At 49.1% G+C, this 114,023-nt stretch overlaps 3 protein-coding genes across 6 annotated transcripts; all 3 read right to left on the bottom strand.

Annotated features, from left to right (window-relative positions):
- Positions 1 to 874: 874 nt before the first annotated feature.
- On the bottom strand, positions 875 to 52,156 carry CPNE2 (copine 2). Of its 2 annotated transcripts, XM_038185438.2 has the most exons (17): positions 52,023 to 52,099; positions 51,040 to 51,117; positions 39,815 to 40,011; positions 32,711 to 32,890; positions 29,132 to 29,206; positions 26,063 to 26,134; positions 21,463 to 21,546; positions 19,479 to 19,568; positions 19,035 to 19,133; positions 16,177 to 16,263; positions 15,847 to 15,906; positions 13,535 to 13,668; positions 12,939 to 12,993; positions 8,222 to 8,273; positions 6,701 to 6,834; positions 2,094 to 2,330; positions 875 to 1,477 (listed from the first exon to the last, which is right to left on the bottom strand). In XM_038185438.2, the coding sequence occupies exons 3-17, from the start codon at positions 39,980 to 39,982 to the stop codon at positions 1,370 to 1,372; spliced, it is 1,635 nt and encodes a 544-aa protein (XP_038041366.2). In that variant the 5' UTR covers positions 39,983 to 40,011; positions 51,040 to 51,117; positions 52,023 to 52,099; the 3' UTR covers positions 875 to 1,369. The 2 variants fall into 2 exon arrangements, with proteins under 2 accessions (XP_038041366.2, XP_071900083.1); XM_072043982.1 differs by lacking the exon at positions 51,040 to 51,117 and having other exon boundaries at positions 52,023 to 52,156.
- Positions 52,157 to 54,605: 2,449 nt separating this feature from the next.
- On the bottom strand, positions 54,606 to 100,614 carry NLRC5 (NLR family CARD domain containing 5). 2 transcript variants are annotated; one of them, XM_013099982.5, is made up of 48 exons: positions 100,390 to 100,614; positions 96,342 to 96,532; positions 95,568 to 95,868; positions 94,501 to 94,563; positions 91,533 to 91,598; positions 88,749 to 90,504; positions 86,701 to 86,784; positions 86,295 to 86,378; positions 86,131 to 86,214; positions 84,783 to 84,872; positions 83,884 to 83,934; positions 82,899 to 82,964; positions 81,761 to 81,844; positions 80,729 to 80,812; positions 80,238 to 80,327; positions 79,875 to 79,937; positions 78,737 to 78,814; positions 77,447 to 77,530; positions 76,553 to 76,636; positions 75,239 to 75,328; positions 75,065 to 75,112; positions 74,692 to 74,766; positions 73,705 to 73,788; positions 73,003 to 73,086; positions 72,348 to 72,437; positions 72,176 to 72,238; positions 71,112 to 71,195; positions 70,562 to 70,645; positions 69,905 to 69,994; positions 69,102 to 69,167; positions 68,396 to 68,479; positions 68,228 to 68,311; positions 67,525 to 67,611; positions 66,822 to 66,902; positions 66,155 to 66,238; positions 65,676 to 65,759; positions 64,920 to 65,003; positions 64,210 to 64,293; positions 64,034 to 64,117; positions 63,252 to 63,335; positions 62,428 to 62,511; positions 61,293 to 61,376; positions 61,048 to 61,131; positions 60,037 to 60,120; positions 59,802 to 59,885; positions 58,545 to 58,628; positions 57,806 to 57,889; positions 54,606 to 56,889 (listed from the first exon to the last, which is right to left on the bottom strand). In XM_013099982.5, exons 2-48 carry the CDS (start codon positions 96,345 to 96,347, stop codon positions 56,808 to 56,810), a joined length of 5,586 nt encoding a protein of 1,861 aa, XP_012955436.4. In that variant the 5' UTR covers positions 96,348 to 96,532; positions 100,390 to 100,614; the 3' UTR covers positions 54,606 to 56,807. The 2 variants fall into 2 exon arrangements, with proteins under 2 accessions (XP_012955436.4, XP_071899857.1); XM_072043756.1 differs by lacking the exon at positions 100,390 to 100,614 and adding an exon at positions 98,863 to 99,010.
- Positions 100,615 to 101,090: 476 nt separating this feature from the next.
- Positions 101,091 to 110,882, bottom strand: CETP (cholesteryl ester transfer protein). 2 transcript variants are annotated; one of them, XM_038185262.2, is made up of 16 exons: positions 110,585 to 110,882; positions 109,714 to 109,828; positions 108,842 to 108,976; positions 108,243 to 108,313; positions 107,144 to 107,231; positions 106,974 to 107,043; positions 106,708 to 106,768; positions 105,975 to 106,066; positions 105,637 to 105,816; positions 105,160 to 105,210; positions 104,636 to 104,803; positions 103,684 to 103,751; positions 103,535 to 103,577; positions 103,381 to 103,450; positions 102,945 to 103,030; positions 101,091 to 102,827 (listed from the first exon to the last, which is right to left on the bottom strand). In XM_038185262.2, the coding sequence occupies exons 1-16, from the start codon at positions 110,865 to 110,867 to the stop codon at positions 102,753 to 102,755; spliced, it is 1,656 nt and encodes a 551-aa protein (XP_038041190.2). In that variant the 5' UTR covers positions 110,868 to 110,882; the 3' UTR covers positions 101,091 to 102,752.
- Between the last annotated feature and the right edge of the window lie 3,141 nt (positions 110,883 to 114,023).

Here is a 114,023-nt window from a genome sequence, read left to right as displayed (position 1 = left end):
GAGTCCGAAATAAGGTTGAATCACTGGCCATGCCTGCACTATATTCAGCTTTTTACCTGTCAACTTCAAAGGGCTCTAATTAACAGCAGAACAAAGCGACAGTTAGCACTGAAGATGGCACAAGGCTTTCGGTAGCTCAAAGGAACTGCTTGGAGCAGGATTTCTCTCTTTGTGCACTACCACAACCCATCTTCTGTGCAGCAGGGTGAGCCTCTGACCTGGCAGACCTCCCATACCCCATTGCAGTTTGCAGGGTCACTGCAGTTTCTCTAGGCACACCTTGGCTCAGGCACTGAGTGCTGACAGGGAGGCGGGGGGGACTCTGCCCCCCGGGACATTGCAGGTCACCTCCACCCTTGGTGAATCAATCCAGGTGCAGCTGGGTCCCACATTGTTAATGACATGGGGGTGATCCTGGGGCACAGTGAGTGAAAACATTGAGTGTGGGGTGAGTGGTGCTGCTGGGTCATTACCTGTGCTGAGGTGCAGGAGCAGCCCCATCGCTTACTGCTGCATCACTGGGGCTGTGAAAGCTCCTGGAGGAACAGCCCTGTTTGCCATCGGTGTGCCCATCAGGTTTTTTGCTTTTTTTTTTTTTTTTTTGGCTCCCAGGAGAGTTTGTGGCTTTTGAGAGAACTGTGGCTGAAAAAAAAAAAAAAAAAAAAAAAAGAATTACAGCTGGCCTTAAACCACGGGTAGTGAGGAAGGACCATCACCTGTGAGGCTGCAAACCACACCATGCTGCTCACCTGACAGTGCTGCCAATATCCTGGTCGCAACCAATGAGGGCTGTGGGACCAGGATCTACCAAGTACCCGAATCGCTGGCCTCTGGACCTTGGAAGGTGCTCCCAGACCAGTCCAGATGGGAGACACTTTTTTAAATGTCCAAGTTTCTTTATTAACCTGAGTATAACAAATATAACATGTACACAGTATAAAAATGAACATAGAGCATGACAGAGGTACAGGTACAGCAAAGATACATGACCTATACAATGACCAGTTCATTGAATGATAATAATAATAATATATTAAGCATTTCATTGCTTGGAAAAAGCAAGTTTTGATTGTAAAAATCGTATCCTGTTCCACTAAAATTATACAAAGTACATTCAATACTGAAAAGTGACTCAACAGAGCAGGACCAGGGCACGGCTGGCCTCTTGGTGTTACCTCAGGCTGGGACTGTACAAAATGAATCCAGATGCTTCTCTGGGATGAGTTTTAAGAACTTAACAATTAAATTAAAAAGTACAAAACCGTGTGTTTCAGGGAGGGTATTCTTCATTTAAAAGCATGTGGCACATGCGCTCTCGGTGGCACCAACAGACTTCAGCGACATGCAGATGGCGCCGCCGGGCACGGCGCTACGCAGGCTCCGAGTTGATGGGGGGCAGATTTTGGTGCTTGAAGTACTGCACAACTTGCTGGGGCAGCTCTGCCAGCACAGCTTTGGCCAGTGTTTCCTTGGGGGCCTGCAGGCAAAAAGAAAAAAAGAAACACCAACATAAGATGGCTACGGGGACTGGGCAAAGGCTTGCCAAGCTCTGCCATGCAGGAGGCTTAATACCCCTTGAAGCTCTGTGACTGTCAGCACTTTGTACACCTGGGAGTATTCTGTGTGCTACGTCTTCCTCCCAGGAGATAATTCTGGCTGCTGCCCCTGCGTGTCTTGCAGCGCTGATTCAGGCAGTTAGTGGCAGTGCGTCTCCATGGGATGTGGGGTTTAGAGCTAGGGCAAAGCAGGCAGCTTGGGAGATGGCAGAGCCCAGTGGGAGCGTGCCAAGTGCTCACCCTTTTGCCTCCGGCTGCCCCTTGAATGGCTCCCAAACCTTTCAGCATCTGCTGGGGTTGCCTCACTTCAAAAGGTGAGAACCACAGAACAGTTCAGCTTGGAAGGGACCCTTGAAGATCACCCTGTCCACCCCCCCACCATGGGACATCTCTCACTACCTCAGGCTGACCAAAGACACCCCCCGAAATGTGAGACCAGGCTTCTGCCCCCATCCCCTCATCTGCACAGGGCTCCCACCGCCTCCTGCCAGCAGCACACCGCGGTGGGGACGGCACAGGGCAGGGGCACGGACTCACATTGCGGAAATCCCGGAATGGCACGAACTGGACGATGTCGCGCACGGCCTCCTCGCCCGTGTGGGAGCGCAGCACCCGGCTGTCCCCGTCCAGGAACTCCATGGCAGCAAAGTCGGCGTTGCCCACCCCGACGATGATGATGGACATGGGCAGCTTGGAAGCCTGCACCACGGCGTGGCGCGTCTCGTCCATGTCGCTGATGACCCCGTCCGTGATGATGAGGAGGATGAAGTATTGCTGCGGAGAGGGGAGCAGAGGGGCAGAGCTCAGCGGGGTTGCAGGCAGCCCGCGTCGGGGGAACGCATCGACACGAGGGAATTGGGAGCACTCGCTGCGGGTGTCGCCCCCTTCTAGCAGCACCCAGAAATCTCAGGTGATCCCATTCCCTCCAGATTTTGAAAGACAAAAGCCACACAACGAAGCACCCCTCCCATACAAAGACGTGTTGTGGCACTGCCTGCGAGTGCTTCGCCACTGGGAGGTGGCCGCAGCAAGGACCTGGCGTGGAGGAGGGAGAGCTCCCTGCAGCGCCTGCTGGTGCAGACCACTGAATCTCACCTAATGTGATCTAAGTATCCATAATCTAATTGAACCTCCTGCTGGAGGTCTCACTGACTCATTTACTCTACTTAGCGATGGAAAAAGCTCCAACTTTTGCAGAGCTTCAGTGTCACAAGTCCTGACACAAGTCCGATGCAGTCTCTTCCTCCTCACTCAGCCCATGCCCAGCTTGTTGCTGTGCCCTGCAGAGCTGAGGGAGCGGACGGACGGACGGACAGTCCTGCTGGACACAGCACAGCAAATCTGCAGCACGCGGACCCCTGAGAAGGCTCCTCCATCTCCTCCCCCTCAGGGGAAAGTAATGGTTCAATTTTGGCACATTACACATCTTGCGTGTGGTGGAGAAATGAGGAAAAACAAGCACTTAGGAGCATTAAAGCTCTTTGTTCCTCTCCTCATTCTTTCCATTTCCTCTGAAAACCACCAGTGACGACGTCCTAGAAAAGCAGAAGAAACACAGTCCAAAGCCCATTTTCTTGTTTTTTTCTCCAGCCCACATCTTGTCTCCCGAAATTTTCCCTAAGTGCTTTCTTCCCTCAACGCTCTCGTGTGCTAAAGCAAGCACGATGCTCCAAGCACAAATGAGGGTGGGTTTGTGGCATTGCTTCTGATTTGTGTGTGCCACAGCAGCAGGACCAGCTCCCGGCCCCCAGCATCACAGGCTGGGGGTGCCAGCTGGACACTGGACATGTCCTGGGAAGCAGGGATCTGAAACAGGGCAAAAATTCAGCTGGGGGAAAAATGAAATGTTTTCTAGGGGAAGATTTATACAGGAATGAAGTATCTGGATTCCAGAACTAGCATCAACGAATTTTTTTGGTATTAAATGCCAGCATTTTCTCATACTCCTGGCCAGCACTGGTCGCCACTGGAAGCAAGACAAGCAGCTGGGCCTGACCCTGTTTGTGAACCTGAATGGGAGAAAGTAAAATTTAAAAGACAGCCGCTGATAATGGGCAAAAATCCAGCTTATTCCATCCTTCCTCCTCCTGCTTTTTTGTCTGAGTAAATCAGTGCAAATTTGGCCTCTGAGCATGGTCAAAGAATAAAACAAGAAAGCTCTCTCTCTGATTCTTTTTTTGTGTGTGTGTGTTTGTGAAATCCATAACAGGATCAGAGAAAAGCACACTAGAAAGTATGCAGGAAAAGAGGGAACAGAGCTCACCAAATGTTTCTCACTGCATATTTCAGAGGCCAAGGAGATGATGCTGAGGATCAACTTAAAAGCCCGGAGGTTCTGCAGCAGAGCGAGCTGGCTGGGGAGCATCTTCACAAGCAAGGCCCCAGCAGGCACTGTGCTAGAGCATCGTCTGGATGCACTCCAGATGAATTATGGCAATATCAGAATAACCCGCTAGGGAGCAGAAAATCAGCCTGTCCAGAAAGACCACATTAGGTGAGAGCAGGAGGACAAAGCGTGCAGATCCAGGTGAGGGCCCACTGTGCCTCCTGCCTGGCCACCACGCAGAAGACAACCTCGTGGTGGCTCACCAGCCCACAGGAGGTCTTTGCGGGGCTGCTGTCCCCATTGTCCCTGCTTGGTGTCCCCATGCCATGGGGCTGCTGCTGGCACCACCGAGGGCGGTGCTGCTGCACACAGCTGAGACCAGCTGGATGAGGAGAAGGCCCCCGGGGGAGCAAGGTCCCTGATCAATCACGCTTTGTGCTTCCAAAAAAGAGCCGTCTCCAGCCTCTGACGGAGCTGTTACTTTGGTGCACATTATTTAAAATCTCCCTTGATTAAACTATTAGTGCCAGCAGAGGGGTGCAATTTGCATATGATTAGTGCCTCGGCTCGCTGCGAGGCCTGTGGGCTTCTCCCTCCCCCACTGACACAAGCAGAGAAAATGAACGCTGAGGAGCCACCTGGATGTGTACTGAATTCAACCCAATTTGGACCTTCCCACCGCAAGTGCTGGGCATGGACGTGGGGACTGGGAGCCCACGGCCTTCCCGGGAGGAGGTCTCAAAGGGGGGCAGATGGAAAAGGAGGTGTTAGGATGAGGGAGGGGGCGGTGGGCAGCAACAGGACCCCCTCGAAACAGCAGCAGCAGGAAGTGGCTTCCTTTAATGAAGAAAGCAAACAAAGAAAAGAGACAATAGGGTAGCAATGCCTTGTGTCTGGAGCTGGGAAGAGCAACAGCACAGAAGGCAAGGCAGAAGAATGAGCCCTCTTGGAGAGGCTGCGTTCAGGAAAGCTTTCAACCCCAGCCAGCTCTGTCTGCACACAGGACGATGCCCCAGCTGAGCTGGCTCTGAGCGAGACCCGGCTCCCCATGCCCTCAGGAAGGATCCTCAGCCACCAGCAGCAGGCCAGAGCCCCCAGCAGGAGGTCTCCAAACCACAACCCCGCTGCAGCCTCTGCCTCCTAACGCCGCGCTGCTGCCGCCTCGCAGCCTGGTAGGAGGGGGCCCCTGTGCTAACGAGCATATTTTTGACATATGGATGCAAGCAGTCTGCTGGGCTAATTAACTGCAACTTCAAGGCCCGACGAGCGGCTGGAGTGGCCGCGCGGGAACCCCAGCCCTGGCTCGGAGCCCACGGTTTTTCCAACTGCTGTGAAAAGCAGCGATAAAAGCGAGCCACCCAACGTCATCCGAGTGGGAAAAGCACAAAGGTCTCCTCCCAGGACAAGGCTGGGATTTGGCCGCAGGAGAAAGATAACGCCCTGTGGCATGGCACGGCTCGGGCAAGCCGTCTGTGGGGGTTTTCCCAGAGAGGAAACCCTGGGGCTGGTGCTCTCCTTGGTTTGCCAGCCTGGGTGTGCACTACCAGATCTCCCCAGATCTCCTCACAGAGCAGGGGGAGGTGTTTTATCCAAGAGGATCTTCCTCCAGCCGTTTGCTCGTGTTGAAGCAACGTAAGCCAAAGGTTTGAAGACTCTCTGAACCTCAGCCCTGTTGCTCTCGTTTCCCGTCTGCACTACATCAGCACCACCCACCACCAACCTAATCCCCTCGTGGTCCCCATGACAGTCCTGTCAGTGCCACACCACACAAAAGCCCAATTTTAGAACCTGCTCCAAGGTCCCAGCCTTGCCACTTCTCACACGGGAGCTGCTCCATGCCTCTGAATGTTCTGGCCACCTCTCTTGCTACCATTTCCAGGGCTCCCAGATCCTTTCTGAGATAAGGGGACCAACATTTCACACTGAGCTCAGGACATTTGTATCAATCCGAGGGCTGCCCACCTCATGGCATTTCCCTCCCTTGTCTCAATTCTCTCCCCAGTAATTTCTGATTTTCTACAGCTGCAGTTCTGTTGACTGTTAAAGGCTTTTTGCATTGTTTTTTTTTCCTAAGAAGCATCTGCAACAACTCGACATTCTCTGTCTGAAGTGACAACAGCCAGCTGAGAGCCCACGGCTGGGCTTCACAGACAGGGTTAGTTTTAACTTTCCTTCAAGTCCTTTCCATTCACCAGCATGGGGCAAAGAAACAGCAGATGCATGTGAGCCACGAGGGGTGGGGAGCTCTTCCCACAATTGTTCGCAGGCAGCTTTCATCCCGGCTCCCCTAAATAGTCTGGTCTCGCAAGCCAGCTTTGTCTGCCGAACTTGTCATGTCGCTGGGGAAGGAAGATCAGCTGTGACACCACAGCAGCCAGGAGATGCTCAGGCAGACACAACCCGCCACCCTCCTGGCTGTTCCTCCCACCTGGCAACACGTTGGAGTTGTTAAACCCAAGCAAGGCACTTTCTCCTACAAATTGCCAGGGCTGAGCCTGGCTCTGCACCACCTCTCCCACAGCCTTGTGGCTTTCCTGCAGCCTCAACTCTCCTGATGTGAAAGCAGGGAACAGGAACACAGCAAGGGGTCAGCCACCCCGCAGTCCCAAAGGCAAGCAGCAGAACAGCAGAGAGCACAGAGCAGTGCTGCTGGCCGTGGGGTCTGGGTGGGTTAAATCCTCTGCTGGGTCCTCTCCACCTGGCATTTCAGCCACCTCGCACCGCTCGGGACACCAAACCCAAGGACTGGCTTGGAAATGCCATCCCAAGGCAGCCACGCAACGCAGCAGCATGAGAAAAGACGGATTTATGGACTTACAGATGCAGCCTCCTGCTGGGTTGCCTGAGCTGCAAACCGGGCCACGTGGTTGACGATGGGGGAGAAGTTGGTGGGTCCGTAGAAGCGGATGTGCGGCAGGCAGGCCGAGTATGCTTGGACAATGCCCTCCACGCCTGCAGGGAAAACAGAGAAGCCAGACGTCACAACACGCAACAGTCCAGGCCAGCCACAAGCCCAATACCACACTCCAGGCATGCCAGGCTAGTAGGACCGTGGGGGCTGAAATTAGAAATATTTTTTCCCCAAAACTCATCCAGGTCATCAAGTTTCATCTCTCTCTCCTCAAATGTTCTAAAAGCAGAGCTTTGCTCCTCAGTAGCAGATCCTCAGACCTTCTCTTATAAGAGAGGCCTTGTTTCTGCAAAAAAAAATCAAAATCAGGCAAAAAGGAGGAGCAAAAAGCAACTTGGGGTCTCTGAGCGTAACCAAAAGCAGGCAGACACAGGGCAGAGGAGGCAGTGCAGAAGCCGAAATGCCCCAGAACCACCCTCAGAGCACCCAAGCTGTGTTTGGAAAGCACCACTCAGACCTGCAAGTCATCAGAGGCTCTTCTGCTGTCCTACCTGGAGGTCGTGACACGGCACCAGCCCTTTTTCAGGTGCTGTGCTATGACACCAGACCAAGTGCTGATGCATGATTTACACATTGTTCCCCCAGCCTTTCAGCCCTGACTCCACAACTGCCTGCATGCTAGCAGGTTGCCTGCCCACCGTGTGGGCAGCTGGGTGGTGTCTGGCCACATCGCTCCTCCCTTCCTGGCCTCAGTTTCCCCAGAAAATAATCTCCTGAAAAGGTGCATCTGTGTGTAACTAAAAAAATGAGCAATTCTGCGATTAATCAGCTGATAATCAATTATTTGGGAAGGAATCGTCATTGACAGAGCTGCATGACTGTGGCCTCTGTACCCGGTAATAAATCAGGTCAAACAGAAAGCCTCACAGCTACTGGAGAGCGATTTAATGAAGCAAATACAGCAGATAAGCAGCTGCTCATAACAAGCCTTCATAACCCAGTGACTAGTGAATGAGTCTGGAAGCTGACTGAGCTCCAGTTTTGCTGGGGTGAAGCAGAGGTCAGCCCGGACAGCTTTCGCAGTTCATGGTAGCCCTTGCCATTTATGATCTGAGCAACAATTTAACAATGACTACGATCAGCTCGCAGTTGCTAAATGAGATACAGAAGCGTTAAGTCCGAATTCCCCATTTGCTAAACAGCCCTTGTGTTTCTCACGGGCTTTGCTGTAGGAGCAGACGGCTGGTAGGACACATCAGACAGCAGAACGAAGGCGTATTTTTACGCTGTCTGAATCCAGTTGCATTTTACCCTGGGACCTCCTACACACCCCCAAATTTTCTCTGCTTTCTGTTGAGTGCACCCTTATTACTTGCTCTGCTTCACCGTTAAAGGCTGTCTCTGAACAGACCTCGAAAAACTGAGACACGTTACCAGAGAAATGCAGAGGAAAGGCAGAAGACGCTGAAGGCACATAAAGATGCTCACCTGAACAGAACGGGTTGGTGGGATTGAAGTTAATGGCAAACTCGTGGGATACCTGTGGAGAAGAAAAGACCTGAATTAACGCAGTGATGAGCGCAGAACAGGATGCTCTCTGCCAGTTTAGCCAACGCAGCAGTCACACAGGTGCTGCAGATGTGGTGGTTCATCCTGAGGGGCCAGCAGTGCTTCCCAGCCCTTTGCAACACAACCAGGAGCAGAGCAGATGAACGTGGTCAGGATTGAGCAGTATCTGAGCACGGACTGGTTCCTGTGAGCCTCCACACCCCATCGTGGATCCACCTCAAATTATCACATCAGTTCCTTTCCAGCTGTGACAGCAGGTTTCTCCGCTTGGCTTCCCCGCTGGCTGCTCACTGTTCACGAGGAAAAATGACTTCATCCTATTGCATGTTATAAAATCTCAATTAACATCACAGGCAACCCCAGTTTTGGCAGCGACCTGGCTCTCCACCTCCTGGCAAGTGACACGGCAGAGTGGGAGGGAGGACCTTTTGCTCTGCACTGAAGGAAGAGCCCTACAAACTGCTCCTTTGGCCTCCGAATGCAGGATTGGCACCTTGCAGGTGCTGCCAGCGCCCTGTCCCTCACCTTGTGCAGGTGCCAGCCCTCCTAGCAGAACCTCCTGCCTCTTTCCCTGTGCCCACCCCAGCACTCAGGCAGCCACAGAGCAAGCTGGCTTGAAGACCTGAGCTGGCACGTCAGCTGCAGTGACAAGGCCAGCAGATGCCCAGCTTCATGACCTGGGTCATCATGGGTGAAAGGCAGCACGGGAGAGGTGACAGGAACACACGGGAGAGGTGACAGGAACACAGCAAGGCCCAGCACAGACTGGGTTGGTTTTCATCAACCATGAAACCATCCTTTGTCCAATGCAGGTGCGAGAGCCTCCAGGTTTTCCATCACCTCCTCCCAAGCTGAGGGAGATGCTCTTAGGAGGATGTCCTGCAGGACACTGGTGACAGCAGATAGCCCTGCACTCCTTGGCTTGGTGCATCAGCCCAGCCAGAGAAACCAAACAGCAGCACTGACTGGGAATCATGGAGCCCTCATGGAAAGAGCCTGCAGACAGAAACCACAAAAAAAATAGGGAATGGTCACTCTGAACCCATCGCTGCCACCAAAGATAAGCGTGGTTCAGTGACTGAGGTGCAAAAGAGGCTCAGGACTCCTCAGCTCCAGCATAAACCTTGCTGGGGTTGGTGTGGGTCAGCTGTTTGCTTGGGGAAGAATCATCAGATCAGGGGGTTTAGGCACTCCTCACGCTGCTACCTGCATTTCAGGCACGTTAAGGAGTGAACAGACTCTCAGCAGCACCGAGGACACAGCTCCTTCTTTCAGCACCTCTGGACATTGAAGGCATGATTTGGGATTTCAGCCTGCTGGCTCAAGGACTCCCAGACAAAAAGCTCTCACTCTGTTCGTGCTGGAGTTACAAAACAAGGATTATTTTCTTCCTCTCGCAAGGGTGGTGGTTTGTTGAGGTTCTCAGCCAGGGGATTGCTTCAGGACATGCGTACTCATACCGCTGGCAGAATGAATGTCCTCTACAGCACCGTGTGAAGCCGAAGTCCTCCCGAGACTGGAAAGCAGCACACATCTGATTCAGACTTTCCAATTATACTGGGCATTGTGTTGAAAGCAGCAGAAACTATTTTTGCAAGGCACCACGGGGTGGGAAACAACAAACAAACAAAAGTAGGTCAGACTAAAACTCTTCTGCGCTGCAAAGCTGGTGAGCTGCCGTACCAGCCGATGTTAACAGCCTGCTTGGGTATCTCCATGCCTGTTGAGCAGAACCAGCAACGCTCCCATTCATGCCAATAAGTAACTCGAGTGCTGGAGACATGTTCTCAAATGCATGACTTGTTTTTCACACACCATTTCTGGTGGAAGCCTTAATTTTGGGCAATATGTCCTACTTCAGATTTGTGGATTTTCAGTTATAAAGGGCCCACTATATTTTTTTTTTAGAAGACGTTCAAAATTCTGTCATATAGGTATTTATAGACCAGGTAAGCAAAAAATATTTCCATGTTTTGCAACTGCAAGAGAGGGTTTTCTCTTTCTTTTAAGCACCAGCAAAATGGTTTGGAGCTGCTTTCCTCACTTTTTGCTGCATTATCTACAGAGCAGACTCCCTGCACGGCAGAAATGTTTCCAAACCTCCTCTGGAGTTTTTACAGATTATATATATCTCTGCTAGAAAATTCAACAAGACGGCTTGAAAACAACAACCCCCCCCCACCCAAAAAACTCATTCCCTATTCAGCTCAATACTTCGTAGGCTAGTTCCTGCGGATCACAATTAAACACATCCAGGTCACCAACAACAGGGGGACCTTTCCCAGCAGGAAGAAACTCTTTGCAGCAGCTCCAAAGGGTGAGACGTGCACCTGCAGCCCAGCTGTGCCCTCTTCTGCTCCATCTTTTCTCACCAGGAACCGCGGATGTGCCCAAGCCCAGGCGGGAGGAGAACAGGGCAGCCGGTGGGGCTCTGATTTTAAGCATCAGCCCCTCCAGGGCCTCCTTGCCTTTGCCTCATCCCACAGCAACCAAAACCCATCTGCTTCCTTCTCCTGCTTCCTACTGGGAAATTGCTCGAGGCTCTTTACAGAGCTGTTACATTGCAAGATGTTCTTTGACATTTCCAACGAGACTTTTGTGTGCAAAATATCTCACTCCGACCGGTTCTTTGAAAGCATTTGGCAGTGCCATGGCAACAAGAGCGCAACGGGAACAAAGCGCGATTTATACGACTCTTATCTCTAATGATCTTCCCCATTTTTACCCTCGCCTGTTGTGTACAGCGCCCGGCGGTCAGCACGGCCGAGTTTCACCCGCTGCCAGGACAAGGTGCTGCGACCCCGGGGGATCAGCTGCAGAGCTCCCACCGAGTGCTTGCCGAACACCAATCTTGTGTTTCAACAAGAGCAGCAATTTGGGCTTCGATGGTACCCCATGAGCCTCATCTGCCAAAATCCCCAAATGTGTGAGTTTAGCCCTGGGACACGCGCCCCAGACAAGGCAGTGGGGACGGAACAGAGCCAAGAGGGGAGGCACGTGGGGCCCAGAGGCTGAACGAGCCAGGGACTGGAGGGATGGGCACTGGGGAGGCCGTCCCCAACACAAGGCAGGTAAATGTTGTCCCCGAGCCAGGCTGCTGGGGCGGCTGTGCCTGGCCCCGGTGCCAACAGCCTCCACTGCAAACGTGAGATGGGTTCCTGATGGGACAGACAATTTCCAGGCTCACGGGCTCACAGGCAGTAAAACCAGGAGTACCTGTGGGGCACAGGCCTGCTCTCCCTGCCTTGCTCAGGGTCCTTCCTCCTGCCTTACAGCTTCACCTAATGCCCCAGGCCCTGCTCATGCCCAGGGCTGCAGCCCAGCAGCGCAGTTTCCACCCAGCAGGACACTCGGTGGGATGACCGACCCATTCTCCCCCACACTGCAGCCTAGGTTGCCAGGCTCCTTCCAGTCCGGCTGCATTTTCCATTTCCATTTCTCCCCACAAACAATAAATCCCCAGTTGACAGCTGACAACTGTTGTTCCTTGGAAGCTGCTCACCAAGATTTTCCCGCAGAAACTGGTGAAATGACAGACCAGAGGCATTTCACGGCCAAGGGGGATGAATCAGCTCCAGTTTGTGCAGGGAAGGATGGCCTCTCGTGAGTGGCAACCAGCAACAGCTCCCGCTTGAGTTGCAGGGCTTTGGGCTGCTGGGAGATCCGAGAGCCTGGGTTGAGATGGTGAAAACACAAGAGCTGCTGGGATCTGCCCTGCGGTCACAGCCAGCCGAGGGTGCAAAAAAAGGTGGTGGTTGGGTGGGAGCCACCGTGCTGGTGGCTGTGATGAGCGGTGCTAGACTGGTGCTGTGGGGCCTCTGAATGGATTAAAAATGACCCCCACAATGGTCCTTCTCTCTGGGGAAGATGTGGGATGCAGGAGATGTTGAGAATGCCTGAGGGGGAAAACATCCCCAGCCCCAACAGCCGGCAGCGCAGAGCTCCCCTGCCCAGCTGCTTGTGATGTACGTGCCCTGCTCTGCTCAGCCCGGAGCAGTGCTCCCCTCCTGCTGCAAAGGAGACAAAAAAAAAAGGCTCTTGGATCAACCCCAGCACTGCACCACGAGCTGGGGACTTCTCAGCAACAAGCAGAAGTAACATGCACCAAGAGCAGTCAAGAGACCCAGCTGGTAGGGGGACACTGCTGTGTCCCAGAGCAGCTTTTCAGCTGTGTTATGGGAAAACCAAGGCCGTACATCACACCTGGGGACAGCTGGAGCAGCCCAAAGCCACCCCTCCATGTGCCCCACTGCACCCAGCACCCCATGAAATACCAGGGCTCTGCAGTGCGAAGAACTCTGCAGACACAAAGGAGAGGATGAGTGGGCTCAGGGGCTGAAGACAGGTGTTGGGAAAGTGTCAGAGGAAAGGAACTCCCCACAGAGGGGGTCAGCGGTGGCTCTGGGCACCTCCTGCCAGCAAAATGATCAACAGCTGACTGCCCGTCAGTGCCAGGGAGCTGCTGCCTTAGCTCCAGCCTGGCTGCCTGTGCTCCATCCCTGCCTCACTGCCCACCTGCGCTGCCACATCTCTCCCTGCGAGCCTGAGTGCACCCGGTGCCCTGCTGCTGCTCCGGCTCTGCTCCTGCCCTCAGGACAAACATGTTTCAAACACGTGGATTGCTGTTGCACGTTACCTTCCAGTCCGGTGGGAGCTGGGCACCGAATCCCAGAGCAGGAAACATTTTGTCTCTGAAAAGAGAAGAAGAAAACATACTGGCGGACACGTGCACAAAGGATGCTCGCGCGGCTTTTGCTGAAGGCACGCTCCTCTGCAAACCAACAGCCTCCCCATCCCGCCAGCTCCAGTGAAAGCACCCACTGTGCAGCCAACTCTGGAGGCTAAAAATGTGGCTGGGACAAAGCAGCAGCCAGCAGCAAATGTCAGCGAGCTGGGGACATCTGCCTTTGTGCTAACACAGCGGGTGAGTGGTCACCAGCCGCACCGAGCGGAGGATGCGCCGCGGCTGCTTGAACATCCTCATGCTCGACAGTGGTGATGGGGAGAGAGGAGAAACTGTCCTTACATGCTCTCCTCCTCACAGCGTCTGCATCTCGATGCGTGAGGCAATTTTCTCCTCAGGAGCTTTTCAAAAGCAAGGCCATATTTACGCCTGCTTTGGGGGTGGGAAGTCAAGCCATGGAAGCAGGTGAAAAGCGTCCCAGCACCCCTTTGGGGAACCAGGGAAATGTATGGAAAACAAGAGGGGAGCCCAAAGGGCACAGTGCTTACGAGTCGTAGTCCTGGATGATCTGCCCGACAGCCCAGATAGCTGACAGGTATTCGTTTGTTCCCATGGGGTTGATATAGTGCAAAGAGGAGGGGTCTCGCGGGTTCCCGTTGGAGGCTGTGAAGTCGATCCCAACCTGAGGTGCGAGAGAAGCACAGAGCCAGCCTCTGTTACTGGTCACCACTACACACCCAGCTACTGATTCTCTATTGCAAATGGACTGCGTGAGGTTCAGACACAGCCCCATCACGACCCAAACCTCAAACTTCAGAAAGTTTAACAAAATTCAGCTCTTCCCTAAAAGAAATACCCAGGTAGACAAAGCGATCCACTGTGATACCCGATCTTTTCACCATCGAGCATCCCAGGCAAGGTGTCCCAGAGCAGCTCCTGCTCCCGGAGCAAGCCTCCACCATTTCTGGGGCTCATGCCTGGGACTGTCATTGCCCATCTCCTGGGCACTAAGCTCGGGGAACAAGTAGCCCCATGGACACCAAAGTGGCCAGGGCTGCCTGGGATTTGTTGGATCTCAAAGCAACCCTGAGGGGGACTTTCCCTGCAGCTGCTGTACATGGTGCTTCCCCTGGGTGCAATGCAGGCTGAGATGCTGCTTTGTCAGCAAAGCACTTGTATTTCTCCCTCCTCCATGCTATTTAAAGACACATGTAGGAATGCGTATCCGAGATCTCGGACCCAGTTAAATCTGGTCAAACGCGGTGAGGTAACGAGCCACCAGATTTGAAATGACTCGGAGGGAAGAGCGAGGAAGAGACAAGCAGAAGGTGTGACTGTGTTTGCCTTGTTTGCAGAGCAAACAGGAAAAAAAAAATAAAAATAACCCTGGTGGCTAAATTGAGCTCAGGGGATTTGCACTGGATTTTGCTCCGTATCTGGAACGAGAGAGGGAAGACTCAGCTCCTGGGTTTGCAGCCGCGGACGGCTGGGTCCAAGCCAGGGGTGGGGAAGATGAGACATCTCCTTCGGTACTGGGGCAGCTGCTGCTCTGCTTGTGCTGCTGGGAAGCGCAGGGGCTGGGAATGGTCCCAGCAGCCACTGCCCTCCCTGTGCTCGTCCCAGCAGGATGGAGGCAGAGGAACACGCAAAAAGCCTGGTAAAACCTAACTTCTTCAGCAGGCACGTCAGAGTCACAGCTCACTGCCCTAACACCTGCCCTGGTGCAGCTGGAGGAATGAAAAGTGCTGCTTTCAATAAAACAGAGAGCAAGAGGGGAAACTGAGGCACTTCCTGACACCAGCTGCCTTCCCAAACGGCAAGGGTGCCTGCAGCAGCTCTGTCCCTGGTGTACCAGGACCTCACTGCACACATTGCTCAACACGTCAAAACCCACCCAGCAGAGCAAAGATCCAACCAGATGCCTTGGGAAGGGGAGAAACCCAGTGCCCCCGTTACCAGCAGATCTTTAAACAGGGAGGGGCAATTTCAGCATTCAGACTAATTTACGCAAGAGCTCTGTGCTACCAATAAACTTAATGATTTTCCCTTTCTATTCAGTCTTCAGCACGGAGACCTCAGTTCACAGCAGCAGAATGGCACATAAAGAGCTCTCACACTTGTTCCTGTTTCTATGGCAACTCTTCCTCCTCCTCCTCCTCTCCCCACCATGTTTTGAGACAAGACAACAAAATAAAAATTGAAATTACTGTGCGTGCCCAGAGCACTCTGGATATTGAATCAGGAAAGTTTTCAGAAATTAGAAAGCTAGTGGGGGGAAAAAAAAAAACAAAAAAAAAAACAGCACTTTTGTTTTGTGGTGGTTTCACTTGGGGTTGTAACGTCCTCATTTAATTACTCCTGACAAACCATTGTGGTTCCAGATCAAGTGAGGGTGGGATTCCAAAAAAAAAATAAAGACACAGTGTCTCGCTAACAGCCCAAAGCCTCTGAGCAGGGTTCAAAATACGGAGACCTCAAAAGGATCACTCAAAGGATCATCTGGATGCTAGTTAAAACCAGTAATGGGGAAATACGTTGGTACAACTTGGTGAGGACTTTGTGGGACTCTGATCGTCAGCAATATTCCTGAGCACCAGCAGGCCGTGATGCACCTTGAGCATCGTGGTACCCCAAAGCCACGTGGCTTAACAGCAAAACGAGGCAGCTCCTCCTTGCTGTGAAACCACACCCAGCCAAGGCAGCAGGATTCGGCTCTGTGGTTCGCCTGGCTCAAGGGCAGCTTCCTGTGCACGTTATTTCACGCCTGCCTTGGCAGAGCCTCCTGCAGCACCTCCCTTCACAGTTTTGACCATGACCTATTTGTTACCACCACTGGAAAAAGAGCAGCAGAAGTCCTTACAGTGAACATCAGCTGGCAGCCTCCCAGGATATAGTCTAGGAAGGAGAAATCTCTGGTTATCTGAAAGAAAGCAAAAAGAAACGTGTTACAGCAATCCTCACCATTGCAGGAAAAAGACTTGACCAGGCACAAGAGAGAGAGCACAGGGGTGCAAATTGTGCTCTAAGGGGAGAGAAGCCCAAGTAGAAAGAAAATTGCCCTTTTGCTCATGGCCCATAAGATGCACACTTGGAAATGCAAGAGGACTGGAAACAGCAGAGATGGGGGAACTCAGTGCAATATGAAGTCCCTGCCAAGGAGCAGAATGAAACATCCCAGCCTTGTGCTCACCTTGCAGGACTTGACAATGATGATCCCAGAGTTCTTGTAATTCTTCTTCTTCTTTTGCTTTTTCGGGTTAATGCACTCTAGTTCTAGCTGTAAGACAGGAGATGGACGCTGGTGTGAAAGCAGTGCTGGGCTGTCCCAGGTGGTCGCAAATGCTAAATGATGGTGATGCTGCAAACCACCTGCCCTTCTGCAGCGGCCACATCCTGCCAGGCTCCTTCCCTCCATGCGTTTCAAAGTGCTCACATGAATGAGCTACAGTGAGCTGCTGCTTTTTAGCAAAGAAAACCGAGGCACAGGATCCCTGTGGGAAGGGGATTTTCCTTTCTGGGGGTGGGCTAACAGCAGAAAACGGCCACTCTAGAGGTGGGAGTCACCTGCAGCAGGGGCAGAGAAGAGCTGTCACCCAAAGCACAGCACTGCATGTCTTAGGAGGCTTTTGGGGAAGGAAAGGAAAGGAAAATGCGTGGACAGGGACAGAAGTAGGTGAGCCCCCAACATCTGACATCCACAGCAACCACCCCACTGGCGCCTGTCGCGGAGGAACCCCTGCAGCCCCCGCAGCCAGGGCCCAGAGAAGAGACGGGCTCCAAGCAGGTCCCAGGTGTCTTCAGCACCGGGGCAGGTGCCCTGGATCTGTCCTTCTCCACCTACCCTCAGCGTGTACGGAGATTCATGGCAGTGTTGGATGGAGCCTGGATATAACCACCAAAGCCCAGCACCACAGGCAGGCCAGGGACTGCCACCATGCTGCAGGGGAATGTGTGACCAGCGAAGGGATGGGACTGCAAGGGATGGGGAGAGAAGAGGCGCTGCTGGGCAGCTTCCAGCCAGTTGGGAAAAGCAGACGGAGCCTCTTACAAACAGGCTCAAAACTCAGCTGCCTGCTGCACTGCAGCTCCGGCAGCGTGTATAAATAAAGGCATATTTGGCTGAGTATTTCAGCCATCTCATGTCGCAGCATAGGTCAAATACCAGCATGCCCAAGAAAAAAAACAACAAGAACTAACATTAACAAAACAAACAAACAAAAAAAAACCCTCTAGGGCAGAAATCAAGTAACTGAATGCTGCTGACAAGCCTACAGTAGGAGCGGCACCAGCTGACAGGGGAAGTGGCCAGGCCCTGGGGGATTCAGTAGAGCAGGAGACCTCAGCCTGGAGAGTGGGTCTGGAAGAAGCCGACAATGTGCACGCTGCAAACAGCATTTTTTCCCTCCATATCTCAGAGCTGAGAATTCATGGCTCCCTGCAATTCATTCAACTCCCTACAATAAATACAGGCATTTTGCTGCTGCCTTCTGACCACAGAACCATCCCAGTATTGGAGGTCCTCACCAACCTTCTGTCCTGGAGACAGCCACAGCCTGCAACCAGCCTGGGGCTACAGCAGCTTGGAGCCAGAGGCATTTTCCAGGCACAACAAGGGGAAAACTACAAAGACAGAAAAGCCTTGAGGCAGGAGGGGTGATAGGTACAGTCTGATGCAGCCTGCCCTGGCCACCATCGGCAGAAATAGAGGGAGGGTACGGCAGCGGAGGGGACGTGAGCTCTCGTCTTATTCCCATCTGCAAATGTGCAGTGCTTTGTCTGCAGCAAGAGCATCCCTCTGCTCCTGTTTCCATATTTACCCCCATCAGTGTGGCCAGATGAAAGGATGAGACAGCTCACAAGGAGCTGCCTCGGGGAGAAGGGGTGCTGGCGTGCGGTACCCAGTGCTGACGAGCAGTGGCTGCTTGCTTTGGAAGCAGCTTCCTCTGCCAGAGGCCCTGGCAGCTCAGCCCAGCACAGCAGCGTCAGCAGGGGCGCAGATGGAGCGGGGATGGAGGGCGCCTGGCCTTTCCCCACGCAGCCTTCATCGCTGCCCAGATGCTGCCCCCGGAGGCACGGGGAGTTACACAAGAGAGGCAGCAACAGCCGAGCCACCCAAGGGGAAGAGGCAGAGAGAAAGAGCTCGTCCCCATGTCCCCAGCTGCACCCACGCCACACGCTCGGGCACGTGCACAGAGGCACGGCGGCACAAGTGTACAGCAAGGAGAGCTTAACTCTCCTGTGACTAGCATCTCCCAGGGGCCAATGGAGAGAAAAGATTTTATTGCTAGGCTGCAGGTTGCACGTACAGTGAAAAAACGGCTCCCAAATCCTCTCAAATTCAAAAATTGGCTCTGGCTCCATCAGCTCGTGTGGTCTCGGACAGAACGCTTCATGCCTTTGTGCCTCAGTGTCCCAGCCGTTACTTTTCCCAGAAAACTAATTAACTTTTCTAATTATACTGTGCGTTACTTTACATATACCTACTTCCCAGCCAAAACCTCCTATTTTTGTAGTCCTAGCTACACTGCAGTGGAAAACACTGTCTATTCAGAAGCCTGCATGACATGCCTTGAATCAGGTGGCATCTGCAGAGGCTGCTGGCCAGCATTTCACCGGGAAGACAGGGACAGCTTTTTGCCACAAAACCCATGGCAGATGTCCCTGCCTCCTGGGGCCAGGCTGTCCCTGCAGCAGACAAAATCTCCCCTGCACTGTGTGCAGTGCTGCTAAGGCAGGAACCCCCTCTCGCTCTGGCCCCCCAAATCACAGGGCATCCGCCAAGCCACAGATGCTGCTTCAGGTATCTCAGATTTTCAGACAAGACTGCCTTCATGCTCTGTAACTCAGATAGCTCAGCTACAACAGTGGCCCGAGTTATTCATGGTGTCAGTGGGAGAATAAATAGGTTTCTCCACTCCTCTGAGCCTCCCTGGACCCCAGAACAGGCTGATGGTCTCAGTGCAAGCAGCAAAATCCACCTCCAGCCCCAAGGAGCTGCCCCTCTGCTGTCGCTGCCTTGTTCTGCCCATAAAACGTGGTGGCACTTACTGGAAAGGCATCCTGGGCTTCGCACATCCTGGCCACTGAGGTCTGAAACTCCCCGATGAAGTCATGTCCCCCGTCACTGTCGTAGTCGTAACACATGACCTGCAGCAGAAGGAGCACGAGCCAGCCTCAGACGCAGTGAATGCACCCCTTACACCCCTGCTACGAGGGCACCGAGTCCCTCTGCTCTGCCCACGGGCTGGCACCCTCTTCCTCCATGCTGCAGCACAAGACAGCTACAGCCCTCCAATGTTCTCACCTCTGCGGGGACATTTGAGGTTCCCTCCTCCCCTGCTTTGGAAACCTCCAACTGAGATTTTTTCAGTTTTGTTTTTGGGATTTTGTTGCTTTTGTTGATGTTATTGTTCTTTTAATAAGCAACCCATGGGGTTTTAGACGTTTAACAATGGATCCCATCATGACACATGCCAAAAATGCAGCCGTTACCTTTATCAGCTTCTCCACGTCCCCATCACAGAGTGACACTAAAGGCACAGTGAACGGCTTCCAGATGGGGTCCAGCGTGTACTTGATCACCTGCAGGGTGGTGATGGAGGGACAGAGTTACAGTGAGTGAAACAGGAGACAGGCAAAAAGCAGGGGACATTCCCAAGAGACCCTGACTCTGTCCCAGATGAGCTGCAGAAAGCCACATCTCAAACTTTAGAACCGCTGGGCTCCTAAACCTGACTCCACATCGCTCACCCCAGCCATTGCTGACTGCTGGTTGCCACCACTGCACCCACCCAGGGTCTGCCCACCGAGGAGACAGAGCAGTGGGACAGCACAGCTGGCCGGGAAAGCTGAACGGCCCTTGGCACGCCCGGGTCTTGCCTCCTCTCTGTCACATCTGCTGCCTGAGCTGGAGAAATGGAATTGATGCTTTTTGACATTTACTAAGAGAATGCAACTGCTCGGTGGAAACCGGGTGTGCTAGCAAACCGCATGTGCTGCAGACATCAGAGATGCTTGAAGGGCACGTGAAAAGTCACCTTCACTAAGGTGCCTTGCTCATAAAGAAAGATTCATGTGAATCTCAGGGGCACAAAGCTCAGAGGTGCCCAGAAATACAGGCCTGGCGAAGACTTTTCAGGACAGCAGTTCTCACTGAAGCGCCAGCAGCAATATTTGCACCATGAAGCTGTTTTAATACATTTTTAATAAGGAAAAGTGAGGAACGTGAATTGTAACAACAACTGCAAGGCTGGAAGAGACGGGCAGGTGATTTATACACTGTGATCCAAGTCAGATGCCTGATGAAGAGGACAAAGGCCACTACTATGATGGAAGAACCCTCCAGCCCCTTCCTCTCCCAAGACAAGCCTTCGCACAGGCTGTACTCAACACCCCATCTCCCTGCTCCGTGGGGCTGTGCCCACAGCACAGTATTACAGAGGCAGCCTGGCTCAAAGGAAAAGGGAAAGGGGGAAAAAAAAAAGGAAGACCACAGAGCAACCCTGCTCTGTGCCAAGGCACACATGGGGGCAGCTGGAGCAGGGGACCTGCCCGTACAGGACCTTGTTGCTCTGCAGCTGGAGCTGAGGAGGTGCAGGGACGTGCGTCAGGCAGAGACAAGGCGATGCCAGGCTCCTTGCTGAGGCATGTGTTTGTGTTACGGAACAAACACACAGCCCCAGTACGCCAGACACGTGCAGGAAGCTTTGCTAGCAGGTGAGAGCAGCCCTCTGCCCTCTCCAAAGCCTTCAGGTTCCTGCTCAGCCAGGTGAGGAGCAGGTCTGTCCCTGCTGCTGCAGGACAGAGATAGCAAATAACCACGCAGGGCTTGCAACAGGCTTTTATTTTACAGGCAGACCGGGAAAAAACCTGACACTGCGAGCACAGTTTGGTAGAGAATTTGTAAACACCTCCTCCAGGAGGCTGGGAGAGCAAGAAGCCCACACAGGGAGGCGGGCACGGGATATGGTGCCCATATGCTGCCAGCCGCCGGGTCCCAAGGGTGGGCGTGCAGGAGGATCCTGCTCCTTCACCGCACGCACCCAGCTGGGCGTTCGCACCTTCTCTTAAATAACAGGCTGTAATGAGAGCACTAATCCTTCCCCAACAGACACATCTCTTTTGGCATGACAAACAGCAGCCTCAGGCTAACAGCTGATTACATTCATACACCCAAAGCTGCAAGAAGAGGAAACCTTTCTTTGTACCTGGTCTCAAAACATGAAGCTGCTCGTCTGGCATGAGGGCAATGCTTTATGCTTGGCTAGTAGGAGGAGGCTGCTGGAGCACCTGTAAGGCAGGCAACATCTCCTTCCCTGCCCCATCACTTAAAGAAAACCTGGCAAGACCCTTAAAGGACACTCCCAGGATCCCACACAACTTTATCAGTGATTTATGAGATAATGCCATAAAGGATAAAAAGAAGCTGATTTAAGGATTGTGGTGTTTCAGTAGCTCAGTCTGGAGTAGCACTTACCTCTGTTCTGTGGACCAGCATCCACTTCCCATCATCACCAGGTTTATAAAACTCCAAGAAGGGGTCTGACTTTCCAAACAGATCCTGGGGAAGAACAACAGGACAGGTTACACAGGGATTTGCAAGAGAGAGCTCCACCCCTCCTCCCCCATCATTTTTCTGTAAACCAGTCAAAAAGTGTGCACATAGGCCAGTTTGAAGAATCACCTTAAACACCCACCTCTGTCTTCCCCAGCACAGCAACACTGCAAAAACCTTTACAAACTCTTGCAGCAAAGAAATAACAATGGTTATTGCTGTACGAGCTGTACACACAATACTGACTGAGTACCAAAGTGCTCAGGAGAGGTCCCATCGCAGGGAGGGGAGGGCTGGGTGTGCCTTCCAGCCTCCCTCTGCATCCCCAGCATGAGTGGTCCATGGGGATGCCAATTCCACAAATGTTTGTGCTCTGGACACGCAGATCCTGTCGACGTTCACGCAGTGTCTTGGCATTCCTGCAGTGGGCAGCTCCGTGCCCAGGAGCATGCCCATGGGACTTTGCCCACGGGAGCCCATCCCTGGCACGCTCTCTGGACACCAGTGCCCCGGAAAACAGCCCCAGCTGGGAGGCAGCTGTGTTTGGGTTAGAAAAACATCCAGAGCTTCAAAGCAAAAACGCAATTATGAAGTGCACAAGTGTCGGGGGTGTGGGAGGGGGAACCCTCCTACACACAGCAGGGAGGCATGAGCAGAGCAAATCTTGAAGGAGTAAGCTGCACGGGTGTTGACAGAGATCATGCAACACCCTCTGAGATACGCAGACTTCAGCCAGCGTGTGTTTGCTTTCCTGCCAGCACCTCCCCAGATATTCCCCTGATGAAGGGCTGCTGGTGTAGGAGAAACACAAGCACACTTCCCCGCTGGGCATCTGCATGGGGGCAACTTCTGTTGGCGGGCAGAGATCCAAGAGCAGCACAAGCGGGCGGTGCAGGCAGCACTCATGAGAGGAGCCCCAGTGCTTGCAAGCAGAACTTTGTTCCCATTCAGAAAAAAAACAACTAGGATGTGGCTAAAAGTGAACCCAACCCAAAATATTCCAAATTATTTCCTATTTACTGAGAACTAGAGCCGTTTCAGCTGGGTTTTCTCCCAGATGGAGGTGGCTGCCTGAATCCTGAAACAGTTGGAGGAACTTCTTCCTATGGGTTTTGGCAGGGACTCTCTGGGCTTCCAGGTGATGGAGCAGGGATGCAGAGGGCTGAGGGTACACCTGGACACAGGGGGGGTCCCATCCCAGGAGGCAGCAGCTGGTGTGGCTGCAGGCTCAAGCACGGCCCCAGAGGAAAACCCGTTAGCATTTCTATCCAAATCCTGTTTCCAAAGCCAGCTGGAAATGTAAATCACTGCAAAGCATTTTGGCTTGGAGAAACTGTAACGTGCTGTAGTCAAAACTCACAGCCACCTCTGATGACTGCTTTCATTTTATTTTATATTACTTGCTGCAAGTCAATAGCAAAGAGCAAAAGCTTGAAGGGAGGCGCTCCGATGCTATTTTTCTCCTACCGTTTTTGCAGGAAAGCAGAACAAGCCATTCTTTCTGCAGAGGAATTGGTTATGGTGCAGTTCCGTGCATGCTTAGCCAGAGCCTGGACTCGGTGCTTCAAAGCTTCACTGATGAATTAAAGAACCACTGATACACACCCATTCTCCTAGACCCTGTCCCTGCCTGTGCTGGCTTAACCTGCAGCCCAAAGCGGTTTCTTTGGCACTGAGCCCACGGGAGGTGGTGGAGGCTTCAGCTCAGATGGCAGCAGGGAGCAGGGGAGGATGCCCGCAGGGGTCCTACCCACAGCGCCAGGAGCAGCAAAACCCAGTCTGCAAGCCCAGGCAGCCTTGCTCCTTTCGAAGTGGGGTGGGAGATGCCTCCAAGCCACAAGATTGTGGACTGCTATTTTAAAATGTCAAAGCCACCAACATCTCACCCACGCAAGCCTGGCAGGAGACAGAAACTGAGCAACTGAAAGAGCTCAGCAGACCAGATCGATCTGCAAGCTGGTCCAAGCACCTACATCATCCAAACTGGGTCTCGCTCACCGCAGCCAAGGAGGGCAGAGATGCAGGTTCCTCAGGATGCAGATCCCCAAAACACAGCTTCCAGTACTGTCATGAATGGCCACAGGACTGGGAATCACCGGGGCTGAGCCTAGGTACAAATGTCTTCTCTTCTGCAAGGTTCTTCCTCTTAAAACTCCACCAAGAAGTGATCTGACACAAGGCACAAAAGCCTCGGGCTGATTCTGCTGCTGGTATTTCCCCACCGTGAAGCTTCTCTGTTTAAAGCGAGGCAGGGAGCATCGCCTGGCCAAACCAGAGGGGTGTGATGGGGAGAACTTGCCCTTGGCCTGAGAGAGGTCCTGGGGCCAGGTTGGTCACTGCACACAGGTCTGGTTTGCAGCATGGCTGCTGGTAAGGGATGATCAGCTGAGATGCAGCAAGACAAAATCCCATGAGACCTCCAGCCCCCACCACACACTGCATGGTGCAGGAGGGTGCCATGCTCTCAGCTGCAGTCCCTTATCCCCACGTTTTTTCTTGGCTGCTGCTTCTCCATACCTTCTTATATACTTGTTTAATGCAGCTCTCACGGCGGCATTTCATCCACAACCAGTAAGTGCCCATCAGCAAGTTCTCTACAGCCAAATGGCAGCTCCTTTCAGTCCAGGGCTGTATTTTGAAGGCTTCTGCCATTCTCATACGCTTACCCCCTGCATCACAGCACAAGGTACCTCCTTCCAAGCTCTCTCAGCAAGACCACGACCCTGAAAAGCCAGGGCTGGGGTTTTGCACAGGCAGCATAAGGTACAGTTAGCATGAGGGCAGTGGCTGTTTGGAAGATTTATTTCATGGGTCACCACCAGCAGCACAGGGCAGGGCAGTGCTGCCTCCAGGGCTTTCTGCTCTCCGTACAACTTCGACAGAGCATGCATGGCCTCATCACACACCGCTGGGTGGGAAAGACCAGGGGGTGCAGGATGGGAAAGGGAAGCTAAGCTCACTGCAGCCTGGGAAGGGTTTTTAAAACTTCACTCATGCTGATAAAGACCTGGGCTTCCGAGCTGAGAGACTGATGGAAATTGGGTGATTGGAAATTGGTCTATCGATAAACTGGAGAGAGACCCAGAAAGGAATTATTTGCAGTCCTTACTCCTGTGCAAACACATCTACATCACAAACTACCTTCAGTGTTGCAGGCAGATGATGAATTTTTGTCTTTTGACCATGGGTCTGAAGGGCAGACGTATATTGCCCTATCTGAAGAAGCTGGAGAGGGACCTGGTTGGAAATCAGTTTAGAAAGGCAACCCCTGCCAAAAGAGCAAGTGATGCCACCAACTAAATTGACAATATGAGAAGTGCACATATGCCTGAAGTCCCAGTGCTGCAAGGAGGCTGTGTGAAGACCCAGGTCCTTGGCCCTGCTCTTCGTAATGGCCATGGCCACAAAGAGACCCTGAAGCATGAAGGAATGGCACCAAACCTGCCATGAAATCTCATCCCTGGCTCTGAAAGACAACAGAGGCTTTTTCACGGGAATAAAATTGTTGCAACAGAGATTTCTTCATTGACATGCATGGGGTTGACTCTCAGCCAAATCTCATAGGAAGCCACCAGCTCGGTGACATTTTTCAGCCCACTTAGGAAATGAATTTATTTGAGGATTCCTCAGCAGGGGCATCTGGCTCCTTGCACTGCAGAGTACTACATAGGGTAAGTAGGAAGGAGAGAAAACAGCCACTCCCAACAGCTTGGAAAAACACTCAGATAAACTGGGCATCCATCTGGTTTGGACAACAGGACTGAACAACCCAAAGTTTCTGCCCCAGCAAATGCCCTTCTGCCTAAATGCTTGCTTTACCGTGGTTTGAAAACCAAGGGCCATCCTGCCAACAATGCAAGCTCTGCATTTTTCCCACTACGAAGAGGGAAAAAAAGAAGTCCCATCGATTGCTTAGCAACAGAACTGGTTTAAGAAGAATTGCTCTGGTTGCCTGGTAAATAAGGTCAGATTGCTCTGCTCAGAAAGGCTTACAGTTCCCTGTGTGTCATACCCAAAGCCAACACCTGCGTTATCTACCTCCATGAGGTCAGTGCTTCTTCCTTGGAAAAGATGGGCCCTACTGTTTGATATATAAACAAACATTCACTCAGTTTTGAGGAGGGCTAAAGGCAACAGGCCAGGAGCACTTATTGATTTGATGGGTATCAACACTGTCAGAGCAGTCAGGAAGTATTTCCAAAGAGCAGGCAGTGAAGTAATAAGTTCAGCTTAAAACACTCTCTCTAAGACACAGGCCCTGTGTCACACAGAAACTTTCCGTTTAAATGTGCATCACAAAGAAGGTGAAATGATGGCAGCAGAGAAACTGAGGCACAGGCTTACCCTGCAGCAAGTGGCACAGCCAGGACCTGACTCCAGACCTCCAGTCCCAGCCTCCTGCTTTCTGCTGTGGGACTACTTTCTGACACCCCCATACCCATAAGGAGAGGTCTCCTCAGATCCCTCAGCCTACGAAGGACAGAAGTTTAACATTTGCATCGTCTGACACATCACCACTCACCTTTTTATCCAGTTTCCTGCCAGCCATGCTCAGAGTAATCACCCTGTTGTCAGAGAGCTCTTGGGCAGCTATCTGAAAGACAAAGGGAAGCTGTGTTCATTTTCAGCGTGAAGTCAGTGAACAGCAAGCCAAAAGCCAGAGAAGAATCCAGCACGTGAGGACACACATGCTGGAGGTAACTCTGCAACTCCTACAAAACCCATTCCTGAGCTTTTGAAGATCTAATGAAGATCACACACACCATGGTGTGCCCATGTCCCTGCCCTCGGGGTAATCCTGGTGGCACCACATCCTTGCAGCATCACCCAAGATGAAGACTCCACCAAGAGATGGCCCAAAGATGGAGACCCCACCGTGGCTCCTGCTAGCTACAGCAGGCACAAGCGCAGCCTGGCTTACTTCAGCTTAAGGCACTTATCTCACACATGCTTCAACAAAATGGCTTTGACTGCCAAAGACCAGTGGGCTGGTTTTGTCTGGAACACGGTCTAATGAGTCTCTTGGTATTTTAAGAAAGGGAATGTTTATAACAAAAAAAAAAAAAAAAAGAACACAAAAACCAAAAAACCCCACACGTTTATTCATTTCTGGTAGCAGCCGTTTTCTGAATCATTTCAATTTCTTCCCAAGGCTCTGTCCTGACTGAACATCTGCTCTCCACCTCCTGCCTCCTGTCCCCCTTCTCCTCCCCATGGACCCGAGCCGTGGCTGTGCCCGTGCCCCTCAGCACCCCCAGCCTGAGGAGCTGGGGACCCCCCAGGAGCACAGTGAGGACATTTTCCCCTTCCCGGGGCACTGCCTGCACTGGATCTCAGGGAGGCCGTCCTTCACTGGCCACGCAGCATAATTACAGCTGGGCCTTTACAAAAACGCAGTGAAATCAAGGGGACAATTTTCTTCAGAATGAGCAATCAGAGGGTTATTCACACTACTGGGAGGTGGGGAACGTGCGGAGCCGAGGAGGCAATCACGGCCCTGGAATCACAGCCTGCCCAGCAGAGACCACTCTGCCCAGTCCCCGGAGGATCTGCTCGCCAACAGAATTCCCCGTGCCCCACACGGGGACACAGCTCTGCAGACACAGCCTCAAGTTCCCAGCAGAGGAGGGGAAGGTGACTCCATGTGGATCAGGGCAGGGATGTGCTGCTCCCACACCAGCCAGCCTCAGCCCCGTGAGATGCCGTGGGTACAAGAAGCTCAGGGCAGGCTCCACAAGGGGCTCTTTCCCACACACCCAATAAGTTTGTAGTTCCTTAAGGGCATTGTATTCAGAAGGCAGATTGTTGGGTTGGATTTCTTTAAGGACATTGTTTGCAGAAAGGCAGATTGTTCGCCGTTCACTTTAACAGAGCCAGAGCATCCTTCTTCTCTTCCACCCAGACCTTGGTGGGTGCACATATTTAAGGGATTGGAGCTGTAGGGAAGCAGATGGAGGTTGCCCTTTGCAGATGACGCTCCTGTCAAAACCAGACCCAGTCTCTGTTTTTTGGGGATCACCAGAGGCCAAGGAAAAGCCAGGCTGTGCAGAACAAACAGGTATGCTGTGGCATCTCTCCTCAGACAATAACAACCTCCCCACTACTTTGTCTGGTGGAAAGACCTTGAAAACAATTCCTATAAGCACTGTGACATGCTTTGGAATTTTTCCCAACTATTTAAACCTCAGGACCCTCACTCAATCCCAGTAATCAAGCCAAGGTACTATTCTTGCATTCACCCCTCAATGACATTTGTGTGCAGCATTTAAGAATATGGAAACTCAGAAAAAGCTTAAGGGAATACTGTTAAGGAAGGCAGGGCTTGGCTCTGAACCCCACACTTTGTAAGCCCAAAGCAGAAGACTCTTTCTCAGTTAGTGCTGGCAGCCCCGCGCTATCCCTGGGGCTCACTGCTCTCCAGCATGGTGCCAGGCTACGAGGACAAGGTCCTTCCAGCACACACCAGCCACCACAGCCTGTTTGCATCACCTGGTTTTAGCAGAGGCAAAAATAAATAAATAATTTTAAAAAAAATCAAATATTTATACCAATGGTACAAAACAAAGCAGACATCTCAGACCCCTTCATTGTAATGATGCATTAGTGGACAGATCAGAAGGTTCCTTCTTTAAAGTGGGCAACTTTGAACGTGATTGGGAACTTTCCATCTGCTCCAGTCCCTCCCATTCAAGCACAGGGTGGCAAGAGCCCACTCCTGAGGAAGGCACACTGGCATTGGGTACCAATAAGAGCTTTGCTGTGGCTTTCCCTCTTGCATTTAAAGATTAACTGCAGCAATTAAGAGAGAAAAGCTAATAGCATCTTCCCAGTCTCTAGAGCAAACAGCAGTGGAGATGCCCTTGCAGCAGCCAGTTCCTGGTCTTTCAAACTGCTTTTAAACCCTTTCAGTGCTTTTAAACCCTGTCTGTGCTTTAACTCTTGGCTGGCCTTTTCTTCCACGCCTTTGTTGCTCTGCTGAAGTTTAACAAAAACTGTGATGAAGAAGCAAACGAAAATGATGGGAGACGTGGCATAAGGGAAATGAGCCTAAATTTAGCCTTTTCTTCAAACAAATAAATAAATAAATCACTAAATAGATCTGCAGTGGGAATGCCACTGCCCGAAGGGGTCTGCAGCAGGAGCAGAGGCTGTTGCTATGAGACTTGTTGCTAACGGCATAACTCCTATCCTCTTCCTACAAACAAAACCACTGATTGTCAGCAAAGAATTCAGCCCTTTTACCTCCATCTGCTATGGGGAGGTCTGAACAGGCATTATGTACAAGATAATAAACAATATCTATTTACTTTGTACTTCTCCAGATTTATTTATTTTTATTTTAGTGCACACAGACCAAAATACAGATTGAAGTCTCACAGAGCTGGACACGGACATAGACTGGATGAGATGGTCCCTGGCCCAAATACCTCATCCTCCAAACAGACCAGAGGTGGGCAGGAAAGTGGGAGATGAAAGAAAAAAAGTTTGTGGCACAAACTGCAGCATCGTGGGCCCCTCAGAGTCTTGCATCATCCCTGGCTTATAATGCGTATTTAAATGCTCTGTAGGTAAGGTAAATGAGTTACTGTACCGTTATCATCCCTTTCCCAGCTGGCTTGCCATTCCCCAGAAGGAGAGTTCTTGTTATTTTCTTGCTGGAGACGATCTAGAGAAGACAAAGAAAACAAAGTCATGATTGTACGAGTGATCAAAAGCAGACTCATAAGCAACTGATCATTGCTCATGTTAGTTAATTCACATTAAGCATTCACAGCAGTAAAAAAAAAAAAGATGTCACGTTCAGAGATGACCATGATGTTGTCAGTGCTGCCACCATCACTGGAGGCACCTGAGTGAAGCTCTGCTCTTCCCAGGTCAAAAGAGCCCCATGGCACAGACTGGGATGTAGCAACCCCAAAACACCACCGAGTCCATAGGGCATTAGGTGGTTTTTGAACAGTGTGGAGCAGCAGCAGCAGCACAAGAGGCTGGAGCAGCCCCTGCAATGCCAAACCCCCCGTTTAACCCACGGACCAGGTGCTTGTGTGGTACAAATCAGTGGGATCTCACCAAGCCAGAGCTGCTGTGATTTGTCCCAAGCACAATCACAACTCAACCTTTCAAACACTGCGTTAAATACTCCCTTCAACCACAAACGGAATCTTTTTTCAGCCAACATGATCCCTGCCAGCAACTTGCTTCCAGAGCATGTTTCCATGGAGAAACCACGACACAAGCCAGATGCTCTCCCCGAGCATCCTCCTAAACTTACGGGCTGCACAGCAAGGCACAGGGGGTGGTGCCCACCCTCCTCCCCCCCCCCCCCAGGCATTTCCCCCTTCAGCTCTGCCTTGTAAGAAGCTTCTGGGAGCTGAATTAAACCCCTTGCGATTTTCCCAGCTCAATGACTTTTAGGTGCCTTCAGATTTGGGGACTCTGTAAGTCTTTCACATGGGATGCAGACCCCCCATACAACAAACTGCAACCTGCTGGAACCAGCCATGCTCTTCTCCCGCACCTACCAGAGCCCCCTTCAAAATCTATGGGTTACAATTTAAAAAGTGCAGCCCCACCTTGGTCCTATACCACAGTCAGAAATAAATAAGTAAAAATGAATGAATGCAATGGCTTAGCTTCTTGCTACCACCATCCAGGTGACTCAGCCACGCTTGGATTCTTCCTATTGCTCTCCAGAAATGCCTTTTTTACCCTCCCCTTTTTGCGATTTTGAGGCAAAACCCCTTCCCATCATGGCTAGCAGCACTGGAGCTCCTCAAGTTATGCTGGAATTGTCAATCCAGCCATATCCTGGCGCTTTTGCACCAAAAACGTGTACGAATCACCATATAACACAGCTAGATGCTTGTGCCTTGCTGTGCCATAAGATTTCTTTGCAACCCTGGCAAGAAGCAACCATGGACACCAAGCAGCCTGCAATTTGATCCCTCCTAAGGTTTCACTCAGCCACAGAGGTCATTACAGGCCCCCAAGCAATCCCAACATCCTTTTAAATCTCGCCACAGACCTAATTAGCTGCAGTAAAACAATCCAGCTGATCTGACAGGGCTCTGATGCAAACTCAAAGCTGGAAAGTCAGGTGCTCATTGTGCAGTTCATCAGAGGCAGGTTACTGCTGCCCGAGACTGCCCTCCTTCCCTTCTAACAGCTGCTCGTGCCTCAAAACCAGGTGGGCTTTGGAAAACATCTCACCAGATAAAAAACAGACTTCAGAAACCCCACAGCAGCGTGGCTGAGCCCACAAGCCCAAGTCCTCCCTGTTCCACCCCTCTCCTCCCCAGGCCCTTGTGGTTCCCCACATCCCCCTCTGCCCTGGGCTCTGCCATGCAGGGATGCTGCACTGGTCACAGGGAGAAGACAAAAACGTTTCAGGCAGAGGCTTTCAGGGAAAATGGGAATGTGAGAAGATCCTTCTGTTCCAAGCTGGTGTCCCGCTGAAGTTCACATATCACTTACGAGAACTGCTACAAAAACTCATCAAAATCTGGGCACGTGCATAAGGCAAGTTCTCTTCCGCAGAGCACAAATACTTCTGTGAGGTCACACAAGTTTAGAGTTCTCTTCTTGGTGAAAAGGACACAAAATGATTTCAAGAGAGCCGGGTAGCACGCAACTAGAGCCAGAACCTCACGCTGCCAGTGGGGCCATACAGATCTGCCTTTGTTGCCCCAGCAGAGGGGTGTACCGAGCTCATCACCTTTTAAAGCACCAGAGGCAGTTAGGCTCCTAGAGGAGACCTCACATGCAGGAAGAGAGGGGGCTGACTCCTCCACCCTCTTCCCCAGTGTGTATGGATGATGCTTCTCTCCTTCTGTGGACTTCTGCAGAGGTAGGATTAGTAATGGTGAGGTTCCAGCTCTGTTTCCTTACGTCCTTAAGTTCTCCTTTTGCAGTATCCATCAAGACTGTGGCCCTCGCAATGAGCGCTGCTGAACTGTCCCACACCAGGGATGGCTGCATTCTAACAACAGGAAAACGAATGCTGCATGGTTTGGCCTTTATCACTGAGCACCAGCCTGGGCTGTTTCTTAATTTCTGCAGGATCAGAATTAGGTCATCACAGAGCTCTTCCAAAAACACCGACGTTAAACCTCAGACCGTAAATGTCAGTGATCTTCTGACAAGTTCTTTAGCTGGCAATAACAAAGTTATTCAGCTCCCTTTGGCATATCTGGTGCCAGATTAGTCTGTGTAATAAAGCAACCACGTTCATAAGCCTTCCTGGACACCTCGGGCTGGCTGTCCATGCCAACGCACCTACTGCAGTGCTTGCTTTCCCCAGCACCGAGCATACAAGAGGCAGCTTCTCCCAGCCCCTACATTCATGCCAGGTACCACAGCAGCCCCAGGCAGCTGGAGGCTAAAAAAGAACGGAAAAATCTCCCTCATTTCTCACCTCTGAGTCAGAGCATGCTCAGAAGACAAAGAAGTTTGGAGAATTTAGCTGGCAATTCTGAGTCTGGGCTCATGAATGCAAAGACCTTCCGAAGACTTACAAATAGCATGTGTCCTGAAAGCTCTTCCACAAGAACACAAAGACAACATTGCTGCACCAACATGCTACAGAGGAGATATGATTTCCTTCACAACGCCAAGGTTGTGTTTTCTGAATGCTTTCTTCTCAAACAGAAAAAAAGCAGTAATTTTTATTACAAAAGCTTTGCAAAAAAATAATAAAAAAAACAGATATGAAGGTAGACTGCAACGTATCCTAACTTTAAACATCTGGAAGTTTAAAGTCTAAATCCAAGCTGGTGATCAGGGCTGTTACTATTAACCCTTGGTGAGAAACAGTTATCTCCAACACCTTCCAGTGCAGGTGACCAAGGTAACTGGGTGCAAACACCCTCACACACCTTTCCCAGAGATCTGATTTCTCTCTGCAGTCAACAGCAGAAGCCCATACTATGACAAGCTGAGACTTGAACAAGTAACCAATGGCCCTGAAATGGAACACTTTGACCTAAAATGTGCAACAAGCAATCAAATTTTTATTTATTTTTTATTTTTTTATTTGCCAGGAAGGACCCAACAAACTTCACAGTAAAGAAGAGAAGCATCTCTGTCTCCCCAGCTTGCCTGCAGCTGTTGTGATTTGGGGTCCCTTTGCTGAAGGACAGCGAGCAGCAGGGAAAGAACATCAGAGACTCACCATGCCCAGCGTGCAGGAAAATTCACCCAGGAAGTCATGCTCGTATAGCTGCATGCTTGATTTGTCCTGGTCAAACAGAGCAAATTTGAGCTTCTGCACTTCTTCAAAGTGGTAGTCAACTATGAACTTCTTGGAGAAAGCTGGGTTGAGGTTATTCACCGCTGTCTCTGTCCTGTCGAGCTGCAAAGAAAAAAGGGGGCATTTAGACATCTGTACCTCACATCTTTGTCACCGCAATGTCTCTTCTGACTTCAGCTGGAGTCCCGACACGCAGAAACCCTGTAGTGGCCATCAGAGCATGAGAGCACCAGGCATGCAGCAGACACATCCCTACATGCAAGCCTTAATATTCTGTATGCAAGGTGGAATGCATCTAAACAAGGAACACCTCATGCAAATAAATAAGACTTCAATAGAGCCTGTCACCCAATATAGATCTGGAAGTTCTTCAGATGGAGAGAGCATCTTTGTGTTTATAACCTTCTTCATACAAACAGGATAGGGACACAGGGAATACATTGAGACCAGCACAGGAGAAACATGAGGTGGGGCCAGATTTGGATCTCCCAAGTCTGGGGCAGGTCTTCCAGCAGTCTAGATATCGGCTGGCTGGAGAAACAACTTATCCCAGTTCTGTTTGTTCCCTAAAAACAACCCGCTGAGCACAGCCAGCTTTCTTCCCCCAGCCCCATTTTGGTGATGAGATGGCCTCAACATACACAGACTTGAGGCTCCAGACTGCAAAAATGGTGTGAAAAATCCTCACCCTCCTGTTGCTGCTGCTATAAAACCTGCAGTTTGGATACCCCAGTGTGAAGGGAAGAGAGTTTGTCAGCTCAGACATGTTTAGAGGGCTGGGAGGATAACATGCACCTTCTCAGGTGTTTTGGCAGTGGCAGGAGTTGCAGTAATGCAGCAACCCTGTCTTGGACATGCTGCAAGCCTGAGACACATAATTAACCATATGACACACGGACTTCATGTCCATGTCCTCCCACTGCCATGAGAAACACTTGGCACTGCTCTCCAAGACAACCTTCCAGAGGGAGATGACCAGGATGCACCCTGCAGAGGAAGAAGTGGGAGGAAGGCTGATGGGTGCAATGCCCTCCTCTGATGCCCCAAAAATCCTCCTGAACCAGCACAAAGGTGGCCACGACCAGCCCATTGGCTTCCTACATCCTGTGAGCAGCCAAGGGCCAGACGGCCCTCACCCACAGGGCATGAGCCCAGCCAGCAGAGCATGACCTGGAGCATCTCAGATCTGCTGACTAAGAAGTGCTGTGCTTAGAAGGAATTCACATACGTGGCATGAGTTGTGGGAGCTGATCAGAGCAGAGAGCAGACTAAACCTCACATTTGGCTCCTCACGCTGGGTCTGTCCTTCCACACAACACTTTGAACATTTTGCCAGAACATGGAAATCTGCCCTTCTCCTTCCCCCAAGCCACTTAAAGCACCCACCAGGACAAGGAGAGATGCTCCTTCCTCTCCTCCAGCCCAGCTGTACCACGTCTCACCAGGCTGTTCCCTCAGTGCTGCTCACTCCAAGGAAAACCATCACATCCACCTGCAGCATCCTGCAGCCCTGGCCAGCATCACTTCTCATCCTGCAGTCCACACAGCCAGCGGAGAAGGCTGAGCTGCCTGACGCAACCCAGGTCCCAGGGCAACACCTCCACAGAAAGCAGCTCCTGCACTGGCACCTGTGGACTGCAGGACGGATGGATGCCTGCCAGAGCAGCAGAGCCAGAAATAAGTACACCACGACAGAAAAAGCATAAAATGAAAACACATACCTCTGAGTCCCAATGGAACTCATTCAGCATAGAGGAGAGAGTTTGGAGGGACTGAGTGGAAATGTGGTAAGTTTGCTATATATACCAACTATCGCAGTATTTTTAAAGTTGGTCACTTACTCTGTCTTAATTGCCAGGAAAAGACTAAAGTAAATGCTGTATTCTCAAAATAGCCACCTGCCTCACCCTCCGGGGAGATGGAAATCAAATAAATCAACATAAGCGGGTTGTGCACCAGTCAGAGCAATGCAGCTTCACACAGATCCTTCCCTCTCTGCCACCGCCTGTGCTGCGGGACCCAAACATCTGCTGAGAGAGACGCTTCTGGTGGACCAGGAGCAGTAGCCATCCATGAGTGTTGAGCTTGTCCAAACAAGCACAACACATACAAATTCCCTTTTGAGGCTAGCATATGAGATTAAGTCCATCAGAGATGGATTTTAGCTCCTTTCATGTTCCCTGAGCTACTGGGAAGCCAGGGACCAAGTCAAATGAGGATGAAAAGTGAGCTCACAAGGCAGCTGCTTCCCCTTTGGGATAATGGATAGCTGAGAAGGGGACAGCAGACTGCCTGTGCTTCTTCCCACCCTGCCATTATCCAAAATGCATCCATGGCAAGGCTGGAGGCAAGTGGCATGCCATTTTGGGGTGCTGTAGAGTTGTGGAGCACCCAAAGATACAAAGAGCCCAGGTCTCTGCAAGAAGAGCTGTCCCTTACACTGAAACAAAAATAGCCTTTTTCTGAGTGCAAATGGAGAATAAAAAAAATGTAGAAAGAGCAGGAACTGCACTGTGGAGATGCTCTTGAAATCAGACACTTACTACTGCTCAAATGCTCTTATACGCTGCCACACCAGCAGGGATACACCAGCCCGACGAAAACTGCTGGGCTGGGTGAAAGGGGACATCCAGGCTGGGAGACTGGAGAATAACAGACTGGTCTGGGTTGGAAGGGACACTTAAAGATCCCCCAGTCCAACTCCCTGCCATGGCCAGGGACATCTTTCACTAGATTAGGTTGCTCGAAGCCCAATCCAACTCAGCTTTGAGCACTTCCAGTGCTGAGGCATCCGTTTCTCTGGGCAACCTCATCAAGGGTCTGAGGACACGTGCATTACAGGGACGCTAGGTGCCCACTCCCTGGCCCAAGCTGCTAAGGAAGAGCTACAGAAACGTGGCTGATCATGAGCTATGTTCAAGGCTGGGCTGAGGCACCACCTCTGAGGCTGTGCCACAAGAGTCCCGTGTCACGCAGGCAGCAGAGAGGGAAGAGCAGCCTTCCCCATTAAAACCAGCTCCTGGGCACCAGGTGAAGCTTTGAAGGAAGTAACTTGAGGTCTCATCTCCAGCTTTACCAGGAACGGGTGGGCCAGGGAAGGGGAAAGAGGAACACAGTGAGCATGTCGAGAGTTCACCCTTGCAGAGAGAGGAGGCTTCTGTCAACACCCAACTGACCAAGTGTTTAGCTGCCTGCTTACTGTGTGAAGCACAAAAAAGTCACAAGCTTCAGCTGCTTTCTTGCACATATTTCAGTCTTCAGTTTGGTACAGCTCTTTCCCTTCTACCCTGCTGGTAATCATTGTGCACAAGGGCTTTTCACACAACATCCACCAGGAGGCAACCAGGCCACGGGCTCCCGCCTCCTCCTTCTCGCCTGGACACTCACACATTTGTGTGCCCTGCAAAGAGCAGAAGTGGCTTTGCAACCCAGGAGCAGAAAAGCACAAGGGTTTTTAAGAGCCTTCGGTTAGCAACCGGGCTAACTGAAGATTTCTGTTCGGCCAAGAGCAGTTCTACAAAACAAGCACACATCTGGGAGAGTTTCTCTAATTGCAACCCTTGCGTTAAATGAACGCAGCTGAAGAGCCCTCCAGTTTCCAAGGAGAGGTTTACTGGAGGCATTCAGGCATCCCCAGCACTTGGGAGATGCTCTCCTGAGGGGCAGGGAACACGGGATGGAACATTTGGGAGCAGAGACTCCATGCCATACTGCCGTCCTCCCCTCCAAAGACACCCTAGGAGCCCCAGGCTGGCAGCTGACGGCCTCCATACCCCTCTGAGATTCAGCAACAGAGGAGATGAGGGGTGCCCAGTGCCACCACACCGAGGCTCAGGAAGGAGGGATGACTCAGGCTGGCACAAAAGCAAGGGCACAGCTGAGTCATGGGCCAGGTCTTTCCTGGCTCCTGCCAGCCGACAGCACCAGGCAGAAGGCTGACACATTACCCATCGTTATGTCACTTCTGGGCCTGTGCTTTTTGTTCCTCCCTCCCTCCACCACCCCCTCCAAGGCTGATTCATTAATATTTTTTTTAATTCTTCTTAAGCTCAGTGAGACAAAATAATTGTATTTGGGAACAAAAATGACAGCCAGAAGAACAGAACCCCTGCTGTCAGCATTTGCAGGCGCTGCAGCCCCACTACCCAGGGACGGGTGCTGGCATGACGATGGCTGGGAGGATCCTGAAGGCCCTTGTTCTAAGCAAGGCCACAACATGTCACTCATGTCACTCTCCCCAGTGCAGAGGAGGCACCTGCAGTGTCAGTGCTTGCCAGCACATGCTATGGGATGAGGGCATGCTGCTGAGCACATTGTGGCCTGTCCCTGTCCATCCCCTGTATTTCAGCTTTGCTATTCGAGGCAACACTTTAGACAGGAAACGGATTCATCCTGGAGCAACTGCCTCAACTGTGACAACCCCCTCAAATCACCAGTCCCTCCTCTTGCCATACATCAGTCCAGTATCATACATTCATAGAGCATCTCAAGTTGGAAGGGACTCACAAGGATCATCAAGTCCAACTCATGGATCTGCACAGGACCTCCCAAAAACTGGACAGGATGTCTGAGAGCAGCGTCCAAATGCTTCTTGAACTCCAGCAGGCTCGGTGCCATGACCACTGCCATGGGGAGCCTGTTCCAGTACCCAACCACCCTCCAGTGAAGAACTTTTTCCTGATACTGAATCCAAACCTCCCCGTCACAGCTCCGTGTCATTCCCTTGGGTCCTGTTGCTGTGCACTGCAACCACATGATGGGGGCACAGGAGGCTGTGGGGGCACAAGGGTTTGGGTGCTGGCCATTCCCACAGCGTGCTGGAGGCTCGGGGCCAGACACATCTCCTGCACACGGACACCAGAAGCAGCCGTTCCCACTGGAGAGCTCCACATATCTCCAGCTTGGGCCACATGCTGACCTGCACTGAAACAGCAGCAGAGCATTGAGCAATCTGCCATTCAAGGCTGGCTTCCAGCACCTATCTCGTCAATTATAAAGAAGCTAAAAATAGCAGAGGAAGGGGAAAAAAAAAAAAAGAGCAAAACCAGCAAAACCACACATTTGTATTGCAAAAGAAGCATTGGAATCAAAACTGCTGGACTGAGACACTGCTGACAGCAAAAGAGGAATTCCTGAAAAGCACAACTAGGTCAAAGAGATGACACCTATCAAGATGGGAAAGCTCATTAGTCTCATCCAACCTGATGAGCAAAATTAATTACAGACCATGGCAAAGGCAAGGTCTGCCCCCACACCCTCCCTGCTGACATCAAGATCAGCTGTAGGACACCTTATCCAATGCACCTCGATTCATCAACTCCTTGGCACTAGTTCATTAGTTCAGATATCAGAAAAATGAGACCACCTGGGAATTGGGACATTTTTGTTGCAGGTTGGTGATTTAATACCCCTTGGCTGCTCATTCTGTGCTGTGCTGACCAGGTCTGTATCCAACACCACTACTTGCACCCATCCATCACATCTCAATGTGCTGCTTATCTGCTTCCTCATGGACAAACCTAAAAAAAGCTTTATACCATCTAACTACAATCACACTTATAAAATAAAACCCACATATGTTTTTTAGTGTGTCAGTGTTAGGTCAGAGGTTGGACTCGATGTTCTTGAGGTCTCTTCCAACCTAGTTAATTCTGTGATTCTGTGATTTTTATTTTTATTTTTTCTGCAGGCATTTTGGCCCAGAAACTATCCCTCTGTAGCCAAAAGGGAGACCTCCCTAAGTGAAACCTCTTGCCACTGCAGTAACACTGCTGGCAGCAACCTTGGTCACTACCAGCCAATTTTAAAGCCAGTTTGAGCATCTCTGGATGAACCACAGTGCATCAACATGCACAAGTGCAGTCCCCAAAGTGGCTTGCAGTGGGGTGTGTACTCCAGTGCTACTTCCAGCAGGAGGGGGATATCACATCCAGCTGGCAGGTTGCTTGGAAGCAAACTTTGGGGATCAGACCATTTCATTTATGCTATGAAATAATTCAGACAGCCAGAGGGTAAATTCCCTCTCAATCCATTAACCCCATTAGCAGCAGCCTCATCCTGCTGAAGTGGAGGGCTGGGAACATCAGAAGAGTGTCTGTAAAGTCTTCCCATTCACTCCGGATTTGCCAGCTGGTCGCTGCCTCTCTGCATCAGAACTGATCCACATCTCCTTGTGCACCCAGCTCACAATGTTCTCCTTCCTCTCCCATGTCCTGCCCTCTCAGCCCATTGAAAGCCTGTACTGAGGCCTGCTGAATGCTCACAGCAAGGCCTGTTGACCTTGATATGATTTTTGGAGGTACTCCTAACAAGCAGCCCTGGACTGCTCTGCACCACAGGACTGGCCTGCCAGACCTTCACCCAGTACATTCCTGTTCCCTAGAAGAACAACTCTGCAAGAGAAGCACAAGGAACAACTTTACCTGTGACCTATCCAAGAAACGGCTCATCTTGTCTCAGCCCTAAATATACCTGGCTCAAAGCAGGACCTCACATACCTAACCGTCCCTTGGGATTAGCATTGCAGACATCCAGATCTGAAGTGCTCCCAGCTTACTGCACACTGAGAAGTGACTGGGACTAGTTCACACATGGCAAGATCACTTCAGGCCACACAAAGGGGTTGCCACACACACACACTGTGATACTGCAGGGAGGAGCATCTGGAAGTCAGGCATATCCCGGTCAAGAGATAACGTGATGAGGAACAGGACCTGCAGAACCTCAGGGAGCTTGAAAGCTTGCACAGACCTCAGTGCAAGCTCACCCTTAAGAATTTATGTCTTGCTAAAAGCACCTCACAAGAGCCCTTATCGCAGGACTCCTATGCTCTGGCACAGAGGGAAGGAAAAGATAAAGATGCTGAAAGAAATGTTAACCCAGCTTGATCCAACCATGAGCAACACAGAGTCTGTGCTCTGGTTAGGAATCCAGGTTTGTCCTTGTGCCCAAAACACGAGTGTCATTTGGAGACATCAGGAGCAGCAAACCACAGGAGGCAGAAATCCACCCAGCTTCAGGACTTACCTCCACCCATTTTCCATTGACTTCCATGAACAGGACACAGAAGGGGTCGGATTTGGAAGTGACATCCCTGTCCAGAAGGTTTTGGCCGCAGACGGACAGCTCGACCTTGCAGACGCAGTACTGGGAGCCGATAGGCCCCACTGGCGAGGGAGTCCCGGTGTACGCCATGGACTCCAGCAGCAGCAACCCCAGGCAGTCTGTGGGACACGAGAGAAAGGAGAAAGACCTCAGGGCAAGCAGTAAGGCAGGCAGCCACACAAAGTGCTGGATGCAAAATCATTTACAAGGCTTTCCTGGCAGTCAAGCACCTGCCCTGCCCGGTCATCACCCCCACACAGGTGCCGTACCAGGCTTCCTGAGTGGGAGCTCAGCAGAACAACAAAATCCTGTCGTGGCTTTGCTCCACAAATAATAGGTTTTCAAGGAAAGGTGACGTCTTCTGTTTAGCCCCCAAAGAGCAGGAGGAAGCGAGGCAGCATCTTGGGCACAGCAGCAGAGCTGGCAGAAGGCAGCGAGCCCAGCATGGCCATCGCCTCTGCCTACAGACGGCTTTGGTTTTGTGACATCTCACCTCTGCTGGAGAGAGGGGAAGGTGGAAGGACCAACAAGTATGGACAAATACTAGGAGGAGAGGAGACTGAACTCGTCTAACCAGCCTGTGCTGGAACAAATTCACCGTACCGCATCACAGAAGGTGTCCCCTCCTGCCTGCCTCACCTCTGCATTATTGGAGCCACCCAGGGGTGCACGGCCAGCCTCAGGCACGTACCCACGCCTTGGGTACACAAACCCTGAGGGCTGCTTAGGAAGGCCTCCCAGCACAGGAGGGAGCTGACTGTGCAGGGTGCTGCGAAACATGACTTGAGGTATTTGGAGGTCACAGCCACGCCACCCTGCCAGGTCTCCTGCTGACATCTCCAAATTATAGTTTCAAATCCCAGCACGGGAGGTGTTCCCAGTCTCTTTCTCCAGCGTGATTTGTCTTTTGTGGGGAGAAATTACACTTCCATTATACTTTTCAACACGAAAATTGGTCATCGGCTGGCACTTTCGGAATGGCTGGGGAGCAGTAACAAGTCTCGAAGTGCAGGGATTTGCTCCCACGTGTGGGTCCTGTGAGCTGACCCACGGGAGCACCTGGACTGCCCCGAGCTGATCCAGCAGTCCCACGGCAGCAGCCCTGCACTCCCCAGGCTGTCCCTGCTGATGGATGGGTTTGTCCCAAACCACCATGGCCAGACGTGAGCTCTGCCCCAAATCTTCATAAAGAAAGGGGTGAGACCTTGTGGCTGGTGAGGTGCAGGGAAACTCTGACCCTGGGTTCTGGCTCAGTCCTGCTCCCAGCCTTTCACCAGGCTGGTGGCAGTGGCTCTGGCAGTAATTACAAAGCCGCATTTGCTGGCTGACCGAAGAGCCAGGCCAATATGACAACCGTATGACCTGGTGCACAGGATGAGTTACAGGACCTCGATAAAAACTCATTTGTTATAAGAAGAGCTTACCAAAAGTCTGCAATCAAAGCTACTCCACTGAGATAAATGGGAGCTTTATACCATTATTAATATGACAACCCCATATACCTCCCACTTGACATGTTCGCTTTCTGACGTGCAGTCCACTTGTGAAAAACATAAGATGCCTCCAACAGAAAAAAGAGAAGGGAGAAAAGGGAATGGAAAAAAAGCGAGGTCGTAGCATTGTCAGATTAAGTTATATTCCTAAATGCTTGTGGCTGGGGTTGCTATTGGAAAGAGAGCTCTGCCTGTCAGCTGGTTCAATACTTTTTCTCCATAGCCCTCTTCGTCAGGAGTGTTCCTGGCTCATCCGCTTTATCTCAAAACCTCAAACACCACCTTCCTTCCCCCTGATAAGCCATCTGCTGCTGTTTGGCATTGAAACCCCAATTAATATTATTTGTTTATTCTCCCTGGGCACAAGTCTCAGCAGGCGCTGCTGCTGACACAGAGGGAGCAGGGATGTCACTCTGAGCACCCAGCCTCGCGTGCCACAGCCCTGCCGTGGAGTCCCACGAAGGAGGAAAACAGCTCTCCCTCACAAGGCTAAGCCTTCCTGCCCTGTCTGCTAAGATTTCTGCTGAACAGCAGCCTGGCTTTAAGTCCCGGTGGTACAAGCTCTATCACAACCCATTGCTCATCCAGCTGACATGGAAGAGGCAGGAGTGGCACAACCGTTTCAGCTCCAGAGGAACCCAGAAACCTCTCCAGAAGAAGGCAGCTCCATCCCTGGTTGTGCACACACGTGTCCATCCCTCTTCCAGAACAGCCACCAAGCCCCAGCCCCACACAGAACTTGCTCCCCTCCAGAACAGCTCCATCTAGCACCATCCTTCCCAATTCCCAGCAACAAGAAATCAAACAGTGTACGTGAGGAACCCTAATCTGCTGCAACCCCGAGGAGAAATACCCACTGGCTTCTTAAACTGGCTTCAGAATTAGGTGGAAGAAGTACTCCTGGCCCCTCCACCTTGGAGCCCTTGCTGCCTGCAGGCACTTGCTCCTCTCTGAGCCCACACTGCCAGTTGTGGCTGAAACAAATTTATTTATTTTTTTAATACACAGATCATGCAATTGATGTCTTAAAATAGCCAGTCCTGTTCTATTTATGCCACTATCTGCCTGCTACTCCCTCCAAAAAGCAAACTGTGCAGTTGTGCTGATGTGGATGGGGTCCTGCTGGAGTGGGAGATCCGGGTTGGGTTTTTCCATCTCCCCTTCCCCCCAGATCTCGACGCTGCCTCACACAAAACAGAGGCAGCAAATGACTCAGTGGAAAAAGCTTTTTTTCCCAGGGCTGACTGGCACTAAAACATCCTCTGAGCATGCTGAGCATCGCCTGCACTCCAGCCCCTGCTGAGCCTCCAAGAGCGCCGGCAGTGCGGGAAGCTCACAGCCGAAGCATCCACGGAGAGGAGGAGAGGTGGCCAGTGCTGACTGGGACCTGCTCCCAGCCCAGGTGCCCAAAATCAGGGACCGGGACACTGGCCTCTTCCTCCCCTCCACCCATGGACCATGGGATCCTGGTGTCATTACACAGGTGCCCAGCATGCAACTACCAAGAAGGCAAAAGGCAGCAGGACGGTGCCACCAGCCCCTTCCCCACAGCCCTGATAAAGGTGATTTTTCCACCAAGGAGCTGCTGATCCATCTGGCCCTCAGAGGCCAGCTCTCCACCGAGGATGGAGATGCCCAAGAGACGGGTGGACCTCTCACATCACCCACCAGCTCTGGTCCCTCTGGATACACCCAGGTGGCTGCACCCCATGCCTTGTGCCAACACCATGGTTCTGGGGCACAGCAGATGGGTCCCATCCTAAATGTCCCCAGCTGCACTCCAAGCACCTCACCCTCAGGTCAGCACATGGCTGAGCTTTGGGCCCATGAAGCTCCTGAGAGCACCTCTCACCAAGGCCAAAGAGTCAGCAAGAGGGATGTGGAGCTTTCCCTTGGGCCAAGCTGCCCACGCCCCACGGGGCTGCTCCTCTTCCTCTGCAGGCACAGCAGCTGTGTGCTTGCAAACCAGGCTAGAGGATGGATTCACCTGACAACCAACCCATATAAAAGGAAAGAGTCTTTTTCTCAGCCAGGTAAGCTCCCCAAACAATTCACCATGTACCCACGGAAATGCCAATGGTAACACTGAGAGATGGGGCAGGAGGCCAAAAGCATCCGTGATGCCGTAATAGGGCACGGACACATCTGCGTGTCCCAGCATCACAACCAGCCCAATTGCTCAGCATCCAGCCCCGGGAGCAGTCTCTGGGCAGAAGCACATTGGGAAGAAATGGGTCTTGGCCACCCTGCAGCTCGTACCTCTGGGCTGGGCGATGGCACACATCCAGTACCTCCCCCGGGGCAATGGGATGCTTTGAACTCGGGGGAAGCGGGGCTGGCAGCAGAGCCAGCTCTCCATCGTTATACATTCCAGTCTCTCCTCCTTTTTTTTTTTATTTTTTGTTCTCGTCTCTCTGCATTCGCTGCCCTAAATTAAGTCCTCCGACTCACTTGGCATCCGCAGCCAAATATTCTCCTAACATATAATCACAGCTGCCAGGTTCGTGCTTATCGCGCTGCCACGTGGCTTCCTGCTGAAAGGCACGCCAGCCTGCGGCTGCCCGGCTCCCAGCAGCGCGGGTCCAGCCCCACCGGGGGCGTGCATCTGCCCCGTCCCAGCTCCCCAGCTCCACGCTGCACCCCGGGAACACGGGAAGGGCGTTCCTGCAACATCTGACACTGGCCACAGCAGGTGCTTGAAGAAGAGCCCTCAGAAGGGAAGGGTGGAGAGGTGCGCTCAGATCACACAGACCCAGCAAGTCACGCCTCAAGGACCTCCTGAGATGGACACATCTCTGCACTTCATAATTTTGAGTGTTTTTTCCTACGTGACTGTGTCCCCCCAAGGCTGCTCTGTGTGCACAGCGCCCTGCAGCAAGGGATTTGGTGCCCAGCAAGCGCTGCAGCCACCCAGAAGAAAGGGGAGCCCCAGGGCGATGCACGCATCCTCTCCTCCCTCCTCCAGGGGAGAAGCACGCCAAATGGCCAGGGTAAGGTGGTTTTAAGCACGAACAGGAGAAGAAAAAAAGAAAAAAAAGAGAGAGAAAGGAAAAATAAAACTCTCTCACCATCACACCAGGTCAGAGTTTGCATTACTACAGGAAACAGCTGTGTGGTTTTAGGGAAGCAGAAGAACAATAACTCCTCGGCACTGGGATGAAGGGCGAGCAGGGCTTACACTGGGGAGAGCATAACGGCTGCGGGCGTGCAGAGCATTTCTGCAGGTCTCGAGGTGATGCCACAGTGGGGTGAGCAGCCAGAATTTGGGTTTGTGTACCCCAATCCACCTTTTTCACAGCATTTTAAGCAAAACATTTTGGGGGGCTTTTGTAACGTTAGCAGCACCCTCAAACTCCAGTGATTTCCTCTCTAAACTAAAAATCAACAAACTTCACAGAGAACACAAGGTATGTTTGTAACAGCCCCAAAAGTACCAGACTCATGGCAAGTCCCTCTGGGTCCCTCTTGGAAGCCCCCCCACCCCTCTCCTTTGGGAAGATCACTGATTTCCTGACGCCTCTGAGCTTACAGGCAGCAGAGGCAGCGGGAGAGCAGAGGGAGGAAGAAAAGCAAGGGAAAACCCACAGCACTGTCCTCTCCAGTTGGCAGCAAGGCTCTTCTGCAAATACCTCTGCTGCGGACGCCCCTGCTGGGAGCACCAAACCTCCAGCCCTGCGGATCGGCAGCACAGAGGCAGGCAGCCCCAGACCAGCACCTCTGGAAATGCAAACCTCAGCCCAGCCCACCAGGGAAGCACAAGGGGCCTGACACAGCAGGAAAAAAAAAGGTTTCAAGATGACATGAGTGTGTCATCTCCCAAATAAGCCCTTCCTGATGGAAACCATCCCGAACGCTGCCTTGCCAGGTAATTGCTGCTTGTGCTGACGGCAGGTTTTCTCGCACCGCTGCTGCAAAAAATCCCGTCTCGAGCAAGCTGTGACGATGGCCAGCGGCCTGGGGCCACCTCAGTGCTGACTCCAGCGTGACCCTGGGTGCATCTCACCTCTCTCTCCTCTCCTTTGCCTCCCCTCGCTCAGTGGTTCCTTGCTGCGGTGTGATGTGACGGGCTGACCGCACCAGGAGCTGCCCCACAGCCCCCTGGAGAGGCTTTCTAAAGAAACAAAGCTTATGTGGTCACAGTTTATCTATTTCCATCACTTCTTCCCCAAAGCCCTCTCCCTAGAGTACTTTCCAAACAGACTTTCCAGGCAGATTTTAGCCAGGGAAAACCACAACACAACCTCAGCTCTTCTTGGACAGCACAGAGCCTGGCCACCGGGCACAGGAGCCACAGAAAATTTGGCTTCCCTCAATTTCCAGGGACTGCCTTGCTTCCTGAAGTCAATCTTCACTTGCACTGTCCCAGCTCACCTTCAGAGCACAGAAAGGTGAAGCCATCACCGGAGTTTCGATGTTGACTTAGCCCCGAGGTGCTGCACGGCAGGCAGACTGAAGTCCTCCTCCTGCCTCCTTCATTCCATACACAGATCCCCCCAAATCCAGGCAGGACAAGCCACCCGAAACATCCAGCTCCTCTCCAGTGTCAGCTCTTAAATGAAAAGCCCAGTGGCCCTCGCAGGTTTGCAGCCCATGCTCTGAATGCAGATGTGTCCTGGCACCGCTTTTTGTCCCCAGGAGCTACCAGGGAGAGGCTGAATCGCCCTGCCACCCGCTGCTTCACCCAGACACACGCTCTGTTTCCATACAGCCAAATGCCTTTTGGTGGCATCTAAATTAATATATCACAGGGGAGAGAGTGAAAGGCGTCTTTAGTGGTCTGGGAAAGGGTTCAAACACCTTTTTTTTTGTGGTTGGGTTGCTCTGAAACAATCGAACGTGCACGGTGGCTTTTGGCAGCCCTCACTGCATGTGCAGCGTGGGCTCCTCGGTCCCCAGGGGTACAAATCCCACTGCTCAGAGAGGTCAGGGCTGGCCGAGAGAGCACCTCTGTGCCTGCAGGACTGCTCCTGCTCCCTGCCCTGGGCCATCCCCAGAAGCTGAGGCCACAGCGGACCCTGAAGACGCGGCACCCCAAAGGTGGGCCAGCTGGGTCAGCTGAAACGTAGATCACAGCACACCAAAAAACAGCCGTGGCCATCAGAGGGATGGAAACCCTACGGGGCAAGCTAACACACTGGTGAACTAATTCTCACTGCGGATTTTCTGATGCTCACCAGCTGAGCAAAGGTGGGGACGTCACCCCACATACCAGGGCGCTGTGGGGTGCCCGGCTGGCACCAGAGCAGCCACAGAGGTGAGTGTGGTTGCAGCCACGAATTCCAGCACTCTCTAATTTCAAGGGTCAAAGCTGGGTTCTGCCTAGTTCTGCCTGCAGAAGTTACGTGCGAGGAAACAGGACAATGCACGTGGACTTGAGCACGAGGCCATAGTCCCCAGAGGCACGTGCCCAGCAGACCACGCAGGGAGAGCTAAACCCAGCAAGAGAAGCTGCGTCCAGAGAGCAGCTGAAGGGATAACGGGGTAGAATTCACTAACCAGCATCCTAGCTTTGACAAGCAGCAGCTCAGGTTTTGCCTTTCTGTCCTGAAGAGCCCCGTCCAGCGTCTCCAGCCCCGAGGGCACGTGCTGTTGAGGGGAAGAAGCTCCCAGCGATGGGCGAGGGCAGCTCACAGCAGCCAAAAAGCCTCCCGCAGGGGGACAAAGCACAGGAAGCTGTGGGAGAAACTGCTCTCCTGCCAGGGGATGGCACGTGGGCTACAATCCACCCCAGAGCACGGGTCACCCAGGCTGCAAGCCCCATCCCGAGCTGGCAGCAGTCCCGGGGACCTGCCTGGCGAAGAGGGGACGCTGCCAGCCCTGCCTTTGGTCACCAGCTGGCTCGCAATGCCAAGCACCCTGCTGCCGTTTGGGATGCAGGACGGTGAGGAGGGCCAGCAACAGTCAGGGGATGCTTTGAGCAAGCTGGGCAGGTGGGAGAGATGCTCCCATCCCTGCAAGCACAGTCAGGCTCAGCTTCAGCCAAAAGCACCTGAAAAGCGACTGAGAAGCCCAGCTGGGAGCTGAGACACGCCAGCAGCAGCCTGCTTCTCCTGGCACCTCCATCACCCCTGCTGCAGGACTGCAGGACAGGACCCACGTCCTCGCAGAGGTCCCGCACCCACAGAAAGCAGAGTTTTCGGAAAGCTGGGTGTGTGAAGGAAAACATGCCCCCGGCCAGCAGGCAGCCTGCAGTGCCACCCGCCCTGCCCTGACCCTTGAGCAGAGTCCGTCCCAGCACTCGGGAGCAAAGGGCAGCGAGGTTTGCTCCCCAGCCTGCTCTGGATGAAGTCTAAAAGGCGTCATCGCCCAGCACTTCATCCCCAAAGCGACCGGGCTGTGCAAAACCTCGCCTCCTGGAAGGAAGTCACCCGGCACGACGAGCACGGGGACAGCACGAGCGCTGCGCTCCCAGCAGTGGCAGCGTGTATGCACGGCGCTCACCTGGTGGGAAGCAGCAGGCTTCGTCCTGGCAGGCAGAAGCAAGGCTTGCTCCTCCACCCCTGCGGTGACAGGCAGAGGGAAGCGGCTTTATTGCCAGTGCCACGCTTCACAGAGACCACGCAGAGACCTAGTGTGTTCAGAAGAGCGCTCAGAAAAATCACACGCTGGGAAAAGACAAAAAAAAAAAAAAAAAAAAAAAAAAAGAAAAGCATTTCCTCTAAACCTGAGAGAAAAAAAGGCAGGTTGTGACGGCTGGGAGCAGGAGGCAGCCCAGCCCCAGCTGGCACCAGGCACCCACAGCTCGCTGCACACTCGGCGCTCGGTAACTGCTCACAGATCAGCCACCAGCTCCCAGCACGGCAGCAGAGGGATGCTGCTCGGAGACGGAGAGGGGGAAGAGAGGCAGGGCAAGACGGGATCACGAGAGCATCATCCTCCACCACGAACACACCGCAATGGCTGGACCCAGTTCCAGTTGCCATCTGCAAGCACGTTTGGCTTAGACACACCACGACAACCACATATTGCTGCTTGAATACAGCCTTCCCCTTGGGCTCAATTTCGGAAAATCTGTGATTTAGGGCAGAAAATGTTGTGATGTCACCGTGAATCCTGGAGCTAGCGTCAAACCCTCCACAAGCTGCATCTACAGAGGAGCAAACGTAAACCACGAACCCCATGGCAGGGGTTCTCCTCTCAGACACAGCGTGCTGGGGACTGTGGGCAGGTTTGAACTTCCAGCCACTGCTTCTGAATTTTCTCACCCCTGATAAATATCTGGGGGTGAAATTACTTTTTCCTTCTGTACCCAGCATACCTAGCATGTATTGGCTATTTGACTTATTAAAGGCTTATCTAATGTATTAAAACCAAATATCTGGCTTTCTGAATTTCAGCTGAATTTCAGCTATTTCTAGCCAATACCATGCATCATGGGTGAGGGGAAAAAAGCATTACTTCAGTAATGAGAAACACCTTTAAGCATTTACCAACGCCACTGCAGGCTGGTGGCGGCACTGGGTGTTTGCTGAGCAGCCAGAACTTCAAAGCCTCTTCCCTGATCCTAAAAATAAGCATTAATTAAGTTTTGTGCAATGCTTGCTCGCACTGCCACAATGATGCTGGGGAAAGAAATGCTCTGGGTGCAGGAGGGGCAGTGAGAGCTCGTCCTTCCCTCTGCTGAATAACATCGAGCGTCTGTCCATCCACCAACTCATGACAACTCTGAGGAGCTGGGTACAAACCAGTTCAGCAGCAGAGGGATGCAGATGCCCACCAGCACCACACGTGCTGGGTTCCACCAGCAAGCAAAGTAAGGAGCACCCCAAGTCCTCGCTTTGGTGACAGCACCAGTGACGTTCCCCCTGGCTGGAGCTCACCCTGACGCTGCACACAGGTGAAGCCACATGCTCATCGTGAAAATCCATTTTTTTCCAGAATTATTACATTTCATCTGCCTGCTTCACAGCAGAGATGCTGCCAGGCTGGCACTTGACGCACAAAGCTTCGCCCTGATGTGGATTTGTTTGACAGGGACACAAAACCCTGAACACTGCTTATAATGAGAGTTAAGCCTGATAAATTCTCAGCTCCTTTCCAACAGCTTTAAAAATTGCTGGAGGGAACATAAAATTTGCTTTACATGGTTGCACAGCACTGGACTTGCCGTTTAACAGCAAAACACATGTTCCCAGCTCTTTGGATTTTTAAAATAAGCCTCTCAATGTCTGATGTTCCTTCTTAAATCCTCGCCGCCTGGAATTGCCTGGTCATGGAAAACCTGGGGCTGGGGGGCAGTGCCTATTTTAGACTTGAGCTTTTTCCTGTTGGATGCTGGAAAGAGGCAGAAAATCTGCCAGTTCCCAAACCCAAAGCCACAGGAAAAGGCAGCATGCGAATAAAAAGTGCAGTCACTGTTACTGAAGGCTACATTTGCTTATTTTTCTGGTGCTTTAAAGACATTGTTATGACAGCACATGGCCTCCTAACTCACCTGAGTACCTGGGAATCACTTTCTCCCTTGCTCCTGTGATCAAAACAAACAACCCGCCTGGATAGAACAACACCAGCAGCCAGGAGACTGAGCTAAAGATAAAATGAAGACTCAAGTCTCTCAACAAATATTTTACAGAGGTTTTAAGACAAGCCATAACGTTGTGCTTTTTGTGCTTTTTTTTTTTTTTGGGGGGGGGGGAGGGGGGAGGGATATGTTTGTTTTTTTCATGCCGTTTTGTTGTTCGGCTCCTGCCAGGAACACAGTTTCAAACACCTGCCCACTCCCCAGTGCCAAAATTTACCTTTTCTTCTGCCTTTGCACGAAATCCAAAGCTCTCAAATAATGAGCTCCTTATGAGGGCTGGCAACCCTGAGCTGGGACAGGAGGCTGCCAGTGCTGCTCTTCCACCAATTAAGCCAGCATTATGTCCTCGGCGCTCTGACAGCTCCAGGAGAACAAGCCCCGCTTCACGGTCACACAGCCGATGCCCAGCAGCTTTCCCCAGAGGCACACACTGCCCGCAGAGGTTTCCACTGAAGTCAGTGGGAAATTCTTTCCAGCGGGTTTAACAGAAGTAAGAAGGTGGGTTATTGGTCACAGACCATTCATACGCCACACTGAGACTCCCAAAAGCCCTAAAAGGCAGACAAAACCCATACAATTCCAGTGCACAGCTGGGCAGACTGGTGATCACGGGGGAGCTAGCAGCTGCTCCAGCACCGCACAGCTCCTGTCTTTTGGGGTGAGAGAGCTGGAAGACGATGCTGTGCTGGACTGCTGGGGAACGCTTGGCTCACAGCATGCAGGAACATCCCCACGGCACAAACAGCATCCTCACCAGCAGCTCGAGCAGCCGAGCTCCTGAAGGGTTTTTCCGTGGTGGAAACCAGGGTGCGCAGGGCCAGTGCCCTGCTCATGGTGCCCACAAACCCCCCGAGCAATGGGTTCTTGAATGAAAGATGCTGCGAGCAACCGGTGCAAGGTCCTCGGCTCTGTCTCCTCCCCGGGAACAAGGACACCCCCGGGGCGGTGCAGTGATGTGGCCCTTTGTGGGCCCATCTCATTTCCCTCCGGACCACCCAGCTGAGCTCAGACAGGCAGCGGGGAGGGAGCAGCTCCACAGCTGGACTCGAGGACACCAGCCCCGACCCTCCTGCCCATGCCCCCGGAGCCACAGCTCCATGACAGCCTCAGAAGGCAGCTCCAGGACCTCTCACCTCCCACAACAAGCGCTGGGGACCTCCTGTGCCACTTTGCCTGGCACCTTCCCTCCACACTGTCCTGGCTGGGATGCCCTGGAAGCAGTGGCAGATGTCGCAGCAGAGAAACAAAAATGAACCTCCTCAGGAGACGTGCATCCCAGGCTGTCACGCAGCTGTAACCGAAGCAAACGCATTGCTTCCCGGAGGCTACTCCATGAAAACACCCTCCTCCTCCTCAGGTCTCCAGCGAGGACCCTCTCCCCGCACCCCGAGCTTTTGCTCCCAGCCCTCCTCATCACTCTGCTCCCTGTCCCCCTGACAGGCGATGCTGGACCCACGATGAAACATTTCTGACCCCCGAAAAGCACGGGGACACCACGCAGCGTGTAAGAAAGCCCCAGCACCAGCCCTACTGCTAGAAATCCCTGACTCCAGCCTTCCTACCAGCAAGCCCCCCGTGGCTCCCTGCGCTCGGGGACGCCTGCACATGGCCAGGGACCCCAAGCAGAGGCAGATACAAGGAGGCAGGAGCCGTGGCAGCGCTGCGGGACACGCACAGTGCCCGCCCCAGCCTGCTCCTGCCCCCAGCCCCACGGGAGCACCTCCAGGAGGCTCCGAGCCCCGAGCTCGGGTTCACGGGGACCTCCCCAGCCCCTTGGGGGTTTGGAGAGGCAGCAGCAGGGGTGCAGCCCCTCGGCGGTGGTCCTGCCCGGAGCTCTGCTCTCCTCCCGCTCCACCCCTGCCCTTCTGCCCGCTGCCTTCGTCCCCTAACCCGGGCTCCCCCCGGCGGGGCTCGGCGCTCCCCGGGCTGCCGACTTCGGGAGCGGCCGGGGCCGGGGGTGGGCTCGAGCAACAGGCGGGGAAGGGGAACGGGGAACGCGAAGGCTGCGGGATGGGCGTCCCCGCCCTGCCCCGAGGGCTGTCACCTCCCCTCCCCGCTGCCTCCCCTCAGCCCCTCGCCCCCTGCCCTCCCTCAGCGCCCCCTGCCCCGTGCTCACCGCCGCGGGCCGGGCCGGGCCGAGCAGCTCCCGCGGGGCGCGGGCTCAGCGCCTCGCCATGGCCGCTGCCCGCCGCCCGCCGCCGCCTTCGGGGGGCGCGGCCCGCGGGCGGGGACCGGGGGCGGCAGCACCACCCCCACCCCTTCCTCCTCCTCCTCCTCCTCCTCCTCCTTCTCCTCCTCCTCCTTCTTCTCCTGACCCGGGCGGGGAAGGGGCGCAGTTGGGCCCGTGAGGCAGGCGGGGTCCCTCAGGGTGCCTCGGAGTCCCTCAGGATCCCTCAGGGTGCCTCGGGGTCCCTCAAGGTGCCTCAGGGTCCCTCAGGGTCCCAGCCCGGTTCGGGGCTCGCGGCGCTGAGGCAGGACGTCGAGCACCGCCTTCGTTGGCATCCGGGGTGCTGCATCGTCTTCTGGGAGTTTTGGGGGTGTTTTCTGCCGTCCTCATTCCCCAAAGTCCTTCTCTGGAGCTAACCCAGCTCCAAGGGAGCGTCCCGCTCCGCACATACGTTGCAGTAAAGGCTCTCGTTGCAGTAACGCCTCACGCCAAGGGAACGCGTTCCAGTAGGAGAAGCAGGATCCACTCGAAGTTTTCCTCTTTGGCTGTGTTTCGTGGCCTTTCGCTCTGCAAACACGGCTGGAAAAGCTTTCAGAGAAAAGCAGGGGGAAGGCTGGCAGAGGACTTCCCGTGTTATATACCCATGAGGAAAACACAACTCTGTGGGAGCAGCACCCCTCGCTTCTGACGGACACCGGGTCGGCCCTGCCTCACTGTGACCAGGTCATGCCCCATTTCTGAGATGAAGTTGGGGTAATCAGGCTGCAAGCATCCCTCTGAGGCTTCAGATGAAACGAGTCACCTTTATTTGTACAGGGCCCTTTAGTGAAGCTTCTGTTCATACTTCTAAAGACCACAGCCAACAAGAGCAAGTCCCAGTGTCCTCCTCACCAGCTTTCCCCTCTCCTGCAGCTTGATTGCTTAAAGTCAGATGAATTTTAAGGCACTAAGGCAGATTTCCCCGCTGATGCTGCCCCTCCCTTCCCCAGATTTGTATCTTCCCTGGCTGCCTGGCCACCAGGATGCTCCTGCTCTGCCCAGGCAGCGTGCCTTTTGGGGGTACATCCGAACAAAAGCTGAGGCCAAATGCAGGTTTTTAGGAGCAAAATCCCTCCTTCTGTGTTAGCCCAGCCAGAAGCTAGCGCAGGAAGAAAGGAGGCTGTGCCCAAAAGAGGCGTTCAGCCAGTATCTGGGATCTGTGCAAGAAATGGGCCTTGTGTTGGGGCTGCCCTGTCACCTCCATGCCGCTGTCCCCAAGTGTCACTCTGGAGGGACAAGAAGCCAATACTGCATGAATGCCAACATAGCAGGTTTTCGTTTTGTTTTGTTTTTGTTTTTTCCCTGAAATAAGTGTTTCCTTTTCTTTCTCTCCCATCTAACACAACATCTTGGAGCCCCAATGGGTTCAGAGCTGGTTTTATCAGAGGGGAAACTGCAGCTGCATTTCCAGCTCTACGTAACAGCAGCCATTGCATGCAAAAGCCTGGCTCAGCCCTGCGCCGTCTATTCCACAGCACAGAGTCTGGGCTCCTCACCACCCTCCAGCAGTATGTTTGTTTACAGCAGTGTTTTTATTTCTAAAGATCTGGTCTCAGGGGGCAAAATCCCTTCTGTGCGTGGAACCAGTCCTGACTGGCGCGTTCATTGTCTTCTGCAGGCTGCAGGCAGCCTGAAACAATAGGGGTGTGCGGAAGTCCCGACAGATTTCCATTTTTGGACCATGATAAATGTGAAACCTCACAGTGACAGCTCCGAAAGTGGCCCACGTTAATTACCATCTATTTGGGAATCATTCCAGTACTCAGCCATCTCGTGCAATCCCCCACAGCCTCTCATGTCTTCCTGTGTGCCATAAGGCTAACGCTACCCCTTGGTATTGGATGAAGCCTCCAGGTTCCCCCTGGAAACTTTTCAGACGTGGCTGCAAGCTGAGAATACGGAAATCAGCATCGCAGTGACAATGGGAAGCACGCTGGGGAAGGGCAGCCTGATGGCTCCAGCTATTCAGTGTAAGAAACAAATTCAGGACCAATTTTATTATTCTGCTTCACACATAACTCAACCCAGACCTCAATTTCTCTAAATGCAGTGACATTTCCACAAAGCCTCAGCTAAGTAGAATACTTAAAGGCCTAATCCAGCAAATGAAGCCAGCTAGGCACAGAGAACATGCAATCTTGTGTTTGGGCACACCAGGGAGGACCCATGCACTGAAATTCAGCCCAATTACTTGGTTTGGGCCAGGGATACCTGGGCTACACACAACTGCGTCTCATGCCTGGGGTTTTGCTGACACCTGGTGTTCTGGAAGAGATGATGCGATGATGCCCGTCAGGAGTCTGGGAGCTAATCTTGAATTTTGGAATGAACGTGAGAACTGCAGGGGTGCCTTGAGATTTCACAGACACTCTTTAATGCCTAAAGTCAAGAGGAATGCTGCACTGATGTTCTTAGCATGCCTCATGTCACTACAAACCTCATGGCATACAGCGCTTGCTTCCTAACTTCAGGAGTCAGGGGAACAGCAGAGGATAATCACAGATTTCATTTATTTTTAAATACTGCATTTCATTGCAAGGAAGAACAATCCAACAATATGATGCAACCCAAGAGATCCCTGTGCAAAGGCAGCCATCTGAGGTTAGCAACCCAGACACAGAAAAAAAAAACAGAACTGAAAAGTCAAGCACTCATCAAAGTGGTTTTCTTAATTACTCAGAGCACATTTATTTTTCCCATTAAAAAAGGAGGAAAAACAATATGCAAGGAAGTACATTTCACACCAGTAAAAGAGGAAAATAAATTATCATGACACAAGAACAAATTAAAAGGCAGGAGTGCATCAAGGAGATGACACCATAGAGCTGGACAAACCTCTGTTTGACAGTGAATATCACTGTCTGTCCCTGCTGTTGCATAGGACTGTGGTAACAGCAAAAGGCTCTGGCGGTGGCTGCTACTGAAGATTACAAAATGGCCATCACGAGGTGCATTAAGGAGTACCACCCCAGTGATTTTATTCTTCATACATATTCTTCATACCTCATTATTTATGAGGCGCAGTACTCAGTCCTTCTAAAACAATGTTGAAAATGCAGGATAAAATGGCTTTTCAAATCACAGCCTGGACCAGGGTGGACTGTAAGTCTGTCCACCTTGCTGCATTTCCAACAGAAGTCCTGGGAGACCAGGGGCAGAGCAGAGCCCCGTTAGCACTGCTCACCTCGAAAGCTGTGAGGAATGAACAGCACTGAGGCACCTCTCTGCCTGTGGTCACAGCGCCTGTTGCACCGCACTGTTCCTCTCACGGGCACTACAAAGATTTGCATCTGCAAAATAGATCTGAAAAAGCAAAACGAAAATACAGGCCACATTTGGAAAAGCCTAATCTTAAATTCCAGTGTTTAAATCTCAGATACTTGATTACTTTAATGAATTATGGCCTAATAAGGAATTTCACCACCTTTTTTGTTTGCTGTGTTTTTTAAAGCATTTTCAGAGTGCATTCTTTACAAAATGGGTCCTACCTCTATACAGCATTGGTATCTCTCAGACCTTGATGCTGATCTTTAAATAAGGACAGTGGCTCCTCCAGGAGGAACACCCACTGGCTGCCCACATACCACAAAGATTAAATATTTACAGTACAAGCACATAAGAAAACTTTATAACACAAGTTAATAAATAATGAGAATGACATGCTCTCCTGCAACACAAACTGGCATTCTGCACATGCAAGGAGCTGCCATGGTTTGTCTCCTCTGCAGAGTAGAAAACTCAGTGCTTGGGATCTTCTCCCTCCAGTCCAGCAGCATTCATGGCCAGGCAATGCACAAGCTTGCAGAATCCATTATGTAGTCTAAATTGCGGCATTTCAAGCTAATTTATCCTTCCCTTCACCTCAAAGGGAAGCCACTAGAGAAGCAGCCATCCAAAAATCCAACAAAGCTCTGGAAAACCCCACAGGAAAGTAGGCAGTGGTGCATATCTTCTCACATATAATAGTCAGTTTTCTTACAAATTGCTTTACACCTTTAGTACTTCAAGTTTTCTCACTGAAATTTATGGCAATAGCAGGCTGTGTTATTGCAGCACAAACATTGATCATTGTTAGACAATGATTTGAAATTGCCAAAGTTCTGAAGATTTTGCTATGACACTGAGACAATTCTGCATGCAGAGAAGCCCGCTACGAAGCAAATATTTTTTTTCTTCTTCTTCTTAAAAATCATAGAGATATTTCACACACAGCTATATACAATTTTCAAACAGCTTGTTCCAGTGCATTTGTAACAGCATCAACAGTTTACAGTTTTGTAAAAATGTTACATCCTCTCCTGGAGGATGTTCATTCTTTTATTGAAACATCCTGTAGGTGTTGTAATCTTGATTAAAGATAATGAAATATTCTGCTGGTTTTCTGAAAGCATGAGCAGATGCATCTCATCATCCTGAAGAGAGTTTCAGTGTTGGTACATGAAGAACGTTGCCTGCTCAGCAGCAATTCTTTAGTCTTTTTGTTCTTCTGTACAGTAAAAGCTTATAAGAAACAAAACACACGTAAGTGTTCACACTTGGTTCAGTGCAACGAAAGAAGACATTATAATTACAGTCTTTAGCTGGAGGAATTTTGGTTTCCTGCGTTCTTCAGAATCTCCTTTTTTTTTTTAGTGCAATTTTTGAGGTCAATGGAAAACGGAAAGCAACTCCTAGTCAGGTAATGTCTTTTCTTTGCTAGTAGAAGGAGAAACACAGTCTTGGGTCTTGGCTTGTCAAATCTGCAGCGAGGCCCTTGGGCACCGGATTCTCCCACAGCCTGTAACGACAGCAAGCGTGTTACTGTAGGGCTTGGTGTGGTGGGCCAGGAGGTGGCATGCCCAACACAGTGGCTGACTCAAAGAGGCAGCTTTAGGTTTTTATCAAAGCTGGTCTGACAGTGAGACAAGAGCAAGGTGTGGCCGTATCTTAGTGACACAGCAGCAACCCAGCAGCTTCCCACCTCCTGAAACGGACTCACTGAACTATCCTGCGAGAAAGATTACGGCTTTGAAAGGTCCTCAGGCCACTGGGATCTCAGGAAGGGGAGGAAAAACTGACTTACAAAAGCAACTTGGATTATGTGCGACACCCTCCTTGATCTGCCTCATTTGTTGGAGTCCACCCCAACGCTGCCTGGACCAGGCCCTTAACTTGTGGAGCAGAGTGCTCCATGGAGCCAGAGGGGCTGCGTGCTGTGCTGCACCACGTTGAGCAAGAACACGGGGGCCCCAAGCTCCAGCTGGAACCAGAAATACTTCTCAGTGGTTGCTCTGCAGATGCTTTCACTGCTGGGGAAGACAGAGGCTGGTTTTGGGTCAAAGACACAGCTTAGATAGGAGCAGATACTTGGCTTTGGGACCTGTGTTACCAAAAATTATCAGAGGCACTCTGAGAAGAGTGACTTTTCCAATGAGTGATGGATGAACGGGTGTCTCTCACAAGAGGCTTCTAGTGGAGTTTGATACACATGGTTTGGAGAAGCAATGACAAAGAGTGGGTATCTGCAAGACATGGATCCCAGGACAGAGGTTGGGACAGGGCAGGGAAATATTTTGGAAGTGAAACCAGACATAACTGGAGAAAGAAAACTTACAGGGGAAATACACAAGTGGGTCTTTATTATTGCCTCATATAAAGCCTTGCAGTCCTTCTGACCCAACATGCAGCCACAACCCCCTGTGATATCTGCTCACCTTATGAACTGAATTTCCGGGCACTTGACAAGTTCCTCCGACAGCTTCACGGCTCCACGGGCACCAATGCGATTTTTCTCCAGACTATTTTAAAAGCAAAACGTTTTAAAAAGCAAAACGACATTAAGAGCAGAAAACAGCAGAACAATCACTGACTCCTTCTCCTATCCCAGAAGCCACACTTTTGTACAAGCGCAGCAATGCTTCACAACCAACATCATCTTCACCTTGATGCCCATGGCCCTATTTATACAAGAAGCACGTACTGCTCCCCATGACCTCCTACTAGCAACAGGACTTGTAAGAGCTCCCTTGCTTTTGGAGCGCTCTAACAGATCCCACCATGAGCTTGGTGCCAAAAAATGCTAGAAAAAGCCTCCAGGAAGAAGCTCACCTGAGGCTATTGAATGATACGACTCATGCCCCAGAGATTCCATTTTGTCTTTCAGGACTCAAACAGGAGGCCTGGGCAGACTAGATTCTTCTCAGATATCTCCACAGCCAGAGAATACCCTAAATTAAGCAAGAGGTGCTTCAACAGCACTTTGCTCTGTGTATCACTCAAGCAAGACTGGCCCAGCGTATACAGCAGGCTAAGTAAGCATCTGAATTCTGCATGAGAATTGCAGAAGCATGTCCATCTGTTGCTCCTAGCATACATCCCACAGAAGTACTGTAGTTGAAGGCTCAATGACACAAATACCGGTCTTCCTGGTGTTGTTCTTGTGGCTGTACTCACTCTAACATCTTCAGCTTTTCCATCCCTGGGAGGGCACTGGCCAGCTCCTGGGCTCCTCCATCCCCAAGGGAATTCCAAGACAATCTAAGATAGACAAGAAACCCCAGCAGGTGAGTCAGCCAAGCCCAACCAATGGTGAACACAAGGGGAACAACATTAGTGCTACGCTACAAGCCCCTCACAGATTCAACCATTTACAAGAGGTTATTACTGTCTTATCATGGTACATAAAAGTTCCCCTACTCTACAAAGATTAATTTTGAGGGGTTTCCTCAGTTTCACTGCATATTTCCATGTGTGGTAAAACATTCTGGAACTCCAGAATTTCTGTATGGTGCATAGGACCCAAAAAAAAGAAAGGCAAGACAGAATCCAGTCCAAGAATAGGGGCCCTCTACCAAACAACTTCATGGACTGTTCTGGGATTTCATGAGTGTCAGCATACTGTCATGTATACTGCTTTACTCCTCCTATTATTCCACTAGATTATGTGGTGTTAGCACCAGAATTCACCTCTTTTGGGACTGGTAGTAAAATCCTGGCTTTTATTTTATGTCATAAGTCCTAAAATACCTGTGATCTCCACACAAATACCTTCCGGGGGAGGAAGGGGGAAGTCTGGTGGGCTTATGACCCATGCACCACTTTATTCAAACCTTTCACAAGTACTTGCAGACCTGCAGCACATCAGAGTAGCATGAGAGTCAAGTGTCACCCAGCTGGCCACAGCAAAGATGTCTGGAGAGCCTGGTAGAGGAGTGACCTCTAGGAGCTGGTGGTACCACCTGCTCATCTGCAGGCTGAATTTATTTTGTTTTGAGCTCTCAGTTCAGTCTCTACACTTACACAGAAAATCTCCAGCTCTGCTCTGAGAGCCAGCTGTGGCCATCTTTTTTAAAAATGGGGATAAGACTTGGCCATGAAGAACAAGACAAGGAGTTTGTCCTGCCCCTCAGAGCAGATGCCAAAAGACAAAGGATAATGGGAAAAGTTTGAAGATAAGTGTTTTCCTCCATATTCTGTTCAGTTCTTCATATTTCACTTCCAATAAAGTGCAAGCTATACCTGTGATTTTTTGCATTGAATTTAGTCAGTTGATAAATCACTAGCAAATTTATCACTAAAAAGTACTGTAGTGGTAAGTATCAATAAATGCGTAGCAGGATCAGAAGTGTTCTGCAGGTAACACTAAGAGCAGACATCAATACAAGTGTCACCTGTGTGTTGAAGGACCTCCCCATCCACTTCCATACTCACATTATTTCCTCCATGGCAGGGCATTGTTGGAAGGCGCAAGAAAGTGATTTTGAAGAATCATCAGTGATTCCACAGAGTTTCAAGCTGAAGCAGGGGAGAAAGAAAAAAAAAAAAAAGAGCACAAAGTGCTGGTTTCAGAACTGGTGGGAATACAACACCAGCACCATCTGCTGTGATGCTACAAAGAAAGCCAGCCACAATCTGCCCCAGGAGCATTCAGTGGCCTGGTACTCACTCAATCTTCCGGAGGTGTTCCAAGCGTGGCAGTCCCTCAGACAGGGCATGGATACTCCCTTCCCCAAGGTCATTTTCTGATAAACTATAAGAATAATGGAGAAGCTTTAAGTGGTAGCAGAAAAAGCAGCTGCTGTCAGAGAAGACCCACCACCAACATGCAACTAGGTGTATTAGCAAATCAGTTACTAGCACAGACTAAGTGAGGACTCTAGACAGCAACGACAGGCCAGACATGTCAACTCAGGGTCAGTTCCCTGCTTGGTAAAATGGGAATGACAGCCTTGCTCTAACTTACAAACCTAAATCCATTTACCAGTTAATTTATTGCAGGGAGTAATGCAGGGTTATACCTGTGGCTGAGATAGACACATCTGCAGCACATGAAATGCACGAGAAACTGGAAACAAGAGGTTATACTATAGTTAGTGACTGGTGTGCCTCTTGAGGAAATGACGGTAAGCTTGTACATCAAAGGGAGAACGGGAAGAAGACATGGGTCTCAAAAGCTCAGGAGCAGCAGTAACTGCTTTCCAGCCTTCACCAGGGTGTGCTGCTCCATTCCTGTTTACCAGCATGAGCCATGGCAATACCTACCCTGCTCTACCATATCTCACATCCAAATTACCCACATCTTAATTAATTTTGTTATTTAACCATATACAGATAACAAAGAACCATGGCATCAAGGATGAAGGTGGAAGAGTTAATTCATATTGCCTCCGTTCTTTCAGTTTCATATTTAGAAGCTCTGTCAGTCCTCAGGTTACTGCAGAAAATAGTTTAAAGGCACATAGCTGCAAAAGGCCCAGCAGAACTTCAAACAACGTTTCCTCTCACCCGAAGAAACATGTCTAGGAGGGGTGGAGGGGTGGCCTTCCATGGGACCATTCTGCACAGGGAAAGAGCCTAGATAACAGCCCCAGGCCAGAGAGCTGAAATGCCTCCCACCTGCAGAGCGATACCAGTCCATACATTTGGCACCACCCTGAGTAGTCCTGCCACGACCTACCTTATCTCTTCCAACAGCCTGCATGCCACCAGGGCTCTGGCCAGCTCTGTCCCTCCTGTTGGCCCAATGTTATTTTTCTGTAAGCTAGCAAAAGAAACACAAGCATTTGAGGATCGTTTTAGAATAAAACTGTAACAAAAGCTCACTCATATGTAACTTGCCAAGAAGAAAGGTGCAACATCTTTTTAATCATCCCACATATTCCCAGGATATCCTGCTTTCCCTGAGCAGAGGCTGATACTTACTGCAGGATCTTCAGGCTGCTCACATGAGGCAGACAGAGGGCAAGTTTCACTGCTACCCCATCTCCAAAAACATTCCTTGATAGTCTGGAAGGGGCAGAAACAAAATGTTACTTACTGGCAGTGAGATACAGGGCCTCATTCCTCACCCACCTGTCACCTACCCATATCTGTGACCCCCATTCCTCACCCACATGTGCATGGGACTGCACTGAAAGAAGCTAATGTCTGCAATCCAAAGGACACTGAGGGTGGGCAGAAATAACAATGAGGTTTTGTAATCCTACAGCAGAAGTTAAATAGTGAAGTAAAATGTGCTGTACTCACACTGTGGTGATGCTTCTGGATATCACCTTAATGGTACGACAGACAAAGTTAAACAACTCCTATTTTCTGTTCCTCATCTTTGCTGTAAGATTTGTCTGCTGCAAGAGCAGCCAACCTTCCTCATCTCACTATCTAGGCAAGCATAGGAGAGACATAGGTGAGACAGCAGCCAGGTGGAACTTGGCTGTCCACCTGAGTAAAACCACCACAGCTGTCCTGAGCTGGAATTATACCGAAATTGCACTTTGTAATGTGTCCTTAGTCCAGAATGTTGTAATCTGAAAGTTATTTTAATAGCTTCAGCATTTTAATTGGAACAGAATAGTTTCTTCTGATTTGTTCTGTTTAAATTTTCTTATTTGTTTAATATGTCAGGGTACATTTGCTCTATAAAGTGGTCTGAAATGGAATGACTGACAATAAATATGGCTGATAAAAGCCTTTATCTGTCATCTTCCCTCCATTTTTGTAGCCATAGCGATTAAAGCTGATTTCTTAGGCAAAAAACGCACTGCACAGTCTATATGCCTATGACACTTGCTGTCAAACTGCAGATCCAGCTCTTCTCCACTGGATACAGTTTGTACAGTTCTTGGGAATCTCCAAGATATTGCAGTGAACATGAAATCCCCTAACGTCCCACAGCCAGCACCACACATTCCTGTCCTATTCAACTGTGAGTTTTTACTCTGCTTTCACAAGAATCAATATTAAAATTGACTTTAGCTTTAGTGGAGCCAGATTAGATTTGGTTTCTATGCCTTGCTATTTGCCCTACCTCCTGATGGGACATTGGAAATTACACACTTACAGTAACTCCTCGATGTGCTTGCAACAGGCAAGAGCTTCCATCAGCTTTTCCCCTCCAGTAGGACTAGGACTATTCCCTGAAAGGCTAAAATAAGCATGAAAGATTCTCAGTGACTGAACAAGAACTGGAATGTACCTGCTTAAGATACTTTACTGTGGTCTGGTCTAAGGGAAGACCTGGGTCACTGCAGTGATGGGCTACCTGGGGCTGCAGTGGTATATCCCCATAAATCTCTGGAAAATGGCCTGGGGATTTGTCATGTGTTTACCTCACCTACCGAGTCTCTCCTGCCTTGGCAGATACTGGGAGGAAGGAGCAGTTTTCTTTCTTCCAGAGGGAATTTGGAATTCCTGGTTGTTGTTCAAGTCATTATCAGGTTTTTACTTTCAAAAAAGTTCAAGGCATACTCCAGAGCTGAGCCTAAAATACAACCTGGTTGCTCTCATATCTGTTCCCTCTTATGGGAGATTGTTTGAATCCACATCTCTGAGAGCCTTGTCTGAACACAGTAGAAGCCATATCAGAAGACAGTCTGAAGACAGCCCTGATGAATTTTCAATTTCACCTCTACTTCCACTAGGAAAAGAAAAGCAGTGTAGCAACACTGGGGGACACCACTCTGGGAACCTTACACAGCCCAAGGGAAAACGCTGCATAGATCTGAGACTTGTAAGATTCCCCATGAGTTTGTGTATTTACTTTCCAGGACACAAGGACACAACTCTCTGTTCAAGCAAAGGCCAACAAGTACTGAAGGCTTCCCACACAGGCTTTCCCACCAACTGCAGCAATATCCCAAAATCACTGCAAACAAAGTGACTCACTTGATTCTCTTCAGGTTTTGCATTTCCAGCAGGACAGTGGCTATATTTATCAGGCCTGGATCTCCAATCTTGTTGTGGGCTAGACTTTAAAGAGGAGAAAAAAGGTTGTGTTGCAAAGGAAAATCCCAAGCACCACAGTATGACATCTTATTTAATGTCTCCCATCTGCTGGATGATAGCTCTGACTTTGACAGGAGAATAAAAGAGCTGCTTGTCTTAACTCTCTCATGAAAGACTTGAAGCTGTTAATGAGGCATTAAAAAACTACAAACAGCAATCAAAATCACTAGATCTTGCTAATGGGTAGAAAATTACTTCAGCCAGAATCCCAAAACACAGCTGGCTGTAATCTTCCAAACCACTACGGTCGAGGAGGGACAGGACCTGGGTAGAAAGAAGGGGGTCAAAAAAGCAGAGCAAGCCTGGGGTTGGCTCTAGATTCAGATATTTTCAGAACAGGGAACAGCTTGGTTTGAGGTTCTCTCAGGAGAAAAGGGGGACTCCGGCCCTGTTCTAAACAGGGTTTTCAGAAAATATTTAAACCCAGATGCTAAATTTAACACATTTTCTATGTAACTGCAGCAGAATGACATTAGACCAAACTCTCACCTTCCCAACATCAGGCTCTGATTTACCTCAAACCCCAGCTACCTCATACATGAGCATTTTGTAACCTCTTTGCTTTCACTACATCGTGTATGAGCACATCTGGATCTCTCCAAATGTTGTCACTAGGGGTCACCACTCTGCTGATGTGAGATTGTAAGAAAGACAGAACTTACTTGATTTCTTCCATGCAGTGCATGTTCCTCAAGGCTTCTGCGAGTCTGGAGCAACCATCATTACCGATACTGTTATGGTTCAAGCTGGAAAGGACATCCCCAGGAGAAAGGACATCAAGCTCGTGTTATTCAATACCAGAAGATGGGCTAGAGGTGAGCTGCAGTCACATACTTACATTAGCCTTTTCAGAGATGGCATTTTACAGAGGCCCAGCACAAGCATAGGAATGGCCGCATCACTGAGTTTCATGTGGCCCAGGCTAAAAGACAAAATAACACAGGAACAACTAATTACCCACGGGCAGCTATGAAAGCATTTAGAACAGAAGACAGCAGTACAAGGGCAAAGAGAAATAGGAGTGTATTCTAGTCCTTGTGAGTAGTTTTCAATTTTGTTCCCTAAAACAATTCTACTGGATGCTTTTGGATGCTGATAAAACACCAAGAATCCTAAATCTCTGGAGCAGGGTGCCACCGTGCCCACAATATGGCAAAGCCCTTGTGGTCCAGGGGCGCTTTGTAACAGAAGGATGCCTCACATGTAGGTGCCTGGAAAAGCCACTTCTGCATGCAGGCCACCAGATCATCCTCCAGGAGCAAACTGTTAGCTCTGGAACTGCCACGCTGGAATCACTGCCTCCCAGCAAATACCAGCTACCAAAACACTTGATTTCTTCACTCGATGTTCCTTGCCCCAGACCACTGATCTCTGTTTCTCCTATCCATCCTTCACTGCATATAAAAGGGTGTTGTTGCTTTTTCCCTATCTGAAGTCCTCTAGCCATACAGAAAACTATGTCTGTACATAGTACAAACAGGAGAGTGTGTAGTTTAACTACAGCTTTGAGAAAGACCTGGCAGACACTGGACAGCCTGGTACACTCACCTGAGCTCTTCAATGGCCTGGCACTTCTGCAAGCCTGTGATCAAGTAATCAATCCCAGTTGGCATAATACTGCAAGAGGTCAGCCTGAGAAATAGCGAAGATTAGATAAGAAGGTCAGTTCTCAGCACAGCGAGAAAAGGGAGTTTACTTCACTGACAAGCCTGCTGTCCCATTCCAAACTCTGGCCAGCAGAGGGACCAATATCAGGGACCAATGAGTTTGGAGAGAATTCCCCATCTCCAGTGTACAGGACTATGAGGAGTGGGTAGTTCAGAGAGATCTCTAAGACACAGGATATACACGTGCAGACCATCTCTGGGCTAACCAATCCCCCCAGCATTCTACTGGACAGAGATACCCTTTATAAGCTTGCCTCTCATTTATGAACTTGCAGCAGACAGTTGAAGAGGGCTGTGAAAAGGACTGAATGATACTCATACCAGAAAAATCTTTTACATAGTAGGGCAGTATAAAATTACGTACAACGTAAACAAAAGCCAAGGTCTCCATCTTAAGCCACTTTCATTTGCCAAAAGGAAAAGAGGAAAACCTTGAAACATGCAAATGATGGCTCTACAACCACTCACAACACAGGCTACACAGAGCTGTTGAGTTCACAAGCTAGACATAGCGCAGCAGAGATCACAAAGCTCATGGCCATATTCCAGAAAAAGCGATTCAGAGAGCATCAGGGTCAGACGCACAGGGCTGAGCAAACCATAAAGCATAAAGAAGCGACCACAGATGGGGACATACTCAAACTTCTTCAGCTTTGGAAGAGGTAGCAAAACTGTGACTAGAATTTTTGTGTCATCATCGTGGAGTTCAACATGAGACCATCTGCAAGAACAGAACAACAGATCTGAGCTGATGATCCACTGGTGACAAAAGGTTTGTACCAAGCCTACAGCTAAAGCACCCCAGTGCTGGGACACTCAAGAATTGTCAAGATATTGACACTTGACATGGTCCCAGTGTATCTCCCAGTCATGATGGGAGAGCACAGATTAGTTGGTTACAGGGGAGATTTAGATGCCTTCACGGGATACCCCAGGAAACCATGAGGTTTATGGGTCTTTTCTGTTTCCCATTCAAACACTCAAGGTAGGGGATCCAGAGGGTAGGGACTGTTACCTTGCACTGGCCTCTCCCCGACCCACTGTGTGCCCTCACAAACAGAAAAAGAAAAGCTACTCTCTTCCCCCAAAAATCATCTGTGATGCCTGGCAACTCACCTCAGTTCCTGAAGCTGGATGCATTTTTCAAGAACCCTTTGATAGAAGCAAGCACGCTTGATTTCTGGCTCATGGAGATTCAATCTGCAGGTTACAAACACACACAAGTTAACAGGGATGATCAGCAATTCCCATGGTTATACACAGCCTTCCCACTGCAGCAGCTGGTGCCCTTTATGGCCAAGCTTAGGAACAGATCAGGGCTTGGGAAATGCCCTCTCCAGACTCTCCTGTGTCTTGTCTACACCACAGTCTAGCACAGTGAAACACAGCCCTCCCCAACTGCACAAGATCAGTGCTGCCTTCTTCAGCTACACAAAGGGAAGAAGACACTGATGCTGTTCTTGTCCTACAAGTTCATGCAGAAACCAGCATGTTGTAACGGTCTCTGAAGTGCTCAAGTCTTCTGAGCAAGCACCCCTGGTCCTGCAGGGAAGATAGAAGATTTTTATAGCCTTAAGTAGTTCCAGTATGGGTGTCCTGCAAATCACGTGTGCACAAATAAGGTTCCTCTGCCTTTCAGAACACCATAGAGGTGTTCTGAACACCATAGAGGTGTTCTGAAACTGAATGTATGGAGATGAGAGCCTCAGACACTCTGAAGATATTTTTCATCCCATGGTGAGCAGCAGAACAAGTGGAAAATGACAAATAGATGCTTTCTCACCTGCTAACGACTGATTCCACCTTCTCCAGGCAGCATGGGAAGCTTACGCCTAATTGGAAGAGGCTTTTATCTTTACATATCCTGGAAGATAGAGATTAGAGAACATCATAAACCTGTGCACTCTTGAGGGAGCAAATCATGTTTTAAAGAAGAAAAACAGAGCACGGGATGGGACAAGACTATGCTGCTATATGAATGCTAACCATGCATTTCCAAACAGGTTTGCAATGTTTAAACTAAAAAAACAGCCTCTAATTGTAAATGAGCCAGTCCATGGGCAGCATAGGTCACAGAGCTGCTTCCTATGGCCCTGTTCTGTGACTGGATCCTTTGATGTTCAAGTACACCACAAGCTCGGTCAGCAGCTTTTTCTGTGATGGGGAGAGCACACCTCTGCTGCATGAATTCTCTGTGCCCAATACAAACTACATATCTGGACATCCCCTCTCCCAAGGGAGACCAAGAACAGGGCCTCCTTTCCACTGAACCTCTAAGCTGTGTGACCACAAACTTTGTAAGAACTTCAACCTTCCAGGCATTTGGGTCTAAGTCAACTTAAGGTGGTTAATGGCTTACAAATGCACTGGCGTCAGAGCATAGAGAACAAGAGTAAGTTGAAGTGCTGGCTTCAATACTGTTTCTTTACAAGTCCCAGGCTAAATTAAAATATCTAAAAGATACCAGAACTTGAGGTGCTACTTACGTGATTGCAGTAATGTTTCCACAGGCCTGGACAGCCAGCTCAAGAAGGTTCATGACACTTTTTTTACATACCCATGGCTCTTTTATGCTGTAAAGCACAAAACAGACAGCTATGCTTTATTCACATGCACAGATCCTTCTCTGCCTCCGTCAGCTGAGTGCTCAGCAGTCTAATATACACAGCAGGGACTCTTTGCTCATCAAAGTAATGTGTACATAGGAAACAGGATGCAAACGGAGAACAGAGGAGAAGCAGCCCCTGTGGAGGAGGATGCAAACTTCTCTTCTGTATGCTTACCACTGACAGCAATGAGAAGGAGCCTTGCCCTTGTGGCTCTAAGAAAACACATTTTGGGAGAAGTAAAGAACTTGTTACCCAGCTGAACTGTAGGATGCTCTGGTGAGGTTTGGTTAGGATCATGGTATGAAAGTGTTCACACAGAATTAGAACCCTTCTTTGTAAAGCAGGTAAAAGTCTACAAAAACAGCACAGTTTGTGGCCGCAGCTTTACATGATGCTTAGTAATGAATCAAGGAGATAAAGCTGAAATACAAACAACTTAGAGTCATCCATGGGAATTTCTCAGGCTAACACAACCTGTCTCTTGAAGAAGTACAGTTCACTGTTACTTTTGATGAAAGCACATCTTAGATTATCAGACCAGTCCCATATTAATATCTAAAACAGCACAGGGACACTGTACCTGATTTTTAGAGGACCTGAAGTTTTCCTCAATGAATGTAAAAGCCTCTCTGCAGCATGCACTGTCAGGTTGTTACTTGAGGATCTAGAAAAAAAAGATCATTATAATGAACAGCTTACAAACAAGCCCAATGGGTCCAAGCAAGCTTTTAATCAGCCGTTAACTCACATGTATTCTGTCAGACTGGTGCACTTTTCCAGGACTAACCATAGCTTTTCCAAGTGCTCTGCCTGAAAGTTGCACTCTGTGAGGCTGAAAGGATGCAAAAGAGAATGGTCTTAGTTCCTTATGAACAATCCAGGCTTTCTGACCCAGAAATCTCAGGTACCACAACCATTACTCACATAAAAAGAAGGATCATACCAAAACTTCAAATGCCTCACAGGTCTTCCAAAACAATTCTGGCAACACTTCAAAAATACCTGTTGCATGTGCTGACACAGGGGCCTCCATAACATGCATCCTAATGGTGCAGCTTTTTGTAGCACCCTGTCCTGTGACTGAACCCACTGACTGTAGTGACACCAAGCAGATACACCACAGAACACCCTAAGATTGTGGTCATCCAGACAAGAGACCCTCCCAGAGGGCACCATACGTCCTTTCTGATGCACACTCCTTGCCTCCTTCACTGGAGAAAGCAAAGCATGCAGTGGGGTGGGATAGCTGGGTCTCACTCCAATCTAACAACCAAGGTGACAACTGCATAAGAGCTGTGAAGGCAGACAAGGCTGTGTGACACCTTCAGCAGGCTATGGAGATGAGGAACAGTCATTGGGAAGCAATAAGAGAAGGGGATGTGGGGTTCTCCCTAAACAAACAAGACAGCATTTTTGTCAAATAAATCACCAAAGAAAAAGTCTGTATTGTTTACCTCAAAATCTTTCTTGGGTCATCTCTGCTTGTCAGTTCCATGAGTAAAGTTGCTTTGGAGCACAAACTGCACAGAGAAGACACGTGAGTAGATGATTTGGAGAGAAAACGATTATTTTCCCCATGGTCAGAATTTAACAGTACATTCAACTGCACAAAGCAACGCAGCACAGCAGTGACACAGTGAGCTAGGCCAGCTCACCTCTCAGTATGATAAATCAACCCAGGGGAATATTTCGACAAGGTTTCACTAATGCTAAACTGGCATAAACCAGCACTAGCAGTTGCAGAAGCAATCCTAATCTGCCCTGCTTTTGTCTGCCTCCTGCTGTCCCTGCACTCTCTGCTCCTCTGCCAAGCTCTGGGGAGAGCTGCAACAGAAAAATGAGCTTCTTGAAAATGACTCAGCCAAGAGATTTGGCACCTACATTTAACAGCTTGAATGAAATGAAATGAATGAATGAAAGTGACCATGGTTAAATTTGGTTCACAAGGGACCAGCTGCTCCACATAAACATAAACAATGATAAGTGCTGAAGTGCAGCATGAAGTGCATGAAGTGCAGCATTAATGTCACAAAGCTGGGTCTTTGTGACTTTAATCTGTGAGAAAAAGCAGTTCCTGACAGCACAAGCACAGAGTCAATGGGCCATATTTGCTGGAGAAACAGACATAAGCAAAACCTTTGCATGCACATATACATAAAGTCAGCTCAGAACATTGTCCTTGTAATTATTACCTAAAGACCACAAAGTCCAGGACAATTAAAAGGAAAAATGCAGGGAAGAGTCAGGAGACACATACCTGACCAGAACTTCAGTGACGTTTCCAGATGTGGCAAACGCATTTATGAGATGCAGAACTCCATCCTGAGAAATTCTGTTATGGCTGAGACTGCAAAAAGAAAAGAAAGGTTTTTCAGGTGGTAAGAATCAGGGTTGTCCCCAAGTTACTTAGCCAGAGAGGCAAAATTGAAGTTCAAAATTCAAGTTGGCATTAAAAGCAGAGCAGTTTGTGGGGTGTTGGTCCCCTCTAGCTGGTGCTAAATGCATGAAACCCCTCCAAGACAAAGCACTGATAACTTGGGTGACAGCCAACTTGCATGTTGCACTCAGAGAGGACAATGTACTGAAGACTCAGGGGACTACATCAACTTCTGTCATGCTGTCACTCTCAGGGCCTCAGGGGCCCTGATGCTAATAGAAAGACTTTTACTTACTTCAGCAGCTTTTGGATCAACCCATTAGTTGCCCTGGCCTAGAAAGGTCTTGAGTTGTGCTCACGGCTCACTCAGACCTTACCTCCTGTGGCAGGACTGGACAAGAAGCATGACAAGCAGCTTCAGGAGGGATTACATGAGCACTTTTCCATTAGGGCACCTTCTGCTCCACTGGGGCACTGTGCTCATGGAATGGTTCAAGAGCTTCCCTGAGCCCACAGGTTCACAGTGTGTTTTCTTACTTGAGGGAACAGGTAACATGCACTCGATGCAAGTGGTCCAAGAGGAACCTCAGGCCTTCATCCCCTAGCTGATTCCTGGAGAGACTGAAAGGCAAAAGAACAAGGTAGAAAAACAAAACTCAGCCTTTTAAGCAGCAATGTTCCTCTGAGAAGCTTCAAAGGACTCAGCTCAGCCTCTAAAGGTCTGTCTAATACAAACTACTGCCCTAAAAAAAAATACTTAATGCATGGGCTCCAGAGCAAGCTCAAACGAAGAGCTCCAAGCACAGTCTGAGAGAAGAGCTCAAACAAAGTAGCCAATAACTCAAAATGACCACAGAGTCACAATCCCAAGGATACTGTCCAATTCCATCTCAAGTCCTCTTTAATATATATAAAGGAGCTGTGTGATTACTAATCAATTTCTAAATCAATTTCTAAACAGCCTAAAGGAGCACAAATGAATATGCAGAGAAGCTGGGAAACCCAGGGCAATGCTGAACCACGCTGACCCAGCTCTCCCTCAGTGACTTCTACTCAAGGTCACGGTGACAATCCAAGCCCCACTTACTCTACTTCTGCCAGCCGCCCATGCTGCTCCAGGACTCCGCAGAGCTCCTCTATCTGCCCTTGACTGATAGCACAGTCTGTCAGGCTGCACAAGAGACAGGAAGAGAGTTAAAGCATGTTCAGCCATCAGGTTCAGCCTGAACACTGACAGCTGCCCATCAGCAGTTGCTTTTTTACAGCAGTGTCTGTGAAACGTTTACTGAGGTGAACTGAATGCCCTTAGCTTGCCAGTGTTTGAAACACCTCCCTGAGGTTGGTAATGACAAACCCTACATTGCAGGTGGGAAGCAGATCTCTTCACATTTTTCCCATCTATGCACTGCCTAGCTGTCAGTCTTCTACTGTTACAGTCTTCTTTACAGGGGCACCCTGCAACCATTGCTCCCAGGAGGAAGCAAGCACATAACCATAACCACAACACCAAACCATATCTTAGCGATATGGTTTAGTGGAGGACTGGTTAGTGTTAGGTCAGAGGTTGGATTTGATGATCTTGAGGTCTCTTCCAAACTAGACAATTCTGTGATTCCGTGATAACACGTATACATCACACAAATGATTATCTAGAGTGTCTATTACCCAGAATTTGAGACTGACATTTGGGAAAATGGTGGTGGTTAGGGCTCAAATCAGTTGCTTGTACAGCAGAATTTGGGTCTACTGAGGATGGAGAGGAATTCTTTATCAGGAAGTGATAGAACAAGTGGTAATGGCTTTAAACTAAAAGAGATTTAGATTAGATATACGGAAGAAGTTCTTTACTATGAGGGTGGTGAGACACTGGAACAGGTTGCCCAGAGAAGCCATGGATGCCCCATTCCTGGAAGACTTAGAGCAACCTGGTCTAGTGGAAGGTGTCCCTGCCCACAGCAGAGGGTTGGAATTAGATAATCTTTAAGGCCCCTTCCAACCCATACATTCCTCGATTCTATGATATGACCAGGAATGGTCCAGTTACCACTCAAGAAAGGTACGGTCCTCTGCTATCCTGGTACATCTCAAATGTTGCACTAATGTTTCAAGCCTAATCAAAAAAAGCAAATTATAATTGTTTTATGCCAGTACCTGCAGGATGTCTTCTGGCTGTGTGTGCTCGTTCCTAAATGCAAAAAAGCATTTTGATTTGACCTGAAGCAAAGAGAAAAGACAATCCTTCAGCAATGGTCTTCAAAGAAGGCAAGCTTTGTAATTTCTTTAAAGCTGAGCTGCTAGGCTCCAAGTGATCTGAGTGTCTTACCGAACTTCTACCTTTCTGATCCGCTCACAGAGACCGATAGAGTTGGTGAATAAGATGGCGCAACGTGGTGAAAATGTGCTGTTCTTAATACTGAAAAGGAAAGGAAAGAAAAAAGAATGAAATCAGGTCCCAGGAAGAACATTTTCTATACGCATGATCCAATTTTCCCAACTCTGTGATGCAAAAGCCTGGATCCAGCCCATTTAATTCAGTATCACTGTGCAAGGATGTAAGGTTTTGAGCACGGGAATCCAGCATTCTTTTGACTAAAGTAGGGTCTCTTTTAGTTTCCTTTAACTAAAAAGGGAGTACAGACCAAGGGCATCCACTAAACACCTCCTCTTCAGGTGGTGAAGGGTGGCCATTTGGACTAGGGAGACTCCAGACTGGAAAGAACCTCCTGAGTGAGCAAATTCAGCCACTGCAGCTCCTCCATGCTATAACTACTAGCAGGAGATAGCAAAGATCCTTCTGGGCTTTTTATCCACACGGTAAGACTGACCTAGCCCCTGACAGCACCTCTCCAACCTAAATTCCAAGCTTAAATGGCCAATATGCTGCCAGGAAACACTTCTGGTCCCAAGTGTGGCTGGATGCCAGATCCCTACAGGGGCAGAGCTGAAAGGTGCTGACCACACACATGGGTTAACGTTACCTCAGTAGTGTTAAATGACAGAGGTATGGCAGGAAGCTCAGCAATCTCTCAATGCTCTGGTCACTCAGTGGATTTCCAGACAGACTGTAAAACAAGGAAGAAAACAGCTTACAGGGGAAACTTAGACAACTTGTAAGGATTTCTGTAAAACCTACATGGATGTGAACATGCACAAGTGGGCATTAAGGGCAAATACCATAACAGGGTAAATACAATAAAGGTCCTGGAATGCTGTGGAAGTTGAGTGATATGAGTCCTTATAGGCTAATCCCTATAAGTGTAAGATCTCTACATTCTAAAACAAGTTTTAAAAGCTTTACTTTTCTATTATTGTAAGTTCATACAATGGTGCTATTGATGTATTTCCTGCATGCAGTACTGGTATTATGCTATTTTTATTTGTTATTCCTTAATTTTCATTCTCAGTGTTATTCATCCAATTTTCTTGGTGTCCATCTCCTGCCTGGAGCGACCAGGAGCTGGTTGTGGCTTACTGGGCCATGTGCTCTTGCTCTGGCTGTACTGCAGGTCTGCGCCTCAAGGAGCAGAGACTAATGTATGTCTAGCCATATAACTGAGGAAGACTGTGAGCTCCACCAAGGACAGCTGATTTACATTAGCTGTTAAACTGATCACTGAATCTGTATCTGTGGGCTGGAGAGACAGACAGACAGACAAGGTTGCTGAGTGCACGAAACTTACTTGATTTCTGTCAGCTGGGTACAATGAACCAGTATCTGGCACAGCCTGGTCACGTCCTCAGGACCCATCGTGCAGTCCCTGAGACTGAAGCAAACAAAGCACTGAGAAGTCAAAACCTGTGTCAACCAGAGGATTTTACCAGCTCTGAGTTGATTTAAGAGAGCCATGGCACCAAAATACTCTATCATTTTGTGTGTTACTATGATACAAACACATCAATTGTCTCTGGACACTGGACAGCATCTTCATCTGCTCAGCATTGTCTTAGTTCTCCCAGAACAAGGCTCATCAACAAGGTGTCTCCCATCTCTTTCACCAAGAAAGAAACTGCATATACCTTCCCGAGACACAAGCTGGCAGGCCTCCATGGGATGAACGCGGTATCCAGCCTGGTCTGTATACCATTATTTAGGGGTAGAAGCTACCCCCACACAGCACAGACAAGCAAAAGACACTATTTGTTTTCACATATACACTTGTAGCATCCCAAGTCTATCCAAAGAGGGTATGTTATTGACCCAGCTGCCTCTGGGATATGACTGTGACCCTCTGGTGGCTCCACAGACTGAACACCTGTTGGTCTGGGTTGACACCAGCTAGTCCAATTTGTTTGGCTTTGCCAAATTACCTTCTCCCTTGTAACTGTGTGTTATTTTGGAGACTGGCCTTCCTGAGCAATTTCAACAGGGAAAGGAGTGGAAGAGCGAGATGTTAAAGACAGACCTTATTCACAGGGGCGACTCCATGTGGAAAAGATGCTATCTTCCCCTCCCAGCCCCATTTCTGCATCTGGTCAATCAGTGACATACAAGCAGGGGAAAAAAAAGGCTGTTTCCCATGAGAGTGGAGTCTGCCTCTGAAGGCAGGCAGGGCACAGGAGAACCCTCTGAGAAGACACAGCTGGAGGCACAGGTCTGGTCCACACATTACACTACAGATACAGACCCTATGTTCCCGGGTGACATGAGAAAGCCAGAACCACCATACCGAAAGCATTGTCCATTTTCTATGTGCTTGGGATGCACCAGGAAATTTCTTCTCAATCTGCCGGTACTTCTGTCCCTGGGGAAAGAACAGTTTCCTCAATCATTTGTGCTGATGCCATTGCTCCCATTTAACTGCAGAAGGGGGTGAAGTGGTGGCAATGGCCTCCTGCTCCCCAGGAGCAAGATGACTGCAACTCTGACAAGCAGTGGGATACTACTGGCTGCTCTATGGACTCAAGCTGCTGTCAATCAGCCCTAAAAGACCATCCTGTTCCCACCGCCCTCACTGGAGTTTGGAGACAAATGAACCTTTACTTGGCACATCTCAGGGACTCACACATCGGGCTTAGATGGATCAATGGGTATGATTTTACCTGATTCTTTCCCAGAAGGTTAGATGAACCACCTGCATGTGTCCTAAGCTGTAACCAGAAAAGAACATAATAAGGATGGAGTTTGAAGACAAGTGCTCCTGTATCACTCCCTGAAAACCAGGGCTTGAGGTCTTAAATAGCACAAAAACACAGGAAAAGTACTCTTGGTCATACCTGAGGTTCATTGTTTTAATGCGTTCCAGTGTAGATAAGGACTGAGCTAAGCAAAACACAGAGTTCAGGGAGATCCGGTTGTTATCAAGTCTACAAGAAGAAGAGATGAAATCAGCTGTGGCAAGCAAAACTACTATGATTTATGGTGTGTCAACTGATAATAGAGTTCCTTGTCCAACACTCCCAGAGCCTGCTTCTCTGTCACCTTCCTGCTTGTACTTTGAACTTCCAAGTTCTGCAGACAAGACTCACTCCAGTGTTTGTTAAATTCATCCCTCTCTTTTAGAGTTCAGAGAATCACAGAACAATTGAGGCTGCAAGGGACCTCTGGAGATGACCTAGTCCAACCCTACTGTTCAGAGCAGAGTCAAATACAGCAGACTTCTCAGGACATTGTCCAGCTGGGTTTTGGATATCTCCAAAGATGAAGAATCCACAGTCTCTCTGGGCAACCTGACACAGTGCTAGATCATCCTCCACACAATTTTTTTCTTATGTTTAAATTAAATTCCTTGTGTTTTAAGATACTGATGCAAGGCAATAACACCTCTTTGGATGTAACTGCAATTGTAGCAGTACAAAACCCACAGTAACTAAGATCATGGTCAGGTCTATTAGGTTTATTACAGTACCTAGTGTGACAGTGGGCATCTTGCATGATGCTGCAAGGAAGAAAAAAAAAAAACAACAGATAACAGCAGTGTGTTTCATTGCACAGAAGTAAATGGAATGGTCTTGGTTTGAGAGCAGTTCAGTTAATCAAACAGGGACAATAAAGCAGAACAATAGTATACACTTTAAAGCAGAGTCCTGCACGATGCACTTGCAATGGCAGTGCCAGGCAGAATGCTCAGATTAATGCAATCCACACCACTGTGGTTGAATTCAGACTTCACTGCTGAAGCTGGAGCTCCCCAGCATCTCTTATCCAAAGATGCCCACCACATGACAGGAAGGACTGCTCTTTCTCCCGATGTGGGAGAGAGAGAGGAAAAATTCAGTGGCCTGCTAAAGATCTCAGCCTGTTTTAGAAACCAGGTGTGACACCTGCAGACAAAACCACCCGTCTCCTTCATGGAGGACAGAGTATGCAGCCTTTCAGGCACTGATCTTGGTCAAGCTTCAAGTGGAGTCAATCTGGCCTGGACTAAAGGTGGGAAAAGACCAGAGAGCTTAGTGGGTCTACCACCCTCAACAAACACATACTATAACATCCCTTGATCCTCACAGCCCTTCCTAAATGTCATTGTGTTTCCACTATCAATACTCCCATAAAACCACATCCACGAGTAAGGAGAAATGTGAGCTACTCACTTGAGCGACCTTAACATTTTCAAATTCGGGAGGAACTGAAACAGCCGCGAAAGTCCCTCGTCTCCCAGAGAATTATTTGATAAGCTAGGATTTAAAGAAAGGCATTTACTTTCCATAGAGAAAACAAACAAAACAAACAAACAAAAAACACAACAAAACTGTTTAAAATCAGCTCTTAGTAACAAAAGCTCTGAAAGCAGAACACTGGCACCCTAATACAAATATCATGTGCAGTGCCCCTCTCTGTTTACAACTAAAGCCTACAAGGAAACTACAGACTGGCATTAACCAGCACAAGACAGCCAGAAACCCAGCTTGAGGCTCATCCTTTTCTCACATCTGCAAAGTACACTGGCACGGCTTTTTAATGCAGTTACCAGGGACCAGGAGGTCACAGCTCTGAGAAAAGATCAGCCTGGACGAGCCCAACAGAGAAGCTGTTAGATAGAGGATGGGTTAATCCTAGAGAAGGAACACATAAGGATTACAAAGGCCATGGTTCATTTAAATCAAGAGATATGATTGCTTATGAAGAGCAAAACCTCAAAGTTTCTTTTACTGGTTGCCAGGCCTAAGGGAATAGCCAGCCCTTAGGCTGTGTTAAACAGACTACACGCCTCTGCTGGTCCTTGATTTTACAGTTTTGTAACACCTGGAGTAAGGCTATATGATCAAATAGCCCCTTTCTGGATTTCTAAGCTGTGACCTTTGCCCTAAGGGAGTACTAGAACTGCATGCCTTCTTGGCAAAGGATACTAGCTCACGTAAGGCTATGTCTTTGATAGGCCTATCTCTCTACCACATGCTCTGTACAACACTCTGGCACAGACAAATGCCATTTTCATAATGTCCCTGCAAAATGCAGATAAAGAACGTAAGTTACGAAGGACTCACTCCAGCTCGGAGATGCTGCTACATTCCTTCAGGACTGCACAAAGCTTCTCCAGGTCACTGGCTTGAAAATAACAGTCTGTCAGTCTAGGAGAAAACAAGAAATCAATAGTCCAGGCATTCAGGATTGCAAACAAGATCGTAAACTTCATCCCTTCAGAAAGCCAGAGAAAAAATGAGGATAGCAATTAAATTTCTTGCCTTTTTTTTTTTTTTTGTCAATAACAACTGATAATCTGTACTTTCAGCTCATCTTCAAAAACAGAATAAAGAGACACAACAAAGTGAAGGAAAAATGCGTCACAACAACAACAGAAAAAAAACAGGTCCCCAAATCCTGGATAGAAGGCTTCAGGCACAACCTCTTCATCTTCCTCCACAGGCTACAAAACAGACATGCATGCTGGGGTCAGAGCATGATCAGATATGCATTTGAACAAGGGTCCATCTTAGGATGCATTTCTCCAAAGAACAGCAGCAAATTCGTCTAGTGCCACAAGCTCTGCCACTGCCAGCTCTCCTGACTACTGTGTAGGAGCTGATGCAGTAACTGCACAATCATCATACCAGTTCTGTGAATGAGAGACTACATTCCACAATCACAGAATGGTCGAGGTTGGAAGGGACCTCCAGAAATTGTCTAGTCCAATCTCCCTTCTCAAGCAGGGTCACCTAAAGGGTGTTACACAGGATCACATCCAGGTGGGTTTTCAGTATCTCCAAAGGAGACTCCACAGCCTCTCTGGGCAGAGTGTTCCAGTGCTCTGTCACCCGAACCATAGTTCTTCCTCATATGGTGATGAAACCTCTTGTAGTTCAATTTATACCCATTACCCCATTACCCCTTGTCCTATCACTAGCCACCACTAAGAAGAGCTTGGCCCCATCCTCTTTACATTGTCCCCTCAGGTATTTATAGCGGTTGATAAGATCCCCTCTCAATCTCCTCTTCTCTAGGCTAAACAGGCCCAGCTTGCTTAGTCTTTCCTCATAAGACAGATGCTCCAATCCCTTAATCATCTTCATGGCTGTACGCTGGACCCTCTCTAGAAGTTCTACATCCCTCTTGTACTGGGGAGCCCAGAACAATCTACTTTGGTTACCGCAGAAGAGCACAAACACTAACCACAGAGTTTCTAGGGCTGCAAGCTAGGACTATGAGCACAGAGACAATGTTTGACTTTACCAGATCTCTTGTGATTCATCATTCAAACTTGGGAGATGCAGCTTTCATCAGCTAAAGGATCCAGATGTAGGAAATACATGAAATACAATGAACATTTGCCACAATACCTTATTTTTTTTGAGAGAGTAGGTGTTTGTTTTTCCTCTCCAACTTGTTGGTCATCAGTAGGGTACAAAGGCTCTTCCCTAGTAAGTGTGCACAAAACCAGACAAGAGTAAAACATTAATGCTTCAGTAATTTGGCAGATCCCTGGGGTTTACCTGGATCTACCCTCACCAGTATCTTGCCAATAGCAGACTTTTCTTTCTTTCAGTGATTATCCAAATATATGAGAGTGTGGACCACTGGAAGGTCCCCAGAAGGGAACAAGACAGATTTCCCATCTAAGCTAGAATTTGATGGAACATTCATCTTTTGCCTAAACATGTTTTCTGCAAAGAATCCATGTCTGTGCAAAAAACCCTACTGTTCATAAATAAATGCAACATCCAGATTCCAAAATATCTGAGTTTGAAATGTCATCTGGTGCCTTAAAGGAGTCACGGGTCACATGTCTCACCCAGGCTGTCCCTCTTTCCCAAGCATAACCATAACAACTGGGTTGTCTCCCATGACAGTCCTGATGTTCCTCCCCAGATAAAAGATGGGACTCAGGTATCATGGGAAATGCTATTTTAAGTGGACTCAGTTCATGGAGAACAAGGGAATAAATAAATTAACCTAGGGCTCCAAGAGCAAAAACAAACCCCTCTCAATTAAAACATCTGGACTGAGCTGTTTTTACTCACAGTTTTCTAAGGTGAAAAACAAAATTCCAAATTCATTTTGATTTATGAGTACCGTGATAGGGAATGCACACTGTACTGAACTAAATAGTTCTAAACACACAGAGATCTGTGAATCTGTTGGGATTTTTGCTTGGAAGTGTGGGGCTTGCTTGTGTTTTTGTTTGTTTGGTTTTTTTGTTCACTATTGTTAGAGAGCATGGCTGTCATTAAACAGCCTGTTTTGCTTAGGATCCTGGGTTGAAATGTCCTCTAGAGACATAAAACATAATCATACATTATAGAAGTTAGTAGCCAACTTTCTGGCTAAGAAGACCAGGAGAGAGTACTAATTTTAGATTCCAGGGGAAGGGGGAAAGTGAGGTGAACTGTTACCCTTGGTACGTAAACAAGATATAAGAACTAAACGAGATTCTGAGAAAAAAAAAAAACACAACACATTTCTCCACACATACTCTACCTGTGAGGGGAAGCAAATTCTTTGTCTTCTGTAAACCTCAGGACTGCAGTCTTATGACAAAGGCTAAGTGAAGAAGAAAAGCAATCAATCAATGTCACATTCTAGATATTTAAATTAATTATTTTATGAATGCTTCATTTTGGTGATCTGTTTTGCAATGTATTTTAGTATCTGCACCCTCTCAAATTCTGAATGATGGCTCAGAAAGAGTCTGCTTACAGCTATGCATCACCATGTGTATATCTCCTTTGCACATGTTCTTCACCCACCCCTATTCTGAGGTAACTCAAAAATCCTAGAATTTAACTCTCAGACTTGTACTTTGGGATTAACCTCAAACAGGATTCTTCAAGACATACATACCTGACTTCTACCTCCATCGTCTTCTGGCAGGTATTTACTGACTTCAACAGACTGTAAATGCCATTAATAGAGAGGAGGTTGTGACTGAGGCTAAGAAAAAGAAAAAGGCAAATATCTGGTTACTGAAATCACACATGCAGCAAGCACATGGAGGACTGTCCTTGTGGAAGTGGTCGTGAGTGTGCTGTGTGCTTGAACTCATTGCACTTCAGAAGTGGCATGGAACAAAAGACACTGGATCACTGCTTCTTCTGAGAAAGGGTTTTAATTAAAGGGCACTTCAGCACTTCGGATGCATTTAGATCTGTTTCTGAGTAAAATGCTTTGAGCAAATTAACAACTTCACCCTGAACGGCCTCATGGGATGAGTCTCATCCTTACAGTGCTCAGAGCTACTTCTATAGCACTGGCCTGGGTGAGATTTTTGCCTCCTGGACCCCTGCTCAGCATCTCTGTACAGTCAAGGCTCATGAAAAAAGGGCAACACTTACTCCAGCTGCTTTGAAATTGATATCCAAGGAAGGCTTTCCAGCAGGCAACTGCAGCCTTCATCTCCAAGCTTGTTACCTGATAAACTGAGACATTTTCCAGTTAGCGGGGACTGCTTTGAACAGTGTAAGTAGCAAAGCTGTTAAAATCTGCATGCTTTCCCTTTGTTACAATTGCTCTTTTGCCTGGACTGTTCTTCTGTCCCAGAGCAATCTCCCATTTCCCTCTGCACTGAAATAACTCTAGACCAAGAGTTTTATCCCTAGAGAAACATAACTCATGCTTTAGCCCCAGAAACATCTTTAGAAAAACCTAAGTGGAAGTGCAAAGCAAGAAACCAACTGAATGAGTGTTTCCTATCCTCCTGGAAGGAAGCAAGGAAGGAAGGAAAACTGGATAACAAAGACCTCAGTTTCAAATCAGTGAGCTGGAAAACTGTGAGCTGGTTTAGGGTGTAGCTGAGTTTAAGACCCAGTCTGGAGTGAACTGTCTTGCAACAGTTATTCCTGCATTTTCCAGTGCAGACAGGCTAGAAGGAGAGTTTACAGCCAGAATCAGTTGGCCTCATATACACACAAATAAGGAACTGTAGGGACGATGCTCATTGCAGTGGGTAGGTTACGAAGTGGAACTCTCCTCTCACTTCTCCCAGCAGAACTGGACAGCCTTAAAAAAACAAAAGGAACAACACAGAAGCCATCTGTGTCCCTTTACTGGCTCAGAGAATACAGTTTGCCGTTGCCTCCAGCATGCAGTGTTCCTTCATTAGCAGGGTCTGCTCTGCAACTGTCATCTCTAACTACAGCCCCAGGGAGCCAGAGGCTGCAGTTGTAACAGGAACTGAAAGTTGTTCGGCATTCATCTCCTGCTAAACCTCACCAAAAACCCCTAATCAGGATCTCACCAGACATAATGCAGAGTGCTGGGATCCTTCCTTGGGGTCAAACCCCATGACTCACTGCCCTCTACATCTAAATCCACCGTACCTGTCTCCTGCCCACAGTGACACAACAAGAAGGAAAGGAGGCACTTACTCCACTTCAGAGAGATGGGGGCAGCTCTGGAGAATGGATACAATCTCCTTTGCATGCTGCAAAGACAGGCCGCGATCCTGTAAGCTGTGAACAGAAAGGGTTAAAGAATCATAGAATGGTTTGGGTTGCAAGCAACCTTAAAGATCATCTAATCCCAAACCCCTGCCATGGGCAGGGACACCTTCCACTAGATCAGATTGCTCCAAGCCCCATTCAACCTGGCCTTGAACACTTGAGGCATCCACAGCTTCTCCCGGCAACCTGTTCCAGTGCCTCACCACCCTTATAGTAAAGAATTTCTTCCTTATATCTAAGCTAAATCTACCCTTTTTTAGTTTAAAACCATTACACCTTGTCCTATCGCTGCATTCCCTGAAAGAGTCCCTCCCCAGCTTTCCTGTAGGCCCCCTTTTGGTACTGGAGGGCTGCCATAAGGTCTCCCCAGAGCCTTCTCTTCTCAAGGCCAGAAAACCCTAACTCTCTCAGCCTATAGGAGGGAGCAGGGAGGAGGAAGTGGGACCCAGGCATTACTGGTGTCTCTCTCCGGATAAAGACACAAAGAACCAGTGTCAAGAGAGGCAGTTTTTAGTCCCTGCTCTGCCACACCATTCTGGGCACATTGCTCCATCCCTCTGTACCCCTTGCTACAGAAGGAGTTCAGAGGGCCATGCTTGGAAAGTGCTGAGTGCAGTGCCTTGCATTGGAACTACCCAGCACCACCATTCCATCCACGTGAAAGAGATGGATGTGATTGCTTGTGTTACACAGAACAGTGAGGGCAAGAACAGGAGGTATGAGAGAGCCGTTTCTTAGCTCTAGCATGCTTGGGCAGTATACCTGAGTCCCGTTCTGAGAAAGCTAGTACTCTGCTGTCTCACAGGGAAGACAGAAAACCACATGGCTCATGCCTTTGATAACACGGGGCAAGTTGGGAATTATCAAGGCAACTCTACCCCTTCAGGGCTGTTAGTTTGGCTAGACAGAGATTTTTAGTTTTATTTACTGAATCAGGTTTGTTTAAAATATTTTCTTGTATCTCCTTCCTTAATCACCAACACGGCTCCTATTCTTGTTCTTCTGTAGTACCTGTCATCTGCAAATCACATTAATGAGCAGGAACTTCAGTGCCTTCTCTTACCATAACTTCATATGTCTAGTTGGAATCACACATTCCTTGTTTTCTTCCCATCTCAAATCCAAAGATCTAAAAACAAGCAAAATATTTGGTCTTTAGTATGCCTTCATAGAATATCTGAGGACATGCGAGCTGGTTAGTATTTTTTGCAAGTTTTCTGGAAAAAAAAAACACAAGGTCTGTGATCCGCCCAACCCTTCCAAGCAAGGTTAAATGATTTTCAAGAGACAGAACATCCCCATCAGGAAATGGGAGCAGTCCAGCACAGGGGGTGTCCACATCGGATTTCGCTATACTTGAATCAACTGGGTAACTGAGCTCCCATGCAAAGGCACTACTAAGATGCAGGATGTTTTGCCTGCACAGGGGTTTGTGCCACCAGAGAAACAGATAAACACACCCACGGGCACCAGGCTGCCTACAGCAGCACAAGGCTGTTCAGACATCTGAGCAGGAGCAGTTTCTAGCTGACACAGCCAGGCTAAGCCAGTTCACATATACGTGTGAAATACTGTGAGGTCCCTCTAGGACTGCACAACACAGGGCAAAAAGAGCTCCCTATCAGAGAATACAAGACTGTCTTGCAGATTCTTAATTACGGCCAAATTTACCCTTCCCTCAAATGGATGCACAAGCAGAGAGAATATAAGAGCCAGCCAGATAATGGCAAAGTTTTCCTTTTGTTTATCCGCATGTTCAGTTGCCCACTGGTTTCAGCATCAGCAGTTTTGCAATATGAAGACAGCACTTCAAGCTTATGCAGGAGCTACGGCTCTGCCTTCGTGGAACTGGCTAACAGGTCTGTGCAAAGACCAGTTATTTTGTTTACCTTTCTCCTTGCTCAGGTGGCTCCAGCTCTGCCAGATGCAAGAGCAGAGGCAATCAGTTCTGTTCCCAGAGTGGTTTACAGTGACACCAAGCTGATGGTTTAAACCAGCATAATTGAAAAAAAAAAAAAAAAAGCATAACAACACATACAGTTTCTTACCTTTGAACTTTTCCAGACGTGCCAGAAAAATTTATTATCACAATGTCCTTCCTGAAAATGAGATCAAAGCCAATGTTAGGACGCAGGTGGAAGGATGCCATTCCTTTTGTAGTGGTGCTCAGTAAGGACTAAAGCTGTTGCCTGTATGCTAAAGAGAGCCCCAATGTCTGCCATACCAGCACATTTCCACAGGCAAGTCAAAAAGCAGCCATGGGGCTAGAAGGCAGCAGGATACCCCATATGTTGAACTAGGGCTGCAGTACACACAGAAGAGTAACATGATTAAGGAGAAATGGGTGGGGATTTTTTTGTTGATGCCAGCAATTTGTTGGAAAGAGTTTGTGTAGAAACTCCAACCCTGCCGGAAAAATAAATGTTGTATGCACTTTGACTTCCTCTGAGTTACACCAACAAATAACTTGGCCTAGTAAACTTCCAGTTTAAGCACATAGCTAGGACTTAAAAATTTTCCCCCTTCTCTGTTATTCTGGACCTATGAAAGCACCAAAACCTGTAATCTAAAGAACACATAGACACTGCTACTTAAATCCACACCTTTTTGGTAAGCTTAGCTGGTTTGTAGCAAATTTATTCTAGCTGATAAAGAATTTCCTGGTTGAGATATTGCAGAGCTTAAAAGCAAGTTTAGATTCTGTTTTATATGAAAAAACATTACACTTGCACATCAATTTATAGACAAAGAAACCTATTAAAAATACAAACAGGAAGTCTATAATATAATCAAATCAAATTTTGTTTCACACAGAAAACATAAAGGAATAAAAGTCATTCTTCATTGATTTTGATTAACCAACAAGTAAGCTGTATCCATTCATTTATAAAGTCATCACTGGAAGAGACAACATATTTGTTTTGTAACAGCTCTCATGTACTGGTACCTGACGTGCAGTTCTGTAGCATTTTGACACGTGACAACTTCCTTTGCCAAAATGAGAACAGCATTCAAGGAAAGATTGTTGTTGCTCAGACTGTGAATATCAGAAAGAACACAATCTCAGATGCTGGACCCAACAGCATGGTTATTTGTTACACAAATGCTCTCTGCCGCACACCCCAAATACCCCAAAGTACACATTCTTTTAGTTACGAGGTTTCTCCAAAACTTTAGAATTTTGCATTTTGACCCAACAAAAGCATAATCACATCATAGTTTTCTCCGCAAGCTATAGCTCCTATGCTCTCATATAGCATCAGATACCCTTCTGCTATGTGCAATAAAAGAACCATTAACTATCTTTGGTCCAAAATGTAGGGGTTGTACTTCATAACTGCATGACTACACAGTACAATTAAATCCTATTATAACAAATAATTCAATTATGTAGGGCATATTATAGCATGCTCTAAACCTTCAGACATAAAACATCCCTGAAACCACAATACTAGCAGCCTCTGAGGATGTATTCTTTAATTGTACATTTATGCTGTTTCATTACTTGTTGCAACTCACTAAACATGAAACACAAGGTCTTGCTTCTACAGATCCTCTACATGTTCTCAGGACCACAGGGCACCATTCCTATGGACCTCAAAGGAGTCATCCCTAACAATAACACTGTCTGTGTGTAACAGAAATGTGCGAGCGAATGTGACTTACAAATTGCACCGGCTTTCTAACTGTTCTGTATCGTACGTTGCTTTGCTGGGGGTTTTCAGATGGTTATCTCCACCTGAAAAGATGCTGGTCTCTGCTGGTCAGTCCCTCTCGTTCAGCACTATGATCTTACAGGAGGTTAAGTGGGGTCTCCACACAGGACAAGACAGCTAAACAAAAGCTTAGGAAGACAAGGATGGAGCTGTTCTCTCTTACACTGAGCTGAGAAATCTCCATCTAAGCCTGACCAAGGGGAATAGAGGTGAGGAGGGCGAAGAGGAAAAAGTCATGCCAGGCATCAAGTTGAACATGGCTTGTAATTTCTGGAGATGTGTCAGTGGTGCCAGGACTCCCTAGACATTATTTTAAAACAGATGGGTAAGAACTGGCTGTGAAAGCTGAGCCTACCTCATTCCAAGCCAGACCTCCAGCATAGCCCTACCTGCATTACAATATTTGTGCCCCAGATTACTGTCCTCCATGTCTTCCAGCAACACCTCTACGAGCAAGTATCAACCCTTACAAAGACATCTTTACAGCTCCACTCTGATGAGGACTTAAACTCTCTCTGATGCTATGCTTGGCTTCATAGTGGCTACCATTTTTAATAGGTTAATTGCATTTTTACTTACTCTACTTTCTTTAGCTTTTCCATTCTGGAAAACAGGTCCAACACCCTCTTTACCTCTAGATCCCGTATCCGATTATCCTGCAAGCTGCACACAGATTCTCATTAATACCGCAGGCCCCAGGGAATGAGCAATTGATTTCAGCCACATTGTCACAAAAAACTTACTTTATTTCCTCAAGCTGGAGGCACTGTGAGGAAGCCTGGACCAAATTAGTCAGCCCCTCAGCTGTGATGTTCCCGCCTGTCAACCTGAAAAAGGAAGAATTGTTCAAATCAAGAAGAAGGAAGACTAGCATCTATGCAGTGTGTGGCAAGCCTGTCTCAGCTGTGTGCCTGTGCTGCACTTTAAGCACACCAACACAGAGCAGATGCAGCCCAACTGCCACCTACAACCGACTTCCTGCTGCTCTTTAACCAGGGCAATGCAATCTTCCTCTTGATATTAGGTGGCAGTATAAAACAAGAGCCATGCATATCTGTGCTGTTCTGCGTGGCTCTGCATCCTTGAGTGATTAACCTGCCAGTCAGAAACACAGCAGGGGAGGCTCTAACCTTACAAGCAAAGACTTACTCTAGTTTCTTCAGGCTCCCCATTTCTCGTAAGCTCTTTGAAAGAGCAGCAGCGAAGTCATCACCAAATCTCCTACTTCGAAAGCTAAAACGTAAAGAAAAGGGAAAAAGGTAAGCACAACAAAGAACAAAATCAGCTAGCCCACAAAGCAGGTTAAAATAGGACAACACACTATACGTATTGAATGTATTTTATAACCATTGTTGTGTTATGCTCTTTCTTGCAGCATCTGTTTGGAGAAAAACAAAACAAAACAAAACAAAACAAAACAAAAAACACAACATGAAACTTGTACATCAACTGCAAGTACCTAAAGGAGAGAAGGCCTTTTGGTACAGTGGCATTATGTGTAGCTGCTGCCACAGACGCTAAGAGGAAGCACAATCGCATGTGCTAACGGAGTATGAATCATGGAGATCTAATCATGGGACAAGGCCAGGTTCAGCTCATGGTCACATGGGGACAAACCAAGCTTGTGCAGACTGAGAATATCTAAAAGCTCCTGAGCAAAGAGTTCCTGAGTTACAAGAGGGTTGACTTCAGTACAGATGCTGTAAAAGTTTGGGTAGCAAACTAGCCAGAGTTTTCCAGAATATAAAAGACAAAGTCTGAAGGAAAAGTACCTCTTTTATAGAAGTAACCGATGTTGGAAAAATTAAACAGGTAAGCAGGTAAGCTTTTAGGCACAGAAGTGCTCCTACGAACCAGCTTCAGGATGTACTGATTACAGGATGTGTTAGTGCACAGCAGCCTGAGTCACATCTCCCACAGCACGTAGGGAGCCCTGGGAGCAGAATCCCATCCCTGGCCCTGCTGCCTGCATGCCTCCACCAACTTCTCTGAAACCAGAAGGGCTCAGGAACAAGCTGCAGAGGTGTGGTGGAACATCACTCTCCTTTTTGACTGAAGACATGGCCTGAGGTCCCTGGTAACACACCTAAGGCAACACTGCTCCTTTAGACAAGCAACATGCAGCTGAAACAGCACTCAGAGCATTTGCATCAAGCAGACTGTAACCTTAAACAGGCACAGGCTTGAGAGTTTATGAGCTGTGGAAGAAACCCGCCCAAAACCCTGTTCATTTCTCCTAATGGAAGGTAACAGCCCAGCCAAGCTCAGGAGTCTGCCTAATCTGCTCTGTGAGAGCAGGAGATTCTGCACACTGCCCTGTGGCCTGTGTCACCAATTCAGAGTTGGGATGTATCATCAGACAGCTTTCCTAACAGTAAATTAAAGAGTATTTCCTATTCTCCTTAGTGGAGACAGAAAACACTCAATTACTGCCATTTTTTGCAATTATATCAATACCCAAAAATACCAGTTTTCACTTGGGAGCAGACAATGCTATTCCCTGCAGCCGTTTCCCACAGCCTGGATGCGATCCCCTGCCAGTGATTCTTGCTGCTCTCACCAGGCAAACCTCCTGGCAGCCAGATGTGCCCCTCAGAGCCTTCCCACAGCATGTCAGCTCATCAGCAGTGCGCACCCTGACTGCTCCCCGTGAGTAAATTCCAGATATATTCCTCTGAGTTATTCATAGCAATACAGAAAGAGACCCATCCCACAACGCTATCCCAAGAGACCGTCCTTGGAAAGTCCCTCCAGCATTACAGCAGAGCACTGACAGAGCACTCAGGATGCAGTTGTGATCTGTTCATCTGGTTTCTGGTGATTTGATTCTCTGATTCTATGACTTCACTTAGGTCACAAGTTTCTCATTTGCTTTCGAGTTTCATCCTACCTTTCTAACGTCAGAAAATACCTATAACTTTCTCCCTTATCTATTAGGCTAACTACCCTGTTTCTTTGACTGGTTTAGTCAAAACAAAGAAACAAACAAAAAACAGCCATAATGGATTGATCCCCTTAATATCCACCAATCACTCAAATACATTATTTACTAAATTTCTTCAGTATCAAACTTACGCTGTTCAGATCAGAACTTCTCACACCTTCTTTCCCTTCCTTTTAAAACACAAACACTAAGTTTGGCCTTCCAGCCCCTCAGCCTTTCCACCTACCAACACGCGGGCATGCAGTACATTTACCTCAAATGCTCCACGTTTTTACAGCTGGCCAGAACCTCCAAACAGCCAGCGTCCATAAGGCATCCTGCAAAATCCAAATGAGTCAAATCCTGGCCCGAGTTGATGACGAAAACCAGGGCCGACATGTCAAGAGGTGTCAGTCTGAAGTTTTTAAACTCGTACTTGAAATTCAGTAGGCTCCCAATGTGCTGCGCTACTTTGAGGTCTTGCGTTTCAAACGTGCAATGGCAGAGCTCAATGACTTTGGGCCCTGTCAGATGAGTGGCTGCCAGTTTCTTGAGAGACTGCAGGATTGCATCTTGCTTATCCTGCACCCAAGCTTCATTTTGTTCAGCTAGCAACATGAGAAATGTCCTACACTCTTTCGATGACAGGCCTGACAGGAAGATGTGAAAACTCTCTATGAACTCAGTCTTTGCTTCATTCTTTAAAGTCCACTTTGACTTCAAAGAGAATTTCTTCTTCAGGTAGCTCTTGTCCACCCTCTTGTTTATCATGAGACAAAGTGCAGCAAAAAACTCCTGCAAGCTCAAGTGCACAAAGGCATAACCAGCCTCTGGGTGAGTGCCACTCGTCTTCACCTCAAAGACAGTCAGCAGACCATGCAAGGAAGCAAATTCTTTCACGTCTTCTGGAATATCACTGACATAAAATACAAGCTTCTTATCTTCCAGGCCTTTCAGTGCAAGATCACAGAGACCCAAAATAGCCTTCTTGTTACAGTTCAGCTGAGTTTCCTCATCAACTGCATGCTCTCCCTGCTGTTTGTTTATGAAGATGAGAAGCATTTTTATATAAAACTGTGTCATAGTCTGAGGAAGCTCTACACTCATCTGATGTTTAAGAAGCAAATACTCCAAGCAGATGCAGACAACATAACACAGAGCAGGGATCAGACACATGCTGAGGAGCTTAGTGTTGTTCTTCAGGTGAGCAATGGCTTGTTCTTTGAATGAATGATGATGAAAATAGTGGCTGACATATTCTTCAACCTTCTTGTGATCAAATCCCCAAACTTCTGCTAGAACATCTACTGTGTTTAATAAGAAGTCTGGTAGTCTCTTAGGTCGGCTGGTAACCAACACCGTGCAACCAGGAAGGAGCTTCCCATGACAAAGGTCTGCAAAGAGCTCAGATATGGACATATGAGAGGGAAGTGTCGGGCCTTCCTTAGAAGTGGATGACATGTCCATGCTACCTGTGAACTCATCCAGCCCATCAAAGATGATTAATGTATGCTGTGCATTTTCCAGGAGGTGCTGGAACACTGCATCGGGGCTCTCTTCTGGCTGGAGAAACAGGTCAAACAAAAGCTCCTTCAGAGTCAATTTTCTTTTTAACAAATTCAGCTGTCGAAACTCAAAAAGGAAAGTGAAGAGAAACTGATGTAAGACACCTTCTGCCCATTTCTGACAAATCCTGTGCATCAGCATGGTCTTGCCTGTACCCGGTCTACCAAACAAAAAGATCAACTTAGTTGTACCCGATCGGACCGCACTGCTAAACAGATCTGACACTCTCATGGCTGTATCCACACATTCTTCTGGTTCAGGGGCACTGGGCAGATCCTCTCTGGGTTTATCTGTTCTCTCTTTTAATCGGGAGGCTTTGCTTTGTCGAATAACAAGATTGACAAAGGCTTGGTTGAAAGCCAGTGGCTGCATTTGTTCCTGTGCTGCTGCTCCTGCTGCTCTCCTGCTTCCGTATCTCTGACGGACTGTATCAATGAGAAGGTGCCGATAATTTGCAGCTGAATCTGAGAGAGAAGACAGGGTGAGTTGAGGGTGAAAAGGTTAGTTCTGAGCTGTGACAGATCAAAAATATTGCCACTTACAGAGAAACACCACTCTGATCAGAGGCTGCTCCACAGAGCTGGAGATAGAGATGACCAATTTTGAAAGCATAAAAATAACACGGAATTTTGCCTATTTTTGCACAGAGGCTGACGAAGCGGGGAGAAAATTCAAGAACAATGTGAAATAGCTTCATATAAACACTAAGTCTTATCTCTTTAAGATGAGAATTAGTTATTGATGTTTATGCATATGTGGGCTGTTCACCAGCCCTCTGCTTGCCCATGCTGGCCTTGTGCCACACTTGCTCAACTTTCTGAATGTCACAACAGACACTTCCTGTGCTGTGAGGCTGTGTTTTTAAGATTCTGTAACAGGATATCTCTTTGTTCCCCTGCCTCTCTACTGAGACCTACTTCCAAGGCCACTTCATTTCCAACATACGTGCACTTAAATGATGCTGCAAAAGCACATCAGCACCTCCAGCCAGGCAGCAAAGCAATAACAAAGCAGCAGTCCCCATTCAGCACAAGCAACCAGCTGTGCTTGTATACACACACAACCATGTGTTGCTGTTCTCCTAAGAAACCACACACATTTTTAACATGCTAGACAAACCGTGGGATATAAATTGTATTTAAATTAAACTATGTCTCCTGATTTGGCTTAAAAATAATAATAAAGGGATGACCAACAGCTGAATGCTTTATAGGCGTATCAGGCTTCAAGGGAGATGGCATATGCTATACACATCTCTTCTCCTCAGGTAGATTTAATACACCTCTGAAATGGACGTGGATGTTTCTTGTTATTTGCTAGGTCCCACTGTCCATACATCTTCTAGCCTGTTGCATTGAGTTTATGCAGTCACTAAACAAAATTTTCCCTCAATGCAGGAAGCTGATTTTTTGAGTGCTTTTGCAAAGAAGTTTAACAGGTCCTTCCCTGGAGGGAACCACACCATCGTTCTACTTCTGGAGTATCTACATACCCAGGCGTTTCTGTTTAGCATCCTTATCACTGATGGCGCTGCTGCTACGGCGGCGGCGAGCAACTCCTAAAACGTGAAAAGTCAGAAATACATCAAAACAGCACTTCCAATGTCAACTTATTTAGAGCTGGGCAAGACACTCCAGCAAAGCATTCAGGGAGCTAAAAACAAAAAAGCAAAATCGGAGAGACAAAACTATTTGCAAATTCAGGCTGAGTTTACAAAACAGTTTTTGCAATTGTTGAAGTAAATGCAGACATGCATCTAGCTATAGAAAATCAGCTGGGGCTGCTCCTCAAGAAGCTAAAGCATCCCCTTGTCCAAGCCTGGATACTCTACAGCTCTCAGGGGTGATGTAGGGGTCTGGGCTGGTTTACTGACCTTCAGTAATGGAGCCCCCTGAGCTCTCTAGGCAATTCATTCCAACACTTCAGTTTATATAGGCTTTCCCAGGGGATAACATCAATCCTGCCTACCCCAGTGTGATTTACATGTACTACTTTCCTATTCAACCTACTTGAGTGTTTTTGCAGAGAACTTAAGCAGGGCCTTGCTCCTCCATAAGGAACACATGATTAGATACAAGGATTCAACATTTATCTGACACTGGAACATTGACTGCACTTCACAGAGCAGTGAATAACCAAATCTTATCATTCTCAGTTAAAAACAGCTTGGACATCAGAAGTAAGGAGATGCAGTGGTACAAGTTGCTTGGGGAAACCTAACTTTGAAGTTCAACAGGAAACAATGTGCATATTAAAAGGCATATTTTGCAAGATGCGTGATGTTTAGTAAATGATGTTTAGATCAATTCCCATTTGCTGAGAAATGTAAGTGCTAAACCACAACAGAACCTTAGCTAAGAAGTATCATAACAACCTGTCAAAAAGCATTCTAGGAAGTGACCCTATTGGCACCACAGATGCTGTAATGAAAACAAACAAAAAAAAAAAAATAGGTGCATTCAATTCTGGGTTCAAGGTAGGACACATAAGTAGATAAAACATTAAGGTCTGCAGACAGCCTAATCAAAGATTTACACCATGGACGAAGTGAACCTGAGCATACGGAAGAAGCTTGGCAGATTTGAGACAGATCATAGAATCATTATTGTTGGAAAAGACCTTCAAGATCATCTGGTCTAACCATCACCCTACTACCAATGTCATCCACTAATCCATGTCCCTACGCAGCAGGTCCAACCTTCCCTTAAACACTCCTAGGAGTGGTGCACTGTACCAGCAGGGAGCACTGGGGGAAGGAGATGTCATGAAAAGCTGCCTGGCATTTCCCAAGGCTGACCACACCAACCTCACTGGCGAGTCTTTTCGTAGGCCAGAAGATGCATCTGCTTTGAGTGCAGGAATGCACAAAAACAGCTCTGTTATCCCAAGGGAACAGTTATTTCTGAAGAACTCACAGCCCACAGATTTCCTGGTTAATTCTCTAATTGTTTATGCAGCTCTCTCAGATACAGAGAATGTGGAGAGCTGAGAGAGGGATAAATCCTACTTTTCTTAATTAGTCCCCATACCTTTCAGCACTATTTTCAGATTTCTATTCCACCAGCAACTGCTGAGATCAACAGCCTATAAAAAACAGAGGCACAAGCATCTCTGTGACCATACGAATGGTTGGAATTGCAAAGGGCAGGTTGGAAGATAAGGATTAAAATGAGTAATGCCAGCAGAGCTGGACAAGCCAGGAAGTGATCACTGCTCAGGAAGTGCAGTGCTAAAAGCCTACCTCTGGCTGGCCAGGAGCAGGAAATGCAAGATGCAAGGTCTAAGTTACTGAGAACACTGGCAAACCTCAGCAAGAAACACAGGCAGCTCTGCAAGAAGCTCCTGCTGCTTTGAGCGTGAGCGCCCAAATTCACACAGCAGGAACAGGAGCACTCCCTGCAAAACTAAGAGCATGTTTTCCTTCAAATTGCCTGTTTTTCACCATTGGGCAATCCAGCACCAAACCCACTCCCTGACAGCAATGTTAAGCACCTCTAGAGTACCCAAGGCTTGCACTTTGCTCTTTGCACTGCCAGGGTGATGGCTCAGTGGCTTCTCTGCACTGCAGCCTGAAGAACACAAGGCTTCATTTCCTGCTGCTTTGTTTTCTCTCAACACACTTTGCAGAACACAGAAACCTGATGGCAGGTGGATGACCTGGGTTCTTTTTGGTGCAGTCTCCTCCATTTACCCACTTGGAAAGCTGGATGTTAGAATAACATCCATTCTGTCTCTCTTCTGTGAGACTCTTCACTTGGGGAGGGAGGGCCTGGGCTGGTCTTTCAGTTCTGGAACCTGAAAAACTGGTGACTGAGGTGGCAACTCAGAATTCAGCAGCCTCCAGTTCTTCCAGTAGCTGTTAAATGAAGGACCAGGGATATCACTCCATAGTGGCCCACACCTTCAGCATCTTCACATTGCACCAAAGGCTTTTATCTGACATTCAGTGATTGATGTCACTGCAAAGCACTAGGGGAAGAGGAGGGATCCTGAAAACAAATCCCTCATTTCATTATCTGCAGAGTTAGAAGGCCGAGTAACTAAGGCTAAGAGTTAGAGGTACTAAGTTCATCCCTGAAACAAGCCCTAGAACTACTACTACCTATTCTTTTAAGCTTGGATACTCACACTCCTAGAATGGTTTCTGGTGGATCAACTCTAGATTGTCTGTCTGAGCTTTCTTTAAAAGCCAAACCAACTTCCTCCACCTATCACTGAGCCAACCACAGTATAGAAGCAAAAAGTAGGGGTTTTGGAAGGTGAGAGGGAGATTCCCTCAGCTAGAGAAACTGAGTGGGTTCCTTAGCAGAGTCAGTGCTAACAAGGCTTTTCTGAAACACAGGGAAAGAAAATGAAGCAGGGGAGGTTCATCTGAAAAGCAACAAAACAAGAAAAATAAAACCTGAAGTTGCAGTGGTTTCCCCACACCTTGCCAGTGCTGTGGTTTGTTGCAGCCTTACCTTTTGGCACAGAAGACCTGGCACTCACATCTATCCGTGCTTCTTGTTTCTGGCTCAAGTTACCTAAAGGAGTTGGATTGGAAATTAAACACAGTTATCATCAGCATCCTGCTTTTGGGATCTGGGGTGCTGCTGACCTGATGAAATCAAACAGCAAGCAGGTTGCAACACACAGAGTGGTTTATAACAAGACTCAGTATAAAGGCTGATGCAGCACAGCCAGGTTTCATGCTCCCTGTCTGATCTCCTCACAGTTTGCACCAAAATACAGTTAACCTCTGCTTTCACGGGAGGTGTGAAACACTCTTCTGTAGGATACATGCAAACGTGGAGTGTGAGCATCTTTGGCTGATCTAAACCCACACTGCAGCCAAAAAGGGAAGCCCTACTCATCCCTGGTCCTGCAAAGGAGGTGTTTCTGCGATGAAACCCTCGGCGAAGTCAGTTGGCAGCCCAGCCAAGGACCCCTTTCTGCCTCACTGCACAGCAGCACACAGATGTGTATTGCCAGAGGGAGGTTCAAGCTGCCAGGAACCTCCACTCAGCATCTGCAGCCCCACAGAATACAGCGACAAAACTTCAGAGGGAGATCTTGCTCAAACTAAGCAGGAGTCTGCATAACACCAGTTCAGACAAAATCATGTCTTGAAGCATGGCTCCCCCAAAATCAGACAGGAAGCCTTTGTACACGAGCTCCTTTCACTGTCACTTCCAGCATTTCCCAACTGGGAGTGCAGGCCTGTACTCTGGTATTTTGGTTCAACAAGTCCAAGAGCAAGGTGCTGCACCTGGGTGGGAGCAATCCCAGACTGGAGGACAGGCTGGGAGAAGAACTCATTGAGAGCAGCCCTGCACAGAAGGACTTGGGGGTTCTTGTGGATGAAAAGCTTGACATGAGCCAGCTGGGGCAGCATGGAGGGGACTGTCACATCTCACTGATGAAGCACTGAGTGCATAAGCAAGGGCACTGGCAGTATCACTGCCTAGCCTTGTCTGGTGGCTTCAGGGGGGCCAAGGTACTGTTCCTGTCTGAAGACAGTCAAAGAAAGCTGGCTGAGCACCATTACCTTCTTCTGCAGAACTCATAAGCAGTATCTCCAGCTCCAGGGGGAGGTCGAGCTCCATGCAGAGGTGCTGCACAAACTGCTTCCAGGTGTCAGGGCCATCTTTCTCCAGCAGGTCAAGGAGCTCTGAGACTTTTTCTCTGTGGTCGGTGATGCCATCCAAGTCCCGCAGCGTGGCCCCTGGGAGGAAGTGCTGGGAGGTCGTGAGCAGCCAGTCTTGATGGTGACTGAGGAACTCCACCAGCTGGGGGCGGATGCTTGCTATGGCTACTTCCAGATTGAGATCATCATTCTGGAGTAGGGGCTAGGGGGATGAAAGCAGAAAGGGTGGTGATGGGCGTGGGAACAAGAGATGCTCACCCACACGGTCCTGCTGTTATTCAGCCAGCAAGGCCCTTGCTGGCGCTGTCTACCCCCTTGGTCCACCTAGGGTTTCTTATCTGCCTTACCCTGATGGTGTTACGTGGAAAATCCTACCCCAGACAAGAGGTGGTGCAAGGGCTGCAGTGTTTGCCTGCACACTGTGGTATTTCAAGGGTCAGAGGCAAATAACAAGAGTCAGTCTCTCTGGAGGCAGCCAGGGAGAAGCTCTGTTGACACCTGTATTGATGCAGTGATCCGACTCTAAGAGCCAGGTGTCTCCCAGCACAAAGGGCTCGGGAAGTCATTCTTGCTACTCATTTTATGGGGACAAACAACACTTCTGCCTTGGTGACATTGTGACCAACCTCTTCCACTTCCTTCCAGCAGCAAAGCCATGCATAAACATTCTCCTACCTGCATTGCTGTGTGGTCAGCCTCCTTCCAGCTGTCCTATGTGCAGTCCAGCAGCATATTCAAACACAAAGGTGGTTTCTGCTTCATACCATGCCAAAGGAGTGATCTGTTAGCAGCAGGGTTTCAGCACACAGCATCACCCCACTGCATGGTGTGTGCCTGTACACCACAGGCTGACTTGGTGGGGGTGCCTAGGAGAAATAACAAGAGGTCAGTCTGTAGATATGAAAAGGCACAGGCAATCGCACAGGTCAATAATCTAGAAAAAGTCTGTCTTTGATCCTGAGATAGCTGTGGAGCTTTCCATCTCTGGGTTGCAACCTCACCCAAATCCACAGTGACCATGACATGTGAATATTTGAGGATCTACTAGCCTGGCTGGAGCTGGTCATCTCTGCCAACCTGCTGCTGTCAGCCCCTCCACAAAAGGCAACTCAGAGCAGCAACAGCTTGCTGAAGTCAGGCGGTCACACCAGAAAGCTTGTGAAAAGCTGATTTCTGAGGCTACGCAGCTCTCTCAAGAGCGTTTCAGGTGCAGGGGGCTGAAACCATCTCCTGTGCCATCCCCAGGCCTCTCAGCAGAACCAGCAAAGGGAGCTGTTTGTCCCTGCACTGGGGATGGCATTGGCTGAAGTCCAGCCACTGCAACTGCAGGGAAAGGAACGCGGAAAGAGATTACCATCTGCGTGCCCGGCACAGGATAAGGCACCTTCAGGACCATGCCACTGCACTGTGCCCAGCAACCTGCTGCCAGGAAGGCTGCCTACACCAAAGTCTAAAGCCAGCTCCAACTGCAAGTACCAGCACCATCTTTGCAGAATGGCTGAGAAGCAGAAGCCCCGCTGACTCCCTGGCTATCTGGAAGGGATAACCCCTCCAGGTCCGAGACTGCTGCACGTTAATATGTTTGGTGTGGGAAAAATACCCCCAGTTGCTGGAACATCCTCTGGGTTGGGGCAAATTTTTGCCTTCTTCTTGACCCAGCCAAGGAGCAAAGTGGGAGATTTCTGTGCAGCAGAGCAGGGAACTCAAAGAGAAGGGGAAGACAGAAAGGCACTCTACTCTGCTGGGAGAGTCTCCTCTCTTTCCATCGGGGAGAACTGAATTCATCGGGGAGTTACACTGGTGCCAGAGCCCTGCCGCTCCCTGGGGACGTGGCACGGGGAGAACATCACCTCCCAGCTCGCTGCTGGGCATGGCGTGCACCCAGGAGCAAAGAGCAGGGCTCCAGGCTGGCGCACGCAAGATCGAAGTGCTCAAGCCATTCGCCCCGCTCAAGTTTAAGAAAGTGGGAAAGCTCTAGCTGGTCTCTTCCATTCCTCTGCTCCAACAGCCAAGCAGACACCTGGTAAGAGCAGAGCCGATGACACTGTGTGCTCTTTTGCTAATCTCTGACTCTTCAAGTCACACCTGTGACACTGGTTGGCTGTTGTGCATATCCTCGTAAAATGTGGTAATGCAGCATCACCAAAAAAAAAGACTATCTGGGTTCCCATTCCAGCTCATGCTTTCGAGATGTGTTACATAAAGTGTGAGGAGACTCTGGGATCTATCAAAATGGGGGCAAACATACCGATTTGTAAAAATACCCTACATGCCTGCCATTCATATTCCAATGAAAAATGAAAGCAACAACAAAAAAATCCTGATGAAATGGCAGGAAACTTGAGCCTAGCTAGAACCAATGCTCTTCCTGGACTATTTCTGTGATGCCAAAAATGGAAGAACCGTGAATATTGCTAGAAATGACTCTGCAAGTTTTCGTTCAAAATGTTTTACTGTGAAACTTATTTTACACTATCGATTATACCAAGAACACTTTTCCTATCACTTAAAACATACGAAGGAAACCATGTCTCAACTGGAAAGCTTAAAAAGACAAAATATAAATGCTTCAAATTTAAATTGTGACTTGAAACTTGAAACAAACTGTAAAATGACAGGGCTTCCTGCACAGCAAACTTAAAATCCAGTAGCCTGACCAGCTAACACTAGTGACTGTCATTTTATGTGTTCTCTGGCCAAAAACTAGAAATTTGTAGACAGCAATGCCCTGGCTTTATTCCCAATACGATGAAAAACTATCTGTTTATTAACACCATATTAAAAAATAAAATAAAAAACAGGCCTTAACACCAATGACAACTGTAAGTCATTCAAGCAGAGCAGACAGGTGAATTAACGATAGACTCATACTGAAGGACAAAACAACCCTGAAAAGCCAGATGAAAGCCAATACTATACCACACAGCTCTACCACTATCACCAGACCACCAGAAAAGATGGGCGGCAACCTGCAGCACAATGCCTCTCAGCTCGGTATGAAGTACAAAACTACCCTCCCAAGAGCCAGAAAACAACGCATCAGCAGAAACCCCACTAAAACACAATGCAAAAATACCCCCCCACACACCTTGGCATTCACACCATTCCCAGATACGACAAATAAAACTGAAATGTGAAGCTCCCTGTTGCAAATCTGCTAACTTCTTGCGTGCCCTGAGTAGCTAGTGCTACTTACCAAAAGCCCAGAAATGGCGCAGCAGCAGCACCGAAAATCAAGGGGGAATCAAAAAACAAGGGAGCTGGGGGACAACGTTCACTGCCTTGAATTCACTGCTCTCACAACGCACAATGTCTTTCAGTGTCTTTTGGGACTCGGTGAGTAACAAAGTACAAAATGAAAGTAAAGAGACAGGAATTCCCCAACCCCACCTCTTCTCAACTGTGATATAAAAAAAAGAACAACAGATGATGCAAAATACCCAACAAAAACAACTGAGAATTGTTATCCTATTCTAAAATCTACAGCTACATGATAATTTAGGTAAAATATTTAGGGATTGCTCCAAACAAACCGGATTTGAGGGCAAACGTTCTCACTGGAGTAAGCTCTCACTTGGTTTGGTTAAGGCTCTTACAATAGAGATATTTTTATTTAAGCAAATTAGTCTGATTATTCTGGCATAAGGAAAAAATATTTATTTAACATTTGCATCGTACCTAAGAGAAAAAAAGTGACCTGTATTTCCTTTGGACCAGGTTTAAGTGAGAATATAATATGTGAGAATGGATGTTTTGAAGAAAAATTCCATGTTTCTGTGTGTGCACAGAGAGAGACAGATCTGGCCACGTATATGGTGACAAACAAGGTACTATTAAAATCCCTCTAAGTGCCCAAGAAAGCCAGCCTGGGTAGTGCACGGCCCCATCTGCCTTCTCTGCCCCACACAGCAATACCCACAAAATGTGGCCGGTGCCAGCCAGGCCAGCAGCTGCAGCAGGACTGCCAGCACACAGAGCAGCCGTGCAGTGCGAGGGGACCAAACCTTCGTCCTACAAAGTGGCAGTTATGTGCTCAAAAATTCCTCCTCTCGTGTTTCTCTGATACGTTGCTCTGGCTTGCAAAAACGGCTGCACTTGTGTTGTTTCTGTTTGACTTAAGTAACCGATTTCCGTGCTTACTGAATGAATCACTTTCTGACACACTTCTCACGATGCACTCCGAGGAAGCTTGACCCAAAGGGGTCAAGCTTGACCCAAAGGGGTCAAGCAGGACCTAAGCACAAAAGCCACTTCTAGCAGCAGGTCCGACCTCGGGTTTGGAGAGGGGAAAGATGGGGGCCAGCACAGGCCCCCAAGCCCCCAGACCACCAGGAACGAGCTGGGGCCGCACCGGGCTCCCCACGGCCGGCCAAGAGCTCTGCCCCAACACCTTTCCGGACAATGCTGCGACAGGACAAAGGCCCAGGAGTTGCTGGAGGACATCTGCACCCTGACACTCGCCCCTGCTCCATTTGGCCAACGCGGCGAGGAGCTGAGCTGAGAGCCACAGTGGGCACCAGCCCCTCGCCCTTCCCCTGCTTGACACCACGGGTACCCACCAAGCACAACACCTCCGCCCTCACATCCGTGCCACAACGCTACCGCACACGAGGGGCGCAGATACCTCACCCAGGACCCCACATAGTGACAAGAAAGGGAGAGCAATCCAGCACCCCAGCGAGCCCCCCTGCCCCTCCCGGGGCCGCCCTCCCGCAGCACTCACCCGGCCGCCTGCCCTGCCTTGCCCGGCCGGCTCGCATCGCGCCGTGAGCTCGGGGCTGCCCCACCGCGGCCGTCCGAAAGCGAAAGCTGCGGGGAAGAGGCTTTTCCAGGAAAGCACGTGGGGCTGCCGCTGCGGCTCCCCGCCAAGGGCCGGCCCCGGCGACGCGCAGCTCTCGGTGCAGCCCTCGCGGCCGGCCCGCAGCCGGGCTCCCCTCAGCCCCCGGCGGGCGGGGCCGCCATTTTGCGGAGGGGCTGGCGGCGAGGGGCCGCAGCCCTCACTGGCAACCACCCTGTGGTGCGAAGGAGGGCTGGGTGCTTCAGGCTCCTTCCCTCAGCGCTGGAGTGCCTGCTCTCTGCTTAGGTTGTCTGTTTGGGCTCAGCCCTCACACCCCATGTCCCCAGTTGGCACACCACAGCAGGGCGAGGCGCATCCAAAAAAAGTGTATTTTCAACCATTTATTTTCCATTAGTACTCATCACTCTAATGGGTTGTCATTCAAGAAGAGCAGGTGGCTCCAGCTTGTCAGAATTTTTTCCCCATGGTCACAAAGAGTGGGGAAACATCACCTGTCGAAAGCTGGGAGCACGGACCACCAGCCTTTGGCCAGCACCAAACCTGCCAGCAGAGGCAGTGGGCAGGGTGGAGGGAGGTGGAAAGTTGCCACCTCTAGTGGTGACACATGGAAATCTCAATAAGCAAAGTAATTAAGCAGGTATTCTTTATTACAGCACCAGGTGTGTGGCAGATCGCTCCGCCTAACACACACAGGGTTACTGGCAGTGTGCTTATGTCAATGGCATATATACATATATATAAACATTTTCATTTCATTTCGTGTCTCCTGCATATTCATTACATCTCCACAGACTCATTAACATAGGTTCCTACCCCTGTTCACATACGCATAGAGTCCTTGGGTGGTCATCCAGCATACTCTGGTGGTCTTTTGATGAAGGCCAGAAATCTTCCTTGCTGCTAAACTTCTGACCCTTCCTTTCTCTGACAGACTTAAAAATCCCAGTCCAGTTCTTTCTGGTTCTATTACCTGTGTGCATGCAGCCTTTCCCTCCCTTGTCTTTAGGGTCATCCTGACAGCATAGACCCTGTCTCAGTCCTGTCCTTGTGGTTGATACACAACATACAGCTGTATTAGCTAAAACCTGCAAAATCAACATCCTTTACCTGGTGAGGCCCTGGCATGGGCTGCCTAGAGAAGCTCCATCCCTGGATATATTCAAGGCCAGGTTGGATGAGGCCCTGGGCAACCTGATCTAGTGGATGGCATCCCTGGGGGGTTGGAAGTGAATGGTCATTAATGTCCCTTCCAACCCAAGCTGTTCTATGATTCTATGATAACCTCTTGTGGGTGCCATGGACCAAACTATAAAATTGGTGCATGGAAGATATCCTGGCCTCCTTTTCCACACCAGGCTGGAACAAGAGAATGTCATCGTCTGCTTTTGTTAATATGATCATTACATTCTTATATTTGTCATTTGAGCTGTCTTCCTAATAATAAGATGAATTTTAAATAAAGGAAGCATGAATTGGTACAGGAAAATGACTGAGCCACTTCAGCTTAAAGATTGCATTATAGTAGAAAGAAACAGGAACCTGATGTCTGAATAGATACTTACACTTTCTCTTATAATCTCTTTGGCTTCCTCACCGTTTTTATTACTTTTGTTAAGTTTGCTTGGCCAGTACCCCCACAACATGAACATGATTTGCCCAGAGCTCTACACCATGTTTTGAACTCTGTAAAGAAAGTAGCCAGGACATGAGATCTCTTATTAAACTGCTCTCCAAATTCACATTCCACTGTCTTCAGCTATACCCAGGTCTTGTAATATCACTGCTTCTGAGCTTACTTACAGTTTGGTAATGTCATGTGAATGGCTGAAGTATGCCAAAATCATGAACTCTTTGGCTTGTAGTTGAGCCAAAAAAAAAAAAAAAAAAAAAAAAAAAAAAAAACCCACAAACACAGAATCAGCACAAAAGATGCTAGGTTTCTAAAGTGTAACAAGAGAGATACCAAATGATTGGTAAAGCCTGTTTCTGCTGGCTTCTCTGAGTGCTAACCCAGTGCCAATGGTCTTTAAGAATTCAACCCTTACTTGTAAGCTCCTCAGAATCTCCTTTAAAGATCCTGAAGGATCCTTAAACAGCAACATGTGTGGAGGTGCAGACTTCAAGATCTTTGCTTAGTGGATATACAATTGCACAGAAACTGGAGCATTTCTCGGGAAAAGAAAAAAAAATCAGCAGAAGCTGATTTAAGTCAGCTTGTCTTTTAATCATTTCACACGCAATCACTGTTTGTACACAATTTCCTACGCTCCTTCAAGAACAGACCAGTTCTAAAATCCTTTCTGAAGAAAGTCAAGCAGCAAATGATTTGGGAAGCTAAAGTCAAGTTGTACAATTAGGTATCCCTAAAAAAAAGGGGGAGAGAAAAAAGTATTATACAAGTATTACACATATTACTATTATATTATTACTACCACACTCCCACAAAGGATTAGAGCCAGGTATTTCTGAACTCTGCTTACCTTTCTTGTGATGATCTCAGGATTTCTGATCTCAAATAAATGAAGTCCTTTGCTGTTCATCAGTGAGGTCAAAGCTGGTTCAATCCCTGTGGAATCAGTACAACCATCCAGTTATGGTTACAGCTCTCCTGGCTTGCTGCTCATTATGTACTGTGACCTTGTCTGTCTGTTGCCAAAAGTTAATTGTGCCCCAACGCCCCATGACCTTCAGCCTGATGGAAAACTGATTTTCCTGTATCCCACCCATTTACAAAGGTGAAACTTTTCCTATTTCCCACGTGAATATAACAGAAACTTGCACCATTGATGTGAAATGTTCCTCAAGTACCCCAGGCTGTAAGGATTATTACTGGACTTTTGCAGTACACGGGTTTAGAAGATCTGACGATAGATGCTTTACAAAGTATGTTGGCACTTCCTTCAAGGGAAAACTCACTTGAAATCACTTCTGGGATCCCGACAACTGAGATCATTTTCTGCAGGAAGTTTCTTATGGACTGGTCATTCTGAAAGTCATAAAATTGATACCAAAAAAAATCAAGTTGTAGTTTAGCAACAAATGCCCTAAAGAATACTTGCTTAGGACTTACCTCACTTGGATCAGCTGCCCATTTAAAAACTTTAAACTCTATCCTGAAGGGGAGGGAAAAAAGGGAAAAAAAAAAAAAAATGTTTTTGTGCTGCTTTCAGACATGGGCTAAAAGGAGGAATGGAACACTCAGGAAACCTCAGTACTGACCTGGAATCCAAAGGCTGCAAAATGAGTTTCTTTTCTGCATAGGCAGCTTGTATAGTGACCGTGATTTCCTGCACAGAGATGAACAGTGAAGTTTAGATGTAGGTCCACCTGCCTTGCAGCTGAGAGGTCTTATCTGGAAATTCTGGTTTACTTGCTGTAAACCAGAGCTTATCATCCTTCTGGCTTCACCTCCAGATATCACCGGGGGGGGGGGGTCTATGTTTTCCTTCTCCATTTGTATGCCACAACTCCTCAAAAAGAGTCTGGTCTACCCTCATACAGTGATTTGCTTTTGTGCAGTGTTTAGTGCCCATACCAGCCCATAATCACAAGGCTGCACAAGCATACTGTCTTATTGTCATGTTATAATTACAGCAAGGGTTTTGGCATTTTTTTGCTACCTCCTTATATTCAGTATAAAGCACTTTGGGGTAAACCAGTGTAACCAGGAACTTTCACACAGGCACACAGAGCAAAAGCTTTGTATCCTTCACAGCTGTATTTTCTCTTTCAGAGGCAACCATCCTCTAGGCAGGGGCTAGAGCTAGAACTGGGAAGCTAGGAGACTTCAGAAAATAAATACATTCCCATGGTGCTTTCATGCTTTCATTCTCTCCTAAAATACCGCAGATAAAGGTTCTGATGTGGTGTTTAATAGGGATTCACCAGGGCTTTGTGGTGCTGCACTTACCACCTTGCATACCAGCAGTGGGCTGGTCTAATAGAGACGCTGAGCCAACAGGGTCACTATCATCATTCCCAGCCCCAAATGTCACAGGAAGAAACTGCTGTGCTGAAAGAAATTAATACGCCTTCTCCGCTTCCCATGGGTTAGCCACCACCCCTGCCCAAAGTGTTCCTAGCTGTTACTGTCCACAAGCACCCAGTGTGGTGCAAACTCAGGACAGAGCTTTTCCAAAGGTCTTCACAGTCAGGAGAAACAAGGACAGACCTTCTCCATGTACAGAACCATCAGGGACTCTTCTCCTGGGGGAAAGATGTTGATCTCCACTGCTACCAAGGACTTCACAACTGTCCCCTCAGGCTGGAGAGAGATTTCGGGATGGGTGAGACTCCACACCTTGGCCACAGAATCATTATAGGAGGTGCCTTGAAAAATCTGGTCAAATAAAGAGCAAGAGAGGAGTAGGGTTTTTGCCATGCTGCTTCCCAATTTCGTAAAACCTTGCCACACATCTACACATCTAAAACACATCAACACGCGCTTTATAGTTCCCAAGTCCCACTCCACTTGTTCTAAGCCCAACACCTCTGATGGGTTTCAGGGAAGCTGTGTCAACACAGAGGGTGGAGAAATCCTTAAAAAGCACAACAACTTCTCTTTCAACCCCTCTTTTTACCATCAGCCAAGACTCGTAAGTTGTTGTGGGAAGGACACGAGATGCTACAGTTTAAATGAATCAATTTGAAAAGTTCTTTGCTTGACAAAATGCTCTGAATAGAATCAAAAGTTACCAATTGCACCGCCTTCTGCTGCACTTCAGTGTCTTCAATTTCAAACAGCGCCTTCAGAAACAAACCAGAAACAGGTTGTTAAAAAAAAAAAAATGGAAGAGGAGGTTATGGTTAGCCCCAATCCAGCCTGGATGGGGCAGAGCATGGATGTGTGGCTTGCAGCATGTTCAGAGGAATGGTTTCTCCTGAATTCACCCCCTTTCTACCTCAGTACTCCTACATAAATTCACATCATTTTACAACTCACAAAAGAAGTTTTCTATCAGCCGATGTTATCACTCTAAGGGAGAGCACTACCTGGTAGCATGTAGCTAAGAAGGTACCCATTTCTGATCAGGTCCACATGTAGTGACTGGCTGTGGATTTCAATCTACAAAAATCAGCTCTCACCAAAACCTGAAGTTTAGAGAACTTTTACTCTCCCCCCAAAATACAATGCTATGCAATGGTAAGGAGGGAACCACCCCTGAAAGTCACCTGCAACTTCTTCCCACTGATGTTCATCACCAGGCGTTCATCTAGGAAAGCTGCCGAAGCCAGGGAGTTGAGGATGTGTTCGGACAGCCAGAAGTAGAGCATTCGGGACTCGGAGAGCAGTGATGGGGAGAAAACAGAGTCACTGAAGACATCAGAGTAGTTCTTGTACATGACAAGGCCCTTTAAAAGAAAGCGAGGAGAAGGTATGTGCCCCTGCTGCAGATACCCTTGGCTGCAGCACAGAAGCACTGCCTGCAGCGAGGAGCCAGCCCTTCCCAGCCCTCCAGCTAACACCACGAGCAGAAAACCTTCTGTCTGAGCAGCCTGGGGTACTTTACCTTGTGGTGTGATTCGAGGTAATTTGCTTTTATTAAAGGATCTGATGCAAGGGAGATATCAAGTCCGATATCCTCATCCCGGACAAAATTTGCTGCCAGAATAAAACACAAAATGCTCACATCAGAAATACCACTGTAAGCAGAACTTGCAACATTTTCTTTTGGGGCTTGCTGCAGAAAGTGGCTGGGGAGTTATAAGAGGAACGTGCACAAGGATGGGATGGGTGGATGGGGGTCCCACTCCTCTAAATGCTAGTGCTGATCCTTCCACTGCTCACTGTGGTTTAGTTTTGCCACTGGGACACAGAGATAGGTACTCAGTTTCATACTTTGCCCCTTTTCTGTGACATTTGGGACTAGGAACTGTCAAAACATCTTCTGCAGGTCGATAAAGATGCTGCAATATCTCAGCCCTAGTTTCCAAAGCATGTTCCTATTCGAACTAACATCAGTCCTGCAGCTATCCTGCATCTGCTATTGTTAAATAATGAAGGAGAAATACATTAGGAACTGAAACATGTCTTTGGACCAGTGCAATCACCCTTAACATCAACCTGATGTAGAAAATCATATCATAAGATAGCCAAGGTTTATTTTGCTGCTGTCTGGGAGCTTGGCATCCCATACAGACTTTTCAATACATTTTTTTGGTGGATGTGGTTCCTGCCCTGCTGGGGCTCGGACGTTAAGAGCAATGTGCAAAGAAAGCAAGCAGAAAAACAAGGCCAGTTACCTGCTAGGTCATGGACATAATTGGCCAGCACCTGGGCAAGATAATTGATCTCATTGCACACCTACAAGAGGAAAGAAAAGAAAAACTGAAGGGGAAGGTGAGGCAGAGCTGGACGTGGCAGCGAGATCTGGGGGCTGGCAGGCAGGGTCTGCACCATCAGCACAGCCTTTTTGCCTTTCTTATTTCTCATTAAGTGTGTTGTTGTTATCTTACAGGCATACGAACAGAGAAAGATGTAGCACAAACCGACCTTTCCTCCGTATTACCTCTCTCTTGAGAACAAACTTCAAAGTGAAGGAGATGAAATCTGTGAAGAGCTGCTTCAACCAGCCCGGCCTGCGGGAGACAGCGAGCGTGGTCAGGGACAGCCCCGGGTCCCGCAGCAGGACCTGGGGCTGAGCACCTGAGGCCCTGTTCTGGAGGGGACCAGACTCACTCCTTGTCTCCTTGGAGGTGAAGTGTCAGTTTGTGGAACGAGAGGTAGCAGTCTGAAGCATCAGCAGCCACCTGGTCCTCCTGGCACACTGCACGGGATAAGGAAAAAGAAGAGAGGTGGCTGGCGTACTCCCAGGACAGTGCCGAGACAGCGCTGACCTGGAGCTGCAGGAGGGCTGCCAGAGCTCCCTGCACCTCCTGCTGGAGGTTTCCAAAAGATCTGGGACCCTGCAGAGCAGGGGCAGGTGGGGACACTTTGCACGCAGAGGGAGGCTTCTGCTCACAGCTCCCAGAGTCCAGCACAGCTTTGCCAAGTCCTGCAGTCAGGGACTTGGTTGTGTCCTAACATCACTCGGCAGGACCTGGCCAGCTGCATGCTGCCCACAACCAGGGGGCAGGGGGCAGGTTAAGTCATATTGCAAAAAAAGTTTGGAAATTGCAATATGTTGCAATATGTGTGGCTTCATGCTGCTTTCCCCAGGAGCTTACCAGAGACAGGAGACGCATTTTGATGCACATGTAGCAATCCAAATCCCTCTCACTCCTTATGGGAGGCGGAGGAGTATGGATTGCCTGTTCCCCTTGGTGGAAGCCCTGTACTATCAACCTTCCCAAAGACAACACTTCATTCCCCTGAGCACTCCTTGGGCCTGACCTAGGGACAGCTGGAAAAGCAGACTGCACAGATGTGCAAGCCTCCTGCAACAAAGCCATAATTTGGCAAACTCATTTGAAACATCCCATTTTTTTTTTTTATTTTTTATTTTTTCCAAGTCATCCTGAACTGCAGGAGATGAATGGCTGATCCTGAACACTCCAGAAGGCCAGGCAGTCTTTCACTTTCTGCTGGTGCATCCCAGCATTACCTTGCTGAAATGGTTTGTACCAGCTCCCTGCTCTCGGGCTGTTAGGATTACGAGCATTTTGAGGGCCAGCTTGGCTCCAGCCCGGTGTGCAGGGTGGCAGAGGCAGGTGCCACCTGGTCCCCACCGAGGTGCACGGAGCCAGCCCCTGCTTGCCACTCCCAGCCCCAGCTGTGGCTTGGGTAGAAACAACTGTGCAAAGGTCCCTATGGCTCGTGGTTCCCAGCTGTTACTTACTCAGTTTAATGTTTATCTGCAGGTCGATGGAAGACTCGATTTCAAAATCAACTGAATGAAAAAGCTGTAGACTGTAGGGGCAGAAGAGAGGACAGTCATCAATGGCACACGCATGTGGGAGCAGCTTTTCCTGACTGCACTCTAGCCACAGGGCAGGTTTCTTTCGCAGCACCTTTTACATCTTTCCTTGCACCACAGTGTGCAAAGCCCTGGCACGCAGCAGCCCGCCTCAGATAATCCGGCTTTAAACCATTGCAAGCCACCACTTAAGAGAACGGGAGCATTAAAACCATTTGTACTGCACGCAGATAACATTTACAGAGCAACGACGGGGAGGGAAAAAGTCAGCTGGTACATTTTAGCCTTTTCATCTCGTGCAAGAGGCAATGGTGAGGACAGAGAGGCAAAAAGTGACATGAGAAAAAGAGCGATGGGGGCAAGCAGCACTGCTGGAGTATAAAATACTGCCTTGCTCAGGCTCCCTTTGCGAGGGAGCCAGAAGAGCACGGCCCCTCTACCTTCACCCACGCTGTGGGCTGCCTTGGCCTGGGGGCAGTGGCAGGATCCAGGGCTGCGGTGCTCAGCCCCCGGGTACTTACAACCAGGCCCCAGCATAGCCGTAGGTCAGGGTGCCCTTGAAGACGGCCGTCACATTTTTAATGGCAATGTCAATGGCATCATTCTCCTTGAGCTCCACCTCACTCTGCTCGATGGACAAATCGTTGACCTGGATGCTAAAAATGACAAAAAAAAAAAAAAAAAAAAAAAAAAAAGAATTGTTCCCGGTGGGCACTTTTTATGACTGGGTGCAACAGGTTTGCTCCTGAGGTTTCTGTGGGATTTGTGCCAGCTCTGGGAAGCACCAGGGAGCTCAGCCTCGGTGCACAGCTCCTCCCCTGCTACACACTTCCATACACATTTAGGGATCACTTGAACGCTTGAAGCTGGGAACACACAGCAATGTGCTGTGTAAAAACCTCTGTTTTATTGTAGTGCTCTTCTTTTTCCAGTAGCAGTCACAGCAGGAAATCTACCCCGTGTTTGCATCATTGCATTTGTCATTTCCAAATAATCCCCCTGTTGGTAACACGGTGAAACCCAGCTGTCCTTGCCACCAAGCAGGTCCTGTGCTGAGGGGTGTTCTAGCAAGGACGAGCCCTTGGCACCACCTATCGACAACAGCCCTGAGAGCTGGACAGCCCCTTCCAGCCCCAGGACCGCACTCCCTGTCCTGCTTTTCAGAGACCTGCTCTTCTCTGCTTCCTCGCTGTCCTCCCAGGGAGCTGGAAAAGCTCTCCAAAAAAACGCACGAACAGCCTAAACCTTCACGTGGAAATGACTTGTCTGAAAGGCCTGGATAAGAAAGTGCATCTCTGTCTTTGCTTTCTCAAGTAATTACTGGACCAAAGCTCCCTTCCCAGGCCACCATTCCCTGCCCTCCGCCAGCCCGCGGTGCCCCAGCGATACTCACTTGCTTAGCCCGTAAGCCACCTTGCCAAGGAGCCGCACGGACCTTTCCCCGGTGATATTTGGGAAGTTGGCATTCCTGAAGGCTGCTTGAATGACCTGTGCTGTTTCCTGGTTCACTGTCGGTGGAAGAAAAGAGCAAAGATAACTGAAGTGCAGTCCCTTCGAGCTGCAGAATCAGGTCTGCACCTGGGATTAAAGCACACGCCACATCTGTGCCATCGGGGCAGATTTTGGCAAGGTCAAAGCTGTTCTTGTCTTTGTGCTGCACAAGCCATTGACTTTACCCTTGGGCTTTGTTCTGTTGCTGCTTGCAGAGATTACCGGCAGCTGCTGGGGCTCCAAAGAAAAGCTTCTGAGACTGAACTTTCTGCACCCATTTTCCTAAAATTATCCAGCCTGTACCAGCCTCAGGCCAGGGGATGAGTTTTGGGCAGGCATTTTTCCTTCCAGAAATACCCGCTCTTATTCCTGCACTATCATCAGAGAGGATGGGATAGAGCTGAGTCCACCTTTTGCAGAAATTCTTCCCCCACCCACAAAGCCCCCAAGCCCTTGTAAAAACAGCAACAACAAATAAACAGAGGGGGAAAAAAAGAGAAGAAAAAAAGAAAAAAAACAGCAGTGAAACCTCACTTCTCCCCTTCTGCAGACTGATCCCCAAGAGGCAAAATGTCCATCACTGGTTAGCTCCAGATCTTCCGTCCCACCAGCCTGGGCACCATCCCTACCCCCCAGGCAGGTAGCAGCACACCTTGCCAGAAGAGCAGTTTCCACGAGAGCCAGGGAAGCAAGAAATCCCCTCACCTGGCCGATCTGCCATCACTACCTTCTGACGGAGGGGGAAAACGCAGTCCCGCATGGCGGGCACTTACACAGCAACGCCGCGGGCTTGGTCATCCTGCAGACGATCCCCGTGGCTCTGTCAGGGACTGGCCCAAACTCACAGGCTGCTGCTGCGTGGACGAGCACTAGCAAGATCCCGACGAAGATCCCAGAAGATCCCAGCCTCATCCTGCCAGCCCAGAGCATCCCCAGACGGAGCAGAGCGCGCTGAGAAGTGACTGATTCCCTCCCGGCCAAGGCTGCTTTCATACCTCCAAGCGGAGCTCGTTCAAAGCAGGACATGACCTGCTTCCTCCGGTTATCAAAACTCATCACACATTTCCTAATCTGCCTATAGCTTCCTCAGCCCCCGTCAAGTCGCACGTTGCCTTCCTCCCGCAGCTGGCGCTTGGGCTGCAGGACGTGGCTCTCCTGCCAAGACTGCAGAGCTCGGGGGACGCTGCGTCGGGGTGCTGGGGAAGGCTGGGTACGGAGCTGGGGTGGGATGAAGCCAAGGGAGCAGCCCCACGCTCAGTTCATCATTTGCTCTTGGCACAGAAGCATTCCACGTTTTGTACTCCCGCAGCAACGTCTCAGCAAAGTGCACTTGGAAAGACACCAGCCTGTGTCATCAGCCACCCCTCACCCCCTGGTTTTAGGCACACAGTGGGGAAATGGAGGCACGCTGTGCTGAGACCACATCCCTGCAGCGCTCTGTGAGCACAGGGCTGAGGCTTTCTGCCCCTCAGAGGGATTTGTGGACTGCCTCTAGTTTGCTGCCTTTCAGGTAAGGATGAATCATGCACCTGGCTCCTCAGCTGCTATTTAGGAAACCTCAAAAACCCACAATTCAAATCTGCTCCTTGCGCACACCCACCCTGCACACCACAGACTCCGAACCTCGTTGTGGTGCTGGGGCCAACCACAAAATGAGATCCAGGGCCAAAAAAAAAAAAGAGCCTGGTTGTTTCCTTAGTAAGACTCCCACAAAGCAGCTTCCCCACAGGATGGATGGCAAAGGGAAGGTGAGACCTCAGCGCTGCGGGGAGCGGTCAGCACCCCTGGGTGAGGCAAGGCACCGGCCTCCGTCCTCTCCCTGGCGGACACCTCGTCCTCCCGCAGCGGGTGAGCACGTTTCCTCCGGGGAGCCCTGCTGTCCGGCGGCCCCCGCCCTGCCACTTTGTTTTCTTCCTGAGTTGAGAAAGTGAACGGCCTTGGGTACCCTGCCGGAGGCACTCGCGGTCACCAAGCAGCCCAGGAGCACGGCGGCCTGGGACAGGCTCCCGGCCACCGTGTTATAAACAGGGAACCAAAGCTGCACCAGGCACGGACCCATCACAAGGTGAGCTCCCGTGTTCATGTGTCAATTCGATTCAAGAGACTGTCCTCCTGCTGTGGCTCTGGCTTCTGTCCTTCAGCTCACGGCCTCCCCAGCAGCCCTGGGGGACACCAGGACAGCGGCCAAGGCTGGCACAGGGAGGTTCCTCCAGCCACACTGTGGCAAAATCCTTCAGCATCGAGACACTTAAACCATCAGAGGTGATTTCAGCTGTCGGATGTGACAGCAGCACACCGCCTGCATCCTCGGCTGAGCTTTTGGCAGAGGAAGGCCCAGCTGCTCCACACCTACAGCAGGAGCCGTGCAGTCACCATGAGAGCAGAGCAGCACCCCGGAGTTCACAGCCACCCCTCCACCCAAGGCAGGAGCCACTACCAGCAAAAAGGAACAGCAAAAAGCAGGCGTTTGGGTACAGGGGCTGCTGCCCAGGGTGTGTAAGAGCAAGGAGCCAGCCCCAAGATGCTGGTCCTGGTGACCGAGGCATTTGCAGCCTCCTTAACCGATGGCTCCTGCAGCGAGGACAGGCAAGGACAGGGGACTACTGCTGGGCATTGACCTCCAGCAGGAAGGGAAAAGCCAATTTCCACCCACAGCAGCAGCAGCACGCTGCGTGTGGCGGTGCCACGAGCATCACTGCCCTGGAGTAACCAGAGCAGAGGCCAGCACAGGGAGAACAGAGCAGCCTGCCTGCCCTCTACACAAGGCCACGCTGTGCTAGCATCAGGCAGGGCAGGTTTAAAAACCCGAAGAAAGGTTAAGCTCCCAAGCTGCCGCTCTAGTGCTCGCAAAGGGAACGGTGGAAGATGTTTTTGATAAGTATTTGCTGCCTCAGGTTTTCTCTGGAAGCTGTGCACTCACCACCTGGCTGGGGGCTGTACGCTGGGGTTGTTTTTCCACCCCCCCTGCAATATCCAGGGGTTTGTGGTGGTGCCGGTAATCTTTACACTGCATTGACCTGAATGCTCGGTGTTACCCTGCAGCTGCTTCCTGAGATAGCCTTCCAGGTAGCCTGGCCACGCTCTGCGCTGTCAGCAAGACGGGTTCCAGCACCACCTCCAGGACTCCTCCAGCAGCTCAGCCCCAGGATGGCCCCGAGGGAAAGCACAAGCCCAGCTGCTCCTGCCTGACACAGATCCAGTACCAGGGAGGTAAAGGACAAGAAGTGTCCAGCACCAGCCCTTGGAGGCTGTGGTTGTGCATCTTTTGCATTATCCAGGGTTGTGGTCAGTCCCCGGCAGCAGGAGTCTTTGGTTGGAGAGATCCAGCTTCAAAAATGTAGTCAAATTTGTACCACAACAGGCTTGAACATTACACAGGAAATAAAACCACAAACCCATTTGTGAATTGAGATAAACCATCACCTGGGAGGTAAACAACCTTTAATACTTTCTGAACCATGAAGACTTGAATGCCTTCCATGAACTTGTACCAAAGTCCACCTACTTTCTCCTGCCAGCACCACCCACAAAGATCTCCATAAAGCAAACGCTGGCACCAGGTAGCTGAGGCTGAGGACAGCTGGGTTGAAGGCCACAAGAGCAGCCAGCTGTCTTCTCAGCACTGACTCTGCCCTGCCAAACCTAGGCTGAAAAAGGCATCAGACACAAGTTTCAGTGCTAATATAAGAAATCTGGGTGGTTTCTCTGAAACATGTCAAGAAGCAATCACAAGACACGCCCAGAATCATCATCCTCCAGCATTTGCTCAATCCTCCCTGGCAGGCAGAGCATCAGCTCACTTCAAGCTCCTCGCTTACAACACAGGTTTGGAAGCCTGGCTATAGACCAGGCTTATTTTATACAACATTTAATAACCAGACACACTAGCAAGCATTTCAAAAGCTCTTCTTACAGACCAGAGAGGCAGGGATGAGGTGATGAGGGGCAGTCAGCATGCTTGTGACATTGGGTAAATGGCCATGGGATGGCCTCCAGCTGGCCCCACAGCTCTGAGCTCCAGCTCCTCAAATCCCACTGGCCTCAGACAGCGAGAGGTACATCCCTGGGCAAAAAGCAACAGGAGGTTGTAACACTCTGATGGGCAACTGCACCACCATTGGGATGTCTCCACCTGCTGCAGGCACACAGGTGACATTCCTCTTTGTCTCCAGAGCTACCACACTCCTGGCTTTGTCACTGAGCACCAGGGAA

This window comes from Anas platyrhynchos, chromosome 12 (assembly GCF_047663525.1).
Source record: "Anas platyrhynchos isolate ZD024472 breed Pekin duck chromosome 12, IASCAAS_PekinDuck_T2T, whole genome shotgun sequence".
Lineage (NCBI taxonomy): Eukaryota > Metazoa > Chordata > Aves > Anseriformes > Anatidae > Anas > Anas platyrhynchos.
Note: the sequence above shows the minus strand (reverse complement) of the source record. Positions and strands in the feature narration are given on the sequence as shown.

Coding starts and splice junctions, on each gene's coding strand:
- CETP (XM_038185262.2), bottom strand. CDS start 110,867: ATGAGTTTTGATAACCGGAGGAAGCAGGTCATGTCCTGCTTTGAACGA. Junction 105,211..105,636: donor TCAGTGGGAAGAAGTTGCAG/GTGACTTTCAGG, acceptor TTGTTTCTGAAG/GCGCTGTTTGAAATTGAAGA. Junction 103,451..103,534: donor GGGCAGCTGATCCAAGTGAG/GTAAGTCCTAAG, acceptor TATGACTTTCAG/AATGACCAGTCCATAAGAAA.
- NLRC5 (XM_013099982.5), bottom strand. Junction 69,995..70,561: donor CATGTTACCTGTTCCCTCAA/GTAAGAAAACAC, acceptor TTCTTTTTGCAG/TCTCAGCCATAACAGAATTT. Junction 62,512..63,251: donor CAAAACCTGAAGAGAATCAA/GTGAGTCACTTT, acceptor TGCTTATTTTAG/CCTTTCAGGGAATAGTCCTA.
- CPNE2 (XM_072043982.1), bottom strand. CDS start 39,982: ATGGCGTACACCGGGACTCCCTCGCCAGTGGGGCCTATCGGCTCCCAG. Junction 26,135..29,131: donor CTGGGAAAGGGATGATAACG/GTACAGTAACTC, acceptor TTTGTCTTTCAG/ATAGCTGCCCAAGAGCTCTC. Junction 19,569..21,462: donor TGCTGGTCCACAGAACAGAG/GTAAGTGCTACT, acceptor ACCACCCTGCAG/GTGATCAAGTACACGCTGGA.